This window comes from Ceratotherium simum, chromosome 24 (assembly GCF_057802395.1).
Source record: "Ceratotherium simum simum isolate JZ-2026a chromosome 24, ASM5780239v1, whole genome shotgun sequence".
NCBI classification, from domain to species: domain Eukaryota; kingdom Metazoa; phylum Chordata; class Mammalia; order Perissodactyla; family Rhinocerotidae; genus Ceratotherium; species Ceratotherium simum.
In genome coordinates, this window is record NC_141923.1 from 27,061,919 (window position 1) to 27,206,097 (window position 144,179).

The window sequence follows — 144,179 nt, forward strand, 5'->3', positions numbered from 1 at the left end:
GTGGATGTGAGGAAGGGGAATACAGGTGACAAGATAAATTTGGGACGCTGTTACAAAAATCCAAGTAAGAGTGACTAGGACCTGCCCCAAAGAGGGGCAGTGAGAACAATGATAGTCATAGCAGCAGCAGTAATAGTCGTGGCAGTGGTACTGGTACTAGTAGTAATAGTAGTAGTAGTAATAGTAGTAATAGCCACCATTTATTAAAGCCTCATTATGTGCCGGGGACTGCGCTGAGTGCCCTAGCTTCATATCCTAGTGGAAGGGAGGAGTAGGGCTAAGGCAGAGGTGGCCAACACAGTCACAACACGGCCTAGCCCCGAACAAGGCAGGCCCAGCGCCCTGGTCTGGAGAGCCTCTACTTCGCCTCCATAGAGCTCGCACTGCAAGCCCCAGCCTGCAGAGGAGAGTTGCCCTGAATGCTGGTGAATGTGTGCTCTAGGCTGGTGACCCACTCGGGAGGGGATGGGTCTTGGGGTGCAGCAAGTCCAGGGTTACAGGATCACAATCCAGGCAGGTCAACCTTCCTCCATCCTGATCAGAGACAGACTGCTCAGAGGTGACAAGGAGGAGTGCACTTCTCTCAGGGGGCTGGTGGGCCTGTCATGGTTTTGTGTACTAAGCCACATTGGAAGCAGCAGACCTGGAGAGACAGCACAAGAAACTCTTGGGTGTCCTTCAAAGAACGTTACCTCCACTGGGGTGGGAATTTGTGGTTCCAATGAGGGCACAAAGGTGTAAGCAAACCAGGGCTTTATTGGCTCGTATCATTGAAAGACCATGGGTAGGTGTGGCTTCAGGCTGAGCTAGGACCTGGGTGCTTTCAGGATGTCAGGAATCCGTTCCTCCTGCCCTCTCTCAGCCTTCTTGGCTTCTATCTTTCTCCACGTGGTGGCAAGGCTGACCCTGGAAGCTCCAGGCCTTCATGGTCTTTGCGGCCAGCAATCCTAGAGAAAAAGACTGTGCCTCTTGCCCAGTGATTTCAGCAAAAGTCCCAGGGATGACCCTCATCAGCACAGCTTGGATTGGGTGCCCACCTCAGGGCCTGGGGGTGGGATCAGCTCCACCTAAGGTGCATGAACTGAGAATGGCGCCAAAGTGGTCTCTTGGTTGGGTTCTCCCAAAGACAGACCCTGAGACAAAGGTTTGAGTGCAAGCAGTTTATTTGGGAGGTGGTCCCAGAAAGCATCATTAGGGACAGAGGGTGCATTAACGAGCAGGTTATATTATGAGCAACTGAAGCTCAACTCCACCGAGATTGTATAGAAGAGAGATAGGGAGATTGTGCAGAAGCAGCCTTGAAATTGTTCCACCTGAGGCTGCGGAAGCGGGGACTTTATCCACCAATGCACGATTTATCTTTGGTTGAGGACTGCTCCCGGGGACGTTAACTCCCCAGCATGTCTCACCTGTTCCATGCAGGTGGGCTGAGCACACTTCTGTGGCAGAAAGAGCCCTCTGGCAGGTGCTCACAGTAAGAAGTGACCAGTGTGACTGTGAGCGCTGAGGGGAAATGGGCAGGCCAACGACACTCTCTGCTGTAGACAGTCCCCAAGGGAAAATAAGAGGCTATTACCAAAAGCAGGGGACAGGAATGCAGGGCAGGCATAAAGAGCTGACGTCCACTGCAGCCAAGCTCCTGCCAGAATGCTCCCTGGACAAGACAGGGAAGCCGATTTTTGACCCCACCACCACGACCAAATTGTGCATGTTTCTGCACAGAACATCTATAGATTTCGTCAGACTCTCAAACAAGGTCTAGTCTTAGTTCCAGAAATATTAAGAACCATTTCTTTAAGGGATAACCTGATAAAGATGAAGGTATCATCCCTCTGAAGGATTCACGCTAATAAAGGATCATGATAGATCCAAACAAGTACATCACTAATGGTAGAATTTCAAGCTTCACAAGAATTGTTCACAGGGGAGAGATTCTTGGAAAGAGGGACCTTACCTAGCACTGATACCCCACAGGGAGTCAGCCTCTATGACTAATCAGATATAAGATGATAGGACCACAGCTAATAAGAATCATTACAAACTTCATCTGGACTTTTTAATAATCTGTAAAGCAGGAAAAATAAGCATCATCCCTCTTTGGAGAAGAGAAAACTGAGTTTCAAAGAGATCACACGGCAGAGCAGGGCTCTAACCCGGCTTCTCTAACTCCACTCAGACGCCCCTGTTGCTGTCTCACATGGACAGGGGCCCTGGCAGGAAAGTGCTCGCTTGGGGGACTTCATCCCTCCAACTCAGAGCACATTCCTTTAAGACTTTCCCCATAGTCCTAAGCCTTCCCCCCAAATCCAGACCCCACAGGGGCTGCTGTCAGAATGGCAAGGGAGAGTGGGAAGAAAACACGGGCCCCCAGGAGCCAAGTGCAGAAGAAGACCCAGAAGACTCTATAATAATAATGGCAACCCAGTCCCCAGGAAGACAGGAGAACAAATGTCCCACAGAGTCTCTAAAAGTGTCCAGCTATTTATTTTTTGTCATTGATGGAGCGTTTTTGCCCTGTCTGTGCCCTCCTATATATATCTGCACAAGGCAAAGTTCCCACGAGTCCCAGAAAACAGGATCTTCCTTGGTAACAGCTGCACCTTTGGGCACTCATGCCGGCAAACCGTGCCCCACCCTGAACCATACCGCCCAAATAGCTCAATCAATTCTCCAGCATTGGCGTTCAGAGTATAGACGCACCTCAGGTAGACAAGTAACTTAGAATACTTGTCTGCGCCCGTGAGGGTTCGCTGTCGTCTCGCGTGCCTTTGTGTGTTGCAGGAGAGGTCCAGTAAATGCTTGGCTCTGAAGCCAGACTTTCTGAGCATGAATCCTGGCTCTGGTGCTCCCGAGTTTTACAATCTTGGGCAAAATTCTTAGTCTCCCTTGTACCTTTGTTTCCTCATCTGTAAAAAGCAGATAATAATAGTCCCTGTCTCTTGGATTGTTTTGAGAATTAAATGAATAAATAATAAGTGCCTAAAACTGACACATAGGAAGACTTCAATAAATGTTAGCTGTTTGGATTATTAGTAGTGAGTGAGTGAGTGTATGAAAGGTGCCCAGCTCTAGAAAACAGCCACTGTTTGCAGGAGGGGTGTCCCAGGAGGGTCCCTTAGGACTTCCCACTTGTTTTTATTCCTGCCCGATCAACATTTGCTGAGCTGGCTGCAAGGAAACATCTCCGCTGTTTTCCTACCTGGCTGTGGCGAAGAGGTGCCGGGCTGTGGAGTGAGTGTCCTGCATAGAGGAGTTTTAGATTTGCTAAATTTCATTCTTAAAAGGAAAGAGGGTGGGCAGCCCCTTTAGTTCAGTTGAGGTCATCAGACAGAAGACAATGGCTGAACTCATTGAGAGGAAGCTGCCCTGAGCTGAGGACAGGACTTAGTTTAGCCGTCGGAGCGGGCATGTTTTGAGGTCTCCTTCCCTAAGAGTCTTGAAGATGAGCATGGAGGCTGCTGTCTACACTGGGGATGGCCAGTTGTATCACTGGGATCACTGCCCTTCCTCATTCTACTCACCCTCCTGAATCTTGCTTGGCCAATTTTCTTTCAGGCCAGAAGAAGAATCTCACTATTTTATTGGATCTTCACAATAACCCTCATGAGGTAGGTACAATTTAATCTCTATCTTAGAGTTAAAGATATAGAAGCACAGAGAGATTAATTAACTTGCCCAAGTTCACACAGCTATTAAATAGAAAAGTCAGGTTTCAAACCCACGTGAATCCGATACCAGAATCCATGCTCTGAACTACTGCTAACAAGTAGCTAATGAGAAGAATGTCGGTAACTCTCTTGGTAGCCTTCAGTGATCTGCTCATGAGCAATCAGGACACGAGCTGCCTCACTTAGATCCCTAACTCTTGGCTGCTCTGATCCTGCCCTTCTGTGGATTGCTGTGATGTACAATGCCCCCAGGAGAGTGGGAGCTCCAAGGTTCCTGAGTTTTGTTAATGAGAGAAGAGATCAAAGAGGTTCCTGAAAACGTTCCCAGTTGGATGACCCAGAGATGGTGGTGATGCCATGGTGGGGAGGACCAAATGCAGAAAGGGGAAGCCAGAGGCAAGGAAAGCAAACTTCCCACACATTCTCAGTTTGCCAAAGACTGGCTCTGCCGGGCACCGTCCTTCCCAGGGACCCCTCCCCAGCAACCCTAGCCCCCCAGCCCCCCACCCTGATCAGGATGCAGCATCACAATGGGCTGTTTTTAATCCTCGCTAGATCTCTTTTATTTTTTTCCCCCTTTGCTGGGCTTCCTGGGCTGTAATTTTTCCCTCTGTGTCATCCATCACAGACACAACATCGCTTGTGCAAATTAAAATGCACCTCAGAATAATAAAAAAGGGGCCTTCTTTCCCCCCTCCTTTTCCTTCCCAGCAGCAACTCCTTAACACAAAACATTTGTCTCTGGGCAGCAGCAGGAGCATTAACCCTGTGTGTGCCATCACCAGGTCCATATAGTCCCTGCAGCCATGTGTAGCCAGCCAGTGATCAGGACCAGGGACAGCTGGAGAACGGCAGAGAAATGAGCCTGGTTCTCTTGGCTTCACTGTGTGCCGCTTATGTGCCCGGCAGTGTTCATACACTGCCTCTTTAGCCCTCGCCCCAACCCGACAGGGCAGGAACTATTATTGTCTTCATTTTGCAAATGCAGAAACTGAGAGGGATTACATGACTTGCCCAGTTAGTTGGTGCCAGAGCTGGTGTTTAAACGCTGTCTGACTCCAAAGTCTATATCCTCCTCTTGCTACTCAAAGTATGGTCCACAGACCAGTAGCATCATGGGCATCACTAGGGAGCTTGTTAGAAATGCAGAATCTTGGGTCCTACCCCAGACCTACTGAATCAGAATCTGGATTTTAACAAGATCCCCAGGTGCACATTAGAGTTTAAGAAGAGCTGTTCTAAACGACCATTCTACAGCCACTCTCTTCTGCTCCCCATTCCCACAGATTTGATGTCTCTACCTTGACCTGCGAAGATAGGGCTCTTTCTGGGATGGATCAGGAGCTCTAGTGGACTCGGCTCAAGCATCTCCTCCTCTATGAAGCCAGGAGGATCTGGCCAGATCTCTTTACCTGGGCCTGTTTCCATCCCAGCAAGTATAAGAGGCCTTGCACTTCTTTACCTACGTGCCTGCTCCACCTCTGCAGGGTGAGCTCCTTAAGGCTGGAGTTACACCTTATTTTGGTCCATCCCTGCACTGCTAGTTCAGTGCCTGGCACCTAACCTGAAGGCTAACAGCGAGCCTCGATGTGCCTGTATCTTAGTGCTCACACTCACAAACACACCCACACAACCATATACGCTCACTCTTTTGACTAATTATAAAAGTTATACAGTAAGACTTCTGCTTCTGGGAAGACGGAATAGACATACTTTCTCCTATTACTTCCACTAAGTATAACTGGAAACCTGGGATATCGTGTATAAAACAATCATAAAAAGACTCTGAAAGGCGGAGAGAAGAAGGCAGACCAGCTAGGGACGTCGAGACCGAAAAGACGACACGGTGGTGAGTTCCCTGTGGGTTTTTTTTCGCCTTATATGCCCCAGACTTGAAGCGGAAGAAGCTAACAACCTGGAAACACCAATGGACAGAGATTTTAAAAAGCCCAAACAAAAGCCTGCTCTCTCCAGCCAATGGATCAGGAAAGGGGAGCTTAGCGAGACAGAAAGCTTTTACACAGTCACTACTAGACTCCAGCCAAATACCGTAGACAAAACTGAGGCCACATCCCCTCCCCCAGCAGCAAAGACCAAGTGAAGAGCCTCCACTTCCATCCTTGTCAGGTTGTGGTGAGGCACCAACTCCTCCACCACTCTGTGGTGTCAGTGGAGGCCACACGAAGAGCAGAAATCAGGCACTCCTACCCTTCCCAGCGAGGGAGGTGTCAGTGGACACCTAATGGGGAGCCAGAGCTCCCACCCCCACCCCGGAGTAGCAAGAAGCACTGTCTTCTACCTCCACCTGGCAGTACATGGTCACATCCTTCATCCCCACCAAAGTGGTGTCAGAAAAATAATAACTAAAAGAGAAGGCCTAAATAAGATCCAGAGTTTCATAATGTAACATCCACAATGTCCAGGTTTCAATAAAAAGTTATCATACCCAGATCCAGGAAGATCTCAGACTGAATAGAAAAAGACAGTCAATAGATGCCAACACCAAGATGACAGAGATGTTAGAATTAGCTGACAAAGATTTTAAAGCAGCTATTGGGGGCCGGCCCCGTGGCTTAGCGGTTAAGTGTGCGCACTCCACTACTGGCGGCCCGGGTTCAGATCCTGGGCATGCACCGACGCACCGCTTCTCCGGCCATGCTGAGGCCACGTCCCACATACAGCAACTAGGAGGATGTGCAACCATGACATACAACTATTTACTGGGGCTTTGGGGAAAAAAAAGGAGGAGGATTGGCAATAGATGTTAGCTCAGGGCTGGTCTTCCTCAGCAAAAAGAGGAGGATTAGCATGGATATTAGCTCAGGGCTGATCTTCCTCACAAAATAAAATAAAATAAAATAAGATAAAATAAAGCAGCTATCATAAAAATGCTTCAACAAGCGACAAACACGCTTGGAACAAATGAAAAGAAAAAAAAAAGAAAGTTTCAGCAAAATAGTAGAAGATATAAAGAAAAACAAAGTGGAAATTTTAGAAATGAAAAACATAATAACCAAAAATTTAAAAAAATTGAACAGATGGGCTTAGTAGCAGAATGGAGGGGACAGAGGAAAGAATCAGTAAACTTGGAAATAGAACAACAGACTTTTAAAAAGAGAGTCTCAAGGATCTTTGGACTATAACAGAAGAGCTAACATTTGTGTCATCAGAGTTCTAGAATGAGAGAAGAAGGAGGGTGGGGCTGAAAAAGGACTCAAAGAAATAATGCTGAAAACTCCACAACTTTGGCAAAAGACATAAACTTACAGATTCAAAAGTTGAGCAAACCACAAAGGGGATGAACCTAAAGAAATTCACATCAACACACATTGTCAAACTTCTGAAAACTAAAGACAAAGAAAAAATCTTGAAAGCAACAATAGAGAAATCACACCTTACTTATAGGGAGAAAATGATTTAAATGACAGCAGAGGGGCCAGCCCGGTGGTGCAAGCAGTTAAGTGCACACGCTCTGCTGCGGCAGCCCGGGGTTCGCCGGTTTGGATCCAGGGCGTGCACCAACGCACCACTTGTCGAGCCATGCTGTGGCGGCGTCCCATATAAAGTAGAGGAAGATGGGCATGGATGTTAGCCCAGGGCCAGTCTTCCTCAGCAACAAAAGAGGAGGATTGGCAGATGTTAGTGCAGGGTCAATCTTCCTCACAAAAAAAATAATAAATGACAGCAGATTTCACATCAGAAACCATGGGGCCAGAAGGAAGTGGCACATCAGTTTTCAAGTGCTCAAAGAAAAGAATCATCAACCAAGAATCCTACATCCAGCAAAAATATCCCTCAGGAATAAAGGAGGAAATCACAACATTCTGAGATGAAGGAAAACTGAGATAACTTCTTTCCATTAGACCTAACCTAAAAGAATGGCTAAAAAAAGTTCTCTAAACAGAAAGCACAGAAGAAGGAACTTCAGAATACCAGGAAGAAAGAGGGGATACAGTAAGCAAAAATTTGAGTAAATACAATAGACTTTCTTTGTCCTCTTGGGTTTTCTAAATTATGTGTGACTACTGAAGCAAAAAGTATAACATTGTTGGGTGTAGTTCTAAATGTTGTAAAAGAAATATTTAAGACAATTATATAAAAAATAGAGGAGGGTAAAGGAATATAAAGGGAGGTAAAGTTTATACACTTCACTTGAACTGATAAAATGATGGCACCAGTAGACTGTGATAAGTTATGTATATATAATTAATACCTAGAACAACCACTAATGAAGACTTACAAAGAAATACACTCAAAAAAACTATGGATAGATAAAAATGAAATTCTAAGAAATGTTCAAGTAACCCAGAGGAAGTTAGGAAAAAGAAAATAGAGAAACAAAACACAGAGAGAACACACAGGAAATAAAACTCTAACATATCAATAATAACATTAAATGTAAATGGCCCAAAGGCACCACTTAAAAGAGAGTGACTAAAAATGACATGACCCACTGTCTTAGTCAGCTCAGGCTACTATAACAAAATACCACGAACTGGGTGGCTTAAATAACAGAAATTTGTTTCTTACAGTTCTGGAGGCTGGAAGTCTGAGATCAGGGTGCCAGCATGTTCAGGTTTTTTTTTTTTTTTTTTTTTTTAATATCCTAAAATTTTACTTTATTTATTTTTAATTTTTTGTTTATGGAAGCATGTTCAGGTTTTGATGAGAAGCCTCTCATGGGTTGCAGACAGCTGACTTCTTGTATCCATACATGGTGGGAAGAGAGCTAACTAGATCTTTGGCCTTTTCTTGTAAGGGCCCTAATGCCATTCATGAAGGCTCCGTCCTTAGGACATAATTACCTCCCAAAATCCCCACCTCCAAATACCATCACATTGGGATTAGGGTTTTGACATATGAATTTGATGGGAGGCAGGACATAAACATTCAGTCCATGACACCAACTATATACCATCTACAAGAAATTCGGTGTATGTATAACAATATAGGTAGGTTAAAAGTAAAAGGATGGAAAAGATATGCCTTGCAAATACTAATCTGGAGAAAATAGAAGTGTGTATATTATTATCAGTAAAGTAAACTTCAAAGCAAATAAAATTACCAGAGACAAGAGGTACATTACATAATGATAAAAGGGTCAATCCACCAAAAAGACATAGCAATCCGAAACATGTATGCATCAAACAATATAGCTGCAAAGTATATAAAGCAAAAGCTGATAAAACTACTAAAAGGAGGAATTGGGAAATCCATAATTATGGTTGGAGCCTACAATATCCCTCTCTCAACAATTGATAGAACTAAACAGAAAATCAGTGAGGGTACAGAAGAACTCAACACCAAAAATCAACAGAATCTAATCAACATTTATAGAACACTCCACTCCACAAAGCGGAATACATATTCTTTTCAAGTTCCCATGAAACATATACCAAGACAGATCACATCCTGTGCCACAAAATAAATCTTGACAAATTGAAAAAAGTTGGAATCATTCAGAGTATGTTATCTAACCAAAATGGAATCAAACTAGAAATCAACAACAGAAATCTAACAGGAAAATCCCCAACTATTTGGAAACTAAACAACACATTTCTACATAATCCATAGGTCAAACAGGAAAGTCTCAAGGAAAATGAAAAAATAAATCAAATTGAATACAAATGAAAGTACAGCATATTAAAATTAGTGGTTTTGTAGGTAAAGCCATGATGAGAGGGAGATTTATAACATTAAATGTTTATGTCAGAAAAGGGGAAAAGTCTTAAATCAATAATCTAAGCTCCCACTTCAAGATCTTCGAAAAATAAGATCAAAATAAATGCAAAGTAAGCAGAAAGAAGGAAATAAGAAAGATAAGAACAGAAATTAGTGAAAGTAAAACAAAAAATTTTTAAATCAATGGGAAAAAGAGCTGGTTCTTTGAAAATATCAATAAAATTCACAATCTTCTAAGACTGACAAAGAAAAAAACATGAAATGCAAATTACCAATATCAGAAATGAAATAAGGGACATAACTATAGATGCTGCAGGTACCAAAAGAATAATAAGAGAATATGACAAACAACTCTACGCACATAAATTTGACAACTTAGATGAGATGAACCCATTCTTCCAAAAACACCAACTACCACAACTCACCCAAGAAGAAATAGATAATTTGAATAGCCCTATAACTTTTGAAGAAATTGAATTTGTAATTTAAAAACTTCCAAAATAGAAATCTCTAGGCCCAGATAGTTTCACTGGAGAATTCTACCAAATTTTTAAAGAAGAATTAGCACCAATTCTACAGTAATCAAAACTGTGTAGAATTGGGAGATGGATAGACACATAGATCAACAGAATAGAATTAAAAAAAAAAACACATATAGACCTCCCACAAACATGTTCAACCTTATTTTCCCTTCGTTATGTAACCTAACATATTCCAGGCTCCAACGATTAGGACACAGGCATCTTTGGGAGGCCATTATTCTGCCTACCACAAACATACCTAAAGAAATAAAAGTTTTAAAATAAGAACAAGGAGTATAAGAGTATAAAGAACAACTTAAGTAGATGGCAATAAAACAAATGGAACTTGTAGAAATGAGAAACGTAATAATTAAATTTAGAGTCTCAATGGAAGGATTAAACAGAAAACTAGACACAACTGAAGAGAAAAATATTAATAATATGAAAGATAGAGTCAAACATTTTCCAGAGTTTAGTTCAAAGAGACAAAGAAATGGAAAATATGAAAGTGATGTTAAGGAGGCATGGAGGGTAGAGTGAGAAGGTCTAAGATAGGCCTAACTGGAGTCCCAAAAGAAGAGAAGGAGAATGGAGAAGAGCCTATGTTTGAAGAGATAATGCTTGAGGATTTCCCGGAGTTGTTGAAAGACATCAATCCTCACATCCTGGATATCCAACAAACTCTAAGTACAACAATTTAAAAGAAATTCATTCCAAATGCTACACAGTAAAATTGCAAAAATCAAAGAAAAAGAGGTTTTTTTAAACAGCCAGAGAGAAAAGACAGAACAAAGAACAGCAATTGGGTGACGGCTCGCTTTTCCATAGCAATAATGAGAACTGGAAGACAGTGATGATATTACCTTCAACATGTCAACCTAAAATCTATACTCAGTGAAACTATTTTTTAAGATCTAAAATTAAGTCATACATTTTCACATGAATAAAGACTGAGTTTACCTCTAATTAATAGTTTATTAAGTGCCTACTATGTGCTAAGCACTCTCTATGAACCATCACAGTCTGATGAGGAAAGCATGATAATTCTCCTTTTATATATGGGAAAACTGAGGCTCAGTGAGGCTGAGACTTGTCCAGCCTTCTGATTCCAGAGTCCATTCTCTTTACCCTACACCAATGAGATGCATCTTGAATTGACAGTCGATTTTCCAGGATCTTTCTAGTTCAAGGCTGGATGCAGGATGGACATTTTGAAGACAGGAAGCTACTTTGAGGAGAGGGAGCTTCAAACTCCCAGATCTCAAGAGTTTACCACTTCCACCCAGAAAATCTGGGTAACTCTGTGCAAACAAGTGATGAGGGCTCGGGAGGAAGAGCTTTCTACACGTGGTGATGTCCTGTGTGATGCCGTAGAGGAAGGGTTCTGGGAAGAGCAATCCAGTTCCATTCTCCTTCTCCCTTTTCTCTCCTCTGCTTTGCCGTCTCATCCCCACCTTGCAGGTCGGATGTTCTCTAGATTGGACGGTTCTTCCATGCTAGTCATAATATCATTTACCCTGCCGTCAGTTGCCATGAAAACTAAGTGAGCAAATGTTCAGGACAGCACCCCCCAATGTGTACACCCCATCAAGGTTATTCTCCTCTCTGTCCTGTCCCCATTCCCATGGGCAACATTTGATGCCATGTTCTGTAACTGGCACTGAGAATCCAGTGAGAAAAATGCCAGAATGAGATGACCATCATGGTTATAACCCAGTCAACATCCTCCCAGTCCCCAGTGGAAGGAATAAAGTCAAGCAAAAAATCATAAAGAAGCAAACACGTGGCTTTTCTGAGGGAGAAGAGAAAAAGGAGGTGGGGGGAGAGAGGGGAAGAGAAGTGGAAATCACCATTATTCTTAATCATTACATGGTGCATTAGAATAATATGATTATTCAGTGGCATTCTAATTAGGCTTAATGAAGAGTAATGGGTGTGAGAGAAGGCCTGGGGCATATATAACTTTATGTGGTGTATGTACCCCCAGGCAGGGAAGCACCAGGACCCCACATCAGGACCCCAGGGCTCAGAGCCTAGAATAAGATGTTACCTGGGCCAGCTGGTGTCCAACCACAACTCCTGACACATGTGGTTGATAGGATTGATGTCTGGGGAACCATTTTTACTCAGTGTGTTAAAGAACAGACAGCCTTTGGTAGGGGAAGGGTGGAGACTAGCAGAGGGGCATTTTGTAAGCTGTGAGTGGTATGGACTCTGGCTGTGGAAGTCAAGCTGGTAGGTGGCACTGGTGTGACCTCCTCCCCCCATGGGGGGTATAGACCTACCTATATAGGGTATCTCAGAATACGTATGAGTTAGGAATGGGGCAAGGGTCAGATTTAGTGAGTCAGTGCCCTGTGAGTTTTAAGGGTCCCCCAAAACTGGCTACATAGAAGACAGAGAGGAAAACTACTCAGCCCTCCCTTTGCTGTCTGAGGGAGGGCTAGTCTACCTTCATGGCGGTGAACCCACCATGGACTTCACAGTTCTTGAGGCCATGTCTCTCTAGGGGCTGCTCAGCTGGATTCCTGGTTACTGGTATGATGGCTTGCCTCTCCTCCCTCCCGTCCGTCCTCCCTCCCTCCCTCCCTTCCTTCCTTCCTTCTTGTTTCTGGGGGAGAGGTGGGCTGGTCAGACTGAGGTCAACTCAAGCAGTGAACTAGACCAGAATGAGGATAGAAGGATAGAATATAATTTAGATTAAGTCCTTTGAGCCCTAAGGGCTGGATGGGTGCATCAGTTGGGACAGCCTAAGTTATGCTGGTTAAAAATTAAAAAATCAGAAGCTTACTATAACAAAGGCTTATTCTCATTTGTGCTACATGTTATTCACAGATCAGCTGGGGGGTCTACTCAGTGTTGTCATCACTCCAGGACCCCGACTGGTGGAGAAGCCACCATCTGGATTATTACAGGTTGTCAAAGAGGGAAAGAGAGAAAGAGAACTTTGGCAATTAAATGCTTCAGCCTAAAAAGTGACACTTTGTAACCCCACTCATAACTCATGACCAGAATGATCACATGAGCCCCACCCAACCACAAGAGGGCCAGGGAGTGCAGCCCTGCTGTGTGCCCAGCAGATGGGAAGTTAGAAATATTTGGTGAATAACACTAATGAGATTTAGAGGCTCCATGGTCCCCCGCCCATTTGTCATGATACAAAGGTGAATAAGCCATGGCCCCTGTCTTCAAAGATCTTAAGGACTTATGCGGCAGTTGGATAAATAAACAAGCAATTGGGACCCATCATTGTAAGTGCTGTGATAAGTAAATGCCGGTGCTATGGGAACATAAGACCCAGACTGAGAAGTCTGGGCTGGCTTCTTAAGAAGGTAATGGCTTGAGTAGGTCCTGAGGATTGAGGAATGAGGCAGAAGAAGAAAGGAAATGGTGTTGCAAGCAGAGGGAATGGTATGTGCAAAGGTCCAGAGGCAAGATGCTTTCAGGGAAGAATAAAATATGGTGGGCATGTAGGATATGGAATGCAATTGGTAAGAGATGATGTTGGAGAGGTAAGCAGAGGCTAGGTCACAAGAGGCCTTACCTGCCATTCTATAGACTGTGGATTTCATCCTGTGAGCAGCAAGAAGCCATCAGGGGCTTGAGCTGCATTTTGGAAGCAACCCATTTTGAAAGTAACCCATTAGCTGCATTTTAGAAGCAACCCACAATTCCCTCCCTGGATGTGCCCCATCTTCATTTGCACAGCTCCACCACTCAGGTGAGCTGGAGACAATATTCAAAAGTGGCTGGATGGTAGCATCGCTTGGATGGCGCAAGACTGAAGACAGGAAGAATGGTTAGGAGATGGTGGCAGACAGTAATTCAGGGGAGAAATATTGGTGCCGTGACGCAGGCAGGAGCAGTGGGGATGGATGACAGTAGACAGAAGGGGGTGTTTTTAAGCTACCTATCAAGTGGATGGGATTGGTTGACCAGTTGGACAGGGTAAGCATATTGTGAAAGAAGGGCTAGAACTTGTGTCATGCTTTGTTTCTGTGCAAGTCTGCTCTGTGTGTCTGCTTTAATTATTTTCTAGAATAAGGCAGGGCATAAAACTATCATTCAATCTGTCAGTACTTCCTATTCGCTGGCTCTGCCCTAGATACAGGATTCAACGTGAATGAAGCCCAGGCCGTGCCTGGAGGAGCTCACAGTCTCAAGATAGGTTCCTCACCCAGCCATGCAGAGGAGGGACAGGGCTACTGCAGGAGAGCAAAAGGGGGAGCTCCAAAATCTCTCACACAAGTGCTGCCCAAGCTCATGTATTCCAGCTTCACGTTCACCAAGTTCACCAAATCCATATCCCACTTCTTGTTGTTTACTTAATATTGTTATTTAAACCAACTCACTTTTTGGGCCTTATGCACCTACTTCAGCCTCTTCCTAAGCAAAATATCTGTAGATCCTATAATTGGATATGTTAGTGATATTTTCTCTAACACACATTACAATAAAATAAAGCAAAACAAAATTTAAAAAGAAAATTAAAAAAATGTTCAAGCGCCACCAGAAAAAACCTTGCAACCACACCTTGAGAAACACTGTCGTATAAGGAAGGGACTAGATTAAGTCCAAAATTGTGTTCCTTTTCAGGTCTGTTCCCTAGGTGGCCAGATGACCTCCCTTCATCGTTTTTATACTCAAATCCTTTGAGAAAAGAGGAAGCCCCTGACCTCTGCTTTAGCTCAAGTTCTTTTCTTTCCAACTACCTAAGGTTTCAGACATTCAACACTACTCTTGTTAAGGGCTGCTTGTGGGCAAGGCCCGCTCTATAAGGCCATGGAGGGCACCCAGTGGTTACTCGCTTGCTGACTTGTTAAATGCTATTGAACAGTGTTGGGTCAAGGGCAGTTGCTGAGGTTATGTGAACTACTGACTTACCTGGCCCCACTGCTGGGCTGGGAAGCGTCATTCAGGTCACAGGTGTACCGACGTCTGGGCATGGGCATGGGGGAATTCACTTGGTGTGAAATGCTAAGAATCATTGACATATATGGCATGCTTGTAGGGGGCCTCGGAGTTTTCTCGGAATTCTCCAAGGGATCCCTGACTGCTGCTGGACATGTGCCTTTTTTTCTCAGGAAGCAGGCAGCGAAGCTCAGAAAGGTCACCCCCTGTGTCGCTATTAAAAGTCTCCCCAGCCGGGAGACAGCTGTGTTGACAAGCTGACCCTTGTCATCTACAGTCACTTTCTGATCCTGGATTCAGGATTCTAACAATATACCATCAAGGTCATTGACTGCAAGCACCAGATATTGACCCTGGAGAAAAGGGGATTTTATTAGAGCAACACTGGAGAGTTTGCAGAACTAAGAAAGAGATGAACAATCTTACTTCAGGAAGGATGGGCAGCTGGGCAGCTGGGTAGCTGGAACCAGCTACTGGCACTTAGTGGGCTGGCATCATGTGACCCTGTCCCAGAGTCTGATTGGCCAAGCTCAGCTCCTGGCTCCACCCCGCGTTGGGGACGGCAGTATGATTGACAGCCCCACCAGGACCATGTGGAAAGGGAACGGAGAAGTAGGTGCTGTTATCATAAAGAGAGAAAAGGGATGCCAGGCTTGAGAAACCGCTGATGTCCACTGCCGAGCCGCACAAGGAATAACAGCATGAGAAAACTGGAAGGTAACTTAGAGTTCATTGACTCAACCCAACAAGTTAGGGATTAGGAAATCAAGACCCAGAGAGGTGAAATAACTTGTATGGGGTCCCTGGCTCTTCTGTGGCAAAGCTGAGCCCCAGGTCCAAGCTGATTCCCAGACTCTCAGAGCAGGGCTTCCTCCACTTCACATTCTATCTGTGGCCAAGGGAAGAAGATATGTGACATGACAGTTACGGCTCTGGAGTCTTCTCATCACCCCCGACAGGTGTGTTTCAGATCGCTTATTCTTAGAGCGTTTTTACTTTAATATTTTATATTTGGGACAAAAGCTCTGCCACACAAGTGAAAGCCAACACCATCTGGCTGACCCCAGGCATGGAAGGGACCAGTAGGGTCCCATGAGACCACTACTGCCCTAGGAAGGTGACACTGAAGAGGACAGCTGGCTCAGGTTGACTTCCCTCCCTCTCACCAACCCCAGGATACCCATCTCCCCTCAGTTTCAGAAGACACCCCAAGGAAGATGAATTGGGCTCTTGATTCTGAGCAGAAGGGGACCGAGAGCCTATGCCTCCTCTGAAAGTGAGGCACTGCCTGGTGCCCACGTCTTGGAATGTGCTGGCTTCATTGCTCTGACAGCATGAAAGATGTTTGGTTTTGTTCCCAGCGCTGTTATCATTTATCATCCTCTTGTAAAAGCTGGCACCCTCCGCCTGTTCCCCCTTCCTTCTTGCTCTCTCCCAACCCCCACCTCCAATCCCACCTCCCCCTTCTGCCTGTCCTCCTGCCACTGAGGGGAGCCCTCTTGTGTTTACCCTAGAGGAAATTCTCCCACGTGGGTTCCCAGAAGCTTGAGAGTTACCCCAGTTGAATTCAACTCGTAAACATTTGCTGAGCGGTTCCTCTGGGTGAAGTAACATGCTTGGGTGGTAAAAAGTAAGACAAGTCGCTGACTTCAAGGACCTCGTATTTCAGCAAGAAAATAACTGTGAAGTCCCAGGCTGCAAAACACAGGCATGTCAGAGAGTGAGGGAGAAGGACCCCACGTTTCGACGGTCTGGGAAAGGCAATGCTGACGGCCTTTTGGAGAGCAGACGTGGTTGGGTGGAGAAAGGTGGAGGACAGAAGGCGTGGGTGAAGAGTGAGTGGGGAAGGAGACAATGAAAACACCAAATACCTTTGGAAAAAAATGGCTGAGAACACAAAGAAAGAGGTGAAGTCATGGCTGGAAGAGGAGCTATCCTGTTTAAGCTGGTTTGAAGATGAAGGAGGAAGAGCCAGTGGAATGGGCAAGGTTGAAGGTACAAGAGAGAGGAAATAATTGATGGAGCAAAGGCCCAAAAGGGGCTGGCGAGGCAGGGTCAAGACAGGAGGAAGGGCTGGCTGTGGAGGGAAGTCAGAACACATCTTATTTCAAGAAAAAGGAAAGAAAGAAATTGGTGTGTGACTGTGGGGGAAACTTGGTGATAAAAGGAAGCTGTGTTGGCTCCATCTTCTTAGTGACTCAAGAGATGAGGTCACCTGCTAAAGGATGGGATTGGTTTGAGACCTTAAGGATACTGGAAGTTGGAATATCCACTGAGGATAAAATTAAAATATAAAATAAAAATTCTGAGAAATAAAAGAGCTGTCTAACACTAAGGCCCTGCTGAGATTCAATCTCACCCCAGGGCCTTTGCACATGCTGTTTCCTCTATTTAGAACATACTGCCACCCACTCTTTGCATGGTTAGCGTTTTCTCGTCTTTCAGATTTTGGCTTAAATGTCACCTCTTCAGAATGGCCCTCACCAGTAATCCCATCTACAGTAGGTTCCCTTCCCATCCCGTGCTTCTCCATCTCAGCTCCTTGATTCCTTTCTAGCACTCAGGCTTGTAATTACTTTGTTAGTTGCTGCTGCTTCTTTTTTTTTAAATCTGCCTAACCCAGCTAGTATGTAAGACCCAGAGGAGCAGAGACCATAGCCATCTTATTTGCTACTGTATCCTCAGTGCCTCCCCATGTGTCAGATACATAGCAGGAACTCGACAAATACCCGTTGAGTACAGGGGTGAATATTGAAGAACATGTGTTTGTAGTAGAGCTAAGAGCCAGGCTGGCAGTTTTCCCCAGGGTGGACTGCAGGCAGAGGCTCAGATGGAGTGGGGAGTGCAAGCAGTTTGTTGGTGGTGGGAGGTAGGAGGCAACCTGTGAAAGATAAAGTGGAGGAAGGCCAATTGTTGCATGTGGCCCAGAAGGTGGAACCATGATGGGAGTGGAAAGGAAGGCAGAGGTGGGATCAACCTACAACCTAGTGATCAGACGTGTGCAAAACATGGAATGGATTGTCCAGGGTATAGGGTTGCCAGATTTAGCAAATAAAAGTATGGGACGCCCAGTTAAGTTGGAATTTCAGGTAAACGACAAACACTCCCATGCAATATTTGGGACATGCTTATACTAAAAAATTCTCCCTTGTTTATCTGAGATTCAAATTTAACTGGGCATCTTGATTTTCTCCGGAAATCCTACCAGGGTGACAAGTTTTTGTCACCGAAGGTGTACAACAACGGGAAGAAGGCTACGGTCCGGTGATCGATTGACCTGTCACATGGCGGGCTTGATTTTAAAAGCCCCACCCACCCAGCCAGGCCTTCAATCTCCCCAGTTTCTGTGGCGCAGAGTGTTAGGCCAGGGGCATCCTCCTCGTCCCCCAGAAGGATGGAATTCCCTATCCCCAAGCCAGGCAGCTCCTGTCTAGAGCTCTGTCCTTCCACCACCGGCACAGCGTCCCACATCCTGCATCCCGCATCCACCAGCAGCTGGCCTGGGGGGTGGGGTGCAGGTTGCTGAGCTTACCCCTCCCTCTGGGCACAGGGGACCTACCCCCAGGGCTGAGCTCCCTCCCCCCAGCCCCTTATCAAGCCCCTCTCTCGGGTGGCAAGCCATCACCCGCCCCGGCGCCGCTCCCTTGGCCTGCCATCACCACACACGCTCGCTTAGGGGATTCGAGTGACTTACAGGGGCTCCTCTTCCCCAGGGTCGGCATTTGCATAGGGTGATGGATGCCGGGATGTCATCTAAACACATCTGCACTTTGCATTTTAAACAAAGCAATTTCCAGAAGCAGCTCAGGGAGCTTTGTCTCCTTCCAGGAACATTGCCTCTGAGTCAAATTCTCTTTCCTGTTGGCCAGCACTTTTCCACGACTGTCCCAAGTCCCTGTCCTCTACAGGCCTCTTGCTCACTCTCTACCCCCACCCCCACCCTCATGGTAGGGACCCCAGTGTGGAGCAGGGGGTTGCATGCACCGTAGGATGAAGAAGACGTGGGTCCCTGGCCAGAGCCGGGCAGGGATCACCCAGCCCCCTCCTCTGTGCCTGACGCTGGTACCTCCTCCCCACGCCCACCCGCAGGAGACCTGTGACTTGGAGAGTGACCTTAGCCAGAACCAGCCACCTATGAGACGTGGTTTGAGGGACACACAATCCCTGCCCCAGACATCCCTGCCCACCCCCATCTCCCACGGTGCAAGCCAAGGGTTGTCCCCTAAGATCCTCCGTGTTTTGTCTGGGGACGTAGGACTCCTCATGTCTATGCTCTGACCTCTGATAGCCTACAGCTGAGACTTTTCTCTCGATGAGTCTAAGCCTTCCCCCAGGGACCTTTAGGATGATGGTAGAAATGTCACCATAATATTGGTTAGGCTGAATTTTTTTTCTCCAAAGACAAGCAGGAAGGAATAAGGTATGAAGTGCCTGGAATTTTGTCCCCAGTAATGTGGTCTGAAGGCCAGCAGCTCAGTCATCCCAGCTCAGTTACTTACAAGGGGCATGACTTTGAGTCAAGTCACTTAGCCACCAAACTGGCTAAGCAGTCCCCCTCCAGGGGCCCCATTGCCACAGTGGACATACGCTGTGTGGCACGTAAGAAGGCTCCAATGAATGCTTGTTCATGTTCCCTCCACCCCTTTTCGTGCAGCTGGAAAGATGAGTGAGCTGACCTGGATGGGCCATACACTGTCCCTGCCAGGGGTGGGAGCAGACATCTGTGGCTCGGGGTGGCTCCTGTGAGGTGGTGTGGTTCCTTGTGGTGGGAGGAGGGTGGGAAAGGGAACGGACACTTGTTGAGTGCCTACGATGTGCCTGGCCCTTAAGTGACTAGTCTGAAATGTGGCATGGCAGTTAAGAGAAGAGACTTTAATTGAACTTGTGCAGATCTGGATTCAAATCTGGGCTCTGTGACCTTAAGCAAGTTGGTTAACCTTTCTGAGCTTTAGTCTCCTGTAAAATGAAGGCAGCAGCATTTATGTCAAACACTCATTGTGAGGAATGAATGGCATAATATGTGTCAAGTGTCTGGGATATGGTAGTCCCCCCTCATCCGTGGTTTTCCTTTCTGTGGTTTCAGTTCTCCGAGGTCAACTGCAGTCTGAAAATATTAAATAGAAAATGCCAGAAATAAACAATTTGTAAGTTTTAAATTTTGTGCCATTGTGAGTAGCGTGATGAAATCTCTCACCATCCCGCTCCGTGTCAGCTGGGACATGAATCATCCCTTTGTCCAGCGTGTCCACACTGTATACACTACCTGCCCCTTAGTCACTTAGTGGCCATCTTGGTTATCAGATCACTGTCACAGTATCGCAGTACCTGTGTTCAAGTCACCCTTACTTTACTTAACAATGGCCCCAAAGTGTGAGAGTAGGAATACTGGCGATTCGCGTATGCCAAAGAGAAGCTGTAAAGTGCCTCCTTTAAGTGAAAAAGTGCAAGTTCTCTACTGAATAAGGAAAGAAAAAAATCGTATGCTGAGGTTGTTAAGGTCTACAGTAACTTTTATTACAGTATATTGCTATAATTGTTCTATTTTATTATTAGTTATTGTTGTTAGTCTCTTACTATGCCTAAATTATAAATTAAACTTTATCATAGGTGTGTATGTATAGGAAAAAACATAGTATATATAGGATTTGGTTCTATCTGTGGTTTCAGGCATCTGCTGGGGGTCGTGGAATGTGTCCCTTGTGGATGGGGGGGACTCCTGTATAGCTAGCGTCCCACTAATGTAACCTGTTAGCGTCTTTACAGGGTCTGACCAGCTCCATTGTGCAGATGGAAGGGGAGGTGTCTGGCCCTGGCCACACCGCCAGTAAGGGCAGAGCAGGGACTTCTGAGCCTAGGCCAATCTGAACCCAGAGCCCATGCTTCACCCCAGTAGCCGGTCCATAGAGGACAGAAAGCTTAACCCGCCGTCTCTAGGTGGGAGAGACAGATATGACCATTCCTCCCCTGCTTAAAATGCTGCCAGGGTTTCCCATTTGTTCTGGGATAGAGAGCAGTGTCCGCAACAAGGCTGACCAAGCCCAGCGCGATCTAGCCCCCCTGATTTCCAGTCTCCTCCTCTCCCTTTCCTCTGCCACCAACCAGCCAATCAGATGGCCTTCTTCCAGTTTCTCCAGAAGCCTGGAGCACATCAGCCTCTCTCTCTGGCTCTCTCTCCTCCTGAAACGCTCCCCCCCAGCCCACCTGGCTACCTCCACCCCTTCAGGTCTCAGCCTCCACCTGCTTCCCCAAGATGGTTTTCTTGGACAGCCCTTTCCCTTCTAAAGGCCAGGTTAGTTTCCCTGTTATACACGTTGCTGAAAGTCTCCTGTATGACATGCTCTCATAAACCACCAGCTCCATGTCTATCTCCTCTGCTAACCCAGGAGCCCCCATCCTACCCCTAAATCTAGCCCTGGGCCAGGTGATTAATGAATGAGTAAAAACCCTGCCAAAGCGACTATAGCCAGTCAGGAAAAACAAGGGCTGACCGAGGAAAAGGGAGCACACCCTGGATCAGAGAAGATTTGCCTTTCTGGGTGTTGGCTGAAATAAGATTTAAAACAGCTGCCAGCCCTTGAGCCTGGAGGTGGGTCCCCGGAAGGGCACGCCCTGCTTCTATAGAACTACGGTGCGCACGGCGCAGCCTCGGGGCAGGCACGGCACAGCCTCGGGGCAGGTAAGCGGCAGCTGTCTGGGCTTCCAGGTGGTGTCTGTTCTTTGGGGGCAAAGTGCATTTGCAATGGGGGAAAATAAAATATCTGAGGTGGTGAGGTTTTCAGTCTTCCTCCACTGCCTCTGCCCCTCTAACGAAGAGCTTTTGCTGACTGGATCAGCTTCTAGCCTTTCTTGAGCTTCTGCAGAAAAGAGGAAAGAAGATAGAGAGGCTAAGCTGATCCGATAGCAAAGAGCTGAGCAGGGAGAGGAGGGCCGAGCAGAGGCGCCCGAGGAGGCTGAGTTAGGGAGGCGATTTGGAGATGCTCAAGAGACATTTTCAGGAGCAGCGCTGCCTGGGCAAGAGATGAAGAAAGAGGTTTCTGATGACGTTTTGCTGTGCACGAATAATTTAACATCCCACTGGTGGTGTCGACAATGCTAAGGGGAAAGACTTGGGTCACTTTTAGTTATTTTGTGGTTTGCTGGACTGTTGTTGCTTTGGAAGTGACTGGCTGGGCATTGAATGCGGCTTTGGGGTTTTATCTGGGACATGTGTTTATTGAGGGGCCTTGAGAATGGGGCCAGGGTGGGAGGGCAGTCCATGTGGCCAGTGGGTCATTCTTGAGTCTTCCTGGGCCAGCTGAGGAGCCTGGCTGGCCCCCTGCTTTACGCCAGCCCCCATCTTAGCCTTGCTCCAAGCTTAATCATGGGGGGTGTCACGTCTGTCTGTCGGGAGGAGGGGGTGGGAGGCTCTGGTTGTCTCTCTTCTCCACAGGGGAGGTGGAGAGACTCTTCAGTACACAGCTGAGAGCCTCATGTCTTGCCTTGGCCTTGTGACAGCTGCCAAAGGGATCTTTGCGCAGACGGGCTGGGCATTTCGGCTGACAAGGGAGGGACGTCTGCAGAAGGGAGACCAATTTCCCAGAGAAAAATAAGTAGGAAAAAGGGGTCTCTAAATTCTCCTAACCCGCCCCCCTCCTGTAGAGGACAAGGCTGGCTTCTGACCATCAGACACTGGCGTTTGGATGGCTAAGCCCCAGGTTAACCTGCCTATCCCAGGCTACGGAAGGAGGCAATGAGAGAAAACCCACAGATGGAGAAGAAAGGTTGGGACACTCATGGGCAAGGGGCACTTGGGGCAAGGAGGAGGAGGATGTGGAGTCATCTTTGTTCTTAGCACCCTTAACCGGGGAGCCCAGAGGTCTGCCAGAGGGGTCCCCACTTCCTCCAGACATGCTGTCTTGTTTCCCCAAACCGAAAGTCTACATATAAAAGGAAACTGGGTCATGTCCTGATGGCCTGACTGCAGAGACTGTGGGACCTGAGCACTGTCCCCTGGCTAGGTGGTCTGAACAGGAACCATCCGTGTGGAGTGTGGAGTGTTCGCCCCAGATGGATGTGTGGGGACAGAGCCAGACCAGGCAAGGTAGAAGCGGCATGTGGTCGTGGGAAAAGCTTGATAACATGAGTTGACACCCCCAAATTCTGTTCCCTGGACCCCTGGGTGTTTTTTTCTTGGTGATGCCCAGAATATGTGTTATTCAGGGTTTCTCAACCTCAGCACTGTTGATATTTTGGGTCAGATACTCCTTTGTTGTGGGGCGATCGTGTGCACTGTAGGATGTCCAGCAGTGTTCCTGGCCTCCACCCACTAGACGCCAGTGGCAGCCCCAATGTCTCCAGACATTGCCAAGTGTACCCTTGGGGGAAAAATCGCCCCCATGTGAGAACTGCTCGTCCAAATCAAGGCAAGAAGTTGTGCACCTCCAGCCCAGCACTCTTTCCAGCACCCCACACGTTTCTGAGACCCAAGGGCGAGGTTATAGTTTAGGCTTATTTCTCTCAACTGTCAAATAATGATATAAAAGGTGATCGCTAAGCCCCTTCGGCCCCCAAATCTGTGTTTCTAAAATGAATTTTGAGGATGGCCTCGTGGCGTAGCGGTTAAGTGCGCATGCTCTGCTGTGGCGGCCCGAGGTTCGCAGGTTCGGATCCCGGGCACGCACTGACGCACCGCTTGGCAAGCCATGCTGTGGCGGCGTCCCATATAAAGTAGAAGAAGATGGGCACGGATGTTAGCCCAGGGCCAGTCTTCCTCAGCAAAAAAAAAAAAAAAAAAAAAGGAGGATTGGCATCAGATGTTAGCTCAGGGCTAATCTTCCTCACTTAAAAAAAAAAGACGAATTTTACTTCACTGCCTTTGAGGCTAGGGAGAGGGCATTGGAGGGCGTTGGCTGGGTGTGAGAAGGAGTTCGCGCTGGTAAAGATGTTCAGTGCTAACACGCATTGTGGAGAGACACTCATTCCCCATTCCCTATGTAGCTGACCCTGTGGCCTGCTGCCTTCTTGGCATCTCACCCTCGACTTTCAACAGCATCTCAAACTTAACATGGTCGATTCTCCCACCCGGCCCCCAGACTTGCCTTCTCTGAGTCTTTTACACCTCAGTGGATGACAACTCTGCTCTTCTAGTTGTTGGGGCCCAAACCTTTGAAATCATGCCTGTCTCCTCTCTCTCTCACATTCCACATCAGCAAATCCTGGTGGCTTCAAAATAGACCCAGGACACAAGTGCTTCTTAACACCTGCTCTCCCCTGACGCTGGTCCAAGCCACCGTCACCTCACCTGTGGTCTCCTAGTTGGTCTTCCTGCTTCCACCCTGGACCTCCTACAGCCTGTTATCAACACAGCAGCCAAAGACTCCTCTTGAAACATGTGATCATGTCACTCCTTGATTCAAAACCTTCCACTTAGAGTGAAAACCATGCTTAGTATGGCCTTGTGTCCACTACATCATTTGCCCCACTCCCCCTTGCCCCCACCCATTCCACTTCAGCCACACTCACTTCCTTGATGTTCACTGAACACACCAGGCATTCTCCTACCTCAGGGCCTTTGCACAGGCTGGTCCCTCTGCTTAGAGAGCTTTTCCTCCAGACACCCACATGACCCTCACTTTCTTCAGCTTACTGTTCAGTGTAACATTCTCATTGAAGCTGCTCTGATCACTCCTTTTAAAATTATATCCCACCTGCATTTCTGATCCCCTACACCTTGCTTTTTTCCCCTCACGGAATTTATCATATTCTAACAAACTATATAATTTGGTTATTTATTGTGCTCATCGTCTCTCTTCCTCCCACTAGACCGTGTGCTCATGAAGACGGAGACTATGCTAGCTCTCTTTGCTGATATCGTACCTGTGCCCAGAGCAGGGCTGGCACACAGCAGACCCTCAGTAAATATTTGTTCAATGAATGAATGACCCTTACTTGCATTTTCCCCTTTCTTTGAAGCTTCAATTCTTTTGCTAACACAAAGGGGAGAATATTTGGAGAAGGACTGAAGAGAGACCGAGATATAGATGACGGTTAAGTCTCTGAATAATGAGCTATTAGCTAGTCTGATCATAATTATCTATACAAAAGGAAGATGTATTATAGAAAATCCTAAAATACAGATAGTCCAATAAATATTTCTATTTTGATGGCATTCTATGATGTTATGGTGGACTCTTTCCTAATTATATTTTTCTTAAGGTATTAGCTGTATGTGTGAGTGTGTGTGTAAACACAAATACACATGTACCAGATATAGTGAAGGGGAATTGGAAAATCACCCCAAAATAATCCACAAACTGAGTATTTTCATTACCTCAAGTACTTAATACATTTCATGCAGGAGACGTGCTAGGTATTGTGTTCAAAGACTGCCCTATGGAGCCTATCTTCTAAGAGTTTCAGGAAACTTACAAACAGCTCACTGAAAGTTGACCAGACCCCGAGCTGTCCCAACATGTGGGTTGTGGGCATTGTGGTTGGCTGGTTGTCTCCTAGACTTCCAACCCAACATTGCTGTGTAGCAGCTAGGCTGCTGAGTGAGACTGGTCCCACTCCAAGTTGGTCGCAGTGCTGTTAAGGGAGAGGCACAAAAAACCATGGGAGTTCAGAATGAAGCTCAGACTTTTTCCACGGTTGCAGGGAGAGATTCTCTCTCTCCCCATGATGTGAAATAAAAAGGTGGCAGCCTTCTTGCTAAAATGAAAGAGGCTAGTTTGAGGACAAGGCAAACAGACAAAAGAGGGCAGAGCTAAGAGAATCAGAGAAGTAGAGCCATAGCCCTAGTGACTTTGTGAACCTCTAGATCAAACCCCACCTGATGCCTGCCCCACTTCTGGACTTCACCTATATCCAAGGCAATAAATCCAGTAAGCCAGTATAAGCTGGGGTGTCTTTTACTTACAACAAAAGGCATCCTGATATAGTTCTCTTTGATTTCTTTCAGGCCCTCCCCTCTGCTTCTCACTGGTCCTGTGTGTGTCCTGGTGCAACATGTGGGCTCTCTATGCTGTCAGTGTTACATGCATGTGTACACAGATACGTTTCAAATCCTAAGGCAATGAATTGTTTTTGGTTCACATACATCTGATGCTCCATTTCTCTGACATTAATGAATATGAGAGAGTGCCTCACCATTAAGTTTAAAAGGATAAAAAGCAGTAGAGGGGCTTCTCAGACCTGTATCCTACTGCTCAAGTTTTATTCCTGAGTTCTGCTGCTGAACACACTTTTTAGTGCCAACTTGAATCCCCAGAGAACTCCGAGGCCCAACTGGTTCTCCTGACGGCATCTCCTAGCTGCAGCCTGAGACCAGAGGGCAGCACTAGCCAGGGGACAGCCAGCCCGGAAAGACAGCGTGTGAAGAAACTCTCCAGTAGGCCGTTCCTTATTTATTAGATTCCAGATACATGGGACCAGGGCGGAAGAATCCTAGGGGGTTTGACTTACATAGGGGTCTTGGGGAGAACATACAGAAGTGGAAATACGTACAGGAGGATGAGGCAATGTGGGACTACGGTTTTAAAAAATAAACACATCTTAAGAAGCCATTCCAGCCATATTATTATTAGAAAATAGAACAATCTTGCCACATAGTGCTTTTCTTTGGTGCTGTTCCGTGGGCATGGGCCCCTCTGTCACAAGTTGTCACCACTTCCCCCATCACCCCCCTCCCCGACTCCTCCCATCTGCCCAGGGGGAGGGGTGAGTCTAGAGGAAGAGTGGCCCCGGACAGCGGTGGGTGCAGCTTCTGGCTTCTCTAAGGCCCTGCTATGGCCTCCCAACCAACACCCTGCTCTGGTCTGGAGAGCTTCCTGCCTGGTTCTTAAATTATGACCTTGGAAATGAAGTTTCCTGTGTGCAAAAACTGGGAGCCACTGTCAAGGTTCACGTGGGACAAAAGCAGTCTGGAAGCTTTAGAAAAGGTGGGGACACAGGGACCAAACAAAACCCAGCCAACACCACCTTCTCCTTGCTTGGATTTGTACATTTTATTTCTTGGTTCATGTCAATGACCTGTATCATGAAAGTACAACCGAGAAGGGCTATTTCCTTAACAGATTTTCCAGGAACAGCAGATTTGGGGTAAACGTGAGTTCCCTTCTGTTGGGGCCAGGGTGTCCTAAACACTCATCACTTCACCATCCCCCACTAAGTCAGGGCCACCCTCTTCCCAGGAGGCTCCCAAGCTGGCTAGGCTTCCAACAACCAAGTGGGCCCCCCCACTTCTTCTCTGAATGTCAACGATCCATCAAGTGCACGAGGGCATTCCCACTGGATGGAGCTCCCCTCGTCACTGACACATTTCCCGTTGCCATTGGAGTTTTTAAGTGTAAAAGCAGCAGCTTCATCCACCTCATTGGCACCAAGCCACCAGGACCACTGCCCCCTCTTCTGCTCGACAGGGGCTCTGATGCCAGGGCACTTGCAGGAGCCCTAGATCCAGCGAGGCAAAGCTGCCCTGTGTGCAGAACACCTGCCCGCTTCAAACCAGGTGTTCACGGTCAGCTGGAGCTGTTCCTCCTAAAGACTAGATGGCAGGTGTGCACAAGCCCTGGCCGTGGCTGGCGGCTTGGTGCTCATGGTTGAGCAGGAGGTGACACTGCAGAGGACGGGGTGCCGGGGTAGAGAGATGCACCCTCTGCCCCACCTCCTCAAGCACACGGCACAGAGGCTAGCAGAGGCTCCCACAGAGCAGACCCCATGCTCCCTCCCAGGGAAGCCTCTCCAGTTCACACCTGAGGGCGCGGCCCCAGTGGTTAAGTTAGACTTTAGTTTTCGCCTCGGTGCTGTGATGCTGAGAAGGTGCTTGTGCATCCACCCAGATGGCGCACTGCACAGGGAGGTAGGGACAGAGCATCCTGGATCAGATAGAAATTCCAACGCTGTCAAGCGACTGTGGCCTCGGATTCCCCACAGGCAAGAGAGGGGAGGGGTGCACACGTTACTGGTCTGGGGGGTCTCTTGGGACATTTGACACTTTCTATGTGAGGACAGCGGAGACCCACTCCGCAGCTACTGTCTCTCTGCCAACCCTCCTGCCTGGGGTGACCTCGGCATGTCCTAGAGAGGGAGTTCAGGAGGAGCAGTGTCGGGGGTGGAGAGGCAGCAAGGTGGAACCAGCATCAGCTGCTTTCCTTGGAAACGCCACGAGGCCATGGGAGAGGGGGCCCCTGGCCTTCTGGGGTGCTGGTGCCCAATGGGCAGGTCTACCTGCCTCCCCAGGTCACGGGAGGTTGGGTTAGAATTGGTGTGGATCCCCCAGAAGAGTGTCCCAGGCGGGCTCGCTCTGATCCTCACTTTGGAAGACAGCTTCTTGGAAAGGGCATTTCCCATCACACTTGACACCCCTTCACTCTCGAGAGGTCTCTAAGCTGCCCTCAGCCAACCTGTGAGCACCATTCGGGGTGTGCAGGGCTGCCCCCTGAGGGAGTATAACGGACTTTCACGGCTACTACAGAAACTGGGTGGCCAACTGTCCCCATTTGCCCGGGACAGAAGGGTTTCCTGGGATATAGGACTTCCACTGCTAAAACCAGGGAAGTCTGGGCAAACTGGGGTGGCTGGTCACCCTACATAGCAGCCAGGGTGACTGGGGGGAGAAGGGGTCCCCACCAGAGAGCCAGGCCCTCTCAGTGCACCCAGGGAGCTACATCACGCCTCCTTATTCCAAGGGTGGTGGGAGCACCCCCTTCTGTGGCCCTTGGCTATGCAGGGGAGGAGGCGTCCTGGTGTCCATTGCCCCTGGAAGCCAGGAGGGATCAGGCAGGCTGGCAACCTCTGCTCAGCTCCTTATCTTCAGGGTTCCCCTGCCTGCTGATCTCTGCTTCTGGGCCTTTCTGTGCTCAGCAAAGGTTGGTTCGGGCCTCTCCCCAACCTGCCCCAATCCTCCCAGGACTGCCAGCCCAGAATCAGGGTGCCCAGGGGGCCCTTGGGTGAGGCCAGGCCCCTGCACAGCTCCTAATTCCCATAGGCCCACCTGCTCTGGACCTGCCCTGAAGGCTGACGGGGGAGGGGGAGGAGCAAGCAGAAGGGGGAGCTCCCGGGAGTGTTGTGTGGACCCTGCTCTTCTCTGAGCCAGCACCGTCCCCAGCTACGGGCCCTGATGTCATCTCTGCTGGCTGAACCCACTGTCTGAGTGAGCTCTGAGGTAGGGGCAGGAAGTAGCAGGGGGGACTCCTGGGGGTGGAGGACAGGCAGGCCCTGGAACAGTGTGACAGGCAGCTGGGAGTACACCGAGTAGGGTGCCCAGGAAAATGCGTGAGCCGTGGCAGCTACTCTCCTGATGGTGAGTCCTGGCTAGGAGCTGACTGTCTGCTGAGCTGAGCACAAGGATGGAGGGAGGGAGCCGTCTGGACTGTGGAAGGTGTAGGGTCTCCTGAGGGGCTCCAAAGAACATCCGAGTAGGTAGGGAACAAAGTGCCTGCCCTCTAGTAAACGAAAACCTCCAGGTGGTACCCAACCTGAGTGTGCAGGAGTCCTGGGCGCTGAGCATTGCCCACCCAGGCCATTGGTGGGGAGGACAGGGTGGGGGTGGGGTTAGGAAATGTACACACTGCCTCCTGGTGGTTTGGTGGGGAGAGGGGTGCTTCCTCAGTGGTCTCCAGTCTTGGGGAGTCAGCTCTGGCCAGGCCTCAGCACTGCCCATGGAGAAGGAAAAACATACCAAAGAAAAAGCCAGTTACAGATGAGCCCATGCCCTGCCCTCCCATCCCCGTTCCCCCGCCCCATGGCACCCAGGACTCTGCACACAGATGGGAGGCGAGAAACCCCTTTCTCTGGGACTGCTCATGGCCATGATACAGGGCTCGCAGGGCGAGGCTGGTGGCTGTGGAGATCTCCGCGTCGCTCTGTCCATTTGTGTGTCTGTCCGCGGGCGGGAGTCGGTCCACGTGCGGGCCATCAGACCTTGGCCTCCAGCATCTCCAGGAAGAGTTTGTGCATGGGCACCTTGCCCTGCAGTTTGACGCTGTAGAAGTGCTGCACGGCCTTGGCGGCCGTCTGCCGCAGCAGGGGCAGCGTCAGCAGCAGCTTGCCCGTCCTCCGTGGCTCCTCGTGGCGCTGGCTCAGCTCGTAGTCCTGCAGCGCCTCGTGCAGCAGGTCCTGCAGCTTCTGGACTGCCTCCAGATCCTCGATGTACATGGAATCTGTGGGGACAAGGGTGAGCATCAGTGGGCGTGGTCGGAGAGTGCTGCCCTGGGGGGTGGGCACCCCGGTCCCTTGGGACTCTGCTTTGGAGCCTCACAAATCCTCACTTTATAGAGAGGGAAACCGAGGCTCAGAGAGGTTAAGCTGTTAAGCTGTCAGTCTGAGGTCACAGAGACCAATGACAGAGCTGGGGCTCAGACCCAGGGAGCTATCTCTATCTATGGAGGACACTTGTTGAGAAACCACCAACAGGTGGCAGCGGAGAGCCTGAGGGGCTTGAACATGAGCAGACCTGTCATTGCCCTGAAGGTGCCAGGTGGACTCGAGCCACACTGGTGGAGCTGGAATCCTGCGTCCCTCACTTGCTAGCTGTGTGACTTTAAGCAAGTTATTTAATTTCTCTGTGCCTCATTTTCTCCATTTGTGAAATGAGATAATAGCCATATCTTACCTCAAGAGGTTAAAGGAGTTAATACAAGTCAAGTGCTTAAAACTACTTATTACAAAGTAAGTGCCCAGCTAGTGGTATCACCACCATCACCATCATCACCACCACCACCATCATCATCATCACCATCATCACCATCATCATCACTGTCACCATCATTGTTACCATCATAACCATCACCATGATCATCACCACCACCATCACCATCATCATCATCATCATCATCACCATCACCACCATCCCCACCACCACCACCATCATCATCATCATCACTACTAGTGTTGCTGCCGCTGCTGCCAGGCACCAGCTCAAGTCTTCAGCACAATTTCTAACCTTACAAAATGCCGGTTACAGAACAGAGACACAGATAAAGGGGCTGAGCTCTGTGTCTGGGTGCCCTGTGGTGGGGGATGTAGGGGAGCTGAGATAGCATGGCTGGATGCATAGGCACAGTGATGGAGGATGCTGTCGGGAGTTCTCTAAAATCCTGGGAGGGCTTTGGACTCAGGCCATGAATTGGGGATTCAAACAAAATTTATCTAAATCCCAGCATGGCAGGGAGGCCCCCACTGACAGCTGGGTTACGGCTGGGTCTGAGCTGAAGCAAAGGGATATTCCTGGAACGCACTTCCTGGCCGCGGGGTAAATACCCAACCTTCTTCTGACGTTCCTGAAAGATCCTCAGCCACCACCCTGAAGTGTAGCGCCCCAAGCCCAGCAAGGGGGGGAGGGTAAGGGCACGTGTGAGTCAAGTGAGCTCAAAGTGCTGGGTGGGTCGCCAAGGAAGCCTGGGCGAGCTTTCTAAATTCCTCCAAAGAGCAGGGCAATTCCTTTGCATGCTGGGTTGGTTTAGATACCAGACTGCCAAGGGCAGCTGTACCAACTGGCTGACCCAGTGTCTCCCTCCCGTCCACTCAATTCAGGCCATGCCTCCAAGGGTCCTGCCTCTTTCTCTTGGGAGGACAGCAGTAGGATGAGGTAGATAAGACTCTGGAGTCTCAGATGCTGTGTGACTTTGGCCAAGTTACTTAGGCTCTCTGAGATTACTTCCCCATCTGTAAAATGAAGCAAATAAGAGCGCATACCTCATAGGGGGGTGGTGAGGGTTAAATGAAATAGCACATTACCAGGCACTTAGTAAACACTTAATAAATGCTATTATTATCATTATTGTGAGGACTCAGCCTGCGGGCGAGTGTCCTTGGAGGGCTGGGGTGTTATTGGCCCCGTACTCAAGACTCTTCCACGTTTTTCTGCTCCTTGTTACCAAGGCAGGGAGGACTCCTTTGCCAGTTGGAGATGAAGCATGACTCCATTCCTACATCTCAGCTGTTTACAGAGCGGGCACCCAAGATGCGCTGGTCCCTGTAAGGCTGGGACTTGGCCCTGCAGACTCCCTGCCTCCTGCCAGCTGCCTCTCTCCTACCCCCACTCCCCAAGGAGGCCAAAATTGGCAGCTGCCTTCGACCAAAAATGAAATAAAATAACATCGCAAGATTAATTTCTTTGCAATCCATCAGCACGTCTGTATCGATGGCATTGATAAACTGTTAATTACAAAATCAATGGCTATGAATTTTTTCTGCTGTCAGGGAGTCTTGGAGATGGCCAGGACGCAGGGTGAAAGACAGCCAGCAGACTCCTGAGGGGCCGTGGTTTGGGGCCACAGCCTATCTCTGATGTGTTTCACTCTTCTGCCTAGTGTCAGCGCCCTGAGCCACCTCTGAGTGGTCTTGTCCCGTCCACTCAACCTCAGCAGTGGCACCCACGGTGGCCCTTGCAGCTGCCACCAGGACCACTCCAATGACCTCCTGGCCCCTGTCTCTCCTCCAGCCAACTGTCCGTCTGGGTGACTTTCCCACCTTGCTGTGGAGGACGGGCTACTACTTTACAACCTTCATGGTTCTCTATATTGACCCTATTACAACCCAATCCTTTCACAGCCCTGGAGCCTCTGGTCTGACCCCAAACTGCTTTTCTAGTCTAATGCCCAAACAGGCCTGTTCTTTCCCCGTGTCCTGCTCAGAGCTGATTGCTCCACTATGCAGCAGGGCCTTGAGTGTCACAAACTCCTTCTCCACCTTGAGCTTCCTGGACCTGCACATAAGCTGCAGGATGGCCCGGTAAATGCCACTGGAGTGAGAAGCCCATTTCCTGGAACTTCGTCTCACATGACAAAGTGTGTAACTCAGGCAAAGCTGGATGCTAGCTGAAGCTCCTGATGGGCTCATGTTACCATACACCGCCGGTCCTCAGGTAGTGTGTGCGTATGTGTATACACGTGTGTATGTGTGTATGCACGTGTGTGTATATGTGTGCATGTCTGTATGTGTTGAGATCAAGGCGCGAGCAGCCAGCTGAGCTGACGAGCCATCTGAGAGCCCCTGCAGCCTGGCGTTGAGCTGCAAGGCCAGCTCTTCACTCTCCTCTCCCGCCAGGGGCCGGCTCGACCTCTAGGTCTGGTTTGAAGTGGTCAAGAGAGTCCGAAATCGAGGACGTGCCCTCCAGCGCCTTGCTGCCTCTCACTGTGCTCTCCTGTGTCCGCTTTCCCCGTGTCCATCTCCTCCTCTGCCCACCCAAACCCCCAGCCCCCCTGCAGTGGCTGGTTAAGATGCTTCCCTGTGAACAGGTGAGCACAGGGCATCGTGAGGCTGGCGAAATTACTGTGTTATATGCACTGATGGAGATCTGTCATTACGCATTTATCCAAACCTATAGGACCGTACAACACAGAGTACAGCCTGATGGCAACTATGGACTTCTGTTAATAATAATGTATCAATATTGGCTCATTAACTGTAACAAATTACCACACTAATGCAAGATGTTAATAATAGGGAAACTGTGTACAGGGGGTGGGGGCGGGGGTGGGATGGTATGTGGAACGCTGTGTACTATCTGCTCGATTATTCTGTCAATCTAAACTGTACCTTAAGAAAACACAACAGCGTTAGCATTCTCAAACAAAGAATACATTACAATTTTGGAATCTTAAGGTGTAAATGGTCTCTATAGAAGCATGTAAAATTTTAATTATTATTTTGCATAGTTTATTAATAAAAGAGATTTGAACTAAAAAAAAATGCTTCCTTCTCTGAATAGATCTTCAACTTACGATGGGGTTACGTCCTGATAAACCCATTTAAGTTGAAAATATCATAAGTTGAAAATACATTTAATATACCTAACCTACTGAACATCATAGCTTAGCTGAGCCTACCTTAAACGTGCTCAGAACACCTCCATTAACCAAAGTTGGGCAAAATCGTCTTACGCAGAGCCTATTTTATAATAAAGTGTCAATGATCTCATGTAATTTATTGAATACTGTACTGAAAGTGAACAACAGAACGGTTGTAAGTGTATCAGCCATTTACCCTCGTGATCGCGTGGCTGACGGGGAGCTGCGGCTCGCTGCCACCGCCCAGCATCACGAGACAGTATTGTACCACATGTTGCCGGCCCAGGACAAGAGCACAATTCAAAATTCAAGGTATGGTTTCTACTGAATGCATATCACTTTCACACCATCATAAAGCCAGAAAATCGTAAGTTGAACTGTGGTAACTCAGGGACTGTCTATATTAGGCTAGGTTCTCCGGGGAGCAGAGCCTGAGGCAGGGGTTCAGGTACCTGGGATTTATGGAGGGCATACTTTCAGGAGACAGGAAGAGAGGGAGGCAGGATAGAGCGAGGGTGGGAGCAAGCAAGGGAAGGATGCAGCCTCGGTGCACAGCTCAGATCCCACCTCGCCAGGAGTCCAGCCTTTTGTTCCCCTGTGTGAATCTGCCATTGGCTCAAGATGTCAAGGTATATAACCCTCCAGCCAAGGCAGGTGAGGGTAGGTCTCTGGTGGGGGAGCAGCTGTGAGCTGCTAGCAGCAAAACTCAGCAGCTGGGGCACGGGTGCACTAACCCAATAAAGGGGTCTGAGCGGCACATCAACAGCACCCCCTGCATTCTCAATGAGGCCACTGGTTAGGGGGACATACTGTCTTGGTTTGCCAGGGACTGAGGTTTCCTGGGACATGGGACTTTCAGTAAAAGCGTGACAGTATCAAGCAAACCGGCTGGTTACCCTGTTTGTACCATCACCATCTGGGAAGCAGCTCTCTCCCTTCCGTATGCTAACAACACTTTGTTTCCTCTAATGTTAATAATAATGATAACAATTAATATTTATTGAACATTTTCTCTAAGCCAGGCACTGGGCTAAGTCCTCTATCTTCAACTGATCATTTAATACAAAAGTGCTGGGAGGAGGTACCTGGATGTCCCCACTTTACACACAAGGACAGAGCGAAGGAAGGCTGCCAACTTGCCCAAGGTCACTCTGCTACCAGTGCCAGAGCTAAAACTTGACCTTGGATCCATCTGACCTAGACTTGAGCAGGGAACTCTACACAGGCCGCCCCGCAGCAGAATTACGTGTGTGCGGGCTGACTCTCTCCTAAGGAGAGGGACCCCACCTTCCTCCTCCTTCCGCATTCCCCACCCTCCACCCCGGCACCAGCATGGACCCTGCACAGGGTGGACTCTCTCTAAGCGTGGGCACAGAGTACATTCAAGCTCACTCACCCGCATTACCAGTGCCAGCCCCTCTCCCCAGATAACCTGGCCAGAAGTTGGCGGGACTGAAGAAACAGAGCGAGGCCTCCTTTTTAACGCCAGACTAAATAACTCAGTTGGGAAGGTTTTCTCTCTTGTGCCTGAGCAATGTGATTGGGAGATTCAAGAAGTCAGTATAAGCTAGAGTTGATTCTAGAATTAGAGGCCGTTGGTTTGAGTCCTAGCTCTGTGTGACCCCAGGCAATCTGCTTCACCTTTCGAAGCCTCAGTTTCCACATCTGTAAAATGGGGTTAAAATAGTAAGAACTTTGCTCACAGGATTGTTTGTAAGGATTAACTAAGTTCATAGCTAATTCATTTAACAAGTCGTGCACTTGATACATGCCAGGCATGTTGTAAGCTAATATAATCACATATAAACACATCCCTTCCAGTCTTGTGGGATAGAGACTGTATTGTTCCCATTTTGCTGATGAAGAAACTGAGGCCCAGAGTGAAGCAACTTGCCCAAGTGGTAGAAGCAGGATTTGACTCTTAACAACCTGGCTCTAGAATCTGCGTCCCTAGCCAGTGTGCTGGTCTGGATCTCAGGGCTCAGCACAGTGCCCTGCAAATCAAGGGTTTAGGAAATACCTGACCACCGCTGGCCTGCATCGCCGTATTTTTAACTCCAGGCCACTCTTTGCACAATCTTGGTAACAAGCATATTCAGCATCTTCACATCATCCTGCCCCTTGCAGTGGCTCCGCTCACGGGCCCCAGAGCTGTGCTCCCCAGGCCCACAAAGACCTTTCGAAGCTCCCCACAGCAGGCCCCACATCCACCCTTACCTGAGTTGGCCAGGGCCAGGGCCTTGAGCGTCACGAACTCCTCCTTCTCCACCTTGAGCTTTTTGTACCTGCGCACCAGCTGCAGGATGGCCCGGTAGAGCTCCAGCAGGCCCGCAAGGCGGGAGTGCTCCTCGTCCATGATGTAGTCCTCGGCATATACCAGCTTGTCATCATAGGGCAGCGAACGGTACACGATGCCCAGGATGAGGATCTCCATCCAGGCACTCTGCAGCAGGCTCATCTGGTCCCCCAAGGAGAGGTTTGAGAAGCCTGCGGGAAGAGGGGGCAGGGGGGCAGCAGGGGTCAGGTCGTTGGGCCAGGGGCTTCCCTGGGGGGGTAGTGGGGGGCGGTGGAGGGGGTCCCAGGCACCTCTGGATCCTGCCCCTCTTTCTGTACCTGCTGGACTCACTGTCCTCCCCTTGGTGAATGAGTCAGACATGGAATTCGTGGAAAAGACTTACATAACAAGAGCTCAGTCAATGTTGACAGTTGTTATTATCATTATCATCATTAGTTCTATGGTATTTCTCAAATGTCTGGAGAGGCTTTTGATTAATTAAATGCATTTGTAATTCAAGGAGTTATTGAATTCATCGCAGAATCAGTAGGTGGCAGCACAGGGTCCCCTCCAATCTGGGGAGTTTCCAGGGGCCCCTCTCTGCTCACACCAGGGGAGGTTTTGGTGTTTTAAAGTGACACCTGATCCAGAGGCTCAGCTGCATCCCAGAGACCCAGGGGCCCAACCAGGAACGAGGACTCAGCTGTTCCCAGCCTCAGAAGGCCCCAGTGAGCACAGCCCGGGGCTGCTAAGAGCTTGGGAGCCCCCAGGGTCAAGGGGCACTTTCTCACAGGGCCGCCCGTCCTCTCAGGGGTCAGATCCCTGCTGCCTGGCCATCACTCTAACGATGACCCAACAGTCCTGTATCCAGTGAGCTTGGAATCATGGGAGTTTCCCCTCTCTGCTAGCAAGGAGGCTGACTCCACAGTGGAATAAGATCGGGGGTGGGGACAGCTCCAGAATTGTGACACTGTCTTGTCCAATGTGCTCTGGAGACTGCTTGGGCTTGAATCCTGACTCCCATTTACTAGCTGTAGTCTGATCTTGTGAAAGCTGTGCAATCTCTCCAAACCTCAGCTTCCTCATCTCTGAAATGGGTACAACAATAGTGCCTGCCTCCGAGAGTCGCCATGAAGTCTAAATGAGACAATGATTACAGAACATACAACACATTTGTGGAGCTCTTACTACTATTACTAACGATGAGATGCAAGTCTCCATCTGCAAAATGAGAATAATAGATTGGAATCGCATTATATATGCACTTAACTTAGGCAAAGTCAATTAACATCTTGATTTCAGAGAGAGAGGAAAAAAAAGAAGGAACGAAGGAGAAAGAAAGGGAGAGAGTAGGGAGGGAAGCAGTGAGGGAGAGGGAGGCAAGGAGGGAGGAAGAATGTTGCTTTTCAATTATCTTGGTCACTAAGAACAAGACGGTAACTTCAACCAGAAACTCAGTGACTGGTTCCAACACTGACCATGTCAGATTCACTGAAAGAAGGAAAAGCATCCACAAAGCCATCAGCACCACGTGTCACAGGCAACTGAAATTAAGGGATCCAGGGCTAATTCTGCTTACGTAGGACCCTATACTTCATTAGCTGACCTAGAACCTAACCCCACGCAGAGGCAGCGTCGTGATGCGGGTGCTGTAAGGATGAAGAGATGGTGCGTGGAAAGCACTTAGCACCACTCCCGTACACAGTCGGCGCTCAGCAAACCTGAGCTGGGGGGTGGTGACGGTTGTAGTTGTTGTTACTATTACTGTTGTTGTTGTTGTTATTAGCATGCTATTGGCATGACTCTTCTCGCCAGGGACTGGAGGCCTGGGGTGGTCGCGAGGTTCTGGACTGGCCCTTCGCTCTGGGTTTCCCTGGAGTCTATCTCACCCTCATCTCCTGTTCTTTGTCTCTAAAATCCACTGTCCCTCCCATTTTCCAACCAGCACAGGAGTGTTCAACTTGAGGGGGCACTGCCGGGGCTGACGGCCCCTTCACTCGGCAGGCTGCCCTTTCCCCGTGAGCACCCTCTTAGTCTGAGCATCGCAGTTTGCCGGCCCGATCTGTATAACCCAGGCCTTGGATCACCACCTGGCCGCTGGCCTCCGTGGGTGACCGACAAAGAGCTGGAGTGATTACACTGACTGACAAGGGGCAAGCCTGCATGGACGTGCCTTCTCAGGGGAGAGGCTGTGGCACAGAGGGGTCAGGTGCATGTGGGTTGCTGTCCGGATCCCGGTGTGGGAGAGGGTGTGTGGCTGCCTGTGTGGCGGGGAGAGCTGGGAGGTAATAAAAGATAGATAGAAATGGACATCCAATTTCCCTTATCGGGTCTCTGAGCAGGAGAGGCCCTGGGCGACATTAATTAACAGATACCAATCAGCCGGCACATGAGGGTGGTGTATGTGGAGAAGTGGAGGACTGCATGGGGAGGTCTGAAAGCAGACAGACGAGGAGGGAAGATGTAGGAGGTGGACGGGGCGAAATTAATAGACAATTGAATTGGAAGGTGGCAGAGAGGGAGGGTAAGGTAAGAGCTAGGCTTCTGGAAACGAAGGAGTAAAGACCCTGCGAGGCTAATCACGCAGGTACGACCACTAGAAAAATGAGAGCAGCGTGCTTCTGCCCCTTCACTCATTCCACACATATTTATTGAGCACCTACTAAGTGCCAGGCCCTGTGCAGGCACTGGGGACGGAACGGCGAGCTCACACCAGAACCGGCCCCTGCCTTCAAGAGCTTGCAGTCCAGAGGAAAAGATGCACCCCAAGTACCACATGTCACCATGAAGTCATGACTGTTAAGAGCTACAGCAAGACAGAGGGCTCTGAGAGCACGCAACGGGGCTATTTGGTCCCAATGAGAGAGGCCGCAAGGACCTGCAGAAGAGGAGACTTGGGGGCTGAGCTTGGAGGGGGCGGCGACGGCACCTGACAGCACACGTGGCCGTGCATCTGCAGGCACTGCCACGGCGCCGTGCTGTGTCGAGCTCCCCGGGAGCACGGCCACCGTCATCTTCCCACCTCCACTGCTGAGCACCGGGCCTGGTGCAAAGAAGATGCCCAACCAACATTCCTGGCACAGAGCAGAGAATGACAAATGCCACTGGGCCTCGACTCCTAGGTGACAAGAAAACGTGCCAAAAGAACTTGGTTAACCCTCGTAGTCCTTTAGACACGAGTCAGATCTAGCAGCCTTTGCCTGTGTGTATGGTCAGAGCCAGGCCTGCCTTCTAGGGAGAAGGGCAGGTGGCAGGAGGGAGGGAGACAGCGACTTGGAGAGTTTTGTGCCACCACTGGAAGATGTACCTCTAAGGCCTGTGTCCAAACCTCTCTGCTAGGCTGGTGGACTCAGCCCCTGACTTCTCTCTTCTTCTTTGAGCATCTTCAAAAGGAGCTGGAAATAGCTTTGAAAATCCAAACATAAGGGCCGGCCCTGTGGCTTAGCAGTTAAGTGCAAGCACTCTGCTACTGGCGGCCCGGGTTTGGATCCCGGGCACGCACCGACGCACCGCTTCTCCAGCCACGCTGAGGCCACGTCCCACATACAGCAACTAGAAGGATGTGCAGCTATGACATATAACTATCTACTGGGGCTTTGGGGAAAAACAAAAGAAAATCCAAACATGCACTGCAGAGCGCTGGATAGTGTACAGAAGCTGCTTTGTTTTGTGTAAGGAAGGGGGGAAATATTTGATATTTTCTAATATTTGAAAAAGTGCAAATATTTTCTAACGTTTGAAAATAGAAACACTAGAAGGAAAAATGAGAAATGAAAACTGCTACCTCTAGGAGGAAGGAGGGGGAGGGGACAGGAGGTGACACGTCTGCGTATACATTTTTGTCTTGTTTTGGCTTTTGAACCTGTCCATATTTAAAATGTCCAAAAATAAATTAATTCACACATAAAATAATAGGCATGTTCCCTTCAACCTAGCAATTCCACCACTAGGAATTTCTCCTAGAAAGAAAAGTATGCATAAATACACAAAAATAAATGTGAAAAGGGTGTTTGTTAGATCAGTTTGTAATGAACCAAAGCAGGAAACAGCCTAAATGTAACTAATCTAGTACATGTAATTATTATACAAATATAATAAATGTAATTATTATTTAAATGAACGGCACATTAGAAGCCGCTAGAAAGAACATGGGAGAATTGTTTAAGCAGATGTGGAAAGACACCCAAGAGCTTAAGGAGGAACTAACCATTAAGGGCAGACACCAGAGCCAGAAGATCTGTTAGCATCCTAGCTCTGCTGACCACTGGCTGTGCACGACCCTGGGCAAGTCTACCTCTCTGTGCCTCAGTTTCCTCATGTGTAAAATGGGAATAATAATAGTACTTTCCTCACGGGGTTTGTTTGGATTAAATGAGCTAACGTGTGGAACACTTAAAACACTGCTTAGCACATGGTGAGTGCTACTATTTTATATGATTATATAAAAAGGCAGGGTGTCCAGCAGTGTTATAGTATGATCCCATGGTGGGAGGGAGAAAAGACACACACACACACACACACACACACACAGTGGTTGTACATGTACAGGACATTCCCAGAAGGACGCCTAAGAAAGATGAGGGATTTGGAACACATCATTTCCACCCCTCTGTCACATCTGACATCTTTACTAGAAGCATTTATTCTTTCTTCTATTTAAACCCAAACAAAGGGGCTCACGTACTCCTCCCTGCCCTTCAGCAAAACATCCTTCCCTTCCGCTTTTCTGTGCCCGGCCGGGTCTCCTCCTCCAGCCCAGTAATTGGTGATTCTGGGACAGAGGGGGCTGGTGCGGGAGAGGCTGAGTGTGGCCCGTGCCCCTGGAGTGCACTGCCCCCTTGAGGTTCGGCCTTGCCCAAGCTGGCTGCTCGGGCCCCTCTCTCCGCAGGTCTCCCACCTTGAGCTCTGCTGCCCTGGAAAGTTGCTTTATCTGCACCAACTGATCTAATAACATTCAGGCTCTTCCCAAGCCCCCATCCCCCAGTGATTTGACAGCACGAGCTCCTAGAATTTAAAAAAAAAAAAAAAAAGAGCACATAATTTGTGGCAAGTGGAGTTCATAATCTGTTAATTTATTATCGTTTCTGTCGACCTGGAGGGCCATTAGCAGAGGTAATAAAGGGAGATGTAATTATAGGATCTGAGGCCACTCCAGACACAGCTGCTGTCACTCGGCAGCCCATATTTCATCGGCCGCTGGTGTTCTTCTCTCCCCAGCGTGAGCCAGACGGTGGCTACCTGGGAGCAGGGCTGCTGAGGGACCCTCCTTGAAGAGGCGTCTGGGGGGTCCCCTGCAGAGGCCGGGCTCATGTCAGCCTGGGCTGGGCAGGGCCGGCGATGACTCCCATGGGCTGGCCGGAGGAGGCTCTCCTGGCTGGGGCAGACTGCAGGCTGCCCGAGTGGGAGGATAACGGGCTAATAACATCTGGAGGCTGCAATCCATCAAGTGACCCCCACTGCCTCTTGTTTTAATCTCTTGCTCACTGGGAACAAGAGGTAGGCACGCTCAAGACATGGGCGCGTCCTCTGGGCAAGCCAATCCTTGGAAAATCAACTCAAGGTAAAAACCTGCATTTGGGGTAGGGCAACTTCAGGCGACTCAAACAAAGGAGTGGCTGCTATTCTGAGGAAACCACAGTCGGCCCCAAGTTCCCCCATGGAACTCACCCTGTGAAAGCGTGTGTTCAAAATACAGGTAAAAGGCAGAGGTTGCTGGGAATGAGTTTGTGCTCCAATGATCCTTCCTTCTGGCCAATATGGTCGCTCAGGGACCGCACGAATACGTCACGTGTCGCAGCATGAAAACTTGTGTTCACAGCATCTAACGCCCTTCTGGACTTTTCCTCCATGGCACTGCCCATCAGTCCCGAAGGCCTAACTCTGGTTCTGCTCTCTCCCCTCGCAGCCACGGCATCCCTCCTGCCTCTGAACTGCGCCCTGTGGCTCTTCTCGCTGCATCCTAGGTATCTGCCTTATCACATATGAACAACGGGAGGTGGGAAGTTGGTGGGTAGATATGAAACCAGACTGGCCGTGGGTGGTAGCTGCTGAAGCAGGGTAATGGATACACGGAGGTTCATCATACTATTTGGTCTACCTTGGTTTGAAATTTTCCAGAAAAAAGTTTTTTTTTTTTTTAATTATTCATCTTATTCCCAAATGAGATCCTTGGGGCAGAAATTAATCTAATTCTTTGTATCAGCCACAACTCCTAGCAAGAGACCTTACATACAGTGAATGCTCAATAAATGCATGCACAGGCAAGTATGAAGCACCGTCTGTGTGCCAGGTTCTGGACTAGAGGCTGGAGGAGGATGCTGAGGCATGAGATGCGGTTTCCTGTGCATAAGGACAGCAGCTTAGGCTCCTCTCCAGAGCTCTAACTTGAGCGCTGTTAAGGAGCCGGTCCTCTGTCTGTCCAGGAACCAGCACAGGAGCTGACACAAGTCCCAGGGTGGGGCCCTGGCTTGCATGCTCCCTTTTCAACCTCTCTCTCTTTCTCTAAGGGCTAGTGAGCAGGTCTTCAGAGGCGTTTTCCATCTAATCTGAGATGGGATTAAGTCGATTAGTTTAAATATATCAGACACTTGATGTGTCATCACCCTTAATAGGAGGTTTACATGCAGTGGCAGGAGACTTTATTAATTAATTTTACCTTAAACACTAGAAGGTCAGCCCCAAATAATTCAGCATGCAGATTTATGCAAAATAGGCAAATTAGCGTTTGAGACAGACAAATGAGCCCCTATGTTTATTTTATTTTTTAATCAAAAAGAATTCAGCTTTGGACAAGGAAAAATGATGATGTGAAGGGAGGCTTTTAATACTATTAGGAACAACGACAACCATGGTCACAGTCTCCACCATTTATCAAACACACACTTTGTGTGGGGGCTGGGCTAAGCGAGTCATATCCTCTGGCATCCGGGGGAGGGGGCCCTATGATTCCCATTTCACAGGCGAGGACACTGAAGCTCAGAAAAATGAAACATCTTGCACAAGGCCAGTCAAGACAGAGCCTAGATCTGTCTGAATCCAAAGTCTGTGCCCTTAACAACCATCAGCTCTGCCCACTGCCCTCTTGGTTGGGCACAGACAGCAGATGGAGCTGGGAGGTGGGAAGGCATGGAGAGAAATGGGTGCAGGGGAGACAGTGCCTTCTGGTTCCATACCCCCTTGAAGGTATCAAGGGGATGGGGTGGTAGGAGAAGGAAGCAGTGACCCAGGGGACCGCCAGGAGCCACTCCTGAGCCACTGCTAGGATGCAGTCTATCCACCAGGAAGAGAAGCGTGTGATGGGAGCGGGGGCAGGGTGTGAGGGACAAGGTGAGCTGTGCCCGATTTGGCCCTGGGTTAGTGGAGCAATCCAGGCTGAGGTGTCTTAAGCAGTGGCCTGACCCCACATCTGTGCTGAACCAGCACAGGGCAGATTCAAAAACTACTGAGTGTGTAATCCCGAGAGGCTGAGCTCCTTAGTAAGGGCGCTCCAGCCCAGATCCCGGTGAGCCCACCCCTGAGGCAGAATGCCAGGGCCACCAGGGAGGCCCTGTGGAAGGAATTCCAGCTGTCCTGCCAGCTAAGGGATACCAGCACCAGCTCCCAGCCCTTGTCCCCGGGAAGGTTCCTTCTGTAAGGTGTGCACACAACGTCTTATGTAAGGGCCTTCTGACTTATCCCAATCAACTGTGGGCCTTGGCATCTAAAGTCCAGGACACCTGTGCTACATAACCACGCACACCGTGTACATCTTTCAGAGCCGGTGACAAACACAGAAAGGATCTACAGACAGGAAGATAAACCGCCCCATGTCACTGAGCTAGCAAGAATCCAAGTCCATGGTGGACCACTGCCAGAGGAGAACAGGATGTCTCCACCACACTACGAGCCAAGCTGTTAGACCTTCAAGGAATAAACTGCACACACTTTAGAAAGCGCCCCATCGTGTGTGTCATGCAGAATATGTGGGTGTCGGTGTCTACAAAAATAAAACTAAAAATCAGCTCCCACCGTGTATCCAGAAGGAGAAAAGCTGAAAGAGGGGCTGCGGGCCACATGCAACGAAGACAAGTCCATACCGCCTGAAACACGTTCATTACACATCATGCTAGAAATGATCTTAAAAATTATAGAATCCAACATGAAAAGATGTTCAACATCACTACTCATCAGGGAAATGCAAATCAAAACCACACTAAGATATCACCTGACACCCGTAAGAATGGCTATCATCACCAAGACAAAAAGCAACGAATGCTAGAGAGGCTGTGGAGAAATGGGAACCCTAATCCACTGCTGGTGGGAATGCAAACTGGTGCAGCCTCTATAGAAAACAGTATGGAGATTCCTCAAAAAATTAAAAATAGAAATACCTTATGATCCAGCTATTCCCACTACTGGGTATCTACCCAACGAACCTGAAATCAACAATCCAAAGATGGGCCGGCCCTGTGGCTTGGTGGTTAAGTGCGCGCGCTGCGATGCTGGTGGCCTGGGTTCGGATCCCGGGTGCGCATCGAGGCACCACTTCTCCGTCCATCCTGAGGCCGAGTCCCACATACAGCAACTAGAAGGATGTGCAGCTATGACATACAACTATCTACTGGGGCTTTGGGGGGAAAAAATAAAATAAATAAAATCTTTAAAAAAAAAAAAAAAAAAAAAAACAATCCAAAGAGGCTTATGCACCCCTGTGTTCATCGCAGCATTATTCACTATAGCCAAGACATGGAAGCAACCCAAGTGTCCCTCGACTGATGAATGGATAAAGAAGATGTGGTATATATACACCATGGAATACTACTCAGCCATAAAAAAAACAAAATCGTCCCATTTGCAACAACATGGATGGACCTGGAGGGTATTATGTTAAGTGAAATAAGCCAGAACGAGAAAGACAAACAGTGCATGATTTCACTCATATGTGGAACACAAACCAACACACGCACACGGACAGATAGAACTGTTTGGTGGTTACCAGGGGCTAGGGGGGTGGGGGGTGGGCACAAGGGGTGGAGGGATGCACTTATATGGTGACTGACAAACAATAATGTAGAACAAAAATTCACAATAAAAAAAAAAATACAGAATCCAGGGGCCGGTCTGGTGGTGTAGCAGTTAAGTGTGTGCACTCCGCTTTGGCGGCCCAGGGTTCACAGGTTCGGATCCTGGTGCGCACCAATGCACCGCTTGTCAAGCCACTCTGTGGCGGCATCCCATATAAAGTAGAGAAAGATGGGCACGGATGTTAGCCCAGGGCCAATCTTCCTCAGCAAAAAAAGAGGAGGATTGGCATTGGATGTTAGCTCAGGGCTAATCTTCTTCACACACCCACACACACAAAAGCATAGAATCCAGATTAAGAGACAGGCCTCTGTTAAAATCAGGCAAGCGGCAGTAGTGAGCATGCAACTGATGTTCACATGTGCCAAACGCTTCACACACATGCTCACATTTCATCCTCCCATCAAAGCCCAGGAAAGAGGCAGTGCTGTTATTCCGTTTACAGAGAGGTCGGGTGACCCGCCCACGGTTGTGCTGCTAGTAAATTGCAGACCCAGAACTTGAATCCCAATCTGATCCCAAGCCCATGCTCTTCACCTCTCCACTTCCCCTTCCTCTAATAGGAAGCAAGAGAGCCAATCCTTTTCTGCACTGTATTCCAGCATATTTCCAATAAGGCCTACAAGAAAACACTACTCTGCGGCCTTTAAGGAATCAAAGCAGCTGTTCTTTGAATATGATCCATTGTGGACACAATCATAGCCCCTTTAGAATGATAACTGGTTCTGAAGAGCCCCCAGCAGTTCAGGAACATTACAGGACCTTCCAAACACCAGCTCCCCTCCAACCCCCCCCCAGCAGACAAAAGGAGCCCAGAGAACAGGATTCCACAGGGCCCCTGGGTCCCGCGCTGCCACGCATCAACACACCAGCACCCCTGAGAGTCCCTGGCTGCACTGGCCCCCTGGTCACACGTGACTCACCTGGGATGTGCTTGGCCCAGCCAATGATGACCACGAGCTCCCTGTCGGCCAGGTCACAGAGAGTGGTCAGGGCCTTGATGTCCCCCTCAGGCATGCCAGGGGGAGGCATGGCGTAGAGTTTGTCCGGCTCAGCCACCAGCAGGTAGGAGACAATCTTGGTCACTGTGAAGACCAAAGGGAGAATGTAAACGCCTGGGAACAGAGGAAAGGGGCCGGGGTGGAGCCTGGGATGGCTCAGGAAGAAAAGTCAGGTTCTGAGGAGCCCCAGGAAGGTCACACGTGGCTGCCATCTCCCCTCCCTTTCTGACTCCACAAAGTTGCTGGTAGTAGTGACTTGGGCTGTTGAGGAACATCCCTCCAAGGGAAGTTGCCTGGTGAATTCTCCCCAGAGGAACCTGCTTCAGGTGGGAGGTGAGGGGCGCATGTTCTGGATGCGGGGGCCCATGCCGCCTTAGGACCATGTTTCGTGTGGAGCCACATTCTGTAACATCCCATACAGAAAGGCGTTCTGAACGAAGTATCACTCTGAAGTATCTGACACCAACGCCAGGCATGGATGTCACTTCCCCAAGATCTACACTGTCCCATGACTCAGCGGTGGGAAGATCGCATTTCCCCAAACATGGCCAGATGTTCTGGCTACAAATGCTAACAAAAGGGGCCCCGACTACCCTGGCACTCACATGGCTTTTTAGCAGGTGGAGAAATCTGTAAGCTCAGGTAGGGGCTGCTCTCGGAGTCCAGCCGTCGCTTATATTTCTGCCGGCCTCCACGCACTCGGTCTAGGCGCACACCTGCCGAAGGGGAAAGGGAGAAGGTCTCAAGAGCTGTTTAACGGCACGCACAGGACAGCACGGGGGTGGTAGCACAGACTTTGGAATTTCAAAACTGGCTAAATCCTTCAGGGCCACACCCAGATGGCCTTTTACAGCTGCCTCATTACCAGCCTCAGGCCAAGAGGTCAGACAATCCTAAAACAATTGTCTAACAACAATGGCCCATCCCACTTGCCCCAGGCCTGGTCCTACCTCTTGGATTCAGCATCCTCCTGAAATCCTCCTAAGCAACCTTCCGTCCTTGAGTCTTTCTGTCCCCAAAAGAGAAAGCACCACAAGAGCACTCCTCCAAGTGTTGGGGAGAGAAGACACGTTATTTTAGATCCGCTGTGAATCCAGGGAGGTTTGAGTTAGTTTGCCAAGAAAAAGAAGGAATCTCTGCCATTAGCAGGCACCTCAGAAGAGCTAAAAGAAGGATTTCCAAACTTTTCACGTAAGAAGACTGGGGGGGATGGTGCTAGTTACAAATGTCAATTTCTCACCTTCAGAGATTCCAGGATGGGGTTCTGGAGTCTGTCTTTCTACACAAAGTCCCCACGAGATGGGGTGCATGCAGGTGGTCAAGCCACACCTGGAAAATCAATGCCTAGAAGTATCTTGATAGCAGGTGCAAACGCAGTTGTGGCTACTCCACACGGACACCCACTTCCAGGAGTGAGGCCCTATCCTAGAGAGATCTGTTCCTGTCTCTGGGTCCATACCGCCTTCAAGAAACTCGCCCCAACCCCAGCTCCTGCTGTCTACACAGACATGTGGGTACCATTTGACACTCCCACCAGCAGGCAGGGTGGGCAAGACCTCAAATAGGCTCCTCAGCCAAAGGCACTCAAGCTCAGATGACCACCTACATGTGTGGTCCAACCTGAAAAGATGGATGGGACCCATCAAGTCAGCTCCAAAATATGAACTTAGGCAGAGAGCAGAGCTCTCCTTTCCTTACCATGAAACGGGCCTTGACTAAAACACATAAGAAGTCAGAGACAGAGCCGGTCCCGAGAGGAAGACAGCTCGCAGTGACCCCCTCAGCCTCTGAGGCGATGGGCCACGTTCAACTTCCTGTTCCTTCCCCAAAGGCCAACAGCATCACCTCACAGAGCCCCAGTCAGCGATCTTCAGGGCCCTGCCGGGCATTTCCCTCTGGGATTCCTCCTGCCCGTCCTTTGCTTCTCCCATCCTCCTAGCACAAGATGGTGCAAGCCGCTCCTATCAGTCCAGCCCTTTCTTGGAGAGAGGCAAGAGAGACGCAGGAATACAGTCGTGCGCCGTTTAACCACGGGGTTACATTCTGAGAAACGCAATTTCATCCTTGTGTGAGCATCACAGAGTGTACTTACACTAACCTAGATGGTAAAGCCTACACACCCAGGCTACATGGTACTAATCTTACAGGACCACCATCGTCTATGCAGTCCTCATCCATATGGTCCTTAAGTCAAGTCGTTATGCGGGGCGAGGATTTAGATCCCATTCATGCCAGGGGTGATTTTCTGGCTGTTTCTTAGGACGTACAGCTACTAAATTTAAGTCCCTGGGACAAAAGAGGAAGTCTCCCTAGGGCGACGAGAGCAATTGCAAGTAGAATTACTTTGTTTACTGAATGGGCAAGGACCGTCCCTTTAAATGCTAACTGCCCTTGGGAAGGAGGAATCTGGATTGAGGAATGCGGCCATCCCCACGGGCTTCCAGTGATGGCTCAGACCACACCCTCCTCCCAGAGGGCAAGGAGGATGCTGTGAGCAGACCGCACCCAGCAGACCGCCCAGGGGGAGGGGACTGTCCCTCTGGGGCCAGTCACCGCTCGGCACTTTCATCAGCAGCGACCTTTTCACGCACATCTTGGCACTTCTGTACTTGACGCTGAATACAGCTGTGATGAACTTTTTTTTTGAGGAGCGGGTCTACCCAGCATCCCACCCCTGCTTTCTATTTAATGGTAGTTCCCCTACTGTGGGTCAACTCATTGGGGTCCTATGCCCACCCACCACTATTGATATCTAAGTGGTCCAGGTCCTCCTCCTCTCCACCCTCTGGGGGTCGAAGCATGAACTGGTGACCCAGGCACAGCCAGCTGGAGCCTGTGATCAAATGGCACAAAGACAGAGGGAGGGTGAGGAGTGCTCAGGGCAGCAGTAGTGCCCCGAGCAGCAGGGGTGTGGGCAGCCCTGGGCCAGATTCCTGGTGACTGCATCTCCTGTGCCGGGCTCTTGGGGCTTCCTGGTCCTTGTCTGGCTTCTAAGTGTGCTCCTTGAACCTCTTGATAGGCTTCCAATAAACTCCCCTTCTGCCTTGAGGGTCAGAATGGGTTGCAACTGATCACATCTGTAGGTGGGTTCTCCAGGAGCCGACCCTGAGACAAGGATGTGTGTGCAGGCAGTTGACTGGGGAGGCGAGCTCAGGAAGAAAGCCGATAAACGAGCGTGTTCCTGAGTAGGTCACTGCCATGGGCAACTGATGCCCAACCTCATCAAGGACCTTGGGAGACAGTGTAGAACACGCCTCTGCTACCCGCTGTGGATGAGGGCCTTGGGGTAGTGAGCCACCTCTCCTGGCAGTCACTGGCAGCTCACAGGTCCAGGCTGAGCAGACTCTGCTGGCCAGAGAAAGCCCCAGGCAGAGTTGCAGTTACTAGACAGCAGGGCAGCATGCACGTGATAGAGTGCTGAGTAAATGCAGGTGACGTACCGACTGCTGCCTTCTCAGAGTGTGGTCCACGGGCAGCAGCATCAGCATCAGCATCATCTGGGAGCTTGTTAGGAATGCAAAAATCTCAGGTCTACTCCCCCGTACCCCCTCTCCATCAGGGTCAGCATTTTAACAAGGCGATTAGTATCCACAGGAGAGTTTGAGAAGAGCTGCACCACAGCATCCCAGTGCCTAACCAACTTCCATCACTACTTGGACCTTGAAGGGGAGAGCAGAATCCCATCCAGCACAAGACCTACCTGTGCTGGTAGGACTTCCGCCCTTATTTGCCCCCCTCCCCTCTCCCAGCCCCTCAGTGACGGCAGAAGGAGCGGGTACACAAAGGCAGGAAGGATGCTTCTTCCCTTGAAGGTTTTTGAGGAAAAGCTCCCTGTTTAGAAGAGTTTTGCCAACCCCCTCCTGTGACGCAGCCACAAAGCAGCTCACCTCTGCCTACTACACCCAAGGTGGGCCAGGCTCCACCAAGCTCTGCTTCCCCTGGGAAAGCTGGCAAGACCACGAGTGAAAATGCCAAGCTTCATTCATAAAGGACGGTGAGGCCCCCATTTCCTGAGCACCTACTATGCGCCAGGGTCTGATGGGGAGTCCGGGATGAGCCCCTTCCCCACTTCACTGACCTTCTCTCCTAGAAGCCAGTCTCATGAGCTCTCCCCTCCCACCCCACCTGCCTGACCCCAGAGCAGTGGGAACTGCCCCACAAAAAATAAAAACAGGCGCCCATCCCTTAGCAAGGCAAGGAGATGGGCAGTTGCCACCTCTGTTGCTGCGTCCATCTGGAATGTTCTCTGTCCTGATACAGGGCGTGGCCCTTAGTGGGTGTTCAAGAAAGTCTTGAGGCATACAGGAATGGATGTGCCTCCTTCCCACCCTCCCACCAGGCTGGGTGCTGCTTTCAGGGCTCCAACAGCACACAGGGCTTCCCCTACCCGCCAGGCGCCCCTCTGGCCAGGGGCTGCTGACTGTCCTCCAGGTCTGTCACGGCACCCAGTGCACGGTGGGTGCTGAGAAAATGGGAGCTATTGTTGTCTTCATCATCACCATCATCATTCTTACTCTTCCCCAGCACTGTGTACAAGTCTCTGGCAAATCACATTAATAACGGTAACAGCCTCATTTACAGAGGACTTGCTGTGTGTGTCGCCCTATTTAATCCACAGCATACAAAGCAGGTGCTATTCTCCCCATTCTACAAATAAGAGAAACTGAGGCTCAGAGAGATTTAGTAATTTGCCCAATAAAAGAGCCAGCATCCCAGCTCCTAGCCATGTCAGGATACGACCTCCAGCACCCAACAGGACACTCTCTCCTCTAACTTTTCTCCTCCAGATCTTTACAGCAGAACGGTCAATGGTGCCAATCAATCAATTATCAATTATCAGGTTATTCTGTTTAAAAAAAAAAAGCAGCCTGTTGGGGTTGATTATGCACAAACTGATGCCTGGTGTGAGATGTGTCTGCTCTCCTTGCTTCCGGTCTGCTTTTCCAAGTCCCATACCCCATACACCGGCCCCAAATCACTCCAGCCCATGGGATCTGGTGATCAAGGTCCCAGGCCTGTCTCTGCCCCTTGTGGGTCATGTGGCCTTGGCCAAGGTGGCTCTCACAGCCTTGGTTTCATCATCAGGTACGGGGAGGAGGCAATGGCAATACCAACTCTGTTCACCGCATGTGGCTTTTCTGACAACCGAATGACGTACCACTGGGAAAATGCTTGGTAGTTGGAAAGTGGTTCCAGCTGGCCGGGCGAGGCTGTCACTCCCACCACTCTGTGGCTGCTCCATGCGTCAGCATTCACCGGGCACCTCACATGTCACCCCACGCTTGCTTCCCTTTATTCCCATCAGTTCAGCAATTCAGTGGGTTCTCAGAGGACGGGGCCCAGGTCAACTCCATTTTCTGAGCTCTCCCTCCCCCTATACACTGTCCCACAGTCAGGCCTCCTTAATGATCACTGAGGGTAGAAGGGGCCTGTGGCACAGACCCGTGCTTCCCAACCCAAGGAGCCCCTTCCCACGGCCTGGGGTTGTGGCAGATGGGCCCCCACCCAAGCGAAGTGGCCTATTCCTCTTGCCCACACTATTCCCAGAGGCAATTCATATCCTGGATGCTCCCTTGAAGGCCCAGATCAATATGGCCTCTGCTGAGAAGCCCTTCCAGACTCCCCTCCCCCCGCAGCACTGGCCACGCCCTCCTTGGGCTTCCCTTGCTCCTTCTCTGTTACAGCAACCACAGCCAAAACAGCTCTTCAGGGTACCCCACACGCCCATCTCCCTGGGGGACTGTGGGCACCTCCTGGGCAAGGACTTCATTCATCTTTGTAGCCCACGCTCAGCTCCCAGACCATGGTAGGCAGCCAAGTAAATGGTGTGGCCCATTAAAATGAAGCCCTTCAGACTCAGGAAACAAAAGAATCTCAGGGTTGGGTCCTTTCCCAGCTTCCATTTGTCCCTCCAGCCTCTAGAAATTCACTCCCTCGAGGCAGTCCATTCCTCATGAAAGTTTCCCCTTGTATTGAGCTAACTTCTGTCTCCAGATCACTTCCTACCCTCTGTCCTATCCAACAAGACTAGCCCCCTTCCATAAGACAACCGTTTATGGACTTGAACATCCCTGGGCATCCTCCTTCCACGGCCAAGTACCCTTTATTTTCTATATTTGTAAAGTGTTTTCAGGGCAGTCACCTCCCTGCCTTCTACACATTTGTCTTTATTGATGTGATCTGCTCTGAACTGAGAAGGGCCAGCTTCTCAAGGGCAGAGACAGTGGACAGAGGTCTGAATTCCTCTGCACTCTGCCTAAACAGGCTTTGGTCAACTATGCTTATACTTATTATCTGCCAGTGTGTTTCTATATTTTCTTCAGTATGCTGTTCATAATTTTAGTAAACAAGAAGTCCCTCTCCAAGAGAGAATGGTATGGACCGGGTTCTCATCCTGAGTGCTCCAGCAAGACGCCGTATCAGGAACTCTTGAGAAGCAATCACCCAATTCTACGTGGGTCTGGCAGACGTTATTAGTTGTCTACCCAATTTTCATTCCATTCCTCCTCTTCTATGCTAACAGAACCCAGATTTTGTTTGTGGAGACAACGTGCCCTAGCCAGTCCCAGCAATCCTGTCCCCGACTGTCACAGTTTCCCTGGTAGTTAGCACTGGTCATGCGACATGGTTCTGGCCAAGGGATGTAAGAGGAAGTCCACAGTGGGGGCTTCTGGGAATGGTCTTGCTTTTCTGATAAAAGGGACAGACATGTTTGGTGCAGCTCTTTTTGCCTTTCTCCTGCTCTGACCTGGAAGGTGAAGCCTAGAGCTGTGGCAACCACCTTGCAACCATGAGGCAGCCATGTGAGGACACCAAAGAACACCAGAGAAGAAAGAGAAAGAGCCCGAGCCCTTGACACCATGGCTGAGAAGCCTGTGCCAGCAACTACCCATCACCAGGTTTCTTGTGAGGTGGGGAATCAACCTCATTTATTGATGCTTAAGCCACTAACAGTCAGGTTCCCTGTCACTCGCAGCAGAAAGCAATTTTCACTGATACAATGGGCAATTACTTTTTAAATTAGGATGCTTAAGTCTTACAAACACCAAATGGGGAAAAAAAGAGACTTGAACTTGAAATAGGGGTCGCATCATTCCTTTGTTCCTATATTAACAAAATATCTAAAAGGCGACACAGAAAGCACATTAAAATACTAATCAACTTATAATTACTATCCGGGATTATTAGATTGTATCATCTTATTCATATTTTCTGAATTTACAAAAGCATTAATAATTCTCATATGTAAAATGTTTTGTTGTTAGTGCTGTCAAGTCGATTCCCACTCCCAGTGACCCTGTGGACAGCAGGGTGGAACCCTGCCCAGTCTTTTTGCGCCATCCTCTCACCTTCCAGCGCTGTGTCAGACAATGCTCCGCTGCTATTCACAGGGTGTTCATGGCCAATTTTTTCAGAAGTGAATGGCCAGGTCCTTCTTCCTAGTCTGTCTTAGTCTGGAAGCTCTGCTGAAACCTGTCCACCCTGGGTGACCCTGCTGCTAACAGAAATACCAGCAGCACAGCTTTAAGCTTCACAGCAACACACAGCTGCCACAGTATGACAACCAACAGACGGGTGGGGTGCTTCCCCGACTGGGAATCAAACTTGGGCCGCGGTGGGGAGAGCGCCGAATCTTAACCACCAGTCCACCAATGTAAAGTGTAATACTGTCATAAATACATACCCTTTGTATTAACCACTGTTCAACCCTGTTTGATCCCTTAACATGGGCAGGCCAAAATGTAAGTATTCATAAGGGTGCCAGGAATACAGAAAAGACTGAGAATCACTGGAATACACGTACCTGTGCAGACTGAGTCCTCTAGTTGAACCCAAGGCTGGATAAGGAGCTGTCCCCCTTCCTGGCCAACATGATGAGCCCCCTGAATCATGTAGACACAAGTATAAGCAGAAGTTCACATCCACTGACCAGCTGTTACCTGGTGCTGGCCCCTGCTCTCAGCATTGTATGTCTATTATCTCACTTAGGGATTGCAACAACCCTATGAGGGAGCTTCTATTATTAGCCCATTTGACAGATAATAATAGTACTGACCTTGTAGGATTATGGTGAGGATTAAACAAGTTAATACATGAAAAGCACTTAAAATATCATAGATGGCACACAGTAAGTGCTCAATAAATGTTAGCTACTGTTACTATTATTAAGGATACTTCACCCCGGAAACCCTTCTGTCTCTTGACTGTATCGAAGTAAATATTCTGGCTGCGATATTGTACCATAGTTTTGCAAGACATTACCATTGGGAGAAACTAGGTAAAGGGCACGTGAGATCACTCTGTATTATTTCTTACAACTGCACGTCAATCTACAATGATCTCTAAATAAAAAGCTTAATTTAAAAAAATTTTAACTACTTGTAGAAATGTAAAATGGTGCAGCCATTGTGGGAAACAGCTTGGTGGTTCCTCAAAAAGCTATACCTGATTATCACATGACCCAGCAATTCCACCCCTAGGTAAATGAAATCAAGAACTCAAACAGATACTTATTTGCCAATGTTCATGGCAGCACACTCTTCACAATAGCTAAAAGGTGGAAGCAACCCAAGTGTCCACTGACAGATGAATGGATAAACAAAATCTGGTATACACACACAATGGAATATTATTCAGTCACAAAAAAAGAATGAAGTTCTGATGCTATGACATGGATGAACCTTGAACACATTATGCTAAGTGAAATAAGCCAGACACAAAAGGAGAGATGTTGTATGATTTCACCTACAAGAAATACCTAGAATAGACAGAAAGTAGACTGGAGGTTACCAGGGGCTGAGGGGAGGAGAGAATAGGGAGTTATTGTTTAATGAGTACAGAGATTCTAATCGGGATGATGAAAAAGTTTTGGAAATAGATAGTGGTGATAATTGCAAAACACTGTAGTGTGCTTAATGCTACCTAATTGCACACTTAAAAATGGTTTTAAAATGGCAAATTTTGTTATATATATTTTTGCCACAATTAAAAAAATTAATAATGTAATATACCTAAAATGATTGAATTGTACATTTTAAATGGGCAAATTTTATCTCAATAAAGCCGTCAAAGATTTTTTTAAAAAAATACTTCACCTTTCTCAGGTTAGTGGAATTAAATAATATAAAACGTGTAAAACATAGCAAAGTGCTTAGTACGTGGTAGGCACTCAACAGTCATTTCTTTCCTTTTATCTGCCTACCGAAGGTGGTAGGGTCTGCCTTGAACTGCCAGCTTTCTTCACGGGGAGAGAGAGAAACACGCCCCTTTAGCTATAACTACCATGGGTCAGATGCGTTAAACAAAAACTCTCAAGAAACTATGGTTCAGAGAGGTTAAATATTGTGCCTGGGGGCGCGCAGCTCCAACACAGGCACTCTCTTGACTCTGCCCACAGGGCGGAGCACTGCCCCTGTCTGACCCAGGCACACAGGTGCTGCCCTGGGCTGCAGCTGTACCGCCCCCACCCCCACCCCGATCCTCACTGGGCTGCTGTCCCGGTATCGACAGTCCAATCTCACTTCCCAGCTCAGGGGACAGGAGACAGCAAAGAAGCTGTAGGGCCACGCTGGGGCAGAGACTCCTTGGGAGGAGGGGAGTGGGGCTCCCCAAACCTCTAGAGCCCGTGCCCCATCTGCTGACCTCTCCAAGCCACCACAGGCACCATGGAGCATCCAGAGCCGGCGGCAGCCACGTCCTGGATCAGATGTCCTCTTGCTGACTTGATAAGATCAGGCTTCTGACTTTTTTCTTAATGGAAGTAAAACAATTCCTGCTCCCCTCCGCCTCCCTCCTTTCTTCTCGTTTTCCCTCCCTAAGCTGGACGAGATCCCAGTCTTTGGAAGTAAAAATAGCCCGGGATGCAGGGGGTCCAGCAGCGGGGGGCAGTTTAAGTTTCTTTCTTTTATACCCAGGCACTAAAAATAACCAGCTAAAGCTCTGAAAAGCCGGTCCTTGCACCTGGCCCAGAGCCTGGCCTGGGCGCTGCCCCTGTCACATTTCTCTTCCCAGAGGAAGGGCTCAGACAAGGCCAGAGTGGGAACAGCCTCTGAGCTGGCGTCCTTCTCCTGCCTCCTCCGCAGAGCAGCTGTCCACCTCTAAGGGTAAGATCTCTCCCCACACTGCAAAGTTTTCACGGTCAAGACCCTTCTCTTCCCCTTACCCAGAAATCCCACTCCCCTCCCCCAAATTCACTGTCCCTGGTTTACTGATGATGTAAGCAGGTTCACATGTGCAATGCTTCACCACTTACAAAGCTATTTCTGTATCTCATTTGGTCTGCATAGCAATGTTGAGGGAGGAAGAATACATGATTGTTATTTTCCCACGTGAAAACTGAGGCTCAGAATGGTCAAGTGACTTGCTCGGGATCACACAGCCAGGACATGTTGGAGGGAAGATCTGAACCTTGATCTCCAAGTCCTATCTCCTTTGCCCTGAACTTGAAAGCACCAGTCCTGTATGATCACCAGAATGCCCTGGAAAGCCTATGAACTGCAGAGACCTTGAGGACTTCTCCCTTAGAGGTTCTGAGTCAGTAGGTCCAGGGTGACGTCCAGGAATGGATAATTTTTCAAAGCTCCTCTAGTGATTCTGATTACCTGCCAGGTCTGGGGAGCGCTGCACTAAACCTATTGTATTCAACACTTTGATCTAACTAGCGTTCTTCCTGGGGTACTTGGGGGTTGATTCTCTGCCTGTAAGTTTTACCAAACTATCATCTCCAGAAAGGGGAGAAAACCACCCAAAAGATGATGCGGGTACCCTGAGCTCCTGAGGGCCCAGAGGCTGTGGATCGTGGGGGCATGCTGATGGGTACCCAGCCCAGCAGGATGCCCTAAGCGTCGTCCACATCTCCTGCACATGTGGGGCTTCCTTCAGCCACCTGTCCTGAGGGGGTTTCTGGGTGACAGGTGAGCTCGCCTTGCTGCCTCGGACCAGATGGCTATTTAGGGCTGCCTCTGACCCAGGTGCCATGTCATAATGGTGAAGGGTGCCTCATGCCTGACTCACTAAAAGCCAAGAGAGAGCCTTGTGGGTGGATAAGCACACCTGCCACCTAATATTCCTGGGTTTGCACCAACTGCTCCAGGGTGGGTCAAATAGTACAGAGTGATGAGCTCCTGGCCTCTGTCTATTAAAGAAGTGTCCATCTCGTGCTGCTCTCTCCTCTGGACCTTCCCTCCCAGAGCACCATGTCTCAAGGACATTTCAGGAAGCTGGAACCATCCCTGGACTCCCAGCTGCCAAGAAGTCTCTAAAACTGAACAACTGACAGGGAAAAGTTATCTCAGCCCAGCCTCCCCGTCCATTCCCTTCCTCTTTTTTCCCCTTTGAGGAAGGACTAAGGGTTTGCTACTGGCCACACCATCTTCACTGAGTTGGAATGGGCTGCTTAGAAGAAATTCTCGCATAACCAAGGAGGCTTGATTCCACCTAGCTCTGTTATTTACTAGCCGTGTGGCCTTGGACAAATCACTTAAACTCAGCTGCACCAGATCGGGCATGGCAAACAGCTGTCAGCTGTACCACTGCCCTCCATTTCCTAGACTGTGGCAGACATTGCTAATCAATCACATCACGCTTGCCTACTGATCCCAGGCACTGCGTAAGAAGTCTTTCAATCATGCACTCTAGGCAGCCACTCCCCACCTTACAGCTGACAGTCCAACTAAAAGCAACTTGCCATCCTGGAGCCTGGATGGTTCCCAAGATCCTTTCTACCTCTAAAAGTCGGATTCTGCAATGACAGGTCTTAATCTGGTTTCAGGAACTTCTTAGGTGGGCTTCAGCGGTGCTGTGAAGCTCCAATTGTCTGCGTAGGTATTTGTGTATGTTTTATGGTCAAGTTTCACTGGATTTTCAAAAGAACTTGTGAGTCCCTGAAGCAAGAGCAACTGTGTTAGAGGCTGTCAGAGTGAGCAAGTACGCAAACAAACAAATGAATAAATAAGATCGTTTCAGACTGGGAGAAGTCCAATGAGAAAGTAAACAAGGGGATACGACAGAAAGTAATGAAGTAGGAAGAGAGGCCTTTCTGAGATGACATGTAAGTTGAGACCGGAAGGATGAGGAGCCCCCCATGGGGACAGCGTTCAGGCAGAGGGAGCAGCCTGCAGATCCTAAGGTGGGAAAGATCCTAAGGTCATGCTTGAGGATCAAAAGTAGGCCGGTGAGGCTGCAGCAGAGTGCATATGAGCGACAGGGCAGGGGAGAAATGGTAGAGATGGCCCTGAAGAGAGAGGGAGGGGCTAGATCATGCAGGGTCCTGAAGATCAGAGTAAAGTCTTTAGATTTTATTCTAAGTGCAATGGAAAGCCACTGAATGATGTGAAGCAAAACCACAGAATCATATTAGTGTTTTAAAAAGATCATTCTGGCTGCTATGGGAATTGGATTAAACAGGACCAAGAGTGGAATCACAAGTCCAGTTAGGAAAGTGTTGAGATGGTCCAGGAAAAGACGGTGCTTCCCTGGACGAGGGTCATGGCCATGGAGATGAAGACAAGCAGGAGGATCTGAAATACACTGTGGACATTGACTCAGCAAGAGTCCGGGATGAGTTCTAGGTTTTGCTTGAGCACCAGGTAAATGGGGGTGCTATTCCTGTGGTGGGAAGACTGGGCATGGTGGAGGATGGGGTGGGACAAATCTAGAGTTCCTTTCTAGACCTGTTGAATCTGTGATGCCTCATAAGGGACCCAAGGGGAGATGCCAGGAGGCGAGTTAGATACTGGTGTCTAGAATGCAGAGAAGGAGCTGGAACTGGAGGTCTGAGATTGAGAGTCACCTGGATCTAGTCTTGGATCTAGAAGAGGTCACCTGCAGGGTGTAGCTGAAGAAGAGGGCCCTGTTCCAAGTCCTGAATGACACTAAAATGTAAAGGTCAGGAAGGGGAAGAGTTTGCAAATAAGACTAAAAAGCATGGTCAGAGAGGTAAGGAGAAAACTAGGCAGACAGGGTGTCAGAGAAGCCAAGAGAAAAGACGTCAAGGGAGGGCAGGGCAACCGGCTGGAATACTGCCAAAGGGCTAAGTGGAAGACAGAGAAGTACCAGGTTTGGCAGCTCAGGGGCGTGAAGGGCAGGCTCATGGGTGTGGTCAGGAGTGGGTGTGGTCAGGAGAGGGTGTGGCCAGGAGTGGGGTGTGGTCAAGAGAAGGTGTGGTCGGGGTGTGGTCAGGACTGAGGTGTGGTCAGGAGTGGGTGTAGTCAGGCGTGGGTGTGGTCAGGAGAGGGTGTGGCCAGGACTGGGGTGTGGTCAGGAGAGGGTGTGGTCAGGAGTGGTGTGGTCAAAAGGGGTGTGGTGTGGTCAGGAGAGGGTGTGGTCAGAAGGGGTGTGGTGTGGTCTGGAGTGGGGTGTGGTCGTGAGAGGGTGTGGTCAGGAGTCCTGCCAGACTGGGACAGACTGAGGGTGATGAGATCATCATACTCAAAAATCAACTCCAGGGGCCGGCTGGTGGTGTAGTGGTTAAGTTCATGCGCTCTGCTTCCGGGGCCCGGGGTTCACAGGTTCGGATGCTGGACACGCACAGACGCACCGCTTATCAAGCCATGCTGTGGCCGCGTCCCATATAAAGTGGAGGAAGATGGGCACGGATGTTAGCCCAGGGCCAATCTTCCTCACACACACACACAAAAAATCAACTCCAGCAGGATCAAAGACCTACTGGGTAAGGCAGATCAGGAAAATATCTCTACAAGAGCAGGTTAGGAAAAGATTTGTGTGTGTGTGTGTGTGTGTGTGTGTGTGTGAGGAAGACCACCTCTGAGCTAACATCCATCGCCCATCCTCCTCTTTTTGCTGAGGAAGATTGGCCCTGACCTAACATCTGTGCCCATCTTCTTCTATTTTATGTGGGATGGTGCCACAGCATGGCTTGATGAGCAGTGTGTACGTCCGCACCCAGGATCTGAACCTGCGAACCCTGGGCCACCGAAGCAGAGCACGCGAACTTAACCACCACACCACCAGGCCGGCCCAAGATCTTTTTTTTAATGACATAAAACTGCAAACCATAAAGGCAAAGATTGATAAATTCAATTTATTAAAATTACTAACTTCTGATCATCAAAGGATTCCATAAAGAGAAGAAAGCCACAAATGGGGAGATTTTTACAACACCAACAACTGAAAAATGACTAATAAAATGACCAGAATATATAAAGATTTCTACAACCAATTGATAAGAAAAATAAAGTAGAAAAATAGGGGAAAGGCTCGGACAAGCACCTCACAGAAAAGGAATCCCAACAGGCTAATAAACATAAATATGCTCATCTCATAGTGCAGAAAATACATATTAAGCAATAATATGACACTACTTTACACACACTAGCAAAAATTAAAAAGTCTTGGTGAGGATATAGAGCAGCCAGAACATTTGAACACAGTGGTAGATCAGTACATCCAAACCAAAAGCAGTTTCATTTCATCCCATAAAGCTGATGATGCACATACCTGGTACTTCTACTCCGAGGCCCGTAAGCCCTTACACATGTGCACCCGGAATCCTGTGCACAGGACTATTTGTAACAGCAAAAACCAAGAGCCCAAACGTCCATCAGTAGTAGAAAGGATAAATAAACTGTACTAAACTCATACAATGACACTATACAGCAGGAGTCTGCAAACTAAGGTCTGTGGGCCAAACCCAGCCCTCTGCCTGTTTTATCAGAACACAGCCCTGTTCATTCATTTACATACTGTCTGTGGCTGCTGTCGCTTTACCATGGCAGAGTGAAGTAGCTGCAACAGAGACCTTATGGCTTGCAAAGCCTAAAATATTTACTATCTGGCTGACTCCTGCTATACACAAATGAAAAATGAATGAATTATAGCACCATGCAACAAGAAGCATTCATCTCAGAAATATTGACTAGAATAATCAAGATGCAGAAGGATATGTATAGTATAATTTCATTTAAAACTAAACAAACACTATATCATTAGAGATACAGATATATCATAACACTATAAAGAAAGGCAAGGGGAAAATAATGCAAAATCAGGATAATGGTTACCTCTCAGGGTAATGGAAATGGGAACCTCAAAAAAAAGAGGGAACCTCAAAAGTAGGGGTAGTTTTCTTTTTCTTACATTGGATGGAAGGTAGCAGTATTCTTCATACTTTCCATATATTTTTGGCAAATAACAATGCTTGTCCTCTAAAATACATTATTCCCTTCTTCCATACCAACAGAGTTTTAGCTGTTGAACACATGGTGTCCCACCTAAAGACTACAATTCCCTGACTTCCTTGCAGAGAGGGGTGGCCACGTGACTAGGTTCCACCAATGGGCTGTAAATGGAAGGAATATGTGCCACTTCTGGGTCCCGCCCTTCAAATGACCTTCCTTCTGGATGTCTGGGAGATGGAGAGGACTGGGTCCACAAATGGAAGCCATTTGCTAGGGATGGCAAGGCTGCCAACCAGTCTCGCATCACCTTTGACCTTTGGGGTGTTACATGAAAGATGAGAAAGAACTCAACTTCTATCCTGCCTAAGCTTCTGGTTTTTTGTTTGTTTTGTTTTGTTTTTGAGAAGGGAAAAGGGAGTCTTCTATAGAAGCTTAGCCTTAGCCTAACCATATATATGGTTACCATAAAGATTTTTCTGGATCTACTCAATGTTTACTTTTTAAGGAAGTTTTTTTAAAAAGTGGAGGTGGATATAGCAAGGGCTGTCAACTTTTTGGGGAAGTTTTGTTGAGAAAGGGAGCTGGGTAAAGTAGCAGTAGCTGGATAGAGGTGAAGAATTAAAATACAGTTGTGGGTTTTTGAAACTTAATTTTGTTTTTATAATGGGAGGACAAAAGTATGTGTGCTGATGAAAATGATCCAGTAGTGAGAAATTTGAGTTTGATGATGCTGAAAGCAGAGATGATACTACAGGAGTGAACTCCCTGATAAAAAACTGGAGAGGGGCTGGGTCGGTGGCGTAGCGGTTAGGTTTGCATGTTCCGCTTCAGTGCCCGGGGTTCGCCAGTTCGGATGCTGGCCGTGGACCTACTCACCGCTCACCAAGCCATGCTGAGACGGCATCCCACACAGAGGAACTAGAAGGACCCACAACTAGGATATACAGACATGTACTGGGGCTTTGGGGAGAAAAAAGAAAAACAGGAAGATTGGCAACAGATGTTAGCTCAGGGCCAATCTTTCTCAAAAAAAAAAAAAGAATTGGAGAGAGATTCAGAGCACAAGTGGGGAGACTGGCTTTTGATAGAAGCTGAAATATCTGTAATAGGAGTGAAGGCATAAAACAAGCAAAGTAGGTTTGTGGATTCAATAGCAGGTGGGTAAGAAACTCCTCACTTGACTTTCTATTTTCCCGAGAAAATGTGAAGCAAGGTCATCAGCCAAGGAGTGGGGAGAGAGGCTATGGGAGGTTCAAAACTGCCTCCTGGACCACAGAGGAAAACCAATTTTATAACGTGATGAGTATCTACCTCGAATCAATGACCAACATCCTACTTTGTGGTACAAGCCTAGGGGCTTTACCTGAAGAGTCAGAAGCAAGAGGAAAATGCACTATTATTACTTCCATTTTACAGAGGAGGAAAGGGAGGTTTAAAAAGGTTTAAGTAAATTACCCAAGGAGCTGATAAATGGTGACCCTGGGGTTTTGCTGGCTCTGTATGACCACTGAACCTGTTATCCAATGTTTGACACACCAAAAGCCCCAAATGAACGGTAATAAAGGGCTCAGCACAGACAAGATCATCTCCTATGACTTCATTCAATCAACACTTCCCCAACTAGAGGTCACCAGGTCATCGTGCCTGAGTGGCCTAGATGCTTCAGACCACAAGGGAAGATCTTGTGAGCCATCAGACATATATGTGCTTGTGTGTGTGTGTGTATGTGTGCACGTGTGTGCACATATAGGATGGAAAGTGGTTCGGGGGGATACAAACACACATCAGAGTTCCTGGGCTCTAGTTCAAAACTATTCTCTGAAGTGCTGGAGAGCTGGTTAATTTCAGAACACTAATGTATTTTGGGAAAGAAAAAGAATTTTTAAAGGCAAGTCATCTCTCATCTTGTTTCTTCATTCACGGGGCCAGAAAAGTGGTATTTCTGGCATGGGCTACAGGCAGAATACTCTATAAATACAAAGCCATTAAATCCCAGGCAGCGGGAACCTGATCGGAGCCTCCTTTTAATTTCCTGACATGAGCTGGCCACTAACCCAATTACCCAGAGTCCCCGGAGGAGCCCTCCGCCTTCCCAACAAGCACAAAGAGAGTGAGAGCATATTGCGTGGATGTCAGCCTGGCTTTCACTGAAATCAAATATCTTTTAGAAAACACTTGGGAAGAAAGGCTGGCAAGGGGCTGAGGGGAGGAGGAAATGGAGCAGGACAGGAGGCTGGTGGCTTGAGGGAGGTGACGTAAGGTGAGGAGAAGGTGAAGTTTGCAGGGACAAGCTGTCCAGGGAGCTGCTGCAACCCCAGAGCTGTAGTAAAGACTTGGGGGCCCCCGTGAAATGCAGCAAATGGTTTTCCAGGTTCTTCTGGCTTAGAGGCTGTCAGGCCATACCCTGGCCAGGCTGCGAAGCCTGCCTATCAGGGGAGAGCTTCCCCACTGTCCTCCCAGGGGAACCTCTCATCCTGATTTTAGACCCCAGATGGGGGCCAGCCCAAGACAGATGCCACCTCTAAGATTCCCACCAGCAAGTCCAGGAGGAAAATCAGACAGCCAGACACCAGTCTGCCTCCCCTAACACAATGGGCGGGCTGCTGAAAGTTGCATCCAATACTACTTTAACATGCCCAGAAAACTGACATCTGAAATCAATCTCACAGTGGATTCCACCAAGGAGTTGTCCCATCTGGTCCCCACTTTGACCTGCTGCTGCAGAGACCTTTCTCTACAGGTGAAGATGTGGAGTGCAGCAGCAGAAGTGAGAAATAACACACAGAGCAAGAATACCTCGGAGCCAGGAGGAGGACACAGCACCAACTCCCAGCCCAGGGCAGATTTTGTATTCAATTTTTTATAAAGAGAATAATCACTTTCTTTCCCTGAAAATGCAGATTTTCATACACTGGATTTGCTCCAAGCGAGACAGACCCTCGGACATCACCTACATTCCACAGTCGATGATTCCAGAGCTGACAGCAGCCTCAAGGCAGAGGCTGAGGCAAAGGAGGCCATACGTCTGGCCTTTTCCCCGGCAGCTGCTGGGCCCCCCAAATCATGTGGCAGTCTCCCAGGGTATTGTACTTAAGAAAGGAAAAACTGTAAGGGTATCCAGAGCTGCTGGAGAGAGGAGGGGAAACAGTGTTCAGATGTGGAGGTGAGATGGGAGGAAGGAGCAGCCAGGATTCATATTCTCCCCTGCCCCAGCCCCCTGCCTCCAATAAGACCCAGGACCCAGCCCCCAGCTCCCTCAGGCCCGAGGCCCACCCACCGTGGAACCTTAAAGAGGGGGAGCGGCCCCGAGGAAGGCTGGAGTTTGTCTTTGAGAATCAGAGGGAAGACAGGTGGAGGCACAGCCCACGCTGGTCTGGGGGTCCTGGGCTCCTGCACACAGAGGGGGGGACACCCAAACCACAGAAGCCAGGGCAGCTGCCAAGAGCCCTGCCTGCAGGGACCCAGGCTCCTTGGTGAGGCACGCTCCTCCTAAGGGGCCAGTCCCCGTGGAGCTCAGATCCCAGGATCGCGCCAAGGCTCTGTCCTGCGGGGGACGGAAACCAAATGGAGGCTTGGCTTTGTCTACACAGGAGCCTTTGTGTCATTTTTTCCCCTTTGGATTTAGACCTGCCAGCGCTGGGGGAGAAGTGTTCTGGTGATGGCCCTTCCTCCTCTAGGCAGAGCTCCTGAAAAGGTCTCTCCAGGCTGGGCCCCAGAAAGCTCACCACCTCAGCACATCTGCCTGGCTCCTGCCAACAACCTCGGATGCCCCGGCTGCCACCCTGGTTAGAGGACATCCTGTATCCTATGTCCCATCCTGCCTCCTGGGCCAATCACATGGCTATTTACGGGGGGACGGGTCAAGGCTGGGGCTCACCCTGCACGTCCTCCCCACCCAAGGCAGCGTTTCTCTCAGGCCCGTGTCCCCCCAGCACCCCCCACCATCATCCTGGGATACAGCATCCATCTCACTTCTCTTAAGTGGTCGGTGGACTGGGACCTGAGCTGCTGCCACCAATTACGCACTTGGCCACTCACTTCCTTGCCACTAGTGAATCCCCCCCCATCATTCCTCCTTTCTAGGGGGCTACTAGAACGTACCCCCACTCTCTCCCAAACACTGGGTGTGCCTAAGGAGACTCTTCAGTGTTGCAAGACGGTCCAGAGATTTTGAACGGTGGTCCCTACTTTTTCCTCATCTCTCCCTCTCCCTCCCCTGCTCTAGCTCACAATCCTGGGGGTGGGTGGCCTCCCCTATCCCTGACCTTTGCCATGGGGGGCAGACACAGTACAGAGCACGAGGAAGCTCCAGGCTGTGGGCCCAGCTCCCCTCACACCAGCACATGACTGAGAGTGGAGAGTCATCTTGACCAACCCCTGCAGGACCCAATTTGGTCATCCCTAAAGTTCAGGAGTATACTGAGAGCAATCAGCCTCCTTCTGCTCTAAGTTCATTGGATGCTGCAAAGTAAGCAAACAGAGGCCATACTAGGAAAAGCTGTTGGACAGCTGATCCCCAGTTTGACCCGGTGTCCTCACACCCAGCTTCCCAGAACAAGGTGGCAGCCCCCGTCCTCGCGGCCTTAAGAGCAAGGACTCTCTCCACGACTTAGAAACCCTCAGATTGGTTCCCACACGGAGGGGCAGTCAAGAGACCAGCACTGAAGCATGCTTCTGAGGGCCTTCGTGCCTCAGTTTCCTCATCTGTGAACCCCAGGATGCTCTGGAGGGGCAGAAACGGCCAGGTGTAGGAGTGAGGGGACCTGATTCAGTTTAGGTCACACCCTACACAGGGATAGAGCAAATAGTGTAGAATCAAAATGAACCCACACATAGTCTTTCAGCAGGTCCAGTATGGCCCAGTTTCAATCTAGAAACAGGGCTGTTTCTTCTGTTGATCCCCCAATGTAGCAGCTGGCAGGTGTTTAAGAGCTGAGTGGCCTTCCCCATCTCAAATGGGTTAAATGAAGCGACTAATGAGAAATGCAGTTTAAAGGCCATCGTGCTCTGAAGACACAGGGGTAGCTGAGGAAGTGCTTCAGGAGCCTCTGTTTTACAGGAGCAGACGCCCGGCTGAGGGAAGGTGAAGAGGGGGACCCTGGAATGGAAAACGGAGGGAGGGGACTCCAACCTCCACAACACAACAACGTCCAAGTCCCACGTCATCCTACTGACAAAGCATCTTAAATCTGGGCCCTCTTCCCCAGAGTGTGCATGGAGCCAGGGTGGGGTGGGGGGGTCTGGGGCTCCTAAAGGCTGGGCTGGGCTTCCAGAAGCCCCCTCCCAGTGAGGGACTGCATTCCAGTCCTGCCCCTTCCTTTTCTCTCGCAGCCCCTCCCAATCATCAGATGATCCAATCATTAGCACACACCTCTCTTCCTGCCTCCTCCCACTTCTGGAAGGATCTCAGGGCCCAGAAGCATAAAAGCTGATCTGTTAAGAATTACCACTGGTTCCTCTTGAAAGCTGGAGAAACACACACACACACACACACACAAACTACCCATATCCCCCAAAATGCTACCTAACGAGGGTCATCAACCTGAGCAGATCAACAGGGAAGGTGATGAAGAGGAGCCTGAGAGCAGCGCTGCCCTAGTGATGAGAGCCACATGTCACTTTAAATGTCCTAGTAGCCACACAAGGAAGGTGAAAAGAAGCATGTGATATTACTGGCGTATTATGTTTTGTTTAACACAATGTATCCAGAATATTATGTTTTGTTTAACACAATGTATCCAGAATATTATCATCTCAACAGGCAATTATTTTTCAAAAATTTTTACTACACTATTTTATGCTCCTTTTTATCATCCTAGTTAAGTCTTCAACATCCAGCGTGTATTTTAACTCAGAAACGCATGCCTCGTGCTGCCGTGTTGGACGGCACAGCTCTGGAGGAGAAAGAGAGGCCAAGGCAGAGAAAGGAAAGGGAAGGGAGAGGATGGGGGGCGGGGAACAGGGGAGGGGCGACATCCGCCAGGAGACGGCCACGTCCTGTCCACCTGCCGAAAGCACAGGCTGTGGTTCGCAGTTGAACAGTACATTACGTGTCACTCTCGGCCTTAGCCTCTCCGCTCTTGGCACCCCACACTCCATGGACCGTGGAGAGGTAATAGAGCGCCTCATGCCTACCCTCCCAGGGTGGAGCAGGGGCTGGGCCCTAAAGGAGGGCCTTCGCCAGAGTGCCAAGACAGCTTTCCAGGGCCGAAGTAGGGCAGGGTCTTAACCTGGGATGCACAGAGGGATTTCTAGGGTCTGCAGACCCCGAGGAACCATGTGCACACGCGCTGCCCCGGGGAGAAGGTCCACAGCTTACAGATATTCTCCCAAGGGTCTGAGACCCCTAACGAGAGGAAGGGTCTCGCGCAGGACCCCGGGCCCGGGCTAAGCCTCGGCGGCGTGGGCATGCGGGCCTCTTACCTTCCTTCAGCATCCCCACTTTGAGGCACTTCATGAAGCGGCACGCCTGGCAGGACTTGCGCCTCCGCTTTGTGATCTCACACTCGTTGGTGGCCGGGCAGCTGTACTCGATGTTCCCTGTAACCAGACACAGACAGGGTTGCCAGGTGCCATCCAGGGCCCCCACCCACCGGCCAAAGGCTGGATGGCGATTAACCGGCTGGACCCACTGCTCCCCCGACCCCGAGGTTCCCACAGTGCAGTGGGTCTCAAGGTAGATGTTCCAGGGTACTTGTCAAAGTGTTGCAACTCTCTTAAATACAGAGATCCAGTTCCAGAGGTCTGGGTGGGCCAGGCAGCCACGGCTTTGAAGAATGGTCACCCACCGTTTTGAAGCCACCACCGGGCTGGGACATCAAATCTCGCTGAGCTGGCATTTTATCCCAGGAAGAGAACAGCCCCTGTGCTGACCAGAACATCAGGGCAGACCACGGCCCCTCTGCCGTCCAGCCCAGGGCCCCAACTCATCAGAGAAGCCTCTTGGAAGCTCTGAGCCCACAGGGACCAGGGCCTGGATTCCACAGCCCACCACAAAGGCCCAGGCCACCCAGCTCGGCTGCCCTTGAGGAAATCACTTTCCTCTCACTGAGTCTGTTTCCCCATCTGCAAAACAGTGTGATATCTACTGAGTGAAGGATTAAGCAAGATCATGTATGTAAAATTGCTTTAAAAATTGTAAAGCGCTATTCAACGTGAGCGGGTGGTTTTATAAGCACAGTTCATTGCTGCAGACGGAACTTGTGATTAATTTTCGATGTCACCCCTTAAATGGGTTATAATAATGACTACCATGATCCTGATCCCATGCTCCCAGTAGGCTGTGGGTCCCACGAAGACAAGAACGCGTCCTGTTCACCACTCAATCTCCAGCCACACTGAGATCCGCCCCTGCCCCGCAGAAGGCATGCAGGAAAAACTCGTTGAATGAATAGTCTACTGAATCCTCATGGCGATCCCATGAATGAGGCACCGACACTATCCCCATTTTACAGGTGAGAAACCTGAGGTTTACAGACTGGTTCTCTGCAACAGAACTATATGGGTCTTATTTACATTGACTTGATCTTCAAATGCCCCTGGGGAGGCCAATGTCCCTTTTCAGTGCCTCTTCCTGGGAGGGCTCACAGTATGGTCAGGAGAGGCTGTGGCTGCCTTCCTAATAGAGGAACATCGCCTCCGTCCTGCACACTCTTACCTGTCTACACTTATTTCACACATATGCACTGTGCACCTGTCACATGAGAACGGAAAGGCAACTGGAAGGTATAAATGCAAGACAGCAGACCCCAGCGCTGTTTTGTTTTTATTTTTTCTCCTTGGCCCCTGTCCCAAAGTCAGTGAGGTCTGCCCAAGCCTGTGGTTTTAGAGAACAGACTCCCTGAACTGGTGTAAACCTCCATCCCCTCTCCTGCTAGACCCCACCTCCTGAGGGAGCAGGGAGAAGTGATACCCAGAACACGGTCTCCCAGATTCCCCACCTCGGGCCCAGGGAACTTTCTCTGAGCCAGGGGTGCTGCTGGGCCACCTCACTGAGCAAGGACACTGCCTGGCACAGACCAGCCTCTGAAAGGCCATCCTCAGCCCGGGACAGGGCTTGAAAGGGCAGTTCCAGGCCTGGTTGTCCTCCACACGTAACCTCATTCACGTCAGCAGTAATAACAGCCACCCTCACTGTGTATCTACCATGTGCATAATCTGCATCAGCTCCCTCAGTCCTCACAACGACCCTCTGAGAAGGGCTCATGGTGCCCCATTTCACAGACCAAGACACTGAGACTCAGGGAGCTGAAGTGAGTTACCCAGGGCCACACAGAGCCCTGTGCCCCCCCTGCACCCAACAAGCAGCCTGGGGAAATCAGACAGGCCCCTGTTACTGACCCAGCAGCTGAGGTGGTCTGGGGGAAGGTGGGGAGGGGCTGTCCACAGGTGTCCCTGTGCCTCAGCCTCCCTGGGTGGCATATGGAAACCATTTACTAGTGGATTTTCTGAGAACCAGCATGAACCACTTTCCACCACTGACAAAGTGCTTTGAAGTAATAAAATTATTGAGCCCCAATTCCAACGTGCCTAACTGTACTGAGTACTGAGTGTACTGAGTACTCACAACAGGGCACTGAGTATTCTCATCCCCATTTTGTACTGGTGAGGAAACTGAGGCTCAGAGGTCCATTTCCCCTGGACACCTTAGATCTCTCTCTCTCTCATGTCCAGCGGTCCCATTTCCTGCAGGGAGAGGGGCTGGAGGTCATCCTCTGGGCTGGAGGATGGGAGGGGACAGGAAGGGAAGGGATGAAGAGTCTGTGCCCCGCCCTCCCGCCCTTTATCCAACTCTCATCATTTCTCAGGTCACTCTGGCTTGTGTGGCTTCTCGGTATTCACATAAGTATGGTAAAACTAAAAAGATAAACAGAAAGGAGGAAAACACATACATAAACTAATGTATCCAAGTCTGTCCTGGCTTAGAAGGCTCTGTGGAATCTGCCCCCCCCAGCCCCCCCCCCCTTCAGCCTCAACATCCCCGTTGCTCTGCATAATTATCAGTTCCTAGAACTCCATGAGCTCCTAGGCTTCCAGGCCTTGGCTCCGGCTGCTTAGAACAAGCCCACTGTGTTCCCTCCACCTCCTCGCCCAGCCTGCCTCCGTCTCCAGGTCCCACTCAGGCAGGCACTCCTTCTCTCCCCATCGCCTGTGTTGTGATTGCCTGTCTCCTCCCCCTAGACCAGCTCCTCTGCAGCCCAAGCGCCTGGCACACAAGCTGCTCAGTCCACACCGAGAGCTAACACCGACGAGTGCCCATTATGAAGCAGCTGCAGTTCTGCTTTGCACAGAGTGAACCTTTAATTTTCCCAACAACCCTGCAGGTAAACATCTTTTTCTCCATCTTACAGATGAGAAAGGTGAGCAGAGTCCAGGATGAGGCAGAGCAAGGACTTGAACCCAGGCGGCCTAGCTCGAGTCTCCGCTCTGAACCACTGTGCAGAGAGCTCACAGGGCCCGTCGGGGGCCTGCATTCACCTGGCAGGGTAACTCGTGCCGGGTGGGTTACCACTTGCACGCTGCTAGCTCTTCACGTTCGCTGGTCAGCTGCACGGCCAGCCTGTCAGCCCCTGAAGGAGGACCGATCCCAGGTTCTGCAGGGTTGTTGCTCCAGCCGGGGGTCACTAAGTGTCCATTGATTTGGCACTGGTGCTCTCCCAGGACAAGAGGACTGAGCGTTAACAAGAACTCGAGCGATGTTCTTGACCTGTGTGTGGGTGTGGGTGTGGGTGTGGGTGTGGGTGTGGGTGTGTGAGAGAGAGAGAGGGCAAGAGTTCTAATTTTATTTATTTATTTTTGTTCCTTTCAATTTGTTTTATGGCCCCAGCGGCTGGCTGCCAGCAAAGCCAGGCTGGTGGCCTTGTAATTTCTTAAGTGCCTCCTCGATAAAGTGATGAGATTAATTCATCCGAATTCCTGTGGTCTCTTGAGGGCAGTCTAGGAGAGCTCAGGAGCAGGGAGCGGCATCTGTGGCATGCGCGCGCACACATATACACGCACACACCACCAGCTGAAGTGTGGCTGGTTTGGGGGTGAGCTCTCGTAGGACAGGGACACGGCCAATGGCTAGCGTAAATTCAGGGTTCTAACCTGGGAGTGTGCCCAGCGCAGACATACACAGACTCCACTTCAGGAAAGTCACCCAGCCTCTCTGGGCCCCAGTTTCCTCATCTGTAAAATGGGCACAGTACATTCCCATCTCATAAAGTGCAGGTTCAGTGACAGAAAGCTCATAAAGGGCTTAGTGAAGTGCATGCAGTGAAAAGAAAATGGTCAAGCTTACTCTGTTTATTTTTACATCCAAATAGGGCTACCAGGGTAGATACAGCCAGAAGACTCCGAGAGAGAATTCTTTTCTAGGGGTCAGACCTGAGGCCAGCCACCCATTCTGACATTAAGAACATTAAGATCGGGGGACCGGCCTGGTGGCGTAGAGGTTAAGTGAGCGCACTCTGCTGCGGCAGCCTGAGGTTCGCAGGTTCGGATCCCAGGCACGCACCAATGCACCGCTTGTCAGGCCATGCTGTGGCGGTGTCTCATATAAAGTAGAGGAAGATGGGCACAGATGTTAGCCCAGGGCAAATCTTTCTCAACAAAAAAGAGGAGGATTGGCATTGGATGTTAGCTCAGCACTGATCTTCCTCACAAAAAACAACATTAAGATCGGGGTCCCACAGACAGACCTCAGAGTGGATGCTGTGTGTGCCTGTTGGAGGGAGGCAGGAACCCCAGAACCTGACCTGGATTCTGGGTGACCTCCAGACAGAGAGGAAATACACACCATCACCTCTCTGATCCTGTGCCCCAGGAGGAAACCCCGGGGCATCCCGGTCAGCTGTCCTTGAACAGCTGCAGGGAGCGGGCAGTCCTCTCCTGGGGCTCAGGGACGGGGGCTGCAGAGCTTAGATAAATGGCTCTTGGGAAATGCGTGGGCTCAGAGGCTGCTGGCTAACATCAGAGCCTGAATGGCCATTTTAAGCCGCTGGCGTGAAAGGGCTGGGCTGGTACTCACTTGGTTCCACTCCCTCACTTATCTCATTCCTGGAGGACAGAGACTATGCCTTTCATCTCTGCGTGGCCCGCTGTCCTCAGCTCTCGGCCCTTCCCTCCGCCTCACCCACTACCTGGATGATGTCATTCCTGCCACTGGCTTCAGGGAGCACATACTTGACAAGGATGGGCAGCAAGATGCATGGCCTGTGCCTCACACCCTTATCTCCATCTGCTCGCTGCACAGTTACACCGGAAGTCCCTTGGGTTCCTCACACCTCCTCAAGCTGAACCCCTCCCCACCCAGCCTGCTCCTCTTCCTGTGCTCCTTGTCTCAGTGAAGGGGCCACTAGCCACCCCAATGCCTAGGTCAGAAACCGCGCTGGCATCCGGAATTGATTCTTCCCCCTCCTTAGCTTCGCAGGTCCTTTCCATCCTCCAGCCCTGCTATTCCTCCCTCCTTCCCCTCTGCCGCAGCAAGTTCCCACACTCACCATCTCTTGCCTCCCCTCTAATGCACTCGCGTCCTCTCGGCTCCATTTCCCTTTCCAATCAATCTATCCCCCACACCGCCCCTGGAGGGACGTTTCCTGTGCAAAATCGCTCCATGGACAGAAGAATGGACGAAGTAGAAACCAAAGTTGCCAAAGAGGGGCTCCAGATAAGAAATAAGCCATTTGTACTGCAGAACCTCGGAAAGCCTCAGGCGCTGAAGACTGGAGATACGGCAGGAGGTGGAGTGAGGGATGGGGCTGCACACAGGGGAATTTGCTGGAAGTCTGTATTTAACGAGTGCCTAGCTGCCACTCCATGTGGCCACCCAGGATCTCCCCACAACCTGCATAAGAGAAGCCAACCTAATCTCTGGAGAATAGAAGCCAGTGAAGTTCTGAGCTCAGGGACACTAGGCTCAGCTGAGGGCAGAAGGGACGCTGAGGCCAAAAAGACGGCTGAATACTGCATACTGCACATGTGAGACCAGCCCACCCCCAAGTCCAGTCCCAGAATTCCAGCTGCCAGATGCTCACTCCACCCACCTCAACCACCTCCCTGAAATCTGGAAGGTTTCTGAAATCCCTGAAGATAGGAATTTGTAGGATTCTTCTCTGGAAGAACCAACAGCATCAGAGAAAAGACCAGCAGATAAAGATAAGCCAAGAGAATGCTCCTTCTATGCTTTTTCTCCCTGTTTGAATTTAAGATAGCCAAGGATTACCAACACATTTACACAAAGCCTTCAGTATGAAAGACCAAAATAAACGGGGGGAAGTGTGTGGGAGGAGACCAGGACAGAGCAGAAGGCAGAAATAAGCCTCCTAAAGCAATAATCAGCATGCTGCTGACTTGAGAAGAAAAAAATACTGCATTCACGAAACAAGAACAGTATGCAATAAAAAGAAAGTATAAAATGTAGCTCACAGAAATAAAAAATATAGCCATAAAAAATTCCAAAGAATTGCCTAAGAAGCTACTCTAGAACAGAATAAAAATCAAAGAGATGGACAATAGGCTATAAAAGATGTAAGAATGAGAAGATTGATCCTGGAAGCTCAATATCAAACCATGAGGAGTTTCTGAAAGAGAAAACAATCTGTGGAGAGGAAGTTACCATAAAGGGAGGGAAAGAGGGAGGGAGGGAGGGAGGGAGGGATGAAAATTTCTAAGACCTGAAGAATGTGAGTTTTCAGACCAAACAGGCCTGCTGAGACCCCAGAAGAATGAATGAAAAAAGACTTGGACGAGATTATACAGGTGAAGACAAATGAGTGGCTGCCAGGGGTCGGGAAGGGGCAGAGAGGGAGGTGGGATGGCTATAGAAGGGCAGTGCCAGAAATCTGATGTCATGAGAGTGTTCTGTGTCTTGACTGTGGTGGGGTCACAGGAATCTACAGAGTGACAAAACTGCATAGACCTAAACACACACACATCACACACAGTGTGTACAACTCATGAACTCTGAATAAGATGTGTGGATTGTATCAACACCAATTTCCTGGTTGTGATACTGTGCTATAGTTATGCAAGACGTTACCACGGGGGCAGCTGGGTGAAAGGTATATGGGATCTCTCTGTAGTATTTCTTACAGCTGCATGGGAATCTACAATGATCTCAAAACAAAAATATAAAAATAATAAATAATAATAAAAGACCTACAACACACAATGTAGATTTTTATCATAAAATTTCAATCACGGAGGACAAAGAAAAAATCCTGAAAACTTTCACAGAGAGTAAAAAAGTCAAATACAAAGGATCAAGAACAAGATTGGGGGCCGGCCCCGTGGCTTAGTGGTTAAGTGCGCGCGCTCCATCGCTGGCGGCCTGGGTTCGGATCCCGGGCGCGCACCGACGTACCGCTTCTCCGACCATGCTGAGGCTGCGTCCCACATACAGCAACTAGAAGGATGTGCAACTATGACATACAACTATCTACTGGGGCTTTGGGGGGGAAAAAAAAAAAAAGAACAAGATTGGCCACCATATCTCAAACTACGAGGAAAAAAAGCCCTATGTGTGCACATGCGCGCGCACACACACACCTCGGGCACATACTCTCTGCTCTTTTTTCTACTTTGCACTGATCACCTGACTTCATTCATTTCTCTTGTTTATTGTCTGCTATGTTCACTGCCGTTTCCCCAGCACCTAGAACTGTGTCTGGGAAAGAGTGAGGCCTCCGTATACAGTTTCTAAATAAATCAATGAAACTTGACAGCAGCACTAGAAGCTGGAAGATAAAGCAGCAATGGTGTCCAAATTCTGGGGGGAGGGGGGGATTATTTTCAACTAGAATTTCACACTAGCCAAGGTATGAATCTAACGTGTGGGTTGACGGATTGACATTTCCACACATCCAAGGTGTCAACAATTTTCCCTCTCCTGTGCTTTCCAGAATGTGCTTCCCCCAACAAGGGAGGGACCAAAAACAGGAAGACGGAGGATCCAGAGAATAGGGGCTCCAGCCCAGAAGAAAAGCCAAGGACACATCAAGGAGGAACTGGCAGTAGGCAAATAGATTCAACCAAAAACTGTGATCTGACCATATTCGGACAATGGGAAGATGGGAAATGTGTTTGTGTGTGTCTTGGGATGGGTTGTGCAATTGGAACTAACTCTTCATCTTCCATAACAGGAAGTCAAGAAAAAAATGTCAAAATTGCTCAGTCAGCAAATATGGCTGTAAAATCGTATTAGTAACTAGGAAGCTAAATGCTAGAAGAAAGATTTTCTTAAATGGTTAACTCTGCATCATGGAGGGAGGAGGGGAGAGAATGGGTAGGGCCAGGGATGCTAGTTTTCATTGTAAGATTTACACTTCTGTTCTACTTTTTAAACTATGTGCACACATTACTTATCAAGTTAAAAATTAACTTAAAATTTAAATTTAAGAAATCATCCAATTGCTCCTCATTGTGTAAAAAATGAAATCTAACCTCCACAGCAAAGCCCAGCAGGCCCTTTATGATCCGACCACCTCTGACCAGTCCACCCTAATCTCCCCCAACCTTGGCCCCCAGTTTGTAGGCTCCAAGAAACCACAGGGAGCCTCCGAGCCATCTCATACTTTCCTCTACCCAAAACTCCTCCTGGCAAACTCTTCCACATCCTTAGAGCCTCAGCTCTCATATGACCTTCTCCGTGACACCTTCTTCCCTTCTGTCTCAAGGAGGCTTACATGCTCCTTTCTGTTTGCCCCCACAGACTTCATCCACCACCCATCTCCCCGACACTTAAACAGCTAGTTTAGTGCTTCATCATCGGGATTTTGTGTGTCATCCTCCCTTCTGAACTGTGTACTTATCGGGGATACAGGTTGTTAGGTCTTTCATTTTTATATCTCAAGAACAGTGACTGCACTTGAAAATATCTGTGATCAAAGCAACGAATCAGAAACAAGAACCTCCACCTAGAGAATCCCAGAATTCAACAGTAACCTCCAGTTATCAAAAGCATCGCCTCCCCTGGGTCCTCCCAATCCTGGTCCTTCCTAAAGCAGCAGACACCTGTCATCGCCTCAAAACCCGCTCCTGTTAGAGTTCATCTCCCTTCTCTCTGCAAAAACTCTTGCAACACCTCTGACCACTTCTGTATTTACTGCCTTGAATCTAAGATGCTTTTGATGATAAGATGGCACCATTATTTTATGTACCACCAAGAACAAAAGAGAAATCTGCTTCCTTGCCACTAGCATTTTCATTTTTTTCTTATTAAAGGAGCTCATTGAGATTTATTTAGATATAGATTTGATCTTATAGCATTCTTATGCATACATGAAAGAGAAAATATAGGAAAAGTAAATTGGTGAAGACTTTGCTATAAGACTTCTTCTAGGGGTCTCACTCACTTTAATCATTTTTTGTGTGTGTGTGAGGAAGATCGGCCCTGAGCTAACATCTGCCAATCCTCCTCTTTTTGCTGAGGAAGACTGGCCCTGGGCTAACATCCATGCCCATCTTCCTCTGCTTTATACAGGACGCCACCACAGCATGGCTTGGCAAGTGGTGCGTAGGTGCGCGCCCGGGATCCCAACCTGCGAACCCCAGGCCGCCAGAGCGCAGCGCGCGCACTTAACGCTTGCGCCACCCGGCCGATCATTTTTGATCGAAGTATCATCTTCATGTTTTTTCAGAATCGTCCCCTCTGCTAACAAGGGAGCTGACGATGCTGTGTTTCTTACGAGTGTCCATCGTGGTCTCAGGGGTTTCCTTCCAGGCCAGTGGCCCCTTTCTGCAAGTTTTAATGTGCAAGTGAGAGCAGTGAGAACTGCATACGGTGGTCACCTAATGGATGGTAACCACACACAGCCCAATGCAGAGATGTCATATGGGAAAAAGGAGGAAACCTGGTACTTCCTCTCCTTTCAAGGCTCTCACTCCTCTTCCTTTCACCAGGGTCCCTCCTCCTGCCCCCAGCCCTTTCCCCTCTCCTTCTGAACAGCAGTCCCCAGAACTAGCTTACCTGGAAAGGAGGTTAAATCAGATCCCTGGGCCCCGCCCCCCAGAGCCTCCCATTCAGCAGGTCTGGGACGGGGGAGAAATGTGCATTTCTAACAAGCTCCCAGGTGAAGCCTGTGCTGCCTGTCTGGAGACCACACTCTGAGAACCACTGACCTAGAAGACCTCCTTAGACCCCAAACCCCACTCAGATTCCACTCTTGGGCTCTCGGCCCCGATTTCCAACTCTCCAGGGTAAGTCCTGCAAACTGATCCCAAACTTTATCCATAATCCCAAACCCTCCACTCCCCCCCCCCCCCCCCCCCAGCCCCCATCCCACCAGCAAAACTCTTCTTTCCAGGTTTCTTTCCCCCTAATGGCCCTGCCACCTCCCTAGTAGCCTAAACTAGAAATCTAAGAGTCAGGCTCATAACCCAGTCACTATTCTTCTTATACTGAATCTACTTTCAAGTTTCTCAAGCCAAACCTCTCCTTTTAACTCTCTGCCCCTGTCCTGGTTTCGATGTCTCTAAAACGGACTCTCACCTGGCCCTGGTAATTGGTCTGCGTGCCTCTAGACTCTCGCTCATGCAGACCATCTTCCTTCTCATTGCCAGAATTATCTTGCTAAAAGGAGATCTGATTAATTCCCTGCTCAAAAACCTCCAATGGCTTTCTGTTGCCAAGCAAAAATAACAAAAATACTTACTATTTCTCTAATGGTTATCCTATGCCAGGCACTAACCTAAAGACTTCAAAAGCATGTCGCATTTAATTTCTGCAATAACATTCTAGGAGCAGGAACTATTTATTAGTCCCCTTAGTCCCATTTTATTGACAAGGAAATTAAGGCCCAGAGAAACTAAGTAACTTGCCCAAGTTGACAGAACTAAGAAATTGTAAGGTTGGGATTCTAAGTCCAGTGAAACAGCCCTCAAATTTAAATATTACTCTATTCTCTTCCTAACACAGCCTAGGACGCCTTTGACATCCAGCCCCACTCTGCTGTTCGAGCCCATCACCCACCTCTGAGCCCCCGCGTCCCTGAGCAGAGCACACTCAACTCCTCTGGGCCCTGCTCCTGCTGTTCCATCTGCCCAGCATGTCCATCTTTCACTGCTGCTTAAATGGCCCTTCCTCTGGGAAGCCCTCCCTGCCCTGTCTGGGCTCTGTGTCTCTGAAAAGAGGAATTGTGATCTGTGCTTCCTCTCATTCCCCCAGTGTGCCGCAGACAGCAAACGGTTTGTGGGTTTAATTGACTCTTTTTGTACAGATGTGGAAACTGAGACCAGAGGACCCAAGTCCCTGCCCAAGGTCAAGCAGCTGGCGAGCGGCATGGCTGGGACAGCACTGGGCTCTGACTCCCACTCCCTCCTGGCTTTGTCTCTGCATCCCCATCGGCTTGTGTCTCCTGGGATCCTCGGCCTCATTCTCCAGGACAAAAGGCCTGGAGGTGGTCCAAGGCAGGATAACCCATCAATCATGCCCCTGCCCCTCGCCCTGGGGAGCTTCCTTCCAAGCCCACATCTGGGCCCCAGATGAACAGAGAGAGCTCCCTGCCAGAGCCTCTTTCTCGCCTGCTCCTCCCCATCTTAAGTCACAGACCCAGGAGCTGCTGGAGGGGCCTCCCAGTGACCTGCAAAGTTGGCCACATGCCCTGGGAACGTAGGGAGGGGTAAAGGGTGGCTTTACCCTCCGCACAGCTGCTGTGGCCACGCACCTTGTGTTCATGTGCTGTCAGTGGCTTCCATTCCACCAGAAGAAAATCCAAGTGTGACACTCACCATGGCCCTAAACTTCGCCAACATCTCCAGCCTTCCAGTTTGCCCTCACTCACTCACCCCAGCCACACTGGCCCTCCTTCTAGTCCTGAAACACATCCACTGTTTCCTCCGCCTGGAATGCTGGTCCCCTTACCTCGACAGTTACCTTCGTGGCACAGCCTTCCCTAATTCTCCCTCTAAATTAGACCCCTCTCGGTCACCTTTGATCTCATCACTGGTTTTTCTCTTTCACAGCATGTGTCTCAGTCTGTCACTACGCTTCTTTCTTTGTTATCATACTTACTGTCTGCCTTCCCCCTCTAGAAGACAAGCCCACCAGGGTAGAGACCATTGCCCCATCCTCACCTCCCTGCACAATGGTTAGGACTCAATAAATAGTCACCAAAGAACTGAACAACTGCTTCATAAGCTCCAATGTCAGGCAGGAGTTTTTCCCAAACATTGTCCTTTAGAAAAGAGGGAGTTGCTTAATATTTGAGTCTTCGTGAGGTCTCATATTAAGGCACTGGGTCAATCACTTTATATTGAACAACTACCATGGGGAAGACCCACTGCCCTAAGAAGACCTCAATCAATGCTAGTCACCCGACTGAATCAACAACAAAGGGGGTAAAGAAATTTAACACAAATTTCGTTATTCCCAGGAATACAACCTCACAATTACAAATGTTGAGTGTCAAATGCAGTACAGTACCTGATCCGTTGTGGAAATCATGATTGTAAATGGACACAAATAAAAAAGACCTGTCCTAATGGTCTAAGAACTGTACTTTTGGCTCAAAATAAAATTTTTAGGGATAGCGGCACATACATAACATACATACTCATAAAATCTCAAGTAACGGAGATGGAAGTGAAGACAGTGTGCTCTGAAACACTGTGTTAAATGACTCAAAAAGCGGCCCCAGAGAAGGCAAAGACACTTTCATCAAACACTCATGTGAAAAGTTTGATAAACCTTGCTTTACAAAATGTGAACAGAAAAAGTTTTTCAAAAAATAATACATTGTTTTACTAATGTGACTTAAAATATGCAACTATAACTAAAATTAATATATTGTTATAAGTAGACATTCGACTATTTTATCTAGATCCCTAAAAGTTTACATATGCAAACTGGCCAAACTTCTTTGGTTCGTCCTCATTGGGAAAATGGGGGATCCCTTTGGGGATCACCTTCTATTCAGACACATTGAGAACTTCCTACGTGCCAGGTACCGTGGGAGGACATAGCGTTCAGCAGAAATCAAGGTAAATGTAACGCTGTTCCTTAGGAGCTTACAATCTTCTTGGGGAACCAGACTAGTAATGGCAATAACCACACGGTGTGATAAGTGTTGGTGCGCTGGGAGAAGACTTACAGGAGCATCCGGGGGGGCGCTACCTATGTCAAATGAGAGAAGGAAGTCAGAGAAGGTTCCTGGAGGAAAGGCCAGCTAACTTAGACCTAATGGACAAAAGCAGGGCCTGGAGGTTGGCAGGGAGAGCAAAGAGAAGACCACGTGCAAAGTCTAGATATTGAAAGCCTGTGACAGGTTCTAGGAGCTGGAAGATAGAGCAGGCGGGCTGCCCCACAGCCTGCGAAGGAGAGTGGCACGAGATGAGGCTGCAAGGTCAACGGGGGCGATCCCAGAGGACGTCCTCAGCCACGCTCTGGAGCTTCGATTTTACCGACAAGCAAGATAGAAGAGTGACATGTTCCGATGTGTGTTCAGAAAGGTCCCTCTGGCAGCACTGAAGAAAACAGACCCGGAAGAGGGGAGCCTGGCAGCCGGGAGACCAGTCTGGGAGTTACTGTAGTCAGTGGTCAGGGGTGGCCTGGAATGATGCAGGGGCAATGGAGAAGCCGTGGGGTCAAGAGATATGAAGGAGGGAGAGTGAACAGGATACGGCTGCTGGGATGTTGGTTTGGGATGGGGAGCAGGAAGCAGAGTTAAGGATAAGGCTCATTTCTGGCTTGAGCCGGAGGAGACATGCAGGCACTGAATTGGGAATTCGAGGAGAAACATCTGATGGCAGGGACACAGCTTCTGTTTAGGACTTGCTGTCTTTGGGGTGTTTCTGGGACATCCAAGTAGAAATGTCCATTAGGTGTTACAGGCACCGGAGAGCTCCGGGGAGAGGCTGAGGACAAGAGCTATGAAACCGGCTGATGGAAGTGGCTGAACCATCCTGATTCCAGAGGCAATTGAGCCACGGGCAGAAGATGCTGGGCACATAAGATGGCTCATGCACTGAGACGAGGAAGAGAAGGGGGGACCTGGAACCTGAAGGTTGAAAGGATATGGGTGTTTTTTTTTTTAGGATTGGAGATACTAGAGGTATTTAAATGCTGATGGAAGGAAGCAGACTGTAGAAAACGAGAAGAAAAAAGAGAGGACATAAAGGGTAGGAGGGTCTCTGGGAAGAGATGGATTCAAAGCCTGAGAAGAGCTGAGCCTGGAGTAGGAGATGTCTTTTCCAGAAGGAGTGAGAAGCAATGAATAACTATGCGATTAATGAATGAAAAATACTGCAGACCCGGGGGAGAGCGGGGCAACAACTGAGGGAGTTCCCATCTGAGGCTTCTACATTCTCAGTGGAACAGGAGGCAAGGTCATTGCTGAGAATGAGACAGGGTGACGGGGTCAAGGTTTTGGGGTACAGCTTGGAAAAGGCCCCCCCGGTGGCTCCCCAAAAGGCCATGTGGTACTCATTACAAAGGTTTTCTTTACTGTGGGATCAGTATCACAGTCCACAATCTGGCACTCAGCCCTACGATCCAGAAGCCTGACTTTGCCAGCCACGGAAAAGGGCTCCGTCTCTCAGAGGCAGACTCACATTACCCAAATTCAGGAATCTCATGTACAAGCCCAGGGATGCCAGCACACTCAAGGACAAGGAGAAACTGCTCTGCCTAACCAGCAGTCTGCCTGACCAGCAAGTTCACTCCAAGCAGAAAACCTACAGGGGAGCTAGATCATAATCAGATCAATGAATGTTTAATCACATCAGGCTGTCCCCAGGCTACCTCCCCTCTCTTAGAGTGGTGCCTTTGCAAGGCCTGCCTTCTTTTCCCGGTCCTCCAGGGCTGATCAATCCTGTCCCGTGGGCACATTTTTTCTTTAGATCTGCTAGTGAATTCAGTCAGGGTGGGGGTTATCTCCTTTGCCAGGGAGCCACTCTGTCCCTTCTGGAGTTCTTTTTGTCTATCTCTGAGCTCATCTGCTCTGGGTGAGTGTCATAATCCCCAGCACCGACAGCAAACTTCCTTTCTTAGCATTGAATTGGGCAGGCAAAGTTGTAATAAACCCTTAGCATATACTACTAAGGGCTGACTTTCAGCCTCATGAGGGCAGCGGGGCTGCATCTACCTTTTCAATGCTGTCGTGCAGGGGAGTCCCAATTTTTCTGTAAAGGGCCAGAAAAATGTCAATGTTTTGGGCTTTGTGGCCAGAAGGTCTCTGTCACCACTACTCAACCAAAGCACCAAAGGAGACACAGACAATAGTAAACGAATGGGTGGGGCTGTGTTCCGGTACAACTTGATTTACAAAAGCAGGAGGCTGGCCGCAGGCTGTACTTTGCCCACCTGTCCCAGCCCCTCCCCCCTCCCCCCTCCCCTTAATGCTAGCACCTAGGACAGCCGAGCACACAGCGGGTGCTCAGGAAATGCTTGTAGAGAAGGGATGGCTGGCTGAGCGCTTTCTCCCTAAATCTATCATGACATCTTTGTTTCTGCAACGTGTCTTCCCATATTGGCCTAACCACTGACTTGAGCAGATTGAAGTGATCGAAGGAGGGAGGTGGAGCGTGAGCTAGCACCATTTTCAGAACTTTCCAAGCATTTCCATGTATTTGTGAATGGAACATTCTATGACTAAAGACTCTCAGTCCAAGTTACTGGACTTTTCAAAAACGGCCTAAATATCCTGGTTAATTGGTTAGGTGCCTAGGAGCTGGTGCCCTGGTTTGGAGCCTAGGGCTACGCCTGCAGACTTTATTCCTCTAAGCTTCTTGAAGGCAGTTACTGGTTTCCTTCTCTCCTGCTTCCCCTGCAGTTCCTTCCTCAGTATAAGTGAGCGTAAGTGAGGCCATCTTGTTACACTAAATGGCCCCAGCCCCTCCTCCGTGGGACTACTCGCTACGCTGCATGTACTCCAAAAAATTCACATGCTCTCCTGATTTATGGCCTCCACTTACATATGTACTCCCCAATAGCTTGATAAATTAAAAACTTCGTTCTATGAGTTTCTCTCCAGGAACAGGCTGACCACAGGCGGGAAACACACCTACAAGGTATCCATCACAGCTGACAGAAGAATGGAACAATGAGATGCCTGGAGACCAACATGCCTGGAGACCAACATCCCTGGACCACCTCCTTACTGCCCATTTTCCCTATATAACTGTCTCAAGATTCTATAATCTTTGAAGATGGGTTTTTGAGACATTAGTCACCTGTCTTCCAATTTGCCGGCTAGTATAATTAAACTTTGTTTCTTGATCTCTAAGTTGTTGTGATTAATTGGCTCAGATCGCGGCGAGCAGAGCGAGCCCATTGCTCGGTATCAAGAGCAGGGACTGGGGCCAGCCTGTGGCGTAGCGGTTAGGTGCGCGCGCTCCACTGCTGGCAGCCCAGGTTCGGGGCCCGGGTTCGGATCCCCGGCGCGCACCAATGCACCACATGTCAAGCCATGCTGTGGCGGCATCCCATATAAAGTGGAGGAAGATGGGCACGGATGTTAGCCCAGGGCCAGTCTTCCTCAGCAAAAAGAGGAGGATCGAGGGGCCAGCCCCGTGGCTTAGTGGTTAAATGCGTGCGCTCCACTGCTGGCGGCCCGGGTTGGGATTCGGGCGCGCACAGACGCACTGCTTCTCTGGCCATGCTGAGGCCGCGTCCCACATACAGCAACTAGAAGGATGTGCAACTATGACATACAACTATCTACTGGGGCTTTGGGGGAAAAAATAAATAAATTTAAAAAATCAAAATTTTTGTTAGAACAAAGCCAAGAGTTAATAAAATAACCAAAGCAATCCATCAGCCTTAGAGTTTACTCTTTCCTGTTCTAGATAGAAACTCTTTCTGGTTATAAATGTGAAATGTTTCTTTCGAGAAAGAGATCAGAGACCTGAGCAGTTCTGTTCCGATTGCACTAAATGTTGCTGTTTGTCTTGGACTTCTAGGAAGAGATCATTATCCTGTTCGTGGGAGCAAATAATAAGACTATTTACAAATCCTTCCAGCAGGCTCCTGACTTGCTAAGGACGTTCTCAGCGCGCGGACATCCGTTGAGGGTGGAGTGGGGTTTCTGAGACTCTGCTTTCAGAAAATTGGACCCAGAACTCTCCAGCTCATTTAAGAACAATACGGAGAGGAGAAAATGTAATTGTCTCCTAAAAACCAATTTTTCAAAAAACTGACTTCAAAGAGTCTCAAAGAATAGCAACTTCACCAAGACCACTTCCCAATTTGGGAAGAAAAACGCTGCTATCTAGGTAACTTAAATTGGTTTGAATATCTCATGTTTATTTGTCAAATATCCAATGATATTGATCGGATAGAGAACTGGAGGTTTTCACCCCTGTCTGAGTCAAGAGACTCAGAGTCACCGAGCAGTGTTTTTCAAATACAGAGATTCCAAGCCCTCCCGCAGACTTGGGGCATGAAGATGGCAGGGACCAGGGTGCTTTCGTTCCCCGTGCTGGAGGGCAGGCAGCACAGTGCCCAATATGAAGGGGCTCAATACATATTTGCTGAAAGAACTTGGTATCATGCCTCCTTCTGGGGAATGCACAGGGAACCAAGGTCTGGGGTTTTAGGAAAACTTACTTTTTTGTGTCTTACTCTTTGCACTGTTTGAATTTTTACCATATTTATTTTTTAAAAAAGGGTTCATCTAAAAAGTAAATATTATTTATATGAAAATAGCTAAAATGATTTAAATCCTGTTAAGTCAAAATAATAATTATTCTGTTTTATTTATTTAAATATAATTACAAAAGCTTGCTCTGTAAGATAAAGCACAGTGTATGTCTGTTGTCTTAGTAATATGTCTTAAGTGATATTGTAAAAGTGAAAGTAGTAATTGCAAATATTTAGTTAGCACTGATAAGTGCCAGGCAATATTTTAAGTGCTTTAAATATGTTAACTCACTTAATCCTCTTTTAACAGCTCTGTGTGACGTAGGAATGATATCATCTCACTTTACGGATGAGGAAACTAAAGCACAGAGAGAAACTGAGGCAGCGTGGCCAAGGGCATTCAGCTGTAAGGTACCGGCTGGAGCTATGGGACCAGGAGCTGGGAGTTTAGCCACTCCACCACACCGTCTCAACTAATACGTAGAATTGGAAACATGGCCAAGCCTAATCCTCAACTGGTTTAATAAATAAATAGTCGCAAGAAATTGAAACAAATATTTGTTGAATGAATCAACTGAGAATCATCCCAGGGAAGCTGAGCCTGCCTCTTCCAAAAGAGAAATGGGTGGGGGGAGGGGGAGGGGAGGACACTCTCGGGACAGCCAGGCAGGGTCCTGGATGAGGGATCTGGGCCAGGGACAGGACAGGTGTCTGGTTTTCTGAGTCTGGTTTGCAGTTTCTGTCCCAGGGGGACCTCATAAGCTCACCTCAGTTATCTGCAGGAGCAGGGGTTGTGTCTATCTCTATCTCATCACCAGCACCTGGAGTATTGGCTGGTGCTTAGTAGGTGCTCAACAGATACTCAGCTGAATGCATGAAGTGCTCTCTCTACCCCCAGCCTGCTGCAGTAAGAATCTCGGCTGCCTTGTATGGGGCCGTTCCGCTGCGCTGGCCCTGTGCCAGGAACTTGACAAGAGCCCTGTGAGGGTGGACCTGTCCTGACCCCCACTTTACCCAGGGTTGACGTTACAGGGGGCGCCTCTCGGGGCTCCTGAGCACCTGCATCAGCATCACTCACTCAGGCACCCATTGAAAGAAACAGCCACCCCCAGGGCCGTCGGGCCATGACTCAGCTGATATGCAGAGGCACTGAAAAGCCCTGGAAGACAGGCCACCGTGGGATCAGACAGGGTGAGTGGTGAGAGGGAACTTTCCCTTGCTCTGTCTGCCCGACTCTTTCACAGTGAAGAAAAGATGCATGTTTCACTTGTGCAATTAAAAAATATCAAAACAAAGCGAGAGACCCTTTACATTGCAAGAGGTCTGGAATTGCAAGGCGAATGATGCTGTTTTCTTTTTCTCCCAAAAATCAGCTTTTTAGGGACACACATTTGAGAGTGCTCCCCATACCAGTGAGCGGCGCACCCGTGGTGAGGCATTTGTGTGGGTTTTCTGGGGCGCCGTATGGGGGCGCATGCCATTCTAACAACAGTGCTGGAGTTAGTCCCTGTCCAGAATCCCAGGATGAGAAACCTTGGGAGACAGAAAAGGAAGCCTACGGAACCTCTGCTCCAGGGGTGCCCAGACCTGGCCTCGCAGCTGGCGGGAATCACCCAGTTTCCTGCTGGACCCTCCGGCCACAGGGCCCCCAGCCACCCCCCGCCCGGCCCTGCCCTGCGGCCACGCACCTTGGATGGTCCTCTTGAAGAAGGCCTTGCAGGCCTCGCAGGAGGCCACACCGTAGTGGTAGCCAGAGGCAATGTCCCCACACACGAGGCACAGGCGCTTGGGGATGGCGTTGAGCATGTACTCGCACTTGATGGCCGAGTCCTCCATGATGCCGCCGGCGCAGTCCTCGTAGCTCTTGCGGCAGGGGGTGCCCCCCAGCCCCGCGCCTGTGAACATGGGCGGCGAGTCCAGACCATTGGCGTGGGCGCCCAGGGCCAGGCCGAAGCCGCCGCTGGCGTCGGACGAGCCACTGGGGCTGTGGTGGCTGAGGGCGTCGATGCCCGAGGACGGGCTGGACGGCTCTGTCTTGATGAAGGACCCGCAGCTGGAGCTCAGGTGCCGGTCGTCCGCGGACATTCTGTTCAGCAGCCTGTGGACACAGAGCGCGGGAAGTCAGCTCCCAGGAGGGTGCGGTGGGCGTGACACTGTCCCAGGAATTAGCTTTGGGCTCCCGGCACCAAGTGGGTGGGGCGGCTGGGGAGGGGCTGAGCCTAGACTGAGGCGTTGATGAGATAAAATGCTGGCAGAGAAAGTCTTTTGGTCAAGAACCGGCTCAGCCCAGAGCAAGTTTCTGGTATGACCCCCCAGAACCTTCTGAGTCCTCAAAGAAGAAGCTATGTTTGCTCAACAAACTTCAGATTAGGCTCCCAGCCCTCTGCAAATTGCTGGCTTGAGGGTGACAAAAAGTGGTAACAACTCAGCCAAAATACTTGGCCAATCTTCCCGCGCAACAGTAATACATGCTGGCTACAACTGAAAGTCCGGGTGTGCCAGGCCCTGGAGCAAACACCCTCAGTACAATGACCTGATAACCCACTTCACCTGGCCCCACTGGGCCATCAGGTAAGCCCAAGCTCGGCGCTTCCCCTCCCACCGCGCCGTCATCACTGAGATTGGGCCCAGAGATGCTAACGCACGTGGCAGGGCAAGAGGCAGTGCCTGTGGCGAAGGCCCCAGCCAAACTGGCTGCCCTGTGGGTTTTGCCTGTGGCGCAGGGCACATCTGGAGAGTGGCTCCAGGCCTGCTCTCTCATTTCCCTTCCTAGCTCCTGAGCCGGCGGCTTCTGCCCAGGCCCTCCCCCTCTAAAAGACTGTGCCTCCATCAGGCAGCATGGGGGAGCCCTCCAACCCGACTCCGTGCCTCCCCCAGCTGCTTCTTCACTTTAAGTTTCAACCTCTAAGTCTCCCTGCCTCACCCATAAGTCGAGGGAGCATTACCAACATGGCAGGAGCACTATGAAAACTCACAAAATGTTTCCCGTAATGAAAGGCCCTCCCCCCAGAACCATGCTGGGTGGGTGAGAAGACAGGCAAGGTGTGACCCTCCCACATCCCAGTTCCCAGGACAGGGGGAGGGGCCGCTCTCCGCACGGGCAAAAGCTCATGCAAGATGAAGGTGTGGTTCAGAGCAGTCCAGCTGCAGCCTGTACTCAAGACCTCTGGAGCCAGCCAGGACCTGAGTCAGGAGGCCAGGTCGAGATCCTTCTGTCTCTGGCCTGGCTGGCTGTGTGGAGGTATAGAGACGGCCAAGGCTCATGCCTGAGGAGGAGGTGAAAGGAAAGAGGGAAAGGTCCTGGAGAATGAAAAGGGCTGGAGAGGCTGGCAGTACAGCCTCATTGGTAGAAAGATGGCTCCGCGTTGGGAGGGAGGGTCTCAATGCTGGAGGGCCTACTGGGAGAGCGGCCACGGTTCCACCTCCAGTGACACCCAGAGGTAGCCCATGTTCTGTGAGCAGCCCACTGAGGAAAGGATGGGTCACCACCTGGGGAAGGGGCTGCCTTATCAACCCAAAAAGCCCACTCCCACAAAACCTTGGCCCACACCCACACCACCAAATGCAATCGTATGATGGGGAGATGATGGGGAGGGGCCTCCATGGTCCCTGGTCCCACTAATGATTTCCTAGTTAACACACCTCCCAAGGGGCTGCCCCATCCGTCTACATGAACACGTCCAGAGACAGGGAACTCATTGCCCCACAGACAGTTCTAATCAGAAACTGAGAGCTGCTTCCGATAAAAATATAAAAGATACATATGAGGCTCCCACTCTCAAGATGTTTATTATCTACTGGAATGTAGTGTTTGAAGATAGAGGCTCCCAGTCTCTTCTGTTCCAACCTGAATGTTCCTCTCCTCAAGTTTCCCTCACGTCGGCAGAGGGCGCCCCTCTGGGTCTCCTCTGGGCCCTTTGATATCTCTGGTGGGTGCCCTGTCACCTCCCTGGGCTCTGCGTGGCCACCTGCCTCCTTCCATCCACCAGCGGGTCCCTGGTGTGTCCTCGGGAAACGCCATCAGCCTGGCAGGGCATACTCCAGACGAGGACTCTGCCTGCAGGCACAACTGGCCTCTGGGTCACCTCCCCCCACGGCAGGCAGGGAGCTGACCAGGGCTCTTTCATTTGTCAGCGCTTCCTGCTCGCTGCTTTAGGCTCTGCAGTTCACAGGGACATCCCCAGGCCCACTGTGACAAACCCTGCCGGGCAAGACAGCCCCCAGACCTCACTCCTCCATCCCCACCCCACCCTCCAGCTTGTGAGAGCTGCAGATTTCGGGAGATACGCTTGATGTAAACAGTAATTACAGCAACCACCATTTAGTGAGCATGCATTATGCGCCACGCTTCAGATCTGTCTGATGTACAAGAACCACGCGCCCTGAGGGAAGTAGACGGAGAGCCCACGGTTACTCCCAGTGGACAGCAAGCCACAATTTTCCCAACTGTCTTCCCTCCGCCTCACGGCTCAGCCAACCCTGAAGGACACCCAGGGCGGGCAGCGGTTTCGTCCCCTAAGCCTTGGTTTCCCCTCCTGCCCTCTTCTTGGCTCAGAAGGGCACAAAACATCCTGTGGTGGGCTCTGCAGCCAAGATGCACCCTGCTGGACCCCGCCTCCAGGCCCTAGTCAGAGACTCCAGGGCTGGGAAGGAAGCAAGCAAACTTGACCCTGACCCCAGTCAGAGTTTGCATGGAAAGCCGGCCACTCATTTAGTGCCTGAGTCCCAGCTTGTGAGGGTCTAACGATTTTATTCCTACAGCTGTCTCATGTCTGCAACCATCACTGTGGCCCCACTAGAATGTCTTTTCCAGGGAGAGTCAATACGTATTTCGGGCATCCACTACATGCTAATTGCTGGCCAGAGAACAGGACGTGACCAGCACAGCCCAGGATCTCAAGAAGCTCATCCTCTCACAGGAAGGACAGACACGTAACAAACACAAGTGTGCAAAGCGCCAGAGGGGGCCAGGGGGTACTGCGCTGAGGGGGCTCCCCTGCCCAGCCCGCTGGTCTTGCCTCATTCATCCATCGCTCACTCATTCATATTTGCAGACTGAAGGAACAGCCCGGGGGCACAGCTTCTTTTCTGTGTTGCAAGTTCCTTCCAGACTCTTCTGCCTGGGTTTTCACTCTCAGGGGCCGCCAGGCTGCCCCTCTGCTCCAGGGGCTGAGCCAGACTAATGGCCGTTCATCAAGCCCAGCATGTTGGACACCTTCTTTTGTACCATCGTAATTAATCCTCACAACCTGTCTGCCAGACACTATTGTCCCCACTTTACAGAAGAGAAGAGCTGGAGCTCGGAGCTTGTCCCCGGTCACCTGAGTGGTAGGACACGCTGGGCTCCCAACCAGCACTGTCCGGCTGCAGATCCAAGTTCTGTGCTCTGGAGCACCCGCCTCCCCGATACCAGGGAAGAGCCGCCCCTGGCAGACGTCTCATGTTCACAGCCCTCAAAAACTGCAGAGAAGAGCTCCCAAGCCCTGGGCGCTCCTCGCCGTCACTTCTTGACCTGTAGTGTGAGCATCAAGCACTCTCTGGGGCACAGAACAGGGCAGGGGAAAGAACGCTGCTGGAGAGACAGGACCCTCCAGGAAAGCTGCCCCTCCCTCCGTCTGTCTTTCACGTACAGCACACCGTTCATTCATCCAAAAGCAAAACTGATAGGGAAGACAGACAGAAAGAAGTCCAGGAAGAGGACAGAGAAGTGGCCAGAGCAGTCGGAAGAGGGGAAAAAGAGGGCAGGTGGTGGAAATGCAAGGAAGAGGGGATGGCAGCAGGTCACACGAAGCTACAGGGTCAGGGGAGGTCAGATGGGCCAGTGTCCACTGCAGCGAGCAGTCAGGAGGGGGCTGGGGACTTCGCCAGAGCATGGCATGGCATGGCGGGGAGGGAAGCCACAATGAGATGGCTGGAGGAGGCAGTGAGGGCAGACGATTCTTTCAGGCAGTTTGGCGGCAAAGGGCAGAGGAGGGGGTGAGGGTGGGCTGCCTCCCTGTACACCTTCAGGCAGCACCATCCCCTTGAACTTGGGGGTGGTGGGGGTGCAGAAGGAACGTTTTGTTGTTATTGTCCGTAACTGCTGGTTTCTTGGATGAGAAGGGGCTGTGTTAAGAATGGAATGAACTTAAGGTATTTAAAAATTATGGAATCCACACCATTTCCAGTTTGCCCCGGGCAATCCCAATCCCATCTACTGACCCGATATAATTACCCATCACTCCCCCTGTCTCTCCCCGAAGCAGACAATGAATAAAATGTTAATGGTAAAGAGCATATCAAGATGGAGAGGATGAAGATACAAAAGGGAAATGTCAGCTTTTCTCAAATTCTAGTTCAGCCTTCATCAGAGTCAGCTGAGGGGCCTGTTGAACAGGTCACCTCCTGGACCTGACCCCACCCCAGTCACAATTTGAACATGCGTCTCTGCACATGGAACCCAGAAATCTGCATTTTGGGGTTGGTTTGTTTTTAGCACCCTAGTTGTGATTCTTAGCGGCATCAAGTTTGAGTCCCACGGGAACAACTGATGCAGTCAGGGGACCTGGTAGGAGTTTGAAAGGAATCTGGGATGCAGGAAGAGAAATTAACTTTAGCAGCAGGAGGGGGGAGGGAAGGCTGGTGGTGCAGAGAGGAAGATGCAGGCGGCAGAGGGAGAGTTGAGAGGTCTCCCACCCCATCACCCCCACTCAGCCTCTACTCACTCCATGCAGTGGGAGCAGGAGTGAAGCTGAGGGCGGCAGGTCTAGCAAAAGGAAGAAAGTTTGCAACAGCAACTGTGGAGGAGGAAGATCAGAAATCAGGGGCCTAAAGGTTTACCAGGCCCCTTCACTCAGTCTGTGGGGGCACCAAGGCAGGGGGGAGGCCAGCCCCCTCCAGCAGCTGAGATCTAAGTTTCCCAACCTCATCACTGCTGCCTTTTGGGGCCGGGTAACTCTTCGTTGTGGGGCCGACCTATGCATTGCACGACGTTTAGGAGCATCCCTGGCCTCTACCCACTAGATGCCAATAGCACCCTCCCCCGGAGCTATGACAACAAACACCTTCTCCAGACATTGCCAAATGTTCCCCAGGGGGGGCAAACTCACCCCCAGCTGAGAACCACTGACTTAGATGTAGAAGGGAAGAGGGTGCACCAGGGGCATGGGAGCTGCAGGCTGGGCAAAGGAAAAGTGCGGTTTCGGGATAGAGGGGAGTGATGTCAGAAAGGGCGGAACTGGGAGAAAACGGAGTGGCCAAGAGCGTGATAGTTTCCAGGGGGTGGAGGCTGGAGGATGGAAGAGTGGGTCAGGGAAGATTTCAGAGGTGGACCCTTGATGCCAAGGCCCAGGAGGAGGATGTGCAGGAGGAGTGCAGCCTCGGGGTGCAGGCGGAGGTGGCTGACAGGCGCTCTGGGAGGAGGGAGTCCTGTCCGGTCCATCATCTGTGGTTGGCTGGGACCCAGTTCCCAACTGGGTCGATGATTATTGACTTTATGGGGAGGGGACAGAGGCCCCATCTAAGCAGCCTTTGAAAGAGCAGCAGTCAGTGGTCGAAGCCCCTCGAGGCATCATTTTCCCTTTGATCCATCTTGTAACAGGAGGGCAGCCAGAGCTGCCCTGGCCTCAATTTCACCACCATCTGATCAGACAAGGCCTCCCTCCTGCCCCCACCCGGCCCTGCCTCTGGCCCTCGTAGCGTCCAGTGTGGGGCCCTGTACCCCAGAGCGGTGCCTCAGAGATGCCCAAGCTTACTGGGGGGCTCTCTGCCTCTGCTGGCCATTGCTCTGCTGGCCAACAAAGTGGGCTGAAGATTTTCCTAATTCAGAAACTAACAGAATCTTGGAAGTTCTGAATGAAACCCAAGCTATTGAGCAATTTTGCCCCAAACCTCTAGAGGAACAGAAATTCCAGGATATCAGCAAGAGCCATCATAAATCTTTAAGCTAGAATTCCAGGGATCTATTCCCCTGAAGGTGGTGGCCTGCTGGTGGGCAGGCGGCAGAAGAGAAGCTTCTAGAGGAAGAGAAGCTCCTGGAGGGAAAAGGGCAAACTGGCCTGATTAGCCTAGGACCCAACTTGCTTTCTTCTGCGAAGTAGAGTCCACCCCACCACATGAAGAACCTGGGCACACGCAGAGGGGCTGCCCCCTAGAGGCCACCCCTGGAAGAGCGGAAACGAGCAGCTGAGTCACTTGACGGCTACAAGCCTGCGCTCTGGCATCAGACAAGTCAGTTCTACCACACGACAGCTGTTGACTCTAGGTAAACAGATCACCCCCTCTGGGCCTCAGGGTCCTCATCTGTAAAATGGGCTCAATCAGAGCACCTCTCTCATAGGGCTGTTCTGGGTGAGCATGAGCTAACGCAGGCAAAACGTTTAGAACATGCTGGTGCCCAGCAAGCAGTCAGTGGACACTGGCTGCTGTTGTGATTCTCCAGGAAGCCCCTTCCAGAAAATTCAGCAGCTGGCAGCCTTTGGTTAAACCCAGCTAAGCTCTTCCCTCAACCAAGTCCCCAGATCTAGAATTGAGGATAATTCCACAAGGAACTTGCTATTTGCCAGGAGGGAAAGTGGGGGGTTAGGCAAATTAAGAGGATAAATAAGCCCGAAACGAGAATCCACTCTACAGAAGAAAAATGGTCTCTGAATACTTGAGAGACTCTTACGTACATTTCTGTAATTAATCTTCTTAACCAGGGGCCACCGGAGCTGTTCATTAGAGCAGAACCTCAGACCCGCCAGCAAGGCTTTATTTGGTACAAATCAGCCCCTCAGGCACCTGAAAGAAACACAACTAAACTTCCTTTAAAAATATTATTAAAGGATGCAGAATGAGCCTTTAATAGAGGGACAGGATGGGGAAGACCACATGGCTAGATGCGAATAATTGTCAAGGTTCCAGCGTTCCTGTTGGTACATGGATTCATGAGCACTTATTACATGGGAGGGAAGGAGGGAAGAAGGAAGGAAAGAAGGAAGGTAGGTAGGTAGGGAGGGAGGCAGGCAGGATGGGAGGGAGAAGAGGCCAATGATGAGAAGTGTTATGAACCAAAGACTATGATTAATCCAATTCTGTGCATCTAAGGCCCATTAATTATATATTTTTTTCCTTAAACTCAGATATTTCATTAATTCAAATTGACCTTCCCCCTGAGTAGTCTGAATCATCTATTTTAATAAATGGTGTTTTACTATTTCTGTGTGATTGAAACCTTTCATACGTGCATCTTTCAACAGTAGGTCCATTGCTCTGGACAGACACACCAGCACAGCTGGAGTCAGTGGATCATAAGTCCTCAGAGATTCTCCTGCCTGCCCTGGTGACTTTCAGGTGAGAACTGAAGCCCCAAGAAGCTAAGTGACTTACACAAAGTTTCTAACTAGAGAGCCGGGCTGTTTGGGGGCTGGCTGGGGGTTTACAGACAGAGAGTTGGTGACCTGTCCAGGAGAATGAGCTGATTCAGGCAGTGGCCCACTCACCACCCTACATGGCCACATCGCTACCCCAGGACCATCCAGGTACAATTTTATCTGTCTTTTCAGGAACATCTTCCTAACACTCTCTTTCTCCTTCTCCCCTTGGAGGCCCCTCAGGGACCCAGGACTTTAAAATGACCCAGTACCAAACTGGCTTTACTGAGAGCCCGCATCCCCCTGCACGCTGGAGCTCAGGCAAAAATCTGTAATTAAGCATCTTGTCATTTGAAAGATTAGTCAAAACCAGGCTGATCCCGGACAACTGATTGAAATCTCGTTCCACACAAATTACGGCATGGAAAATAATGATGAGTAATTAGTGCCTTTCAATCGGGGCTTTTTATCCATGGTTTTCCAGGCTGCATCCATCATAATGAGAAAAGAGAGGCTCTGCCAGCGCAGGAGGAGACAACTGGACGCGGAGTGGCTGCCCTGGGACAGTTGGGAGGGCCCGGCCCACAGTGAACGGCCGCTGCTGGCTCACATTGTGACTTTGTGAAAGTTAGAAAAAGGGGCCACCTCTGGGGAGACCAATATGAAACTTCAGCCCTCACCATGGTCTTCAGTCCTGTGCCCTCATGCAGAACCCAAAGGTACCTAGTGGCTTTTACATTAGCCTTGGGCTCTGACAACCACAAAGGGGTATGTTTGGGGGAAAGACAGCATCACAAATTCAGAATAAGCCCCCAACACACCTCTAGCATTCTTTCAATAGCTATTAGAGATCTGACATCTGTGAATTTATCTTAACTCTTCTTGAACCTGTTATTTTCACCCTATGTGAAGCATGATAGGGCATAAACATCCCACCCACTGTCATTGAACAGATTTTGCAGCTTCTAGATGGCATTTAATCCTCACAGTGGCTACAGTGCTGGGCCATAGAACTTAATGGCTGGAGCTGGACTGCCTGAGTTTGAATGCCAGTTCTGTCCCTTACAGGTTATTTAACCTTTCTGTGCCTCAGTTTGCTCACCTACAAAATGGGGATGATAATCATAGTATTCTTCTCATAGAGTGATCTTGAAGACTAGCGAGTTAATACAGAAAAGAGCTTAGACAGTGCCTGACATACAGGAAGTGCTCAATAAATAAATTTTAGCACTTGTTACCAGCATCCCTTCTTGGTGATGATGAGATGGCTTCCATTTACAGTCTCCAAAAAGTTCAATCCCACAGCAAGCCAGATTGTCTCACTCCCTCTCTCCTTCCATCATTCACCCGTCCATGCCTCTACCCGTCTACCCATTTCATCATGCATTTGCCCACTCTGCACGCTGGCACTTCCACCAAGAATGTCCCTTTTCAGGCAAAAAGTCTCCTTATTCAGGCACTACTGGAACCAACCATTAGAACTAACTAGTCTCTCTCCTGGGAGCTGACATCTGACCCCAGCTTTCTCTCTCTCTTACTCGTGTGCACACACGGAGCTCCCGCAGGAACTGCTACGTTCTTACAGACCTCCAACCCCCTGGCCCAGCTGATTGACCCAGGGGTGTGCCCCTAACCCCAGCTGGGCCAACGAGTCTCTCCCGTGAGAGCTGTGGTGTCAGGGCTGCCTCTCCAGGGACAGAAGCAGTAAGATGGACAGCTCAGGTGTGAGCAAGGTCGTACTTGGCACCAATGTGCAGCGAGAGAGAAGAATATTGAAGCTGGCAGCAGAGAAGGGTGCCGGCCAGGGGCAGAGTCCTGGGAGCCTGAGTCGCTCTTGGCAGCTGCTCCTGAGCCCCGCAGCACCTCTGCTCAAGCGAATGAGCACGGCCTGATTCCCTGACATCGTAGCTCACACAAGGGGGGGTCTGACACTTAACCAAAAGAGCAACTCACCCGCCATCTCATGCATTTGTCCACTCCCTCCATCCCTCATTCATGCCATTACTATCCCTCGAATATTTACTGTGTGCCAGACACTAGTCTAGCCCTGGGGACGGACTGGTGCACAAGGTGGACAGGTTCCTGCCCTCTAGGACTGAAAATACCGTATTTCATTGACTCTAAGCTACACCATTTTTTCACATTTTAACATCTTGGCAATCAGAATGCATCGTAAATCGATGGCATGTCATAGTTTAATTTAATTAGTGGTTCCAAAACTAATGGTGTCTTTAACAACAGATGATGTCATAGATGCAATGAAATATGATCAATATGTAGAGCTGAGATTGCTATGCGTTCACCAAAAGCAATTTCATTTTCTTCCTAGACACAAGGAAGACTACATTTACCAGTCTCCCTTGCAGTTCACTGTGACCATGTGACTGGGTCCTGGCCAATGGAATGTGGGCAAAGTGAGGTAAGCCACTCCCCTATCTGGCCCATAAAAATCTCCCACAGCACTCCCCGCCCCCCACTCGCTCCCTCTCTCTGTCTTCCCCCATCTGCAGCACCCACAGGATCTAGGCAGAGGCTCCAGAGGATCCAGGAAGGGGCTCCAAGGCGGAACCACACATTAGAAGGAGCCTGGGACCCTGAATAACCTCATGAAAGGCTGTCTGCTAAACACCCTCACCAAAATGTCACGTGGGCAAGATGTAAACTTGCGTTGTGTTAAGCCACTGAAGCTCTGGGGTTGTATGTAATAATAGCTGGTGTTACCCAGCCTAACTAATGCAATAAGTAAACAACCAGATAGTATAAATTCAGTTAGTGATGAGTGTTAGGAAAAAAGAGCAGGGGAAGGGGACAGACGGCAGGCTAGAGCAGTGCTAGAAAGGGGGCCAGAGAAGGCTTCTCTAGGAGGTGACATTTAAGCAGAGGCCTGAAGAAAGAGGAAAGTCGGGAAAGAGCTGTGCTGGAGGAACAGCAGCTGGGCAGGGAGAGGCAGGCAGGCCCTCTCCCAGCCAGGCCAGAACCTCAAAGGGCCTCTGGTCTGTCCCTGGCTGCCTGCTGTGTCAAAGACCCCAGTGACAGGAGGTCGCTCGTTCAGGAGGCAGCTGCTTCCATCTTTAGGTCACTCAGATTATTTAAAAAGACAGTTCTTTGTCAAGACCCAAAATATTTCCTCTCTCTGGAGCTCCCAGTTATAGTTTATACAAGTCTCTCCCTCAGGACCTACAGAACTAACCCCCCTTCTATATGACAGCCCTCTAGATTGCTCAAGGCAGCTTCCTGCTCCCTGATGAGCCCTCTCCTACCCAGGATCAACATCCCCTGGACCTAGAATCACCTCTCCTCACGATTTGCCCCCCTCTAAAAATAATCCATATGCTCTGTCTACTCCTCATAAAGGGGAACATCTGAACTGAGCACAGCCCTCCAGGTGAGTTCTGACCAGTGCAGAGCAAAGCAGTACTGACACCTCCATCAACCTAGACACTATACTTCTGTTGATGCAACCCAAGATGGAATAAGTGTTTAAGGCACTTGGCTCACAGTGCTGACTTCCACTCTGCTCCTTGTCCAACCACACATCTGAGTCTCTTTTGCGTGTGCTGTTGCTGGGCCTCACTGCTTCCCCCTCATGTGTGTTCCTGCAGGGTGGTGTGAAGACCCAAGGAGGGGGACAATGTTTCCATCCACTGCCTGGTCACAGGAGTGGCCCGTTCTATGTGGCCTGATGCACAGCAGGGATGACACAGGAAGCTTGAGGCTCCCAACATCCATTTCTCTTCTTGATTCAATTTTTCAGTCTTTGTGCAAATGGGCAGCCTGGGCAGACGACAAAGAGACATCTTAACTCAGGTGGACAGGTGGGGACCTGGCACTGCAGCTAACTGGGGACATGCTTCTGACCTCTGTAATGATGAAGATAGTGCCCACAGGGCTTACTCTATGCTGGGCATGAAACTATACGCTTTAAGTCATTGATTCCTTGCAACAACCTGTTGAATGTAGGTGCTATCATTTTCCCCATATTGCACATGAAGAAGTTGAGGCCCAGAAGGGTTAACTATCTTGGCGGGGATCACACAGCCAGAAAGCGCTGGAGCGAGTTATAAAGCAAAGGGGCTTAAGTCACAACACTGCTCTACTCACAACAGCCTCGGGCTTCCCATGGCACTCCCAGTAAAGCAGGAGTCCTCATGGCAGCTCCGAAGGCCCTTGGGGCCTTGCTCTGCCACTTCTGTGATGCTGTCCCCTTGCCCACTCTCCCCATGGTCACTCCGTGCCAGCCACACTGGCCTCCTGTTTTTTTGTTGTTGTTGTTGTTGTTGTTGAGGAAGACTGACTCTGAGCTAACATCCATGCCCATCTTCCTCCACTTTATATGTGGGTCGCCACCACAGCATGGCTGACAAGTGGTGTAGGTCCGCGCCCAGGATCTGAACCCGTGAACCCAGGCCACCGAAGCAGAACACACCGAATTTAACCACTACACCACGGCACCAGCCCTGACTGTTTCTTGACTACACCACCTCGGGGCCTCTGTGCATGAGGGCAGGGCTGTGTCTGCTTTCTTCCCTCTGTTCTGCAGTGTCAAGAGGACGTCCAGGACACAGTAAGTGCTCAGTACACACTGGCTGAGTGAACATGAATGAAGAGGTCTGAGAGGTGGGTGGGATATGGGTCCCCAAGGCCTTCACCCTCCAAGGATGTGACAGTCGCAGGCCTAAGCCACAGGACAGGACCAGAGTCAGAGCAAGGGATCCAGCCAGCGCCCCAGGAGCAGAGCCCCGAGACCCAAGTCCCAGAGTCCCCACCAAAAGGACCCAAAGAACCAACCTGCCAGTTTCCATCCAATTCCGCTAATCCTGGCTTAAAGACTTTACAAACGATGTGTGGATTTTTCTTACTTTCTGTGCTGTTGTTTGTTTGTTTGTTTGTTTGTTTTTTGTGAGGAAGACTGGCTCTGAGCTAATATCAGTGCCCATCTTCCTCTATTATTTTGTATATGGGACGCCGCCACAGTATGGCTTGATGAGCGGTACGTAGGTCCGCGCCTGGGATCCAAACCCACGAACCCCGGGCCACTGAAGGGGAACGTGTGAACTTAACCACGTTAAGTCAGCCAGCCCCGAGTTGTTGTTTTTTTCAAGCACCCAAAACTACATAATGTGTTTGGAAGCAATTTAGAGAGGTTACAGTCTGAGATCCACCTTTCAAAAAATCTGGATTTGCAATGTTAAAAAAGACATTTTAACACAAAAAATCAATGTACTTTATGAAAACCTGCGGGAAGCAAGTTTGGAAAAAGCTTGCCTTGACTTCAGAGCAGAACCCTGACTCTGTAGCAGTGTAAGTGAACGTGGTCCAGCACACTCCCCGCCCTCTAGGGAGGGGACAGAACATGGCCCCGATCTCCCGGTTTGAATCCTGGCTTTGTCACCTCCTGGTTGCGTGACAGTCACTTAACTTCTCAGAAGCCGGTGCCATAGTATTGGCTTCTATGTGCGTTGGGTAGCAGACCCTTGTTCAGTAACACTCTCCACGCCTGGGTTTCCTCTTCTGTAAAATGGGTAATATAAAGATACCAAACCTCAAAGGATTTTTCTGAGGATTAAATGACACAATCAATATAAAGGACCGTCAGCAGTGCCTGCACGCAGTAAGTGCTCAATAAACGAGAGCTGTTACTGTGATTCCTCAGCTGTCCTGGGTGCAGCTCCTTCCAGCGGCAGCAGCAAAGAAGGTCTGACCATTCGGGTTTCAGTGGTCTCCTCTATAAACTGGATATAAGAAGACAATGAAGAAAGGGGCCTAAGTGCTTACACTCTGGAAAGAGGAAGCAGAGGTGGGGGTCACTCCCAGGCTCCTGGGCCTCCCCTAACCTCAGCTGATGCTGGGGGAGGCCGGATTCCCCAGGCTTGCCCTTGGAAATGCTGTCACTTATCAGGCTGACTTCTCCAGATGGGGCATTCTGACTATTGATCTGATAAATAAACAGCCTGCTGGCTCGATCAAAATGTTATTTTGCATTTCAATTACTGCTCACTAATGCAACCTTCATCCTGCCTATGACACCCGCCCTGCCGCTGGCTGAGAGGCGGAGCCAACTCCCTTTCCCCCTCGGGAAGTCGGAGCAGGGGGGGACAACAGCTGCTCTTGGGGAGGGGCGGGAGGAGAAGGAGGAAAGGAAATGACCTTCCTGGTGGAGAACTGAGGCCTGCCAGGAAAGGCGCTTGTGGCTGCAGGTGTGCCAGATGGGGACACACCTGACCTAGCCAGCGGCCCTCTGGGACCTCAGGGTCAGGCCTCAGCGTCCCCAATGCTTTGTTGGGTGGCCTTGGGCACATCACCTCACATCCCTGCATCTCAGCTGCTGCATCCGTAAACTGGATCCAAGAAAAACTACCCTACTTGGCTGGGTTGTTGGAAGGACGCAAAGAGAAAACAGATGCGGAAGCCCCTTGGAGGAAAAAAAAACATTAATGCTGCTGGATTATTTAATGGAATAATATGACTAGATTTCCTTTCTCGTTAAGCACTTACCATGTGCAAAGTGCTTTACGCATATAAGCTCATTTCATCCTCGCAATAACTCTGGGGTCTGAGTCCTATTTGATGGACGGGAAAACCCATCGAGGCACACAGATGAGCCTCATGGGCTGCACAGCCCCTACGGTACGTTGAAGGATAACGTCTTGAACTCTAATCCATCCTGACACGCACGTCTGGGGGTTCAGCCACTCTGGGGTCACTCCCCACAAAGATCAAGGACTGTCTCTGGAGAAGTGTGGCTCCAAATGGTTACTTCTTGCCCCTCCTGGCCAGACCGGCCTTTAAAGCTGGCAGAATTGAAATGGCCTCTGTCCTCCTCCTGGTGGGTCCGGACTGGGAGGAGGGGCAGAGGTTGCTGACAGCCAGAAGGAGGATGGCGGGTGCCATAGACCAAACGTGTGTGTCCCCCCAAAATTTATATGTTGAAACCTAACCCCCAATGTGATGGGATTAGGAGGTGGGGCCTTTTGGAAGTGACCAGGTCATGAGGGTGGAGCCCTCATGAATGAAATTAGTGTCTTTACACAAGAGACCCCAGAGAGCTCTCTCGCCCCTTCCTCCATGTCAGGACACAGTGAGAAGTCGGCTGCCTACGAACCAGGAATTGGGCCCTCACCAGACACCACACCCGCCAGCACCTTGATCTTGGAGTTTCAGCCTTCAGAACTGTGAGAAATAGATTTCCATTGTTTATAAGCTATCCAGGCTATGGTATTTTGTTATGGCAGCCCGAATGGACTAAGATAGCAGGCCTGAAGACACCCTTCTCTGGACCATCCAAATATGGAGACCGGTGTCCCAAGGCCAGTCACCAGGACCAAAAGGATGCGGGGGCTGTGAACACTGGGCTGCTCAGTGAGACACGAGGCTGTTCAGAGATCTGACAACCTGGGCACACCTCAGTGACAGGGGACAGACAGAAGAGATGTCACTTAGAACCAGAAGAATTGCCAGGGCCACATCACCCGTGTGCAGAGCTACATTCCTGTCAGCCTTGAATGTAGAAAGTTCAAAGTGAATGGAAAAGGGAACCCCCAATACCAAGGGAATGGCAGCCACAGGCCCCAGGGGCCTCTTTTCGGAAAGGACTGCCCACCCCTCCAACTTCTGTGTGCCTAAATTTTGGCCGTTTGGCCTAAGTGTCAAACTTGCTTTGTCCTTTGTGCTCATAGTGTGCGTGCGTGCCCACACACACAAACACAAACACACATACACATACACATGCCCTCCCAGCTCCCCTGTCAAGGGTGGAGCTGCAATTTTGTAGATTACATTTCAGGTTTTTAAAAAAAGAATTAACAGCACAAGGGTCTTCTGAGTTCTTGTCATGCCTGGTAGAAAGAGCCCAGTGACTGATCTGGCTTCTGACCCAGCCCCAAGGCTGTGTGTCCTTGAGACAGTCACTTGCCCTGTCTGGTCTCAGTCAGTCTACTTCCCTTTCTAGAAAATGGAGACAGCGCCCATCTGCCAGAGAGGCCTGAGGACCCATGAAACAGGAAGTGACACAGGGGGCCCTCTGGAAGGAATCTCCATCACTGGTCCTGAGATTTACCTGGGAAGCTAGATGCCAGTCAAGAGCTTTTTGCTCATGCTGGTTTCACGGGTAACTCAAGGGTTAAAAACAGAATCACCTAGAGAAAAAAATCCACATTACAAAATGAAACACTCCCTGTAACACAATGGCCTGAGATCCATGTGATGTGTGCAGACTGGGACTCCATCTCTCCAGTCTCCCACCCTGATGTGTCTGCCCAGCCACACGCCAGTCCTCCCGTGCCATAGGACAGACCCTCTCCAGCCCGGGAGCAGGGGAGCAGGGCTTCTCCACCACATCCACCCCAGGGCTGCCTGCCCCATGCACTGGCCAGCTCAGGCCAGGCGACACTGGGCAGAGCACCAAATCCGGGCTCTGCGAGTCCCGCTTCAAGTCTCAGCTCTGCCCCTCCCTTCCTCCGTGACCTTCAGCAGGGTCTTGACTTTCTCTGAGCCTCTGTTTCTTCATCCGTAAAACAGGGACAACCCATCTTAACTTCATGGAGTTACCATAAGGATCAAATTAAGATATTATTTTAAAAAACTTTGCAACAGCAATGCTGTCACGCCCTCCCCAGCAACCTCACTCTGGCATTTCACAACCCTGGCTCCTGGAGATCTTCAGGGCCGTCAGTCCCACCAGGCACCGCCCACAAACGAAGCCCGAGTTGATGGGCACTTACACGTCCATCCCAGTCAACCCTCTCCAGGCCCCCGGGGGAGACCATGTACTGTAAGGGTGGAGAAACTGAGGATGGAAGGTTTCCTTGTTCAACGTCGTGTCACCGGTTGAGGGCAGAGCCAGGATTTGAACCCAGGCCCCTCTGACTCCTGAGTTCTGAGCTTGACCTCAACATTTCACAGCCTCTCAACATCACAATTCCAAATAGAAACAGAAAGTTTAAAAATGCAAAAGCAAAATACCTGGCCAGCATGCCTCAAAAGTGTCAAGGTCATGAAAACTAAGGAAAGTCACAGAAACTGTCACAGACCAGAGGAGAACAGGGAGACACGACAACTAAATGCAGCGTGGGATTGCAGTCTGGATCCTGGAAGAGAGCAAGGACATCAGGGGAAAACAGATGAAATCTGAACAAAGACCGGGTTTAGTAACAGTGATGTACCAATGTCAGTTTCTCCATTGTGACACACATACCATGTAATGAAGAAATTAGCGAGAGGGAAACCAGACAAGGGGCACACAGGAATGCTCTGCACTACCTTTGCAATTCTTTTGGAAATGCAAAACTACTCTAATAAAAACTTTTTTACAAACTGGAAAAAATGTAGAAGCCCCAACTTTGCCCCTTGAAGAGCAGGTAAGGAGCCACGTGCTGACCTGTCCTGAGGAGGCATCTACATCCCAACCACCGCTCCTCCCTCACAGCCAGAGGCCTCTGCGCAAGCCTGGCCCTTTAGCTCAGCTCCTTTGCACACACAGGTCCGCTGCCTGGAATGCCTTCTCTCTCCACCAGCAGTCACAATGCAGCCTGACTGGACCAGAGCCACACAGAGGATCAAACACTCCTATCGATCGAGCTGGATAGTTCATCAGAAGCAAAAAGCCACAGGCTTGAAATGAGACCTGCAGTATTCACGTCAAACACACACGTGTGCACACACACGCAAACACTGCTAAAACAACCTCATCGTTGGTAAATAATGCCACATCCACTGGGTTGAACTGTGGACTTGAAACAACGGGAATTGGAAGACAATGGAGAAATATGTTGGAAGTAAAATCCAGTCCCTACCATGGTCTGCAAAGCCCTCCACGACCAGCCCTGGCTACCTTTCCAACTTCACCTTCCACCCTTCTCCCGTGTTCCCACCACACTGGCCACCTTGCTCTTTCCCAAATATCCCAAGGGCATTACCACCTCAGGGCCTTTGCACTGGCTGCACAGATACACAATAAAAAAAGGATACACAATAAAAAAAGGGTATGTATGGAAGACAATGAGCAAAAATGCAAAGAGAAGTGATATTTGGGGAAATTTGCTGAACTTTTTCTTACCTTTCTCAAATTATTTAATCAAATTGGAACATGGTCTGAAACTAAATAAAGAAGATACGCTTTGGGGCCGACCCTGTGGCGTAGCAATTAAGCGCACGCGCTCTACTGCTGGCGGCCTGGGTTCAGATCCCGGGCGCACACCGATGCACCGCTTGTCAGGCCATGCTGTGGCGGCGTCCCATATAAAGTGGAGGAAGATGGGCAATCTGCCTCAGCAAAAAGAGGAGGATTGGCATGGATGTTAACTCACAGCTGATCTTCCTCACGAAAAAAAAAAAAAGATACACTTTGATATCGTTCAGATCTCATTTCAACATCCACCTCTCCCACTCACTTGCTATATGACTTTAGGCAAGCGACTCAGCCTCTCTGACCTTCAGGTATTTCATCTGTGAAATTGCTATTGCATTCCCTTATTCAGAGGATTGCCCGGGGGTTAAAGAGAAAGTGAGAAGAACGTGCTTAGCACAGGACTCGGCCCATAGGGGTGGCCTCTATAAAGGTTGCTTCCCCCACCACAGTCTGTTCAGTTTTGTTTTGTATTGTTGTTTTTGTTTTGGACTGAACCCAAATGTCACCCCCTCTACAACTTTCCAGAGTTAGGGACCTTCTCCGAAACTCTGCTAAAGTTAGAACACACGTAAGTTGGAAATGCTAGACTTACAGTCAGCCGGGGGACCCCCCTCACCGCCCTGCCCCGGGGGGCTAACTCCTACAAGGCAGGGCCTCTGCCTTACTCACATCTGGATCCCACCACACCTGGCTAAGTGCTGCACACAGAGTAGGCTCTCAGAGATGCTGAATGAATGAAAGACTCACAGACCAAGGCGGGAGGGGCGGGGGACGGGCCTTGGATGCGAGTTTTCATAGAATTTTAGGGTGGGAAGGGATCAGAAGCTCATTTTAGTTCAATCCCTTTTTACAGAGGAAGAACCGCAGGCTCAGAGAGGGTAAAGAACTTGCCCAGGCCACTGAGCCAGTCAGGGCCAGGTGCCGGGCTCCCAGCCCACCACACCACGCCCCTGCAGCTCTGGGGCAGGAGCCCCGGGGAGGGCTGAGCCCCGGGGCCTACAGTCAGCCTGGGGCCTCTCTGGGGGCAGATAAGGGCTGGGGGAGGAGAGGGTTACAGAGTACCTCCTTCCAACCAGTGATTGTGCTAATCAATCAACTCAATTAAATCTAGAGTGCTTAAAAAAAAAAAAGGAATAAACAAAAACAGCAGCAGAAAGTAATGACTAATAATCAAGTAAAATTGCATTATTTCTGTGCTGACTGGTTGGGGCGGGTTGGAAGTGGGAAAGTTCACTGCAGTGAGGGAAGAGAGAGAAACAGCCCGCTCAGCAACCCGGAGACGCTGGGGGCCAGGGGAGGACGCGCAGGGGCAGAACTCCAGGGCCCTAGGTCATAAAATCCACCATCAAACACGAAACTATGTCCAAGCACTGTTCTAAGTGTGGCACACACATTGACTCACTTTGTCCTCACAGCAACCCTGAGAGGTCAGAATTATTACAATCCCATTGTACAGATGGGGAAACTGAGGGGCAAAATAATTTTGGACCACAGCTGGGGTAGAGTCAGGATTTATTCCGATTCCTGTGGTCTAACACCAGGGTTTTGCCTTTAAGGACGTGCTTCCTGGGGGCTGGGGGTGCTCCATGTGCCTGGGGATAAAGCACATTTACCTCCTATAAAAAGCAGTTACCACTCGTTTACTGATTTAATTTCATTTACCAGACATTTATTGAGCCAAACACCACAGGGACCCCCTAAGCGCAGCAGCTCACGGCAGATACCAACAGGTGAGCAATGACAATAGTGTGCAAACGTGTCACGATGGACTCACACCCGCATGTTCACGGGACCTGGAGCAGAGAGGGGTTTTTATCCCTACTTAGGTGAAAGGGGTCTGGGAAGGCTTCCTGGAGGAGAACTCTAGGCTGTCTTGAAGGACAAGTAAGGAGCTGGCCAAGCCAGTAAGGGCAGCAGGTATGGAATGGCCTTCTAGGCAGCGAGACCAGCACGTGCAAATCACAGAGGTGGGAAACAGCAGTACACATCTGCTGAAGTGGAGGTACCTTGGGACATCCGGGACAGGGGTGTGCGGCAGGGGGCCAGGCCAGGGAGATGGTGAGGGCAGAGCAGGAGATCCGGATCCTGGATCCAGATGGAGAGGTGGGCAGCAGCCAGTTCCCCAAAGTCCCTGGGTGCTAAATTAATGGGTTTGCACACTGGAACCTCTGTGGGGCCGGCCTCGGGAATCCTGGGGCGTCTGTCTGCTGGGCTGGCTGCGTCACACCCACCCCGTGCGGTGCACGTCTGCCCCACCAGATGTGCAAAGGTCCTGTGGTTAGAACCATGCGGCCTCAGATCTGCAGGGCAGCGGGTTACCCACCGCGTTTGCAGTCCCCCCGCCTCTTTCTGTCGGGGCTGGGCAGGGCCGCCGCTTCTCACTCTCATCAACAAGGAAACTGAGGCTCCCAGAGGTAAAACGACCCTTAGAACTAGGGCCTTCTGCTTCACAGTCCTGTCCCATTCTCTGCCGTCATCCTTCTTTGCAGTACAAGTGCATTAGCAAAGCTAGCTATTTAAGGGAACCCCACAGCTAATCCTTGTATAAACGGAAAATCTTTAAGCAAAGCTAATAATCGCCCTGTAATCCAGCTGTTACATAATTCTGGATTTTACAGTACAGCATCAGGGCTGAGGTATTCCGGTCCCTACAAACCCCCCGGTGGGGAGAGGAGGGGCTGGATAAGGAGCCCGTGACAAGGTGCGGCATGTATGGGGAGGGGGGGCAGTTGCCAGGAGCACTGTGGGACATGCTACAGTCACGGGCAGGAGGCAAAGGGGGGAAGGAGGTTCCTGGGTGGCAGCCCATGGGTTCCTGCAGCCCTGGAATGAGCCAGAGCCTCGTGGCTTCCAGCAGAGGTGGCGGGTGGGGTATGGGGCACTTGGTGACGGGGAGAGGCAGTGGGAAGAAGAAAGGGGTTCAGCCCTTCTGGCCTCCACCAGCCTGAAACCACATCAGCCAAGTTGCTCCACATCTTCCCAATACCAAGGAACAAGAGAGGGAGGTGGCTGCACTCCTCAGAAGGGAAACTGAGGCACGGGAGAGCATGAAGTCAGTGAGTCTCTCTCTCACCCACTGGCACTCCCCATTCCCCCTAAACAGCCTGGACTGCAATTGGATCCCCTGTTCTCCCCTATCTGACTATTAGCCCCCTGAGGGCAGAGTCCATGCCGATATTACTTTCTGCCCCCAGCACAGAGCAGAGTGCCAAGTAAACAGCAGGTGCTCAATAAATGTGTTGAGTGGGAATTAAAATCAGTTGACTTTACAGAAATTAAATTCAGAATGTTCATAGAAGAGAACAAGATGTTGACTGAAAGCTAGTAAAGGGAAGGGAACAAAAATGGGAAATCACATTTACTGAGCGTCTCTTGTATGCTTGGCATCACACTAATTCTACTTAAAACAATTTTATTATGTAAACAGAATTATATTTTAAATAATATTAGATATTAAACAATAGTATAATAATATAAGAACAATACTATTCTTATATTCTGGTTGACTAATAACTAGCAGAGTAGATGAGTAACGTATAAAAGGTTATCTAGCTAGTAATACTAACAATTGCTAATATTTATTGAGAGCTTGCCATGTGCCAGGCGCCATGCCATCATATCATTTAGACCTCCCGAGAACCTCATGAGGTGGGTACTATTATTATCTGTGATGGAGCTGGGCGCTGACCCTGGGTCCTGATGCCATGCTCACTTTGCAGCATGCACTGCCACTCATACCCCCCCAAGTCCCCTACACAGAAGTGCCTGGTGGGGGAGTGGGCAGAAGGAGGCCACCCCCAAGATCCTGACAAAGCAAGGCAAGGAGTCACTCAATTCACTCCTATGAAGAGCTGCTGAATTGAAGGAGGCTCTAAGAAAGATGCCCTTGGAAGTTTCCACCGTGTTTAGAGGATACTTGGGTATAAGGGGACAAAATGACAGCACGTGAGTGGACCCAAGAAATGAGTTGGAGAACTAAAAGTCCAGGTGCCTCGTGCTTAGCTCTGAGCAGCCCCCTCTGTTTTCAGGAAGGGCACAGGATTCCGTGGAGAGACTCCAGGATTTAAAGCCAGACCACTGACAATTTGGATCTGGTCCTGTCACCCACCAACTGGCACTTAACCCATCTGAGCCTCCATTTCTCCATCTGGAAAATGGGACACCCAGGCCTGCCTTGCAGGTTTCTTGGAGGGATTAAGACAGCTGTGCATGTGCCTGGAAAAATCTGTGAAAAGATACAAGATTCACAGAAAACTTGGTAACAGTGGCTACCAGGGGACCAAGGATTAGAGGAAAAAGAATAATGTACAGTCATTACCTATACTCTCGTACTGTTTGACTTTTTTACTATACATGTGAATATTACTTTTTTTAAAAGACTTAAAAATGGAAAAAAAATATATAGAGGGCTCAGTAAAGGCAAGCAATACAATAACAACTCCCCTTAAAAGTTTGCTTCCTTCTCCTGGACTGGGCACCACCATCAGAAACACACATCCTTGGAAATCTCAGGTACAGCTGACACCCAGGACCTGTGCAGAAGCATTTCCTCCTTCATTTCCTCAGCCTTCCCACGTCTCCCTGCCCCATCCCCCAAAACCCTCTCCCCAAAGGAGCCCCCTCAGCTTGTTGGGCTAATGTATTCGCAAACCAAATTAGGGGCCCCGGCTCCCCGGGAGGTCCCCAAGCCAGTTGCTAGATGCAGGGAATTAGATACCATCTAGTGCTCAAATCCGATTAGGTCCCACCCCCACCCCCCAGCCCACATGCAAAAGCCCACTTTCTAATCAATTTTACAGAGGGCCCTCCGCAGATATACACTAATGGTATTGAGCTGAGATCTTTAAACCAAGTCTGCAAGAAGTGTGCAGAGATAAAATGTACAGACTGTATGGAGGAGGAAGCCTGTCGCCACGGTGTCCTTCCCCTCAAAGGGAGAGGGGTGGGGGCTCGGGGGGAGTGTCCACCGCAGACAGATGCCATCCCTGCTCCAGGAACACCAGCCTCGACTTCTCCTTCACAATGAACCCCCACCCCAACTCCTTCCCTTTAAGGTTCCTTGTCCTTTAACCTTAACGCACTAGAGGCCCAGTAAGTGATCCAGTGACTGGTCCGTTATCCCTTCTCCCCTAATTCTTGGTCCCCTTGACAGCCTCCCCAAAGTAGCCCTGTTAGCAAATTTTCTGTGAACCTTGTAATCTTTTCACAGGTTTTCCATGCGTATTCATGCACAGCTTTCTTAATCCCTCCAAGAAACCTGCAAGGCAAGCCTGGGTGTCCCATCTTCCAGATGGAGAAATGGAGGCTCAGATAGGTTAAGTGCCACTTGGTGAGTGGTTTAACACCTGGCTCTGCCGCTTACTGCCTGCATGGCCTGGAGCATTAACTTAGCCTCCCTGGGCCTCAGAGTATGCATCTGTAAAATGGGAGTGATCGCAATAGGAGCCATCTAAAGGGTTAAAGAGACGATGTCTGTAATAGGCTCAGAACTTGGTCTGGTTAGGACTAAATGTTCAATAAAAGTTACTTCTTTTTTTTTTGTGAGGAAGATCAGCCCTGAGCTAACATCCATGCTAATCCTCCTCTTTTTGCTGAGGAAGACCGGCTCTGAGCTAACATCTATTGCCAATCCTCCTCCTTTTTTTTTCACCCCCAAAGCCCCAGTAGATAGTTGTACGTCACAGTTGCACATCCTTCTAGTTGCTGTATGTGGGACGCGGCCTCAGCATGGCCGGAGAAGCAATGCGTCGGTGCGCGCCCGGGATCTGAACCCGGGCGGCCAGTAGCGGAGCGCGCGCACTTAACCGCTAAGCCTCGGGGCCGGCCCAATAAAAGTTACTTCCTACTTCTCTTCTCTGCACTGCCACTCACACCAAATTTCTTGTCACTTCCCAAATATTTTCTGACTTTCATACCTTTTGCCTGGAATGCCTTTTCACTCTTTCTTCATGAAGAGACTTCCCTGGGGAGTTCCTCCCTCTCTCCTCCATGCTCCCCGATACCCGCTCATTCAACAGAGATGTACTGACTGCCCACTCTTTGCCAGCACTGTGCATTCAGGGGGTGCCCGTTGCTCTATAAAGTGCCTCTGCTTTGGGGCATCACTTATCAGTTAAGTTCCTTGAGGATAGGGGCTGTCTTATTCATCTCTGTGTCCTCATAGAAGGAGCCTAATAAATGTTTGTGAAATGAACAAAAGAATGAATCAATGAGTGGGGCCAGATGACCCGAGGCAACTGCGGGCCTGGTTTTTTGCATTCTCTTTGGGCCAAGGCCTGATGGCTCCTCAAACCTGCCTCAGGGGTCCTGAGTCTGCTCTGCAGATGTAAGTAACTGCAGCCTGAGACCCTATCCCCGCAGATTGCTGGTGCATATGTGGCCTGCACGTCGTGTGCTGCTTGGGGTCTGTCAGAGGGCTGGGCAGCCAGGACCTGTAGTCCAGCATCAACAGTCACCCACCTAGGGGCTCCACTAGGGGAATTCACAGGCTGGGAGGATGTGTCCTGCTTTGGGGAAGCAGCGAACTGGCCCCCTCCATCCACACTGGGCTCACTAGCTTCGGGCTGCTCAGCCTCCAATGCCAGCACCTCTGTACCCCATTCCAAGGTCATCAGGCAGTGATGTGGTACCCCTGCCCTCCTGGAGGCACCCAGACCCACTCCTGCAAGATTGACAGCCCCCACCAATGTTCAGCAACAAAGACTGCAGGCTGAGTGTGTGAACCGGGCCACATGGCCCGGCTGGCCCTGCAGGACCCCACGTGTGCACTGAGCAGCCTGTGCGGCTGGCAGCTCCCAAACCCTCTGGTCTAAAAAGAAGTGGGAGAACTAGAACTCCAGTGCCGAGGGTGCCCAAACCACGGTCAAACCAGTGGCTCTGCTCCGTGCAGTTTCTTGGCCCTCAAGCACAGAGGAAGGCAGCCCCCATCCCCAGCCCTCCACCAGCTTTGGAACCGTGGGCTCCAGGGTCACAGTGCAGTCTAGCTCGAGACAGCCCATGAGCCTAGGTTCCCATCTTGATCTGCAAAATGAAGCGAAAGTCACTAGTTCTCGATGAGGGCTTCTCCCAGCGAGTCTGGTACCAGCAGCATCGGTATCACCCAGAGGGTTTGTTAAATTCAGATGCCCAGGCTCTGCCCCAGACCCAGAATCTCTGCCCCACAATCAGAATCTCTGGCTTCAACCTGCACGTTAACATGCTCTCCAAGTGACTCTTACCAAGACGGGACTTTGAGTACTGCTCTTCTTTGAGCCCCATAGGGAACACCTGGAAAGCTCTCTGCAAACAGAAAACGTGTTCTGACTCCTGGGGCCACTGGCACACGAGTCTGTCGTTTGAAGAGTACATCTCTTCTCAACTGATTCTTCCAATGGCCACTGGAGACAGGCAGGGCAAAGATTCATTCATTAGCTTATTGATGGAGCCAACAACTATTTACCGTGTGGCGTTACTAGGTGCCATACTCTGTTCCAGGTGCTGGAGACGCTGCTGTGAACAAAGCACTGTCCTGCCCTCAGCAAGAGGGTCCAGACAGACCACATGCAAGCAAGCAAACTAACACCTGACCGAGGACACTCTCTATTCCCTTGTCCTCCTTTATCGTCCTCGTAGCATCAGTGGCTTCTTAACACGACCCCATACGTTAGAGAAGGCTGGGGCGCCATTTTCTTTTTTTAGTTTTATTTATTTATTTATTTTTCCCCCAAAGCCCCAGTAGATAGTTGTATGTCATAGCTGCACATCCTTCTAGTTGCTGTATGTGGGACGTGGCCTCAGCATGGCCGGAGAAGCGGTGCGTCGGTGCGCGCCCGGGATCCAAACCCCTGCCGCCAGCAGCGGAGCGCGCACACCCAACCGCTAAGCCACGGGGCCGGTCCCTAGGGCGCCATTTTCACTAAGATGACATTTGAGTAGTAGACCTGAAGGAAGAGAGGGAGGGGGCTAAACTGGTAAATGGAGAGGTAGAGGAAAGGCACCTAGGGAACAGGAACAAGGTTCAAAAACCCTTTTACAGATTAAGTTAACTAAACATCAGAGAAGAATCCAGAACCCAGCCCTGACTCGTAGCCCCAGCCCCACCCACCACCCCAGCTGGCTCTCAGAGACTCTGGATTTCCACAGTCAACACCTCCCTCTTCTCCACCTCTCCTCATGCCCCTTCTCCACCCTGTAACTCCCCAGGGCTGGAACTGGGTCATTTTGTCTATTTTAGATTCAATGAGTTATTTGCATCCAAAAAATTCCACATACTTTTTAATCCTTCCAAATAACTTTTACAATAAAGGTTACATTAGTGTGGCATTTAATATGTATGCGATGGTATGGATTTGTGAAGATCTTCACACAGCCTCGGCCGGGAGCGTGCACGGCTCTGTGCTAAGCACGGCAGCAGCAGGGGCAATGGCTCCACGCCAGGCTCAGCGCCCAGTGCCCCAGGACCAGGGATCCTGCGGCTTGGGCAGGAAAGGAAAATGCAGCCCAAGGGCCAGTGCTGGGGACAGAATGAGGGGCTGCCCAGCACGGGGTAGTCTGCGAGGTGGGGCACAGCCATTCTGTCCTGCTCCCCCTGCATGCCCAGGAGGAGCAGGGGAGGCCCCTGCAGAGGCCAGTCCATCCATCACAGGGGAAGGGTCCTGCCTCCTGGGTCCCTGCTCTCCCAGGCAGGTAATGAGCACAGGGTGGAACAGGATGCCCATCAAAGGGCAGGGCTGGGCTTGAGCACAGGAGAGAGGAAATTGGGGGGGGGTCCTGCCCAGGTCCCACAGTGACACAGTGAAGCCAGAGGGAGGGCTTGGCAGAGGAGAAGAGCTAAATCCTAAGGGTGGTTTACTGACTGACCCAGCAGGCACTTGGAGATTCTAGGCTTTGTCCATTTTCCTCACGGATCTGTTTCAGATGTTCACTGACACCTCACCCCCAGGTTCACTAGGAAAACCTGCCGGGCACACTCTACCCTCTTCTGAACACACCCATGGAGTCAGTGTGCAGGCGAGGCTCCCACACTACCTCACAGGAAACTCAGAGGGGGATCATCCCCCCCTCTGGACATGGGCCTTCCTCAAAAAAATACTAATCTGATTACTACACCTCATTTATCATCTCTGGATTAGTGACCAACTTAGCCAACAAACCAGCTCATCTGCTTGGTTCCAAATGACTTTTGTCTCTAAGAAAAAAAAAGTCAAAATCATCATTAAGGATATTCAAGAGGCTGGGCTGGAGCCAGAGATGACTCTGAACACCAGGGGCGTGGGGGGATACTGATGGAGTGGGAAGGGGAGGAGGAGAAGGGGCAGGGGGAGGGAGGAGGGAGAGGAGGAGGAGGGGAGGGAGAGGGAGAAAAAGGGAGAACAGGAGGGGAAGGAGGAGATGGAGGGGGAGAAGAGGGAGAGAGGAGGGGAGGGAGAGGAGAGGGAGAGAAGGAGGAGGAGGGGAGGAGACGAGACGGGTGGGGGAAGGAGAGGAGGAGGAGGGGAGGAAGAGGAGGGGGAGGGGAAGAGGGGAGGAGAAGGAGGAGGGAGAGGGGGAGGGAGAGAAGAGGGAGGGGAGGAGGGGAGGGAGAGGGGAGGAGGGGAAGGAGAGGGAGGGGAGGGGAGGGAGAGGGGAAGGAGGGGAAGGAGAGGGAGGGGAGGGGAAGGAGAGGAGGGGAGGGGGAGGGGGAGGGGATGAGGGGGAGGAAGAGGGGAAGGGAGGAGGAAGAAGGGGATGGGATGGGGAGGAGAGGGAGAGGAGGGAAGGGGGAAGAGAAGGAGGGGAAGGAGGGGGAGAAGAGGGGAAGAAGGGGAGGAGGGGGAGCAGGAGGCGAAGGAGGCTGGGACAGCTAACTGCAGTTTCATGAGGGGCTCTGCTGAAGGGGTGCAGTTCATATAAGGTATAAATTTCAGGGCATTTACTCAAAGAGCATGCCTAGTAGTCTGTCCATTCATTCATTCATTCATAATATTTATTGGGTACTTCAACGTTCTGGACACTGTCTGGCAGTGAAAATAAGGTTCTTGACCTCAGGTAGCTTTTATTCTAGTGGGAGAGACAGATGATTAACAAGGATACAATACAATATAATGTAATGTAACGTAACATAAAGTAACGTAATGTAACATAACATACGTGTAAGTATAACGTAACGTAAGTAGTTTACAAGTACTGTGTGATGCGGGAATACATTTACGTGTGGTATGTATGTACACACACATGCGCAGACACACTGCTCATGGGCACCTCTGTGGCAGGGCAAGGAGCACCGGCTGCTGAAGACACACAGTCACACGCGCGTGCACACACACAGTACTCTTCCTCTATGGAACACCCTCATGCAAAATAGGCTGCAGCAACCTCGCTCACTTAGCAGACAGGCAGACAGCACGCCAGATATTTGAGAGCACCCAGACTTATCCAAGTCACGCCGATTATTGGACCAGAAGTCCTGCTCCCATTAGCAGGGTCTTGCTGCCTGTTACCCTCTCCGCCCATCTGGCGCTCTCAGGGATCACCTCTGCCATTTGTGCACCAAATGAATCAGAGAGCTGAGCAGGGCCTGTCTGTCACCAGCAAGGGGGACGACGGCCCAGGACGGTCTGAGCCGATGTTCTTCTGCCTTTCCCTCTGGAACATGACCACATTTTACAAACACACACAGTCTCTCTTCCCTAACTAGCATTATGCTTCCTCCCCTTCCCTAATCTCTCCACTTTTCCCTTTTGCCATCAAAATGCATCTTGTCAGTTAAGGGCTTTCAGATAAACGGATTTTAAACTACATGCCTGGTGAGGCCTCTGCTTCCTTTTGCTCCTAAAGGTTTTGCAGCCACACGGTGGGAATCAGGGCGGTACAGTGAAAGGGGCATGGTTCTGGAGCACACAGGCCTGAGTTCAAATCCTGCTTCCCACTTGGTAGAAAGTCACGGAAACTCTCTGTGCCTATTTCTTTATCTGTAAACTGAGATACCAGCCAGCCCCGGTGGTCTAGGGGTTGAGATCTGGCGCTCACCACCACGGCCTGGATTCATTTCCTGGTAAAGGAACCACACCACCCGTCATCTGTCAGTTGTCGTACTGTGGTGGCTGTGTGTTGCTGTGATGCTGAAAGCTATGCCACTAGTATTTCAAATACCAGCAGTGTCCCTATGGTGAACAGGTCTCAGTGGAGCTTCCAGACTAAGACAGACTAGGAAGAAGAGCCTGGCCACCGAAAAAATTGGCCATGAAAACCCTATGAATAGCAGCGGAGCATTGTCTGATACAGCACCAGAGGGTGAAGGATGGTGCAAAAAAGACCAGGCAGGGTTCCACTCTGCTGTACACAGGGTCGCTAGGAGTTGGAATCAACTCAATGACACTAACAAAACAACAAAAAATGAGATACCAATTCCTAACTCAAAGGGTGGTTGGAAAGATTACATGAGATCATGCATATAAAGCACTTAGCACTGAATAAGCACCCAGTAAGTGCAGCCTAGTGAAGAACTTGCAGAATGTTCTCTCTTGAGCGCTTCTACTCTTGGACCACAACAGTGCAGGAAGCTTCAACACGCACAAGAGCCCAGCCACGGACAGGCCACCTTCTTATAGCCAACATGGCATGGCAGAGAGCAGGGAGGAGAGGCCCAAGAAGCCAAAACCAAGCCTTTGCAGGGAGGCAGGTTACGGCAGAGGAGGTTCTGATGACCAGTGATGTCTCCAGGGCAGTGTTGCCCAATACATGGTCCACAGAATCCAGTTCCACGGGAATTTAATCTTGCCCCTTCCCCACATCCCTTCCACAAAAAAAAACAAAAGTACTATTGTCAAACAAATAAGGAAAACACTTGGTGGACAAGTCAAATAGGTTTCTTTACTGCAGAACTTCTCAGAACCTTTAACGCACTAACACACACTGGAAGGTCTAAGATGGGGATATCATATACAGTCTCCCAAATTCATGTGACCACTGTAATGGTTAATTTTACCTGTCAACTTTACTGGGCCACGAGGTGTCCAGACATTTGGTCAAACACTGTTCTCACTGTTTCTGTGAAGGTGGTTCTGGATGAGATTAACATTTAAATTGGTAGACTGAATAAAGCAGATTGCTCTCCCTAATGTGGGTGGGCCTCATCCAATCAGTTGAAGGCCTCAACAGAACCAAAAGGCCAACACTCTCCAAAGTAAGAGAGAATTCCTCCCCCCGACTGCTTGCAAATTGGGACATCGGTTTTTTCCTGCCTTTACACTCAAACCGAAACATGAGCTCTTCCTGGGTCTCTAGCCTGCTGGCCTTTGGACTGGAACACCATTGGTTCTCCTGGTTCTCAGGCCTTTGGACTTGCTAACTCACCCTACAGATCTTGAGACTTGTTAGCATCTATAACTGCATGAGCCAAGTCCTTAAAATCTCTTTACAGAAAATGTGGTATATATATATACAATGGAATACTACACAGCCATAAAAAAGACAAAATCCTCCCATTTGCAACAACATGCATGGACCTTGAGGGTATGATGTTAAGCGAAATAAGCCAGATAGAGAAAGACAAGCACCATATGACTTCACTCATATATGGAAGATAAACAAATACATAGACAAAGAGAACAGATTAGTGGTTACCAGAGGAGATGGGGGTTGGGGGTGGGCATAAGGGGTAGAGGGGCACATATATACGGTGACTGACAGATACTAATGTACAACTGAAATTTCACAATGTTATAAACTATTATGACCTCAATAAGATAAAAAATATCTCTTTATATACGTATGTGTGTATACACATACATACATATATACACACACACATACACACACACCCTATTAGTTCTGTTTCTCTGGAGAACCCAGACTAATACAACCACAGAAACCTTTTTCCCCTGAAGAGCATCCTGCAGTCCTTAAGTCCCACGAATGCTTCAGGAATGCTGCAGTGGAGGGTCAGAACCTAAGAGGGCTGTAGGCCCCTGTTCCCACCCACCCAGAAAATGAGGCTACCCCAGCCTAAACTCCAGGGTGCTCTCTGAAGTAGTGTATCATTGTGGTCCCCATTCATCACAGTCTCTTTAATCTGAAGTCCTCCAGGCTGAAAAGACAGGAATGAGCATTAAGAAGGCCTGCTCTTTCATGAGTGACAATTCCCTATCTATTTCAGATTTTCCTTTTTGGTTCCCCTCTCCTGTGACACAAGGAGTTTAGCACTTCTCTGGGCTCTGTTCTCCCACGTGAGTATCTGGGGCTGTGCCGGCCTCAACAGTGGCCTGGCCCTGGACTGCAGTCCCCACAAAGGGGAACAGGAGCCTTTCTTCTCAGACATGTCCCTGCAGGAGGTCAGACCTCAGAGCGGAATCCAGGCAGGGTGAGGCCGGAGCTCTCTGATTAGCTCGGCCAAAGCAGAGAATTCTGTCTCTGAAACTTCAAATCAGCTGCCCTCTGAACAGCACAAAGAGCAGAGCCCCATGGAGGAAGAGAAATCCCGGGTGGATGGAGCCCCATCTCGTAGAAGCCTCCCCCTTGAAGGACGGCACGGGGACACTTGCTTCCCGTGCCCGCACTTTCTGTCCTCAGGTTCCCTATGGAGCCTGTGGTCCAACTTGAGGACACCTGGGTTCTGAGATCTAGGTCAGTGGTTCTCGTCTTTCAATCTCAGAGGACAAACCCCACTGTATCCCACTACCCCCAAATTTGGGAACCAACACAAGGTTGACTATTTTGTCAAGTAAGAACATTAAAGAAAAAAGAAGCACCTAGTATAACTATCATTTCATAAAAGAAAAGCCGTTTTAACACCCCAGATGACGAAGGCCATAATCTCAGAACAGAGGACCATCTTCCACTGGAGTGAGCACTTCTGGAAGGCTCCCGGTGTGCTCTACTTCCCTCATTCTGTTCTAATCTCTAACAGTCTTCAGACCCACATCTGAGGCCCACCTGCCACTATTCAGAGGTCTCCACCCCCATTCTCTGCCTTTCTCTCCAAATTATCTTCTTGCCTTGCTCTTTTCTTATTCAAAACTTCTAAATCTCTACCTTTCCCAGAACGGTTTCTCTAGAAGTTTTCCCAGGAGCAAAACACCAGGGCATGGCCCTACAAGAAAAGGGGAATTAAGTGCCCACTTTTAGGGCCCCTACTGCCAGGCTAATTCTGAAGAGCAAATGATGTCCCGGGGATGCAGAGGGCATGTGTGTCATTCTTCCCTTTCGCCTCCAGCTAGACTCCGGCTCTCCTGGCCAAAGCAGCCAAGCAGGAAGCAGCGTGTGGTTTCCGCTGGGTAATTTGCAGGTCTAGCTGGTAAGACGAGCAAGTCACAGGCATCTTGCTGGGCTGTTGCTTATTTTGCATGGAGCAGGGATGGAGCCTGACCCGGGGCTGCCATAGTTACTCAAGTTCCCTGGATACCTACGTGAGGCCCCACTGAGTTTGCTCCACAGAGCAGTGGCAGCTGGGCAGGAGCAGCGGGGTGTGACCGTGAAGTCAGGGGACCAGTTGTGCCCAACAGATATTTACACACCCCGTGAGTGCTGTCCCCTTCAACATGGTCACCTTGGGCATCTCTTCCCAGGGACGCTGTCTTTGGTCAAAGCATTTTTGGAGCTCCTCCTGGGAACTGCCTTGAGAGCCAGATTATCTGAGAAATAGAGTCACATTCCCATTTTTCTTTTAATCAAAAATCGCTTTGCTCAGCTTTGTCACCCAGCTAATTCCCTCCACTTGCCTCCAAATGACCTTGGCTACATTAAAAATTAAATCCATCCCCAAAGGAAGAAGATTCACCACCAGCGAGCATATTCAGAGATGACGCAGAGTCTATGGAGCGAGGGATGGAGGCACTGCTAGAAGGTGCCTCCCAGGGACTCAGATCTCACCGTTGTTGCAGACCTGACTTCACCCAACCCTCACATGTACCCAATGAGCAGGGATGCTATTATCCCCATTATGCAGATGAGAAAATGGAGGCTCAAAGGCTAAGTGACTTGTCTAAGATCACAGGTCTACCAAGGGGTTACACTAGGACCTCAGACTCCACCACAGGGAGCTTCCTGTTGGATTGGTCAAAAGCACTTCATCTGTTTAAATAAAGATGTGTGCACTGATTTCAAAAAACAGCCAGCCAGCTAACAAATCACCAGTCTCCTCCTGTTGCACACAGCCACGTCACCATTTCCTCCCAGATGATCAGCATCTGTTGTTCGGACTCATTTGCAAAGAGGGCAGATTGGAGGGGACACAGAGGGGCCTGGTGATAACTTCGGTCCCCAGCTTAGTGACTTCAACATGGCACTCTGGGGCCTCAGGGGCTCCGTGGGTAAGGGGAGCATTGGAATAGCCCCTAACCCACCTATGCAACTGCATCCTTTCTGTTCCCCTACATCCCTTCAACAAAACAGCAGAGGCTGAACTGTACATGATGGTGGCAGTGAGGAGATGAGGAGTCAGGCTGCCCTTGACCTGAGTCTGACTCCACCATGCACCAGCTGAACCACCTCGGGTATCTGACGCCCGGGAAGGCTGACCCTGAAGAAGATGCCTGACACCAACCAACCCCCCACCCAGATGGAAGCTGTCTTACTGCCTAGCCTAGGGTGGTACCTGAGAGCCCAATCCTCAGACCCCCTTCCCCTGCAGCCCTGCCCTCTTCCCCCACTGGACCTGCCAAGGTAGGAAGAAGCAGAGCAGAGACCACCCAGTTTCTTGACTGTCTTTGAAAGACGGAGTCAACAATGACAAAAGGAGAACCAAACAGTTTCCAACAAAGAGATAAAACGATATGGGGCAACTATTTTCCAGGTGTGTCCAGCATAGCAGACTTGAAGGCAGATCTGGGTTCAAATCTGGACTTTGCCTTTTATTAGCTCTGTGACTCTGGGGATGTTACTCAACCTGAGCCTCCATCTTCTCACCCGTAAAATGAGGAAAATATATGTGGCTACTTTGCAGTACAGTTGAGATTCAAAGACAAAAAATAGGTAACAGCATGCAGCGCTGTGCCTGGCAGAGAGTAAACACGTGGACGTGTGTCAGCTCTTAGGCTTATTGAACCAATTGTCCAACAAGGGCAAGCTGGCTCCCGAGGCACTGCCCCACGCTGGAAAGATCAGAAGGAAATAAACGAGATGACGTTCAATGCAGCCCCACCCAGGCCCCCATCTGCTCCCCACTGACATGAGATGCAGGGGCTTACTCTAAAGGGGCAAATGCCCTGCCAGATGCTGTATCCTCTGTAACATTCCAAACAGGTCCCTTTTGCACTTATATACCTCTAGCAACAGACGACTCACTGCTCAGCAGGTAGTCCACTTCTGAGAACTAAACATCTAGGTTAATCAAAGACCCTCTCCTTTGCACAAAATTATCTTACCCCAAATAATTCTCTTTTGGAATTACTCTAAAGCCAGCAACCTCCGTCGTCTTAAAGAAAATATGAATCAGAGACTAAAGCCAAGATTCCTAGGGTCAAGGTCAAACTCTACACATTTGTTGACACCCCAGATTGGGTACCTGGCACTCTGGCTATTTTGCGTGGGAAGAGTAAGACTGCAGGGAAGGGAATGCAGAGCTGGTAGCGCCACGAAGTTCTGCTGCCTGGCCTGGCCCCGTGGGACTGTCCTGCCCACTGGAGTGAATAGGGTCTTGCCCTCTCGGTGATCCTGGGTCACCCTCTGCAAGCCCCCTCCTGAGGCATCCACAGGACAGGGAGGCCCCAGGCCCCACTGGCAGCCTCTGAAAGCGTGTGTCTACCTGTGACCTTGAATCCGAAGGCCCTGCCAAAGGAATAACAATGAGAAATGTCACCAGACACAGCTCTCTCTGATGTGTCCCGACCTAGGAAATTGGTGTCACAAGACACACAGAAAAGCCAGATGGTATTTTCCAGGGTCACGGTCCACCATGGAGAGAGGCCCAGGGCCCCTTTCACGTCCTTTCCCGAGTCAGTCCGTGCCAGGGTGGCTGGGGTGGGGGCACGTGAGGCCACAGAGACACAAGATTAATGGCTTCCTAGGCAGGGGGGCAGCCGCCCACTCGTCCAGTCACGATCCTCCAGCGACTCCCTTGGCCTGGCTCTGTGAGGCGTGAAGTGTGGAAAGAATCCGCTGGAGAGGCCAGCCCTTGCCAACCCGGGCAGAGCCCGGCTGCCTGGTCCGCTGTCAGTGACACCACTGCGAGCCCAGCCCACGGGCTGACCCCCCTCTCGGGTTTGTCCTTGTGGCTACGGCTGGCAGAGGTACCGCTGGGCTTGGTGAGAATGCTGGGGACCAGGGGGTACAGGTGGGCGGGGAGCCGGGGCAAGGACAGAACCCCGTTTCTGGAAGTCCATCTGTCCGGAGCACTGGCTTCCAAGTTTCAAGAAGGACCCTCTTTTACTTGGATGTTTTGCTTAGGAGAGTTTGTTAGTTCACCTGCGTGCTTTGGCCTCCTTAGCTTTTAAATTAAAATTGTTTTCGTTATAGAAAACGTACTCACATACGATCAAAAGGGTAAAGTCAAAAGTAAAAATCTCTCCCAATCCTGGAATCTCTTCCAGGATTCCCAAGCAGATTCCCCTGAGGCAACTCAAATGACAGCTTTTGGTGTCTCCTTCCAGAAGTTTCCAAAGCATATGCCCAGCATTTAAAACTTTAAAAACCATAAATGTGATTTTACCATATATTCTGTTCAGCCACCTGCTTTTCCACTTAACTCCATGTTGTCTATATTTCGGTATCAGTCCATATGATCTATGCGGGCCTCTTTTTGATATCAAAACATTTCTTGATGCCCCGTCTCATAATCTTGGTACCTTTATTCTTCATTGGTTGGAAAAATACATAGTAAACTCAGTAATACTTTAAACTTAAATTTAAATTCAGTAATACTCTAAAATGAATTTGCATTCTTCCTTTCAATGACCACAGCAACGTTTACAGAGAATGCTTGGGGCACGGCTGACGTTGTGAGGTCCTGACAATACCCCTGCGTGAGAATTTTACAAGCATTATTTTATTAAATCTTCCCATAACCCCGTAAGGGAAAAATTATTATTCCCATTTTTCAGATGAGGCCAGCGTGGCACAGGGAGGTTAGGTGACTTGCCCAAGGCTACACAGCAAGGGAGGGCCAGAGTCGCCTGGTGAATTCAGACCTGTCCGACATAAAGGTCCCACCCTCTCCACCACGCCACACGGGGGCTGTCTATTCCTGCACGTCCCTCTAGCGTGACTCACGAGTCAGGAAGGACCCCCTCTCTTTCCTCCACGGAGCCCTTCTCCAGCCTTGCCCGCTCGGCCAGCTGTGTTTATTACACAAGAACATTGCCAGACCCTGACTCTGACCTCAGATCAGGGAGGGCCTGTTAGGCGCTGACCGTGGACGTGGGCTGCAGCAGCCGAGATGCTGCCTGAAGTACCCACAGGGTTGGCCGCAGGGCAATGCGTTCTTATTTCGTGCTAGCCAAGGGGCGAGGCAGCCAAAGGCCAGTGTGACCAGACAGAACGCATGGTCCTATCGTCACGTAGCTCATATCTCCTGTCTTGTCCTCCACACGCCCACTGGAGGAGGAGCTCCTGGCTGTGTCTCCACCTTGGTCACCAAGAGCAGAGAACAGCCCAAAGAGATGGCCCAGGGAGAGAGGCGGGAAGGGGGCCACAGGCCTGCATCGGGGGACAGATGGCCAAGGAACCACATGGAGGACGAGGCCACCTTGCCCAGAACGATCAGCTCATCTTTCATCCTATTTTCATCCTACCAGTTTCCATCGATTGAAACCCTTTCAATTCTCTGACTTTTTAAAAATCGGAATTGTTTGTGTCACTCTGTGCAGCCCTCCTCCTCTGGTTCTCCGCCTGGTTCTTGCAGTCTCGTGGCCTGGCATGGCCTGGAGTGGACGCACAATGTGACAGTGAAATGTGGAGTTGGTGACCTGCACCGCTCAGCCCTGAGGCTCACAGTTCAAGTGCTCATGACCAGCAGGCCACGGAGGCCTTTACTGATGCTGAGGGCAAAGAGAATCTACATCCAGAAAGACAGGCAGGGTATCGCAAAGTGCTGGGGGCAGTCAAGAGACCAGGGCCTGGGCTTACTTCTGCACACAAGCTGCAGGACTGGACCAGGCCCTCATCCGCTCAGGGCCTCAGTTTCCCCATCTGTAAAATGAGGGCTTAGTCGCCAATGAGCCTCTTGGGTCTTCCCCAGCCCCACATTCTGCCTTCTCCCTCTGGGAAGCAGGAAGTCTCGCATACCAGCCACGCAGGGCGCTCAGGGGTTCCCGGGGGTGAGTCTCTAGAACAGAAGGCCCAGGAAGAGAGGAGGCAAAAGGTGTGACTAGCCGCAAGACGCACTGTGCACAGTGCCCGGCTCAGAGCAGGCCTTCAGCAGATGTTAGCGACTCTTACTGTCACGAGCAGCAGGAAGAGAACAGTACAGTGAAACAGGCCCAGGACGACAGAGGCAGAAATACAGGGCTAGGAACAAAGTATGACAGAGAAAAAGAACGGAGCTGCAGAATGGGAGAGAAACTGCTTCAGCCTGGAGTGGCCAAGTCTGCCCATCATGGGCACAATCTCTGGCCTCACCTGCATGGCCAGGAGCTGAGGTTACCGCATAATCCAGAATCCAAAATGTTCTCTCTCAGCCCACCTGTCCCCCATGGAGACTCCTCTGATTCTAATCATGCAGGTGTCTTCTGTACGTGGGCACCTGCTGCCGGCCCGGGCTCCTGCTCGCCACATACAGCTGCCCACACCCGGCCACACGCTCGACATGGGCCCACCCAGGGGACCCACCTCCTGGCCTGACCGCCACTCCCTGGTGGGCGTGGCTTGGCTGCCAGGGGTCCCTAATTTCTGGGACTGCTCTGATCCCAGTCCCAGAAGGTAACATCCTTCTTAGCAATAAAGACATTTCATGCAATGTCTAGATGTCATAAAATGTAAAATTTTTTAGATAAATACATTTACAGACCAAAAAAAATGATCCACTGCCAGACCACCTGCAACTGTTTTTATTACCATCACCACAGGAAGGTACGTGGCAGAGTGAAGACTTAGGCGGTTGCGGGGAGTGGGGGAGGGGTGAGCAAGGCCCATGGCCACAACCACACGTGGGGCGTCTATTCGAGCCAACTTGGGGCATTTCCCAGGGCGATGAGAGCCCTTCTGCTGAGAGTGACTGTCCCTAGGGAGGGCAGGGCAGGTCCCCCACTGTTGCCCCAAGTCAAGCATACAGGGTCTCCTCCTGGGACTGCTCTGCTGGTCAGGCGTGGAGCTGGGGGGCTCACGTTAGACAAGCGAGATAAAACCCCAAGTCCAGGCCTGCTAGATACTGGCCACCGCACCACTCAGACCAAAGCAGGCCTCCCCCTCCTCCATGCCCTGAAGGCCACACACAGGAAACTGGCCTCAGGCGCCTCCCTGCCCCGCAGACCTGCACAGAGGCCCTCCGAGGCGCTGACCACAGGCCCCGAGTTCCAGCTCAAACACACTGACCACTTTCAAGCGGCTCCTCTCCACCAAGGCCAACGCCGTCCAGGGCAGCTGAGCCAGGGAGCAGCGAGGGGCTGGCCTGTGCTTCATCTGCCTCTTTCGTTCTTGGCAGGGGAGGCACGTCCCTCAGCCCCACACAGACAGGTACACTTCCAGATGCCCTGACGTCTGCACAGCTGTCGCGGGATGTGCACCTGGTGGCAGCCTCATGAGCCACATGCCCTTCTCAGGGGCTGTGAGCCCCCCTTCCTGAGCCCAGGGTCAGCTGAGAGGTTCAGCTTGAGACCATGTTAATGTGCCGGGAAAAATGTCCGGAGGGTTGGTGTGAAACCACAGGGATCTGTGAGAGGAACGGGCATCTCCAGGCCCCTGGCCTTCTGAGCTATTTCATGCAGACTTGAGTTTGTATCCTGGCTCTTGGGCAAGTCACTCAACCCCTCTGGACCTCAGGCTCCTCCTCTGTAAAGTGGGGACAGGGCCTCCCGACTTAGGTGTTACTGTAAAGATAAAGTGATCATGCCTGTGAGCATCCAATCAGATGCTAACCCAGCAGTTCCCTTCCCCTCCAGCACCCCCTCTAAGATGCTGAGCTCCAGCACGCCCCAAAATCCCTTAGAGCCCAGGGACCACATGACACCTTCCCTCCAGCGTACCTCTGCCGGCCAGGGCCCCCCGGCTTGCCCACACCCACACCCCACACCACCTGGCCCTTGAGGCTGGGAACACAGGGTCCCAGCAGGTCTCTGATCCCGTGCACATCCTGAATTATCTGCAGCAGCAGGAGCGGGGCCTGGCTGCCCCTTGCTGCTCCGTGCCTGCTGAGAGCTGTGGGGGACCTACTAAGAACTGCAGTTGAACACAACAGAAAGCCTTCTGAAGAGTTATCACGCTCTAAATTCAGGCTGCAGGGACAAGGCTGGGCAGACAGAAACACAGTGGTCTTTAGAAAACCAGGGCACATGTTAGGGGGGCTGCCCCAAATGCAGGAGTCAGGGCCTGGGACTCCTTAGCCCCTTCTAGACCCTGAACCCCTGGGATACTCACCCCCTCTCCTCCCTGCCACGTATGCCTTGGTGTGAATTAGAAAAACTAGGTTCAGACCTCACCCAACCCCTCAACCAGGCACTCTTGGTCAGTGAACAACCTGTACAACTGTCCAAGTAGTCTACTAGCAGTTCAGCCCCACACACAAATTTTCTCAAAATGTATCCAAGCTTTCATTTCATGTTTCCTGAAGGCTCTTCCAAGCCCGGCCGTGTGCTACAGATTCACAAATAAATCAGACCCAGGCCCCTGAGGGGCTCAGGGTAGAGGAACAACTTTCATGGACAGGTGGGAAGGAGGGTTTAATTCTCAAGGCTGCCTTCTCCTTGGCAAGGTCATTTCCAAGGGCATTTCTCTACAGACCAGGGATTCAAAGAATGAAATGAGACCCCAGCGATGAGATGTACCTTCTGGCCTGGAACGCTGTGCAGACCCAGCCATTCCCCAGTGTCTGGAGGCTTGCTGTTCACTTACCATGGAAAGCGGGCTTGGCTGGCCTGGGAGTTACATAACTGAGTCACAGAGCTGGGCCTCCTGATGCCAAGGGTCTGAGCCTCAGACAATTTCCAGGCAACTGCCCGTGCAAAGACCTCCTCCAGGGGCAGAGGCGGCTGGGGCCTGAGGAATCTGCTGGGGAGGGGCTGGGAGAGCCCAGGCCACTCTGGCCCTCTCCTGGGCCCCTGCAGACAGCTCCTCTCAATATCCCACTTGCCCGTGGCATCCCAAACGACGGCAGCACAGCCAGTGCAACCCCAGCTCCAGCTGCTTACAGCATGTGCGCTGACATGGGAATGGTCCGGAATATTCCCTCAACTCCCAAAGCCACAGGGGCCCTTGCTTTCGCCGGCATGGCTGCACTCCCCAGCATTCCCAGGGAGAGGAGCTGCCCCTCACGTGGTCTGGGGGACCTGCTGCCGCCACCCACAGAGCCCCCTTCACCCTGAAGCTTGGCAGTTCTTAGCATCTGCTCCGTTCCTCCCCTGACCTCACCTGTGCCCTCCTCACCTGCTCAGCCGTGTTGGCAGCTGCTATGGTCCCAGCTCCTCCCAGGCCTGGGGCACAGTCCTCTCCTGGCCCGGAGGCTGGTGCATACCTCTCCACCAGAGCCTTTCCCCTGGAAAACCGTGTTGTCTGCTTCCTGCTTTTAGCTACTCCATTTAAACCCCAGGGGCCAGGGGCCAGCAGGGGAGAGCAATAACCTGACACTCTAGGCATAAAACTCACATTCCTCTATCTGGGAAGGTCATCTGTCTCCATGGAATTCAGACCGGGACATGCCTGGAGCAGAGAGGAAGAAATACCAAAAAGCCGGTATTTATTGAGCACTTACTGTGTACCAATCTCTGCTTTAAGTACTTTATGTTTATCAGTTTTTAATCTTTACAGCAACACAATGAGGGGGATCGCTGCAGATAAGAAATCTGAGGCACACAGAGATTAAGTCACTTATCCGGGGTCACACAGCGGAATGGGAAGCAGCCGGGCAGTGCAGGGGGGTTACTTTAACAACTGGCCGGGGGAGGGGCACTGGTCTGTAGCACGTGCCGATTTCCCTGGCGTAAATACTCCCGTCGTGGCCAGTTTCAAGCCACCAACGAGACATCACTGAGTGCCAAATGGGGAAGAGATGGGCAATCACAAACCGTCACGTAGTATTTCCAACATCCAGATACATTAGATGTAAATTTACTTCAAGAACATAGTTAAAAGTAATAAGATGTTAGGAAGTGCTGAGTTTTGAGTACTTATTATCTTTGTTTTCAACACGATGTATTTAATTGTGAGTTTAGATAATTCATTTTTAATAATGGTGGTGTTAAACAATCAGCTCACAAAATCCCCGAAAATTTATCGATCGGCTCTCCCAAGCCAGTCTGAGCTGGTTCCAGCACACCGCCGGGGCCCGGATTGAGACTCAATCTGGAGCCAGAGCGTTTCCTCCTAACACTACACACACTGCCCGGAGACGGCACAGATGCCCAGCTGGCCAGCCAGATCTGCACCCCACCCCCCGCCCCAATCAACAAGGCAACAGATCCTGCAGACCCAGTCCCTTCCACGGCCTCCTACCTCCTTCTTATGGCCCCTGGAGTCCCCTTCGCCCACTTCCAATCTCCCTAGGTTAGCTCCACTGACATTTATTAAACACCTACTCCGTGCCAGGCACTGTTCTAGGCACTGGGGACACAGACATGAGCTTATACTGTAGGGGCTCGTGATCTAGTGGGGAAAGATAAGCATATATTCAAATCCAACAGATTACAACCACTCAGGGGCCCAGAATTGCAGCTGCAAGGAGAGAGGGTCAGGGATGGCTTTACCCAGAGTGGGATATGTGAGTGGGGTTTTAAAGGATAAATAGAAGTTCGCCAGGCAGACTGGCGGTTGGGGGGTAAGCAACAGTAGGAACAGGAAAGAACGGATCTGAGGTGTATAGTTAGGTAAAAGTTGTGCAGGCTGAGGAGGCGGTTGGACAATGAGGAGAGAGAGGGAAGAACGGAAGATATGCTCCTCATCTTGGCTGGCGGTCCCTGAGTCAAGGGCGGGAGAGATAAGGAAGACACGGGAGAAGCAGGTCTGGAGGGCGATGCTGCGATTCTGTTCGCATGTGCTGGTGTGAAGTACCCCTGGGAATCCGAGTCGGACACTGAGATTCAGATTAGGAGTCACGGGAGAGCAGGTGATGAGGGAACGAGGGGAGGGCACGAGATGGGAGAAAATACAGGCTGCAAAGAGAGGGATTCAGCTTCCAAATACGTTATGACAGACTCAGAGGGAGGCACGAAGGGGTCAGACCCTCAGGGGCCTCTGGAGGTTGGCAGTGGCCTTGGAGGATAAGATCAGGACTACCAAAGCTTCCTTTCTCCAGCCTCCCCTTTGCCAGTGACCCAGGCTAAGGGAGAGAGAGGCCCAGCACGCTGCGCCAATTCTGCCATCTGCCTTCTTAGGAAGAAGCCCAGGGGCTCAATTGCCCCCTTCCACCTCCACCCTAAACTCGACCTATGTGTCTGACCCATGTGGCTAAGAAGGGGTGTTCTGAAAGCCGGCATTAGAAAGCTGAAATTCTAGATGCATGAGTGACATACAACGTGGCGGTGAGGGGTGCAGGCATACAGCCAGACTGCCCCTGAGCAAATCCCAGCTTTGCCAGCTGTGTGACCTTGGGCAAGGGATCTAATGTCTCTGTACCTCAGTTTCCTTTCCTATGAAACGGGGAGGGTAATAGGACCTGCTTCCCAGGGTTGTTGTGAGGAAGCAATGAGTTCACACACGGAATGTGCTTAGGACAAAGCCTGGCACACAGTAAGGGCTCAATAAATGTTAATGACTGCTATCATTGCTGTTATTACGATTGTCCACCTCTGACCCTATGGTTTATTTTTAGCTCTCTCATCTCCCCCAAAACTTTTCTTCCAGCAAACCCTACAATGATCCCCAGGGAGTTCTGTGTCTGGAGGAGGAGAATCTGGGCACAAGTACCGGGCTCTGAAATGGTGCTGGCTGCATCGCTGCTGCAGATCCAGCAGCTGGGGGGGCTTTCCTCAGATCTAACGAGGCCTGAGCACTCTCCGGCCTGTCTGGAGGTCAGACAAGCCACTGAGGCACCGAATGTGCTGTGTGTGTATGTGTGCGTGTGTGCATGTGTATGTGTTGTGTGTGGTGGGGGGGGGTCGGCATATCACACTAGGAGGCAGCTGCAATGCTAAAGAGCACGAAGCATGGCTCTGAAAGGCGCGCGGTTCCCAAACTAGACCGCAGTCGAGCGCTCACTCCTCCAGGATCCTGCGTCTCTGCAACCTCACCCACTGGGGTCCCCCACTCTCCTTCTCACCCTCCGAAGGCTCTGTAGTGGGACTGTCACCCATGAGGTGCAGTGCCGTCGACGGCCTGTAGGGGGCTCTAGTGCTCTTCCATTTCCCATACTCTGGGCTGTGAGGGTACCTCGCTTAAAACAATGGTTGTGTTTACCCGGGCTGTGCGACTGTGCTGCTCTGAGAGGCGAGTGAAGAAAAGCTGGGGTTTCCTGGTCCCGCGCTGGTGAGCCCCAGTTCATCCATGCTCCCAACTGGCTGTTTCAGGTTCAGCCCCGTCTTCCCTACTCTACCACTTAACACTGATCGGGGCGGTTTCCCCCACAGCCTCCTAGGGGAAGCCTCCAAGGGGTCAGCCTCCTGCCCTTGTGTGGGAAGGCAGGGAGAGGCCGCTGCTTTGGCTTCCAACGTGCAGCAAAGGTAGCTTCCAGCTACTGGGGTCTCAGGTTCCAGCAGTCCAGCCCCTCAACCTGCCTGTTAGGGAAACCTCATGCCGAGACAGGTACCCGAAAAGACCAGGCTTACTCTGCTCCTCCCTAAGGCAAAACTCAATAGCTCTGGGTGCTATGTTAGGAGACCTCATCCGCCAGATTTATTTACCTAATTGCAACTCCATCAATATATGTGGATCACAGAAATCACTTGTACCCAACTTCTAAGGACATGGCCAACCTAACAAGTTAATATTGGCAAAAAGTTAAAGATAGTCATTTAAAAAACAACTTGATAAAACTAAACACATCACCGTTCTCTTGGGCTTCATCAAAAGCAGAAAAAATTAAGGAAATGTGTTTCTTAATCAGACCAATTTAAGAAAAACACGGATGGACAGGGTTGCCAGATTTAGCAAATATTGCATGGGACATACTATACTAAAAAAATTATTCGTTGTTTATCTAAAATTCAAATAACTGGGTGACCTGTATTTTATCAGGCAACTCTATCTACTGGTCCAAGGATCTAGGGATTCATTCAAAGGAAATTTCCTATTCATCATCCCCACCCCAAATTGTCATTCCTTCTCTAATCCCCTTGTGTTACATATGGAAACCCAAGCCACATTGATCACATTAAATGAAGTAATCAGTTCAAGCACCCCAATCTCACTGCTGAAGAGGAGTCTCATTGTGAGGTTACCTCAAAGGAATGAAAACTAACTTCCAAAAGATAACATCCAAGAATTAAGAACACAGAACATTTAATGCACACCCACTATGTGCGTGGCACTTGTGAATTACCTCTGTGGAATCTTCACAACAACCCTGGGAGGTAGATACTATTAGTGGAAACTAAGAAGAGTATCTACAAGTCTAATTTCTGTAGTTCTTGCAAAGGCATGTAAATTTCTGGTCAATTACTTCCCAGGGAAAGAAAGGAGAGGAAAACCAAGGACTCCATCCCCTCAACAAGCAGGCTTATTCCTAATGCAATGCCGGATCTGTTGCTATTTGGTTATGTGCCACTTACACAGGAAACTGTCTTAATTTCAGTGAATTATCCCTGGCTTGGGGTATGGGATTGTGGGAGAGAAGTGGGTGGGAAACCCATAACAGTCTCCAGTAAATTGGCCTTACAACTGAGGAAGATGTGTTACACCTCAGGATAATAAACAGCTCATTTGCTGTGAATAAAGGCACGCTCAAGCCACCTCGAATACTCCGGGACAATGACACACAGATTCCAAATGTTCTCTGTAAGAAAAAACACCCTTTCTCCTAATCCTTCTTAAACTCAACAAGACTGATTGGTTTTTATTATTCATGAATTAATTTTTTACTCAGTGTCCAGCAAGGGAATTGAAGCTATAATGTTTCTCACCGATTGAGGGGAAAAGCAGATCTCGACCTGAGCAACGCAGCCAGACTCTTGCTGGGATTCCTTGGGGTAGGATGTTTTGTTGTTAAATCAGTTAATAATCAATTAATAACCCAAGGCTTTGGGTTTTTTTTTTTTAGAGGAAAAAATTTGAGTAAAAACATGAGTAAGAATATTAAAGTAGAAAAAAATACAGACAGCCGTGGGACCCTGGTATATTAGGTGCATCCTATTATATTAGGCTGGTGTATTAGGCTGCCTCCTTTTTCCAAGACATAAAAAAAAAAAAAAAAGGAATGAGAGAGAAAATAACAAAGGCAGAGCCGATTTCAAAAGTAATGCACAGATGAGCAGAGTCTGCAGATGAGCAGGTCCGGGTATGGGAGTCGGCATGAAGAGTCAGAAGATGGGGCGTGGGGATCCAGAGGGGTCAGCTCCCTGGTGCCCTCCCTCTAATCTCTGCCTCCAGAGGGCAGGTTGAGGTACCCAGGAGCAGAGGACAGCAGCCTTGGAGAAGCTGCATGGCCAAGAAGGCGAGCAGGGATGGCGGAGTGACTTTGCCTCTCTCCTCACACGGCTCTTTTCTCAGCTACTCACATGCGCCAAGTCCTAACCCCCTTGTCATCTGTCTGTCTTTGGTCTGCAAACCTCTCCTGAGATCTCGGCCAGAGGAACCAAGGAACGAGGTGGGACCGAGAGGCAGAGCATGGGCATGGGCCTCAGAAGCTCGTGGCAGTGGGGTCAGACCTAACACAGCATCCTTTACAAGAATCATTTCTCCCTTCCTAGTTCAAAGGCAACACACCCAGCATTTCTCAGGGAGGCCACGCGGCTAACACCGTATTCTCCTCTCCCCGTCTGTTCATATTTCAGAGACCAGGCAGTTTTAGCTCCTGGATGAATTTAGACATGCAAACCTGAAGCCTCTGCACGCCATTTGCAGAAAAACATGTTTGGGGGCATCCAGTTACTACGAGAAAACCGGTTATGAGAATTGCCTCGTGCTTTTAGGAAAGAAAAAGCTGCAAGCTGTTATGACCGTTATAATTATTACAACGTCTCACGATTGCTATTATTTCTGTAAAAGCGGTGTACTTTCTGCCAAAGCTTGTTAGCTTGACTGCTTAGGTAGACAATGTCAACACACCCAAGAGACAAATGACAAAGAGTGAGGTGAAGAGGAAAAGGATAAATACTGTGCTCTGCATGCATGCTGAAGGCATGTTGCACCATCAAAAGGGAATGTTTTCTGCTGATCGATGAGAAGGCCAAAACAAAAGCACAGACCAGCTCACTGACTCTGCCTCACCAAGATCCCAAACTAGAGTTCAAAGCGCTAGGAAGTGAGATAAATGGGGAGAGCTGAAAATTGGTTTGAACAAAGTTTAGTGCTTCTTGATGCCCTCACCCACACCTCCAGCCCCCAGCCTTGTTCCTCAGGTAACAGACACAACCAACCTGGAATGTGCCTGTAAACAGGAGGTCTTTACACTGCTTGCTGTCTCCACTGAAACATGTGAACAGGCCATGGACAGTGGGTCAAGGCATTGATGGCTGAAACAGAACAGGGTGGCCCTTAATAGGCATTCTGCTTTGGGCCTTCAACCCGCTAATCGTGGTCAGCGCCTAGAAACAGCTCGGACACATCCACACACACATACACTGGCGTATACACACGTACACACGCTCAGGTAGACCCACACAGACCCACACACCCTACACTCCTTCCTCCAAAACCTATAAAATCAAAGAGAGATAAAACGACAAGGTCAAACTAGAGCAAGTTGGAATGAAAACAGAGGAAAAAAAAAATAAGTGAAGACAAAGGAAAATGTTAAATTGTAAGACAGGAGAGAAATCTCAACTAAAACATCAGCCTTTACACCCTCCACCCTCCCCTACAGCACTTCCTGGCGACTGTATTTCCTTGTTTTTTGCCCTTCGGAAGCCAAGAACATGAAAAGGCCAGTGATGCTCAAAAGCCTTTTTCCACGTATCTTTTTAAAAATACGAACTGGGTGAAAATACTAAAAATATACATCTTTGTAAATATAATAAAATTTAAAAATTAACAAGAAGAATAAAACAAAAAAACTGATGAATTCAAGTTAATTCAAGCAATTAAAAAAAAAAAAAGCTGAGTTAAAATAACTCTTGGTATTCAGGGTTTTGAAACTCCGAGTTTCCTGGACAGACACAGCCTGCCTCTCGCAGGGCACTCCACATTCGCGCAATTTTAAATGCAGTCTCTCAGTGAACGCCGACGGTCAGGCGTGGGGCCGCCAGCGGCTGTAATTGGCGGGAGAGGACCCTGATATAGTTTTAAATGAAAATTGATCACATTTGAAACCAGAAGATAAAAACAAAACCTTGTCGGAGTTTGTTTAACTGCCTCTTGACCTCTGGATGAAATGACATTGAGAAATAGAATAACATTATCCAGAAAACCATTCCCAGAAAAGGCTCAATCCCGGAGACACTGAATGGCAATACTGAATAGAATATTTTCAAGTCCTAAGGAACAGAGGAGAGAAATTTAAAAAGAGATAAGAAGAAGAAATAAAAAAACTTCTTTGAGAGTAAAACGTGTATAGGTCAAAAAGCATAGCAAAATGAAGATAAAAAAATTATGTCTCTAACCCCCAGAACAACTTCTGTTTTGGGTTTAGTTTAACTCAAGCTCATCCAACTCTGAATTAAAGACATTTAGCCAATAGATTTTTTTTTTCACCTTGTCTGATTCCATACTGAAAGTCCCATGAGCAGATTAATCAGTATGATTTTCCTTGACTTAAGAAAACATTTGACCCTTTAAGCTATAGACTGTCAATGGCTATATCCAGGGAGAGGAGAAGTCAGGAACCTGGAACAGAACTGCCCAAATGCTCCTTATGAGTGTGGCCATCTGTTATGCCAGAGAAGGGCAGGACTGCCTTCTCACCCTCTCTGGGGTCTGTCCAGCCCTACCCAGGCCAGAAAACTGAAGAGAGGCTCTTAAGACTGAACTCCTCTGGCTGCAGGGACAGCCAGCCCTCGGGTCCCTCTGTGTTCCCTTTCACACCATGGAAAAACCCCAAGGTTTGGCAGCCCCCACTGGAATGTGGCCACAGCCTGACCTCAGCCCAGGCAAGGGGTAGGCAGGCAGCAGGGGCTGTGTTTAAATAGCAGAGCCCATTGCCCCCTGTTACTCCCGTCTTAAAGGGGAATACCACAGTAACACACTCTCACACATGTGCACACAGACCGTCCACGGTGGAACCTCTCCTAGGAATGGATGTGGCTTCTCATGTTTCAGGGTTCAGAGATATCCTCTACAACAGGGGCGTTAATAGCAACAGGAAAGGGCTTGACACTCTCTTAAGCCATTGCTTATAAATAAAGGTGCTGTTAAGATCCTTTCTATTCTAATCCTGATCGGTACAGAAAGGTGCTCTACATAGGCAGACAAGTACACTATTAGGAGGGGGAAAAAAAAAGAACATGCGGCTCCATGTTTCCCCACTTGTCTGGTTTTTGGGTGTCTTTGTTGGGTGGTTGGTTCGGGGTCTCTGCTCCCAGAGACAAAGTGAGCCCATGCTCTCCTATGGCTGGCCTCCCCGCACGTCCCAAGTGGGACCACCCGCCCGTAGCTGCCCAGCTCTGTGGAACACTCCCGCAGAACCCAGGAGCCAGCAGTCACCAACCCTGCCCGCTGAGCCCCAGGACACGCGCTGGAAGTCATGATGTGTCCCCTTGAGAGCCCTGCTTTCTCCAACAAGGCCCCCAGAGCCACAGACCAGCATGCACCCAAAGTCTTTGAGTCACGTCCTTCCAGTGTGGCTGGGAAAGTGAGGGAGGGAAATGCCCCACAGCAGCCTGCCACAGGGTCACGCTGTCACAAGAGGCAAGGGTCACTTGCCCAGTGGCCTAGGGAAGAAATTCCCCAACTACTGACCTCTCTCAGTCACTGCCCTGACATTCCCTCCGAGAAGGGGGTCTGGCCCTGCCACCCGTTACCCAGGACAGCTCTGCCATTATCAGTGGAAGGTCAGCAGCCTCACCAGAGGCTGGGGGCAGGCTGGCCCAGCAAGGGTTAATCTGCCCGGCCAGCCATCACAGGGGTCACCGTGATGTGCAGAGAAGTTGCGCATCCCAGTCCCCCAGAGCTGGTCTGCTAATTACATTTGCAATTATAAACACCGCAGCCTCCCTGCACAGGGACCAGGCCACACCAGCCTATGGGGCAACCAGGATGTACTCCCGCCCCAGGCCACCCCGGCCACACCAGGGGACACTGGGGCCAGTGGAAGCATATGGGCCCCTCCTGCAAGGAATGACCATGCTTATGATGGTCCCCCGGAGGTCTGAGGCTGCTGGGACTGAGAGAGGGAACCTCACCAGAGATGAAGCCAAGTCAGGGGTCACCAGCAATTTACAGTGCTAAAAAGATCTTTGAGTTATCCCTCGAAATCGGCAAATGGCCTCAAGGGCAAACAGGTGGGATGTGGGCTCAGATTTGTCTGGTTCCAGCCCAGCCCCAAGTTGTGCCCTTCACTGCTTCACATCATGGTCTGTGGACCCTCCACTCGAAGCCCCCTCCTGGGCCCACGCACCCTCTAGGAACTCCAGCAGTTGCAGAGGACATCAGAGGTTGAGAACTCAAGCCATGCTGGGGTCCCCACGGGAACAGTCAGTAAGAGCCACCAGACTCCAAAGCAGAAGCTCCCAGCGGAGCTGTGAGGAGTTCTGGCTAATTCGGGTCAGACCTCCTGCTCAAGCTGGAAGACCACCGGAGGGCCTCTCTCTCAGGGATGGATGGACAGGGCCTGAGGACGGCGGCAGGTGTGGGAAGGCAGCGCATGGTGTATTCACGGTGTGGGTTGGACTTTACTTTGAAGGAATGGATCATGGTCTAAATATCTGCTATTCCTTCCCCTTAAATGAGAACCACAAATAATTTTAAGCATCCAGGAAGACAAGTTCTAGAGAAGGGCTCTGCAGAACTACATCAAAAGCATCCTATCTCTTTCTGACCGTCTTCCGAATTCCCTCTCCTTTGGAACCCTGCTCCTTCACACAGCCGACACCATCGCCCACCTGCAATGCACACGCCTTCTCCGCGTCTCTCTCTCTCACACGCACATCCTTCCTTTGGCCTGTTCCAAACGCTCAAAAGAAACAAGGCATTGTGCAGAGGACTGAGGAAGGAGACAAACTTTTCCAATGAGTTTGGATTCTCTTTAGAAACCATTTGGCAAAATGTCCAATTATCAAGAACACGAATCAAGCATGCAGGACAAAGTTACAGGGGCCCCTGCGCTGGGGCCGGGGCACTCTGAGAAGGCAGGGCTGTGACATGAAATCTCTGTCACTGCCACTTCCCTCGCAGCAGTTTTCCCTGAAAGTCTCCTCTGTCCCTCCTCTCTCTGACTAAATGGAATATTTATTGATTACTCCAAATCAATACAATGAAAAGGTTCCTGTTTGGTGGGCCAGATTGTTTCTTTATATATATTTTTTAAGAAACATCTTTTTGTATATCCTAATTATTGGAAAAAGAGAAGATTGTTTCTAAAATGAAGGGAGTTGGGGAAATAATAAGTTCCAAGAGGAAATTTCCAGTTGATGTCAGGATGTCAGTGAGCTGGAAAGGGCCTTACCCGAGACTGGGGTTCTCCACATTGACCTACTGTTTCCTCCTAGCTCACCGCCCTCGGGCCTGAGCAAGTCCAGCCTCTTGTCACCCCAGCCTCTTCCACGCGGCCCACACCTCCAGAAGGGTGGCAGGCACATAAAGGTTTATTTCCTAGAGCCCCTCCCTTGGAAAACCAAGACTAATGTCCTCGCTCTCATTTACTTTTAAATGTACCATTAAAAATTAATTTCCCCCTTTGTTTTTCTCTGGGTCACTGATTCTGAATTACCATGTGGCATTTTTTCCTACGTGTGAACCCACATATTTTACCTTCAGGACAGTCTGTTCTTTGTTTCTTTAACAACAGCAAAGTGGCCATCGGATGGTGGGGAAGGCAGCCCCCCTGCTCCCTGGGTTTTATGCCCAGGGTCTCCAGACAGTCCCGGCACAGACACATTTGTACACAGGCACATGCAGGCCAGCACACTCACTCCCACTCTGGCTGATTATACATCTACATAAAATATTGATTAGAAATGGTAATGGAGTCACCTACAGGATTGGCTACAGGGAAATGAAAATGAAGGAGAGAAAGGTATGAAGGTAGGAATGTATCTGTGTGTGTGTTAATTTCTCACCTGGGAAAGTGAGAATAACATGAAAACATTGGAACATGTTCTCTGTATGTGAGCAGGTGAGAAGGAGGGCTGGAGAGTGCTTTCTCGCTGAAATGTGGTCCCTGTACCCTCGGGTTTTCTCAAGTCCAGGAATGTCGCCTAAGCCACACAGGTAGAAACTGTGTGTACAGAGCACACTAACCCACTTGTGTATATGTTCCACAAGAAACATCAGCCCTGTAATAAATGGATTCATCCTACTGTCCTTCCAACAGACCATGGAGTGCAGTCCTGTTTGTTACTTTGCTACCAATGGCTATAAAGCTACTTGTCATGAAGCCTCAGAGTTGAGGTCAGAAAGACGCCTCCCCTGACACCAGCCTCTAACTTCCACAAGCCCATCCTTGGAAATTCTGTACCCCTGTACCCAGCAGATGCAAACCCTTGCCAGGAAGCACACATCTGTACACGGGGCCAGCTCATCAATGCCTGAGGCTGCTGCCCAGCAGGTCCTGGGATTTAAGAAATAGCATCTCACAGGGATGCTTAGCTCCCCAGTGCGGTTAGCGGGTATATTTCTGGCTTTTCCTGTGCCCCACGGAGTGAGAAGCTAATTCTTTGCAAAGAAACCAGGAAGGGGAGGGAATCCAAACTACCGTCAGGCTTACTTTATATATAGTAAATGATTTCCACTTCAAATCTGCCCCACACACCCAGCACCTCGGCTCCCTCATTCCCCTTTGCTGCTTCCCTGACATTCCCTCTTTGCCCATATTTCTCCTCAAACTCAAGCCAGGGTTGCCGTCAACTGGATGAATTATCCAGCTGCTAAATCCTCCATCTCTCCTTGCTTTCCTGGTCAACATAATCAAAGGATGTACTTCCCCCATACGAATTTTCATATTTATTGATTATGACTTGAGCCAGGGACAAATACGTAGATATTTCCAGCTCAACTAAAGAAGTCACCTCTGCAGAGAGGGAGCCTAAATAATTTAAATATCCAATATTTGTTGTACTTGGTAATTTTATGTGAGGAAATGCCCCACAAGTATCAAACATTGTTCACAGCCTCACTCACCCACCCCCGAGGTTTCTTTGGGCTCCCACTCCGGCTTTAGGAGGGAGCAGCGCAGGACACTACCCCACCCCCACCCCCACCAGCCATACAAGCGGGGATCAGTGTAACCTTTAAAGAGAATGAAAAGCCACTTTTCAAGCTGATGGAAATCTAAATCCATTATAATTAAGGATTCCCCTCATCTCCCAACCCAATCGCTTTCTTCCGACACTCTGTCTAAATTCTGGCGGCACCTAAAGGATCCTCCTCCCAGGGAAATCCTAAAACTAGAATCAAAAGGGTCAGCGTGGAGGCTGGGACAGTCCGGTGATCGACAGGAGATGCCGCTGTGAAGTTGCCTCCTCTTTCGCTCGTGGTCCACCCGGGGTGGAGGTAGTCTGTGCAGCGAGGAGAGGTTTAAGCACACTTCCTGGAACCCCACATTATCCAGAGCATTTATTTTAGAGATGTCGTGGTTTGGGGAGGGGGGCAGTGTACAAAAACGAAAGGATGGTGGAGCGAGCACTGACTGTGGTAGTTTAGTTTGCTTCAGAAAAAGAGAAGGAAGAAGAGCACGAAGTTAAGCAGGTTCGCGAGAACCTAGAGTTTTTCATTTTATTATATTATTTTAAGCCTTCCGAGAGACCACTCTGCGCGCGCCCACACCCAGACGCCGGGACATCAGCCCAGAGCGCGGCGGGACGCGGAGCGCCCGAGGGGAGACCCGGGCAGGTGGGGCGACGACCGCGGAGAGCCCTGGGAGGGAGATCGCGGGTGGCCAGAGCAGGACCCCGGAGAGCCCGGGCTGGACGTGCGGTGCAGCCTCTCGCCCCCCGCGGGGGATCAGTGCTCACTTTCCCACTCTGCGCGCTCGGCGCGCTGCCAAGCCCGGGGACCGGCGGTTCCTGGAGTCTGGTCCCGCAGCCCGGCCCGCCGCCGAGGCCCACGCCGCTCGGACAACCCCAGGTTCCCGCGAGGCGAGCGCAAAGCTGCCCCTGGGCACGGAAATCGCATCCGTCTGTTCCGCCGGGCGCAGCGTCCCTCAAAGCGGCGAACCAACTTTGCCTGCGCCGCAGCGCCGGGCCGGCAGTCCCCACTCCCGGCGGGATGCGGGCTCCCCTCTCACGGCGGACAGGGCGCAGTGCTTTCCCGGCCGCGCCGCCCGCACCCCTGGGCGCCTCGAGTTCACTGCGCCGCGCGCGCCCTCGGGGCGCCACACTGGGACCACGGGGCAGTCAGGGCTGGCCGCCTGCAGTTTCCAAACCCGCGCCGCACGTCTGATTTCGCCCCTTTGCCCGGATCATTTTTGGTCCCCGGTATGGAAACAAATATTAAAGTCAAAGGGCACGCGAGGAGACTTTCTCGAACGGGACAGGACATCCTTGCGACATTCTCGCACCTGTTCTGGGCTAGCTCCTCCCCATTCCCCAGAAACTCAAATATTTTCTCGCCGCCGGGGAAGATCAGAGAGAAAGTGAATGAGAAAGCGCTGCTCTTACCCAAAAGTAAGGGTTCGTAAAAGGGGGTGCGGGAAAAGTTAGAGGCGGGTTTACCCCCGAGAAGGAGACCCAGGAAGTGTGCGACTTCCCCCCCTCCGACGGCCCCCAAGTGCCCCCGGGGTCCCCGCCGCTTCAAGGATGCCTCGAAGAAGAACTGCGACACCCAGGACAGAGACAGCCGGACAGGCAGAAGGACAGACCGACCGGCTGAGAAGCAGAGCACCTACTGGTTGTGGTAGCCGAGGGGGTCCGGGATGCAGAGTTCTGACACGTCCATCAGGCCCGTTTTAGCATTCCCAGTTGGTAGAGAAAGGCGGCGGGGAAATCACGCGGAAGAGCGAGTGAAGGGCACAGGCGAGGTGCGACTCCGGGCAGGGGCACAGAGAGCGGGAGCAGGCAGAGTGGGAGGAAGCGCCGTGGCGGGGCGAGAGGGAGGCAGAGAGCCGTGCGCGCACAGCCTAGCGTGCCCACTCAGGCACACACTCCGAGCCGGCAGAGGGGATGGGAAGCCGTGGAGGAGGCTCGGGCACCAGAGACTGCGAGCCCACTAACCCTACTGTAGCTTTAAGGCTGGGAGACTGATGTATGGTTTGGCTCCTATTGGCTATCTCTCAGGGGCTGGACTTAAAGTGACAGAATCGAGAAGGGGTGGGGGGAGGGGGGTGAGCCAGAGAGACTTCAATGGAATCAGACGCTCAGGCGAGGTCCCCACCTCCTGAGGAGTGGGAGGACTGGGCTGTAGAGCCGGAAGGCCTGAAATCTCGCCATTAAAGAAAAAAAAAAAATTGTCCAACTGGCTGGTGGGACTGGGGGTTGAAAGATGTGCTGCTTACACACGCCCCCACCTCCCATCCTGTCTTTTGACAGGCAGGCCTAGCAAACTCAACTCGCAGCCTTTTGGAATGGGTCTGTTTTACAAATTAAAAATGAGTCACATTCCTCCACTCTCTCACGAGGGAGAAGACGCCAGCCCCTTAGAAATTCACAGCGTCAAACCCTGTGTTTGGTGCAGCAGAAGTGCAAAGGATCGGGCCAGCAGGTGAGGCATGGTGAGAGAAAAGGAAACAGATTCCCTTCCCAGCTCTCCTCGCCCGGCCAGCCGGTCCTGAACTGGTCTCGTATGGCTAGATACAGGATGTGTGTCTATAAAATGCTCTCTAGATGCATAAAATGATGCTCCCTTCATTGGCAACTCGCAGAAGTGTACCCAGGACAGACACACACCAATAAATTCCTGCCTGCTTAGGAAAATACAACCGTGGTTAAAACAACCGACTTATGTGCCGCATCCACTTTGAGGCGCACAAGGAGACACTTCAAAATACACACCTGAATCCCCAGCTACGAACACACCTGCATCCCCGTCTGCTGCTCCCTCCATGAACCCGAAGATTGCGGGCTGCCGCTGTACTGAAACAGGCTATAAGTCAAGCCCCAATCCTTCTTCTGGGGCTTGTCAGCTCTTGAGATGTGCCAGCCACAAGGACAATAATCAATTTGATGATTTCAATGAGTGTGGGGAGGGGATAGGTATAGAATTATTTAAAGGGGGGAAAAGCCCCCAGGAGAGACTAGCACCTTATTCTCCTAGATTCGACAGAAGACAATGAGCGGTAGGCGGCAAACATAATTTTATCATCAAAATAATGTCTAAATGGAGTGTGACTGCTGGCAGTGTTCAGGCCCTTCAGGAATAAAAGCGAGGAGGGTTGTGAGAACCCCCAGGAGGGGCCAGCCGCTCGGGAGGGGCTGGGGAGTGGGCAGCAGGACTGCAGATGATACTTGACTTGGATAAATGCAAGCTTGTGCCGGCTGGGAACCAGAGCTGAGATTGTGCATATGTGCTGAAGTGAAGGAACGCGTGGGATTCTCCGGGCGCAGGGCTCAGGCAGGCATCTCACAGAGAGATGAATGAAGATGTCTGCTCTGTCGCCAGAACCCCCAGCAGCCTCGGATGTTTTTTTTTAATCACAGAGATGCTTGGTTGCGTTCGAGGTGGAAAGGGGGGTACAGAGACACTTTCTTTAACCATGACCTCTACACAACCACATCTCTCGCCAAGACCTCAGTGACCGGTTTCTCCGCATCCTTTCTGGTCCCCTGAAATCCATTTTCGAAGCGCACCACAGCCAGGGCACATTTGTAAAATGCACATCCGGTGTCCTCTTGTTGCAACTAGGAAAGAGGCCCCAGTCCTTCCCATGGCCCACAAGGAAGGCCCCACGCAACGGGCTCCTGTGCGTCCCTCTGCACTCCTCCCCAGCCCATGCCATGCTCCCCTCAGTCTTTGCACCTGCTACCTAGAACACCCCACCTTCTGGACCACACCAGAACCTTCTGCTATTCATTTTGTTTCAAGTAATGTATCAGTTTGCAGTGAGATATGTACCGGTATGAGTAATACCCACCCCCCCACCAGATTGTAAACTCTAAGAGGGTAGAGGTATGTCTGGTTTTGTTCATCGGAGAATCCCCAGTGCTTAATGGTGCCTGGCACATAGCAGTTGCTTGATAAAGATTTTGTTGAAGGAATTGTTAAAAGCGCAGCAGTTTGGGGTGCGGTGGGATGTTCACCACCATCCATTTCATTACCAGAAATCCCTACCAGTGTTCTTGGAATAAACTCCAGATATTTCAAAGCTCCAGAGCCTGCTGAGACACCACATGGCTACCCCAGAAGGGGGTTAGGTCCTGACAGGTTGTATGGGATCAGCTGGCTCCTGGCTCTGTGTGGATGACCATTTCTAGCTGGAGACAGAGCACACTTGGTGGAACATGCAAAGAAAGACAACTTCACAGCCCAGAGCAGTGGATCCAAAGCCACTGGGGGCAAATGAGGGAAAACTGGAGGTCTATGTGGGTTAAAAAGCTAGGCTAATGCCCACACATAATTGCTGTCTGCCTCCAAGAGGCAGGGAGAAAGGTAACGGAGGGCCTGACTTCTGGGCACTAGCTGATTGTCCTTCAGGGCGGAATGAGGTCCTTGAGACCCCGTCCTCCTCAGACTGTCCTCCTCCGCCAGGCCTGTCCAGCCTCCTCGCACACAGCCCTGGGGCAGAGCTCTCTCTCCTTTCCCTCCCTGGCAAGAATGAGCCTGCAGACTCTGCTGGAGGGGAAATGAGGGCCCACCGGCAAGGACACCCTGGGGACCTGATCCAGCCTGGGGGGTCCAGGCTTCTCCTGTGGTTCTCCAGGCAGACGTGGCTGGTCATACACTGTTCATGGGACCAGCCTTTCTCCCTCCTTCCTCAGCCAGCTCCTTCCCAAAGCCAGGGTCAGGTTCCACGCCTCTAGCTGCAGAGGTGGCATTGTGGGAGCATGCAGGGACTCCAGGATCTGGTCCTGACTACTCCATGTGACCTTGTCAAAGTCATCTCTTCTCCAGAAAACAAAGGTGGTTCGGGGGGTAGAATAAGGTGGGGAGGGCTCTGGGGTTCCTTCAAGCTAAATTCATTCACCCCATCATCATTTCACACTTCCACCGCTCACCTAGAGCAGGTGCTAGCTGTAATCCACCCCTAGCAAAAAGCTCTAAGCCACCCCTTGGCTATCCTGTGTCCCAGTACTGGCACTCCCAGATGGGCAAGCTAGCCAACAGGGAGTGGGACAAAAGGAGTTAGACGCAGTAACTGTGGAGGGCGTAAAGGGACAGCAGCTCACGATGTTCTTGTGACAAACTCCTTTAAATAGATATTTGTTATGTTCACAGAACCTTACATCTAGGAGGGGCTCAGGGAGTCATTTAGAACCGTCATCAGACGGTTTAAAACTATGGAAATTTGTAAATTTCCCTGTGGGTTGAGGTGACCTACCCAAGGTCACACGGCGGATAACTGGCAAAGCATGCCATCTGTGGTCTCTGGATTTCTACTTATCCGACTGCGAAATCTTTGCACACAAGTCTCTTCACTTTCCCTCCTCCCTCCTTCCCCAAGTTCAAGCTCTTTCCCAAGGAATATGAAGCCAAATAAGAGCAGTGCCATTGGCAACACGCTCCACGCACACTTCACCTGGTGGATGGCGGGGACCCAGGCTTCTGTGTCCCACGTGGCTCCCTGGGAGGAAAAGGAAGCACTGATTGGTGGCACCAATATCATGACCTGCCGTCCCGCCATGAAGAATGCTCCAGGTGGCAGGTAAGTAGGAAAACATACCCAGACACAGCCTGGCCCACTCTGTTCCCCAAACCTGTGTTTCTCTAGGTCAAAAAGCACCGAGTGTGTGGTGGATAGCTGAACACAGGTCCACGCTAACCCCCAC

General features: G+C 50.2%; 1 protein-coding gene across 1 annotated transcript; it reads right to left on the bottom strand.

Moving 5' to 3' along the window:
- Nucleotides 1-29,465: 29,465 nt before the first annotated feature.
- ESRRB (estrogen related receptor beta) lies at nt 29,466-86,709 on the bottom strand. The gene is made up of 6 exons (XM_014784444.2): nt 86,271-86,709; nt 67,449-67,565; nt 46,494-46,604; nt 45,811-45,972; nt 35,770-36,039; nt 29,466-29,922 (listed from the first exon to the last, which is right to left on the bottom strand). The coding sequence occupies exons 1-6, from the start codon at nt 86,665-86,667 to the stop codon at nt 29,678-29,680; spliced, it is 1,302 nt and encodes a 433-aa protein (XP_014639930.1). The 5' UTR covers nt 86,668-86,709; the 3' UTR covers nt 29,466-29,677.
- Between the last annotated feature and the right edge of the window lie 57,470 nt (nt 86,710-144,179).

Coding starts and splice junctions, on each gene's coding strand:
- ESRRB (XM_014784444.2), bottom strand. CDS start 86,667: ATGTCCGCGGACGACCGGCACCTGAGCTCCAGCTGCGGGTCCTTCATC. Junction 67,566..86,270: donor CTTCAAGAGGACCATCCAAG/GTGCGTGGCCGC, acceptor GTCTGGTTACAG/GGAACATCGAGTACAGCTGC. Junction 46,605..67,448: donor AGTGGGGATGCTGAAGGAAG/GTAAGAGGCCCG, acceptor CCCCTTCGGCAG/GTGTGCGCCTAGACCGAGTG.